This window comes from Micropterus salmoides, unplaced genomic scaffold (assembly GCF_014851395.1).
Source record: "Micropterus salmoides isolate LMB-PRFRI ecotype aquatic unplaced genomic scaffold, ASM1485139v1 Ms_hic_scaffold_16, whole genome shotgun sequence".
Classification (NCBI taxonomy): domain Eukaryota; kingdom Metazoa; phylum Chordata; class Actinopteri; order Centrarchiformes; family Centrarchidae; genus Micropterus; species Micropterus salmoides.
The window spans coordinates 24256588-24400766 of NW_024040707.1; the positions used below are offsets into that span (position 1 = coordinate 24256588).

The 144179-nt window shown below is 41.6% G+C and overlaps 1 protein-coding gene and 1 long non-coding RNA gene across 2 annotated transcripts in view; one reads left to right on the top strand and one right to left on the bottom strand.

Moving 5' to 3' along the window:
* Positions 1-11182: 11182 nt before the first annotated feature.
* Positions 11183-119546, bottom strand: bsna (bassoon presynaptic cytomatrix protein a). The gene is made up of 13 exons (XM_038721940.1): positions 119517-119546; positions 104765-105223; positions 91949-97270; positions 90436-90606; positions 85969-86225; positions 77002-77920; positions 64509-67011; positions 63064-63564; positions 49746-50056; positions 38998-39091; positions 36778-36903; positions 35188-35232; positions 11183-12765 (listed from the first exon to the last, which is right to left on the bottom strand). Exons 1-12 carry the CDS (start codon positions 119544-119546, stop codon positions 35192-35194), a joined length of 10734 nt encoding a protein of 3577 aa, XP_038577868.1. The 3' UTR covers positions 11183-12765; positions 35188-35191.
* A 24475-nt stretch (positions 119547-144021) lies between these two features.
* Positions 144022-144179, top strand: part of LOC119905969 — a 2083-nt gene continuing 1925 nt past the window's right edge. The window contains exon 1 of the long non-coding RNA XR_005444912.1: positions 144022-144179. This exon is cut by the window's right edge and continues 12 nt beyond it. This is a non-coding gene — a long non-coding RNA (uncharacterized LOC119905969).

Genomic DNA, 144179 nt, shown 5'->3' on the forward strand with positions numbered 1-144179 from the left:
TGGCGCACATCTTCTTCACAGATCACGAGTGCGGGTGAGAGGTCAGTGAGGGGGGGGGGGGGGGGGGGGGGGTGACAGCATGGCAATAGGGGAAGGTGACTGTTTGAAGTTGGTGTTGGAGCGGGGGAGAGGTGTGACTGGGGTTCTCAAACCTACAGTAAAAACCATTCAACTCGTCGAGTACCAGCAGTGTTGGGGGATGGTCTCCTGTAGTTAGTAAATGTCCACAAGCCTCTCCACACTGACGCAGGGTCTCTGGCTGCAAAGCTGTTTCCTAGCTTTTCACCGTAGCTCCTCTTAGCAGCTTTGACCGCTTTAGTCAGTGTGTTCCTAGCCTGGTTATATAGGACTCTGTTCCCACTTCTGAAGGCCTGCTCTTTGGTCTGACAAAGCTCCCTGAGTTTCGATTTGAACCAGGGTTTTTGGTTGTTGGATGTTGTACTTTACTAAATCCTCCTCCACCTCAACCACCCACAAACTTGTCTGCTGATACCTTTGCTGCCTTCTTCACAGGCAAAGTGATGGCTATAACTAGCCAATTCTCTGAAACATTCAAACTCAAACCATTGTATCAGTCCTACTACATCTTTTCCTCTGCCCTCCCAGGTCAGTGGTTCTTCACTCTCCTCGTTTACTCCACTCACAGAAAGCGAAGTATCAGAACTCTTGACCCGTAGCCGTCCAACTACGTGCCCACTGGACCCGATTCCTACGAATTTCCTCCAAGCCATATCTCCTACCGTGGTCCCGACAATCACTCATGTGATAAATACTTCTCTGGCTTCAGGAACCTTCCCGACCACTTTCAAAAGGGCCCGGGTTACACCCTTGCTCAAAAAGCCCTCACTTGACCCAACTCAGGTTGAGAACTATCAACCAGTGTCTCTTCTACCATTTTTATCCAAAACTATTGAACGGGCAGTATTCAAACAGGTCTCAGAATTCCTCTCACGGAATGACCTCCTAGATCCATACCAGTCTGGTTTTAAGAGTGCCCACTCTACTGAAACAGATCTTCTGTCTGTAACAGAAGCCCTAAGGTCAGCTAAAGCTGCAGCCCAATCCTCGGTTCTTATCCTGCTTGACCTATCAGCTGCCTTTGACACAGTCAACCACAGGATCCTGCTATCCGCTCTCTCAGCAATGGGCATCTCGAGTAAAGCACTCCTTTGGTTCGAATCCTACCTCTCGGGGTGTTCCTACAATGTTTTGTGGCAAGGACAATTATCCTCCTCCCACTGCCTCTCCACTGGGGTGCCCCAAGGCTCAGTGCTAGGGCCCCTTCTCTTCTCAATTTACACCACCTCACTGGGGCCGCTCATTTGCTTGCACGGCTTCTCTTACCACTGCTACACAGACGATACGCAACTCTACCTATCCTTCCAGCCAGGCGATCCCACCGTCAGGTCTTCCAGCTTGTGCGATGAAACCCTTACAAATGGTTCAGAACGCAGTGCGTCTGATTTTTGATCAGCCCAAAAAGACTCATGTCACTCCATTACTCAGTGACCTCCACTGGCTCCCTGTGGCCTCCAGAATCAAATTCAAGTCACTAATGCTTGCATACAGAGTGACAACTGGGTCTGCACCCATCTACCTAAACTCCATAATACAAACTTACGTTCCTTCTCGGCTGCTGCGCTCCTCCAACGAACACCACCTGGCTCTGCCATCCCTTCACAGAAAGCAATCCCAGTCCCAGCTATTCTCATCTGTGACACCACGATGGTGAAACGAGCTACCACACACCATCAGAGCAGCAGCGTCCCTCTCTAACTTCAAGAAGCTCTTGAAAACTCATCTCTTCCGAGAACACTTTCTCTTATAACACCTCTAACTCCTAACCTCTAACATGCACGTCCTGTGCTCTTCTTCTTCTATCCCCTACAATTATCTTATATTGATAGCACTTTTTTGTTTTGATTACACTTTTTGTTAACTCTTACGTCCTTCCCTAGGTATTTACCCCATTGATGTGATATGTACTGTGAGCTCTTACTAGTATTTATTGCTGCTCTTACTAGTATGTATTGTCAGTTGTAGATCTGTATTTGATGCTCTATTGATGCTTGTATGTTGTTCCTCAAATGTTAGTTGCTTTGGATAAAAGCGTCTGCCAAATGAGTAAATGTAAATGTAAACGTACTTTGGTTGTTGTATCCCCGAGAACAATGAGCAGGGAGTCTGGATGTATTTTTCCACGTTACTTATCTGGTCGGCAAGTAAAGTGTGCTGTCTGGGATGTGCTTGAGCCAGGATTCTGTAAAACAGAGGGCGGCAGATCTGCAGAAGTCTGAGTTAGTTCTGTGCGGAGCAGTAGTTTGTCCATTTTGTTGGCCAGAGAGCGGACATTTGCCAGGTGGATAAAGAGAGTGCAGTGCGAAATCCCTGCTGTGTCAGTTTAACCAGTGGGCGGGCATGCTTCCCCCTTCGGTGTCTCCGGTATATCTCGTACAGAGCTGCTGCTCCTCCAACTAATAACTTCTAAAAGTTCCAGGTTCGATAAAGAGCGGTAGAATAGTGTGAGCAGTTGAAAGTCCAATATTTAATAGCTCTTCTCTGGTAAATGTTACCAGAGAGGGACAGCAGAAAACAGAGTTTATAAACAAAAACACAAAAAGCACTACGGAGCGTAATCCTCTGCGGTGCGATCTTGGTCCTCGTATATGGTCCTGTAGTTCTCTGAGTGTGATGCAGTTATATGCAAAGACCATATTTACAATGTGGGTCTTGCTATGGGGTGAACAGTCGATTTCCACCAGATACTGGTTTCATGCAATTCTGTAAAAATATTTGATTGGTTTTACATTATGGATGTATCTGTGTCATTTCAGTGCATATTACTGAACCAGTACCAGTGCTGGACAACACTTACAGTTCATTTTAAAATATCCAGGTAATACCCAGAACATTATTGTGGCTCAGATTTGGTTGAACCCAAGCTCATCCATTGGCTGACAACATGGTAAACCACAGTCACTCTGATTTCATCAGTTATTATGTTCCTAACTCAACTTCTTCTTCCTTGTCCTCTCCTTCTTCCTCAGCATACCTCACCTCGGCCTTCTCCCCTTTTTACTTATTCATTGTCTCATCCACAAAAATGCAGGCTGATATTGGACAGAAAGTAAGAGGTGTGGGAAATAGAGGACGACGAGCAGGACAGGACAAAGTTCAGAATTAAGAGGAGGAGAAGGCCGAGGTGACGTAGGATGGGGGAGAAGGAGCATGATAACAGATGAAATCAGAGCAACTGTGGTTGACCATGTTGTCAACCATGGGATGAGCTTAAGGGAGGCTGGGCAAGGGATTCAACCAAATCTGAGCCACTATTCTGTTGCAGGTATCATCGGGAGATTTTGAAATGAGAACCTGGTTGGTAACTGTAAGTGAGTAAGTGCTGTCTGGCAGTAATATGCACTGTATTGACAAGGATATATTGTTTTATTGGTTTTACTACTGTACTACTTCTGAGTTTGAAGAGTTTTGCAAGAATTGTTTGCTTTACAAGATTCAACATTCAAGATTGCTTTATTTGTCCCTAGGGAAATTTGTCTTGGACATACAGGCTTTCACACATTAAAAGACATACAATTAGTACAATAAGAGAGATAGCACATGGCACAAAAAAACAGGTGTAGACATAAGTGCATTCAAAACATACAGTACAAGTGTTGGAATTCAGTAGGCCTAAATAAAACACAAGAGTGAAGTTTTCTGGATAGTGTGTAGAGTTTTGCAATAATGTTGGGAATCAAACCGAAGTCTGGATTAATTTGAAAACCAACACTCTACCAGGTGAGCTATTCAGGCCAACTCCTTACAATGTCACAATATGATGCCTAGTTGATAGAAAAGTGCATTTGCCTTGTAAAAATAAACCTTTTCAGCTGTTGTTTTGGTATTTTTAGTTAGAGCTTGAGTAGCTGAGCATACAAATATACATCATGTGTCCACACTCCCAACGGGAAGATTTTGCAAGTTAAAGAATTGATGACCGGTGGAGAACTCAGTCTGCAGATTATACACAAGTGAATGAGACTGTGACTGAGTTACCTATCAATTAAGGTTTAGATCTAAAAAACTAAACCTCCACTGCGAAAGATGTTGGGATTGTCAGAGAGAAAAGGCTTTTAGATTCATTTTGATGACTTTTTTGTGCTTATGGACATGAATATGCATGACTGGCAGCAGTTTACAAAAATTTCTGGTTTACTAAATCTGAAAAACCGAAACAGGGCGTGGGGGCTGCATCATTGATGGGTCTCTTACTGCTGCCAGTAGGTGGCACTTTGAGTAAGAGTGAATATTGGCCTGTAGATTTGTTCAAGGCAAGACTCTCATCAAAGATACTACAATTCCAAGAGTATTTTCTTTGCATTTTGAGATGATATGTGTGCCACAAAAGTTTCGAACATCTAAGCGAAACATTGTTTGGGGGCTGCATCATTGAAGGGTCCTTCTGTCAGTAGGTGGCACTATCAGTGTGATTGAATACTGGCATGTAGATGTGTTCAGGGCGTGACCCTTATCAAACTTCTGAAATTTGGTACAGATCTGAGCATAATCACTGACGATATAACTATTTATAACTTATAACTTCCTGTTTATTCGGGAATCATCAAGGCCATGCCATGGACACACCCTTCAACGAAAACTCACAGATAGCACAACTTTTCATCATCACTGCCTTTAGATTACACAGCCAAAATTTGCAGTTGATCTGATTAATTCTGTAGGAGGAGTTTGCTAAAGTATCACCTAAAATTACATTCAATACAAGATGGCCGACTTCCTGATGGGTTTAGTGCATTGCTCCCAGAGGCTTTTTTGTAGATCTGGATATGATACATTTCCCACAAAGACTTCGTAAAACTCGTTCAAACATGGCCCGGAGGCTGCTCTGTGGGGGGAACTAGCGAACCATTTTGCCACGCCCATGCATGAAAACTATGTAACATGTAAAGTTCCATGAGTGTTTGAGCATTTTTAAGTTATCAAAAATGTGATTCATTGTGTGAAATTATAATTTCTTGCATTTCAGTAGGGTTCTTGCATGTTTCATGCTTGGGCCCTAAAAAATCTTTGCAATTTAAAAGGGTCCTCAAATGTTTCATGCTCGGGCCCTAATAATTCCTTACATTTCAATAGGGTCCTTGCACGTTTCATGCTCGGGGGCCTAACTTTAAGCATGGCCATATACTTAAGTGAGACAATGTGTTTTTTGTTTAAAACTGAGCCTGCTTGAAAAGAACAGTGGATTTCTATAAATTCTAAAAAACAGATGTCCGCAACACTTTCTGCAAACAAAGCTATAAAATGACATGAAATAAATTCTAAGATTGTATGATATTCTAGAATAAGAGAAACTTTAAATTGAAGTTCACTATAAAATAAAAAGGCTTATACTGTTTTTTTTTAGTTTTTATGTATTTTTGTTTTATTCATTTTTCCTGATTTAAATGTGTTGTAAAGTCATAATATGTCATTCATCAGATTACATGGCATGATGCACCAGGTCTATTACACCCATTTACAGGAGGAATACACAGAAACATACATAAGGTTTACAATGGGGAAACATGAAATTTTGCTTATTCCACTTACAATAGTGAATGGAATACATTTTTTCGCCACCCTTTTCTAGCACACTTTTTTCTTCATTTATTGGGGGGTTTTGTTTTTACACATCTCCATTGTCCAATTCGCCCTCTCGCCCTCTTCATCAAATCTGTCCACCCCAAAAATTACATGGATGCTAGAATATTTTTCTTTGTTTTGTTTTTGTTGTCATCTCATTTTACAAACACATGTATAGAAACTACACAGACCAATGTTTTTTTTATTTCTTTTACATCCACATACAACTTTTTAATGGTTTTTAAACAGTCTGCATGAGCCAGCCACATACGTACACAATGACATTTTTGTAATTTATCATTCAAATGAACAACTACTCTTGTTTGTTATGTAGATTTTGTTGTTTTTGTACACACTAAGCATACGTTTGGGCAGGGAGGTTCAGGCTTGGATACACTCATGTTGCTGTGTAGTATGCAAAGGCCTCTCTCATCCCTGTGTGCATGTGTGTGTATGTTATGGTTTATTAGCATGTTTGAGATTTACATGTTGTACAGAATGCGTCCATAGAATTTACATATTATTTGTTCAGACTCTGGTTGTTTCTCATCTGGTATTTACACTGGAAAAAAATATGGCAGCCCGTGAGGTGGGAGGTCAAAGGACAAAGAAGTTCAAAAAGTCAAAGGATGAGTGCAGGGTTAGGGTGGGTGTGGAAGGTGTCCAGGTCATGCACTTGTAATTTTACTTGATTTACTGATGATTCCAAGTAGCTTTTCCCTCATGGTTTTGTTTGTTTCAGCATCCTACTCTCTCTTTACAACCACTCACCTATAAAACACCTTCTCATACTTTTTTGTGTTTTAAAATCTTTAGTCCTGCAGTACGTCGCTTGTCTGTGCAGCCAACAGTAAGAGCAGTAGTTCTGTACAAGGAATGTATGCTACTTTTTTAGTTAAGAAAGACCCCCTTACACACACACACTCAGTCACTCACACACACACACACACACACACACACTTGTATCACTATCCACATAAGAACATCTCGTTGACATAATGTACCCATGCCTAATGCCTATGGCGTCCTGGGGGATCTCCTCCCAGACCTGGATTAGGGCATCTGTGAGCTCTTGGACAGTCTGTGGCACTACTTGGCAGCGTCTGATGCACGATGTCCCAGAGATTCTCAATTGGATTCAGGTCTGGGGACACTGAGGACTACCTGTGCAACCTGAATGGGCTGCAGGTACAGCCTCATGATACCAATAGTGACAAAGACACTAGCTAAATGTAAAACTATTGAACAATCAGTCAGAAAGGACAAGGAGAGAGCAACTGTATGTAGCCACCACCTGCAAAACCATTCCCTTTTTGTGGGTTGCCTCTCCAGTGCACCTGTTGTCACTTTCATTTGCACCAAAACAGGTGACACTGATCACAATTGCTTATGCTGCCTAACTGGAACGATTGATATCCCTGAAGTTTAACTGACATGATGTTATACTGTCATGATTAAGTGTTCCCCTGTCTTTTTTAAGCAGTGTAGTAAAACAAGTCCATTTGTTGAACATTTGATCTTCACACACCTCTGAAAAACTAGGCTATGGCTTGGTGATTTTGCCCACTGGTGATTGCTGTTGTCAGAGCTAAAGACTCTTGTGTTCCTGGATACAGATAGACAACATGCAGAGTTTAGACAGAGACCACAACTGGCTAAAGGGCAGTAACAGGATGGCTTTCTTCAGTGACCAGTATTGTACCTTCAGTGGTTGTAATCAGACAAGAGCAAAAAATGTGAAATTCTTAAGATAATTCTGAAGATATTAAGCGTCTTCATGATTCTGTGATTCAAAAATTACTCAATCCCCTTACTTAAATATCCATGTCTCGTTCGTTCTTTTGATTATTTCCTTTCAATACCAAATTGGAAAAAAACAACAACCTGTTTTTGGTTTTTATGTTTTAAAACCAGAATGAAAAAAATACTGATTTTGATATTTACTATGTCCAATTTGTGTAACCAGGAAGTTGCTTTGTGTCTTCACTTGATAGACATACAGCAAATACACTTGGGCTTCTGCCTGATTTATTGTAATGAATATGAGCTTGAACATCAACTGAGTGGGTGTTTTGGACTCAACTTTCAGTACACAATGCAATTCACTGTACTGGGACAGGAATGGGAGTGCTTCAGAATATGAATGAGAATCCTCCAGTTATGATTTCTTCAGTATGAAAGTAATTCATTGATCGTTGTAAATACACCCAATGGAACACAGCAAAAATGAAATGTTAGTTAATTTAGCGAAATGTATATGAACGAATGATACACGGATTAAAATATTTGGTCATTATTTAAGTGGCACAACATGCTGGGCTTAGTTGGAGTAAAGCTCGCCTTTAAAACATGGTTTATATGATCACTTAATGGCAAGTAAAGAGGTCCTCGTGTTTTACTCTGACCTACAATATACACAAAACTTTGGTACTGTGTTGTGGGCAGAATATTACCACTTGTATTCTACACTTCCTGTGGCTCACTGTTGTCAATTATATAAGGTATTTTGACAAAATTGTCAGAGTAAGATTGTCACTGTTTAAAAGTATTCCCCTGTCATAATGAGTAGTGTCATAGGGAGCTGTAATGTAGTAAGAAAAAACCCTTTATATGGTTTTTAGATCAGCCCCAAATAAAACGTTGCCTGGATGCTGACGTACATAATCAATATGACTTGAAAACACAGAACCATTAACGTTTGAGTAGCAGGGAGAAGGAGAAAGCAGCAAACCAGGAGTAAGTACTAATTTTGCTCTAGTGAGATCGAACCCTGCTTACGTGAGCTAGTAAAAAGCATATTTCCTTTAATTTCTAAATTTGTAGGTGGCCATAATGTAGTGCTCACTTATACAGTTATATTTGCTGCAGTAGATAGGAGCTGTGACTTAAAAATGAATATGTTTGAGAAGCATGTTTTATGACTAATCTGTGGATGGAGGCCTGTGATGTGTCGGCAGTAAACGAGTCGCTACTTTAAGTGAATGATCACCCCGTGGGAAAAGAAAAAAAGAAAAAAAGACAAAAAATATATATATATATAGTAGATTTTCCCTTTCTTTACCAACTTCTAAATTATGCCACATACAATAGAGGAGTATTATTTGACAACTGTTTTAAGCTTTGCAAACAGAACCAGAATGATCAGACTCTCAATCCTGCAGGTGAATTTAACTGTACAGAGGTCAAAAACGCCAAAACCCTCATTATGACCTGTTATCTTTTACATAAAGTAGGCCACAGGTAAGTTATGGAAGTTGATTTTAAAAGTTTTAGAAATATTTTAAAACAACTTATCAATTGACAGCTCATTGGCATTTCTTGTGTTAAACAAGAACCAGAAAATTACATTTTTAACACCCACCAATCAGATTTTTTGAGATAAAATGAACAGCATTACATATTGTTCTGTTTAAGCACACTCACTTGCTTACTTACTTACTTCTATGAAAAGGATTTTTCAGATTTATATCAATCTTATTATTGTGGTTGTGCATACTTTCTCACTCTATATGTCTATAGATTTCAAACCTAAATCTTTATTCTTCTTTTTCAGTCCCAGCCAGCTTTATATCCCATCTAAGTATGATAAAATAAATTCTTATATAGATAAACAATCTCATAGATGTTTCACAAAACATATATACAAACTTCTTTTACATAGTTTCACTGACTTGTTGGGAGTTGTAAAGGAATTGGGAGATGTGGGATGTTTTAATACTGCAAAAACTTTTACCTCTTTAAAAATATTTATTTTCATAAATAGCTTCTATATAATTGGCTTGTCATAGCATGATGCAATGGTATATTTATCTGAGGTACAGAATTTACTTTCCATAGTGTATTTAGCTTATAAACCTTAGTGTGTCGTGGCAGTGCACATTTAAACACTCAAACATACACACAAACTCACTATCACACCAGCTATTTCAATCTATTAATGCCTTAGTACCTCACTAGTGCCTACAGCAGTATTTCTTATAAAATATCTATAAATTGTATATTATTAACTATAATGTTTATATATTTGTATTTGAACTAACTTTGTGTTTCACCTAAACAATATGAAATACTTCTCTCTCAAAAACAAATGCATATTCAGGTAGCTGATGACTAGGGCTTTTGGGTTGTTTTATTTTTGCTCATGAATATTTTTTGTTTATTTGTATGCAGGTCTCCTTTTAAACAGACCTCAATAAGAATTATTGCTGACTGAAAACAAACATGTTTTGCTAGGGTGTAGAACAATTTTTTTATGGCAAATGTAAATAGGACAGTATTTGTATTTAGAAGAATTGCTATGTCTATGAATGGCAGACTGCAGCTGGTGAGGAGAGGGGACCTTGAACATGCCAGGTTAACACAAGTAATACAAAGACCCTTGTTATTATTTCCTAACTTACTAGTGACCTATATCATACACAAATAAATTCACAGAATCTCTTACTTTGATCTATGAGGAATGCCATACAAAACAATCTTGATATTAGAATTACAATGACTCAGTTGTGATGAACAACGTGTGACTTTTCCCATTTGTGTGTTCTTTTTTTCAAAATATGATTCATTGCATAGAAGGACTGGAGATGAGACATCACCTCTTCTGCCCACAATATTTGTTATGGTCGAACTTGTGTTTGTCTTGTTTCCTTTTCTTTTTCACATTGGATGATGATTATTAAATACACACATAGAGTACCCCACTCACATACATACAAAGATTAGGAACAGTACAATATAGAGGTGACTGAGGTTCTCTGCGCCGGGCAGCATGCGAAGGTTCCCAGCGAGTGTTAACACAGACAATATACAGCAGACGTTGGTTGGTTCATTGTTTTTTTTGAAGGCCTTGCAATGTTTGGCCCAACAGAGTACCTATTAAGTACTGAACCACAGATCCCACAATGCACTGCAGGAGCAACAGCAGGGAGAACACTGACCTGAGAAGTTTCCATGACAACTGACAGTTTGAGAAAGAGGTTTTTGGGAGTTGGGTTACAGGTCTGGACACGGAAATGAAAAGTTCAAAAAGAGCTGAATTCTTTTTCGTTTTGAGACCATTTTCGAGTGTGCTTTCACGTAGGCTATGCACATTTGACAGAGTGAAGACTTTTGTTGATGCACACAAATGTGCAAGGAGTTTTTTGCAGACTCCCAATAAATGTCCATCTTTGAGGGTCAAAAGAATCACATAGAAACACAAACCCTGCAGGTGACAAGTAGGCAAATTCTGCTGCGATGTGTGACTAGTCTGCTTTTCAGTGCCTCTCTGCTGCCCTGCAGTGCTTTCAGATCAGACTCCAGCTGACTAATACGGGCAGCGTCTCACTCTGATCCACTGACTGGCTGGTTGAAGACATGATGTCTTACTATTGGTTGGTGGAGAAGATCTGAGTGGTACCAAACTGTTGTTTATCGGTGAACTCCTGCTCTCTAATGTATTAGTAGCAGTGTACAATATTGACTACATTTTGTAGTAAGTTTAAGTCAGACTTGAGCGTGGTAAGGTAGATAGACGTAGGTAACATATTTCAATCCCACCAACTTTTAAAATTACACAAGATTGTGCTCTTTACTTTCTTAGCTCTTACTCTATTGCTTTTACAAGTACTGATAATAAATAAAGAGTCAGACAATATACACGGGCTTAATAAGGGTAACAAAATATAAAATTTAACAAAACACAAAATAATTAAATAATTATCAAAACCAAATTTAAAAAATATAAATTAATCTCACTGTGGCCGCTGTTCCAGCCGATATTACTACATAAAAAAGCATATGACGAAAATATGTCTTCACATGGTGTAATAAAAATATGCCAGTTTTTCTTCAAAAGAAAATATTTTTAAATGATTAAGGCGATATTGGTAACCTCCAACATGAAAACCAGGCAAATAACAAAACTAAATTAGAAAAAAATTAAAAGAAAACAAGAAATGAAACCACCTACAATAACATCAGAAACATCTGAAAGCCAAACACAGTTGGAGAAACCCCATCACCACAAGCACTGCAGGTAAATGTTGTCTTAATGGCTTTTTAGTGGCTGAAAAACAATCAAACCACATACGGATTCACACCGAAAATCAAAAAAAATGTTTCCCTTAAAAAACAGAAGGCTCCTCTGACCGGATTCCTGTATGTTGCTCTGGAAATCTCTCTTCTCTGTTATTGTTCACATAATCTACCTAAGATGTGTTTCCCAGTGTTTTGTGGTCTCTTAAGTAATGATGAACAGTGTAAGGTCTTAAATATAAAGTTCCATGCATTTCAAATTCCTACATATTTTTAATCCACTATACACTTCTAAAGACATGGCAAGTTGAGGACCACTGGGTGGAGATTAGAAAAAAAGAAGAATCAGCATTCAAGAAATGCAGAGAGGGGAAGCAATCTGGAATGTAACAATTAGAAACAGAGCAAACCGTGGAAAAAACGCATGTCGACAAACTTGTTCTCTATATGTCGGCTACGTCGTTACTGTTGTCTTATTCATTCAACAGGACATTTCCATTATTTCCTTCCCAACAGGTGATGTAAGAGGTCTTTAGTACCAGAAAAATCTGCAGTACTTCAGTGAGTTGTATTCCATTTCCCTGACTCTTTTTTTTTTTACTTTGAGAAGAGATAGAAAAGAGGAGAGAGGTTGGTTTGTTGCTGTTGCTCCTAGTTTGAGCACAGGACTCTGAAACCAAGGATAATAGAGTCACGCCATGCATGTGTTAAAGCTCCTATTTCCTGTACAAAGCAGCTCTCATATAAATGGTAAAGTCGTCAGCATATGGGAGTAGTAGAGTTCCTTCACTTGAAGCTTCAGCACTGAACTAAGGATGAGGTGGTACATGGCCTCCATTGTTTTCACCAGTCTGCAACAGCTGTGTAGCTCTCCAGTGATGTAAGTAGAGCACCCTCTACTGGCATGGAGGAAGAGCAGCAAAAACCTCTTTCTTTGAATTTTGCAGTTTTGGCTACCAGTTGCTCTTTTGTAATGAAGGGACAGTGATGTGCCTAACTGTGACAGGTTGTTTGTAGGGCTCCGTGGTTGTTTGGTGGAGTCTAATTCTCTGGCAGGTGATGCTGGAGGGAGGGTGGTCCTTCTGATGATGGATACTGTCTTGGAATGATCTGTGAAATAACAAAATAGGTAATTTAGTCCAAAATATTAAACACAACCCTTTTGAAATGACCTCTGTATGTTTAACATGTTCTTAAACTAAATGGGCTGTGCATTTCTAGTGTTCCAGACCTCTCAAAGTGCTTGCCCTACATGTCACATTGATCCCATTCACACACTGATGGCAGCAGTTGCATACATGCAAGGTGGGGTTCAGTGTCTTGGCCAAGGTCACTTTCAGACTGCAGGAGCCGGGGATCAAACCACCGACCTTAAGATTAGTGGGTGGGCACAGTTGCCCCAGGTTTTGTAGATCACAGTATAAACAATAACAGCCTTGTAGGAAATGTTTATTCAGTTGTCACACCACCGAAACGGCCACTTGTAACTGTTGTTCACCTTGTTTACAATATACAGTAACACAAGGTGACCTACATATATCTCACATACATGAACACAATAGCAAACAGTGTTTGTTTGGCATATAGCAACTGACATGGAGGGACACTGGGGTTCAACATAGGGTCAGGTTTGGGTATTGGCCGAATATAAAAGATATTCTAGAAATGTTAATATAATATTAAACATTATGAATCCTCAATAAACACCCCCAAGCCTGGAATCAGGGACCAATAACCAAATATGAAATCAGGCCATAAACAGCATATGCAATGAGCTGTACTCAGTTGGCATATGCTAGCTTTGCTTTGGGCAGTGTATAGCAATTGTATGTTTGTCAATAGAACTACACCCTCAGCAGCGGGGTCACAGTGACTGTTCCAGTGGTGGCATTGAGAGGAAACAGTCCAGTTGACTTTGATGTTGAGAAGGCAGGCTACAGTGGTAATCTTCTTCTGAATTAGGCACAGAATTTCTTCGTCTTCTTCTATAGGCAGAGGATTTGTTGTGTTGAAAACAGAAATTCTTCTCAGGATTAAAAATAAAATGTGTGTTCTCACACAAAAGGTATGGTAAAAAGAGAAAACAACCAGAGCAGCTCGTCCCACAAGTTAAGTCTGTATGTTAAACCTGAGATGAGGAAAACTCTGGGTTTTCTGTTTCAGAGACCGAGATCAGATAAACTCTATATTAGAAACCGTGGCAACTTATACTGTGAACCTAACCTCCTCTGGAGGAGGTTTACTTCAACAAACGCTGAGTTTCTCTCTGACCCCTCTCCTCCTGCAGAGCCTGAAGCAGTTGTCTGAAATTTCCTCATTCATACTGTCGATATCAAAGCACATATTGGAACACATTTACGTCTTTAGAAACATCAAAATCCCGATTAGATAGGCTATTAGGTTTTTTTTACTCAAACATGATCTTGAACATGAAAGCTTTTATGATCAATCTGACATTGATGACAGAGATATTCTCCGGACATCAAGGATTTATCAGAATAAAATTTATAGGCTACACCTTTATTACACTGTGACTCTGTGGACATTAAGGCAGCTGTCAGGTTGGCAACAGTTGCACCGCAACACTTAACGTGAGCTAAATTGCTGTAGTAGCCTTATCACTGTTTAAACTCATCAGTATAAAACTGATCAATGTCTTTCATAGCCTATTGTAGTCCCACTCATTGGAACATCCATATGGTAGTTATCATGTTGGATATGATGTGAATATTTCTCAATGAAGATGACTGTGGTGCAGCTGAAACAAAGAAATGTAGTGAGTGAGTTTTTCATTATGTGTTTTGACATAATTTCATTAAATACGAAATGAGCAAGATTTTATTAATGTAACATAGACATCCAAAACTTTACAGTCAGTTTGAACCTAGACACATTTTCCACGGGAAAGAAATTGTTAATAGGCTAACCTGGGTCGGACTGTGACTTTACATTCGGTAATGACTAGCCTAAACTGTGTCTGATCTGATTAATATTTTCATCTTCAGTTATTGCCACCGGCATTTTTTCCGTCAGGTTACAGCTGAATAAATAAGACTGTAGCCTATTTCAAATTAATGTAATGTGCTGTAGGAGAATTCCAGCACTTTATCATTCATTAAGGAAATTCCAGTCTGGTAAATGATGAATGAGCAATGCTGTATAAAATGTAATATTGTCAATGTATTGACTCCTTCCTCCACTCCTACGTTTTAACATAAATAGCCTATCATGGTCCGCATTGGCACGCATTAATATTTATAGCTCCACCGGATTGAAATGGAGGTTCTACCTGTCTATACCTGTTGCCATGGTGAATCGTAGTATCAGAGCTCCATTGATGATGACTTTTTTTCATCCCCATGAACGCGCTTTCATCAGGTTCAACATACTCTGACTGATCAACTGACTGAACTTATTCTGATCCGCTGTTCTGAAACTGAAAACTCAGTCAACTCAGAGGTCAGGGTTAAGCTCAGAGTTTGTTAAACCTGCTTTCTGAAACAGGGCCCAGGAACACAGGAAAATGTCAACAATTTAGCACATTCTTACAGTTCAGTGAGCAAACTGAGAAAGGCTCCGAGCAGTGGGCTCGGTTCAATTTATGCGCAAGGGGGCGTGACAGTTTCTGCTACATGGGCTGACCTGTAGTCTTGCGAGCGCAGCCAATGGCAGCTCTGCTTTTAGATCTGAACCGAGATGCCTGTGAAATGGTGCTTTTGGCACCTGTTTCTTTGTCTTTGGGGCCTAGGCCTAGTCAATCAATGGCAATACAGACTATAGAATAGAATATAGCAGGACAGGGGAGATTACACAATTGAAAAGATTTATCATATGACTGCGTGCTGAGCAGTCATATAAGACAGGCTGCGCGATATATTGGAGAGAAAAAGAACGTCCACAAGCCTGTGCTCGAGATGGTGAGTGAAATTCTAGTATTTTATTTATGTGTTACAATAATTAGCTATGGGTAAAAGTTACATAACGTTAGCTTGTTAGTAGGGCTGGGCACGTTAACGCATTATTATCGCGTTAAGGCATTAATTAATTAACGCCAACAATTATTTTATCGCACGTTAACGCAGTGTTTATTATTTTTATTATTATTATTTTTAAAGTCTGTTTCTCACTGGTTCTGAATACACACAGCCTAGAGTCAAACCATGGGTAAAAGGAGCGGTGGGATGTTGATCAGCCTGCAAATCACCCACCCAAACAAGCGGCGGAGGGAGGCTTTGGCAGACTACGCTGGATGATAAACAAAAGCAAGACAAGCAATCAAATGCCATAGAGAAGTGGACAGCTACACACTGCACGCTGAACATTTGTTGAAAATGTTGTTAACTTAGCCAACGTTACCTAACCAACTAATTAGCTAGCTTTAAGCTTTGGTAACGATGCTAAAATAACTGAAGAGTGCTAACTGCAGTTTCTCAAGCGTGCACAGAAGTCAAAACATATTAAAGTGTTTGAATTTAGAGAGATAACACTTTTGAACAAAAAGAGTCTGTTAAAAGGTAAGTAGTAAAGTAACGTTAATGGCCCACCTCGTCAGTTAGCTGATGTTAATGCAGTGTTAACGGTAAACTTGCCAAACAGGCATTATTAGATTTGGATAGGTAACATTACTGTAACAGATTCACTGTGTCCCTACAATTAGTGGATCCACCTGGACTGAGGGACAGGGCTGAGGGTTGAGGGTTGAGGGGGAAGCGGTGGTGGCAATTGTCGTGTCGGTAAACACGTAACTTAGCTGGCCTGTTATGTCAAGTTTCTGAGTTGGGTAAAGTAATGCTAGTTATGCAGAGTTATTAGCTGTATGATAGCCGCTTCTGAGTTTGTTTAGGCTTTCCAGCTGCATGTATTTTTAACCTGAGCCCCCTGCTTACATTCAAGATTCAAGCCCTTTTTTGTTATTGTGTAGGACATTACTTTTGTGACAACCCAAAGGTACATTACAAATCTCGATAAATATATGTCAGATAGTAACAGTTCAACAGTCAATTTAACATAAGATCAAAATAATGAATATACAAAAAATATTAATATTGCACATATGAGTAAACAGTGTTTTGCACATTGCCATAATTACTGTTACATGCCAGAGAGCTTATCATGTTGAGGCGATCTTAGGCTGTCAGTAACTTTCTACCATTGTTGTGTTTACAGGAGCCAGATGAGCTGATGGCAGCATCATACCAGATGTGAAGCACCAGAGTCTTCCAGTGTGGCTCTGCCAGATCCTGCAGCTCACTGTTTTGTCCAGCCTTTTGTTTTTGCTTTACTTTATCACCTGAACTGTACTGATTTCAAATTATGACACTGGGTTTCTATACATGGGTTCTGACATTATATTTACTGTTGCAACGCATTACTTCATGTCATACAAAACAACTTTTACATTTATATGATATATTTAGATATGATTTTAATTTGTTAAAATGTTGCTTTTGTATTAGAAATAATTTTTGTTATATAAGATTGATGTTGATCTTTCTAAATTTACTAAATTTACTTAAAATAAAATCACATTAATCAAGATAAAAGCAAGAAACATTGAAAAGACTAAAATACACATTTAAGATAAATATAAAATAAGTAAAATAGAATAAAATAAAGTCAAATAAGATCAGGAAAGGCTCTCCTATAAAAATATGTTTTAAGAAGGGACTTAAAAGAGTTCACTGACTCAGCTGACCTGATTTCCTCGGGCAGGCTGTTCCAGAGCCTTGGGGCCCTGACAGCAAACGCTCTGTCCCCTTTAGTTTTCAGTCGAGACTCTGGAACAGACAACAGACCTCTGCCCGAGGATCTCAAGGTACGTGCTGGTGCGTATGGGACTAAAAGTTCTGAAATATAACAAGGCGAGAGGCCATGAAGAGCTTTAAAAGTGATCAATAAAATTTTAAAGTCTATTCTAAAACATACTGGGAGCCAGTGTAATGAAGCTAAAATAGGGGTGATGTGGTCATATTTCTTTGTTCTGGTTAAAAGCCTGGCAGCTGAGTTCTGGACAGTCTGGAGTCGATCAATAGATTTTTGGGTTAAACAGGTGAAAAGGCTGTTGCAATAATCCAGGCGTGATGAGATGAAGATGTGTAAAATGGTCTCGGTGTCCTTAAAAGTTAACATAGATCGAATTTTTGCTATATTTCTAAGTTGATAAAAACAAGATTGAACAAGCTTTGTGGTGTGCTGCTCGAAATTTAAATTACTATCAAACCAGACACCAAGGTTCTTTGCAACAGGCTTAATGTGATTTACTAGGGAACAAGCAGATGGCAGTATCTGACCATCTGCCATCTGCTGGGACCCACTGACCAGGATTTCTGTTTTGTCTGAGTTCAGCTGGAGGAAATTATTTGACATCCATTTTTTTACTTCACAAAGGCAGCTTTTAAGTGAACTCAGCATTCCAGGGTCTGTGGATCTGATGGGCAAGTACATTTGTTTGTCATCAGCATAAATATGAAAAGAAATACCATGTTTATGGATAATATGTCCAAGGGGAAGCAGATACAAGGAAAACAAAATGGGTCCTAAGACCGACCCCTGAGGCACACCATATTTAACTGGACAGAATGAAGAAACATAGTTGTTTACAGACACGCAAAACTTCCTATTTGAGAGGTAGGATGAAAACCATTCTAGGGCAGTACCAGAGATCCCCACCCAGTGCCTCAGTCTGTCTAACATGATGTTGTGATCAATGGTGTCAAAAGCAGCACTAAGGTCCAAGAGTACCAGGACTGAGCACATACCTTCATCAGCAGACATTAAAAGGTCATTGGTGACTTTAAGCAGGGCAGTCTCAGTGCTGTGGTACTTTCTGAAACCAGACTGAAACTTTTCAAATAATTTATTATTTTCAAGTACAGTGAGCAGCTGTTTCTAGAATCTTTGCAATAAAAGGCAGTTTTGAAATTGGTTAATTGGATCTAAACCAGGTTTCTTTAAAAGTGGGTTCACGCAAGCCGTTTAAAAATAATCAGGGACAGGCTCGTGCAGAGGGGGGTGCGATGGGTGCTTGAGCACCTGCCCCTTTGCCCTTTGATGCCCAAAGTGCCCTTTTGTCAAGACAAAATTTCCAGTGTTATTTTTTTTTTTGTAAAGGCCCTTTTGTGAAGGCCTGCCCAATCTAAGTATTAGTAAAATGAATGGATAATTATTTAGCCGTAAATAAAAGGACCCACGTCATGACCTTTCAACTGATGACCTCATCCGCGAAGAGCTCATGCTTATTGATTCAGCGCTAACGTTCAGGAATCACGACACTTCGTCGGTAAGGGGCGTTTGCAGCCGTTTGCTTGTTGTGGGTTGTGGGATGTATTTTAAAAGAATGACGTGAAGACAGAAGGCGCAGTTGTGGTTTATATTGCTGTAGTAAGTAACGTAAGTTGACGGCTAACAGTGGTTAGCCAGCAGCAAGCGTTGCTTCTACACAGCAGCAATATTTAACGGTGTCCCGTTCATTTTGTTCTTGCTGTTTGAGGACAATACGTTTCACAGGCATCGAGGGGTCTGGTCCTTTTTATTTGATTTGACTAAAAACTATTCCAACCATTATTTTGACAGTAGCCTATTTATTCAAAAAACATAGTGTGCCTTAAAAATAATCGGTAAACAGGGTTTTACTGATTGTCTCATCCTCCAAATTATACTTATAAATCTTTTTTTTTTTCAATAATCATCAATTATCAAAATTCAGAACAGGATTGGAATAGATTTATATTTTAAATAAGGTATGAAATGTGACTGAGAAGGTGTTTGTGTCTCTGTGTGTTCTGCAGTGCAAAGATGCCTCGCAAGGAAAGGAGAATCAAACAAAAAAAGAAGGAGCTGCTTGAGGCAGCAAAAGGCAGTGGATCACTGTCCAGCTGGTTTAAAAAGAGCACAACAGGTAACACATGCACCATTTTTTTTTAATGTTAATAAGGTATTCAGTTTTGGACATCAACATCTACAACAAGAATAATAATTACTATATTACAATGTGTCAGTTTTTTTATGTTTTGTATCAGTACTTAAGGTGGACTTAATATTGAAAAAGAGCAAGAGTAGTAGTTAAAATAATAGATTAATGCTAGAATAGTAAATTGTGCCTTGTTCCTAGATGGACAGCAAGTGGAAAGTGATATATCAGATGAGGAAATGGAGACAGAGGGTGGAGAGAAAGAGGAAGACATTAAGGCACAAGCTACAAAAAAAGTGCAGGGAACAGCAAGCCAGGAGACAGAGGCTCGAGAGACAGAGGGAAATATTGAGGCACAAGCAACAGTAAGAGTGCAGGAAGAAGCAAGCCAGGAGAAGGACACAGAAGCCAGAAACCTAATTGGACTACAACACCCAACCGACCCTGCCCACGTCCTACAATTCAACATAAAGTACGATGAGGCCTTTATCCAAATGTGTGATAATATTGGACCCTGCCAACCATTACTGTCATTTCCAAAGAATGTAGAGGGACGGTCATTTCCCACATGAGTGGGCCCTATAAGGGACTGCAGTCCAGAATTCTAAGGCAAAATCCAAAGGCCTTGTATGTACACTGTCAGGCACAATACCTTAATCTGTTTTGTCAACTTTTTCAATCTAGTTGAAAAACTTTACACTTTTATGGCCAACTCATCAAAACGGCACTCTGCATTTATTGAAATGCAGAAAAGAAAACACACAGATCAGTGTCCACTGGAGCTGAAGAAGCTGACACCCGGTGGACCTGCAGAGAGAGTGCACTGAAAACTCTGGTGAAAGTCCTCCCAGCTGTCATGCAGTTCCTTGAAGGAATGACACAGCAAGATCCCCCAGACAGACAGAATTTTGAGTTCTTCTTGTGTCTGGAGATCACCTGTCCAATATTTCAGGTGACTGCAGTTGCATCCGAAGCATTGCAGCAGAAAGACATGGACCTTGCTGCAGCCTACAATATTGTTGATGGAGTTTTACAGAGGCTGGCTCAAAGCAGAACAGAAGAAGAGTTCGAGAACATTTATCAACAGGCTACAGAGAAGGCTGCATCAGTGGGCTTAGACCGTCCATCTGAGGTCCCCGGACAAGCTAGGAGAAGGAAAGTGCCAGAGAAGTTCAAGTTTGCTGCCACATCAGCTACAACTGACCATGCTTTCCAATCTTTGCAGGAGTACTACCGTGTTAAAGTGTATTACGTTTTTGTGGACACAATGATACAAGAGCTTCAGAGACGCTTTAAAGGTGGAGATAACTCCATATGGGAAATCTTGCATGCCTTCCATTACCTGACAGTCCCAGAGCACTGGAAAACAGCAAGTATTCCAACAGCAGCAGTCCAAGCTGCGAAGAAACTGTGCCAGTTCTACAACATTGAAGAGGAAGACAAATTGCAGACAGAACTGAAGGTCTTCCATACTTCATACTCGTGCCCACCACCAGTCAATGTGTCATCTATTCTTTCACTGGTCAAGGAAAACAATGCACATCTAGTTTTCCCCAACATGACTGAGCTGCTGAAGACATATGGCACACTCCCGGTGTCCAACGCAACTGTGGAGCGTTCCTTCTCAAAACTGAAGCTAGTGAAAACCAAACTTCGCAGCCTTTGCAAAGAGGAGCGATTGTCCGACCTCCTTCTGTTGGCCATTGAGAAGGACATTCCAATAAATGACAATGATGTCATAGACATTTTTAGGGACATGGCCGACAGGAAATTGCTGTTTTAATTGCCCAAAACAACTCCTCCTCCACTTATTGGTAAGATTAATGTTATTATGCATACATACACACACATATTTGTTTCTTTATTTAGATTTTCAATTAGACATATAATCAGTTAAAATCCAAATATACAGTCACAATGCAATATATGAAATCATGATCAAAATATTGCATACTGCAGACACACATACACTTATGTTAATGTTTTCTTATTATTTCTTTCTTATTATTTCCCACACTTTTTAAATCTGGTATCTTATTTTCTCAACCTGCAGCCTCTGTGAGCATCTCCCTCCTACTTTCTAGTAGCAGTCAGCCTTGGCAGCAGCTGCAGCACTATAGCAGGTCAGTCACAATGAGCCAGTTCCAAACAATTTCAGCTATATTTACATCTTATCATGGTCACATAACAAATGTTAATCATTTAATATATCTCCTATGTCTGTCTGAATATCTTTTGTCTCAGATCAGCTCCAGCAGTGTCACCAACAAAGGCAACAACCGCAGTAGCAATATCCCCAGAAACCCCCCTGAAAAGTAACTGTTCCCTGTAAGTTATGTCCGCCAACAAGGTTTTAAAGCTAGAGCTGGACATTTCCTGCAATCTCACAATAAGGAACATATCACTAAACAATGAGTAATGATCATGTCATACGCAAGGTTTACTATAACAGGTGTTTTTTTTTTATTCTGTATAACAGAGAAGGAAAAACCTTAAGGTTTGGACAACTTAAGACACTTCAGTTCAAGTAATCCCATAGTTATTATTAATAGGTGCAAAGAAAATATTCTTTAACTTTTGAACTTAAAATGTCTTTTCGGTACTAAATTTCTTGTTCAAAACTACATCACAGCAATTGCTGCTGTATCGATACAGAGGCATCCGTATCTATACGCGTATCAGCAAAGGAAACTTTACAATATATTGCTGTATCAATTTTTTGAAAACAGCTCTTCTTAAATCCTTGTTTGATGTGCCCCTTTTATGCTTTCAGCACCTGCCCCTCCTAAGGTCTCTGCACGGCCCTGATCAGAGACACAACCAGAGGCTCTGTTTGACACCACCTTATTGGTAAAATAAGATAAAAACAATTCACAGTCATCATTACTTCCAGCTGGGGCACAAGGAGGGGTTGGGTTTACCAGCTGATCCACAGTCTTAAACAGAAACCTGGGATTGTGTTTATGTGTAGTAATGAGTTCAGAATAGTGTGTTCTCGCATCCATAACCATGTTATTGTAGTTAATTAATAAATCCTTCAGACTGAGGTAATGGACTTGGAGACTGGATTTTTTCCATCTGCGCTCTGCTTTCCTGCATTCCCTTTTGAGGCTGCGAATGCTGTCATTTATCCAGGGTTGCTTACTAGCTTTAGGCGTAGGCCTAACCTTTAGAGGAGCAGTAATATTTATTGACGACAAGCAGATATGATTGAAGTGATCGACCAGATTGTTGGTGTTGGAATCAGACAGGTGTTGGCTTTGGCTCTGAATGAATGTGCAAAACTTTGAAACACTTTGTTCATTAAAGATGCCAGAACTCACAGAGCATGGTGAGGCGGCACAAGTAACAGAAGAATCACAGCTAAAAACATCTGTGGTCAGATATGGTCATGTCCACTAATTCCACCAAGGGAATGCTAATACCCAGGATAAAAATCAAGTCCAGTGTATGACCACGGTTATGTGTTTGCCCTTTGACATGTTGTTTGAAGTTAAAAGAAGTGGCCATATTTAAAAAGTCATTTGCATTAACATCGGTGGGGTCATCAACATGAATATTAAAAAATTTTTTTTTTGAAATGTCAGCGTGGTGGCACCGGGGAAGCAGTGAGTGGTAGCGTTAAAGAAACTAATGTTTCTGGTTATGGAGTCACCAATTATTAGTGTGGTTGGGGAGAAAAGGGTATGAGGAGATACCGGTTGTGGGGTTCCAGAGCAGGACTGAGCAGAATCTGCTTCAACACTGCGTGCGGACTGAGGATGGAGTGTGTGAGCTGTCGAGTGTTGTATTGGAGTAGCAGTAACAAACCTGAGAGAAGGGCTACCCGACGGTGCAGGGTAGAGACGGCCCGGTTTTTGACCGGGATGAAGGCCGCCGATCAGGCCCAGCGGCAGACCGGCAGCCCAAGCCGATCACCGTTTGCCGCAAGTGCAGGAGATGTAGCCGGTGGAGGAGATGCAACAGTGTCGGCAGGCACTATCCGCCGAAAGGGATCCGTATCAGGGAGACTCGAAGCCACAGGTGCATCCTCTGGATGTGTCGTCAGACAGGGCTGCATAGCGGTTGGAGAGGCCGATGTGAGGAGGAGAGGCAGCCCCTTCCAAGCCTCTCTTGCAGCCACGGACCACCACTTCAGCCCAGGTTGACTGATGCTTCGGAGTCGAGCAGGAGGAAAGCCTTGGAAGGGTAGAGGGGTCCCATAGCATGGTGTCCTGGAAGTTAGCGGTTGCGCTAAGAGAAACAATCTGTTTGGCTTGTACTGAAGCCACATCCATAAAGCCAGTCAGCAGGGAATCTTTCTCTTTGAGTTCCTCTGAAAGTCGTCGGATGTCTTCCATAAGGTAAGCAATCTTTTTGTTCGCTTTCTTAAGGAGTGTGCAGTCCTCATGGAGCAGAGTTATCTCGGCTAGCATGATGTTAGTCGCCGGAGCTTTATTGTGATCAGTAGCGTTGATAGCGTTTTTACGGTCATCTGGCTTAAAATCCATGTTGGATGACTAAAATCCTTAACCCACGTAAAACTTAAGTTAAAAACTTAAGTAAAATAAAAAGGATATAAATAATGTAACGAAAAAGTGTGGATTAAAACTGGATAAGAGTCAGGTTTAAGACGGAGCTTCTGACAGGTAGCTACAGATGAACCTATTTACCACAGGTGAATTCGATCAGCTCTGAGACCTGATTGTTTGCATCGTCACAATTAATGATACCACCTAGTTGGATTCATTATTAATCTGTCCAGGTCATTCTTTGTTTCAGCCCTTACCCACAGGTTGGTTCAGATGTGTGCACATTGTTCTGTGTATAAACTAGACTTAAAACAGAGCAGCAAACAAGGAAGCATTTTCACTTTTCAACTTATTCTAGACTTCTCTCTCTTAGTAAGAGTTTAGCTTTATTGTTTGATATTTTATCTGTGTTGTATAATTAACTTGAGTGTGAAATTTAACATTTTCAGTCAGTAGTAAAGACAAAATCAGTGCAAATATAGAGAATTTATAGCATTTGAACCATAATATATATATTTTTTAAATGTGCAAAAAAAAAAACACCTATGGACAACATTTAAGTCAAGTGTAAAATCACCATCTGTGTGGTCCCAGTACACTTTACAGAAAACAGAGACACATAAAGATTGCAGAATCGGATAAAAAAAGATAAAAAACAATTACACTGTATAAACATTCATAAAATACCATAGCCTCACAAAATAAAGAAAATACATTCCTAACTAAAAGCTTTACTAAAAAGAAAGGTTTTTAGCCGATATTAACGATATTAAGGGCTTTTTATGTAAGAAGCATTTTAAAATCAATTCTCTATTTTACCGGGAGCCAGTACAAAGTTACTAAAACAGGGGTGATATGATCTCTCCTGCTAGTTCTAGTCAGTATGCATGCAGCAGCGTTTTGTATTAACTGGAAAGACTTTTTTGAGCAGCTTGAAAGCACAGAGTTACAGTAGTCAAGCCTTGAGGAAACAAATGCATGGACAAGTTTCTCTGTATCATCACGTTGCAGAAGGTTTCTAATATTGCGAAGGTGAAAATAGGCGGTCCTTGTAGTTTGCTTTATGTGTGAATTAAAAGACATGTCTTGATCAAAAATAACTCCCAGATTCCTCATGGTGGTGCTGGAGTCCATTCAATGCAACTATGTCTGCAGAAAATGTGTCTCGGAGGTGTTTGGATCCAAGTACTACAACGTCAGTTTTTCAGAATTCAGCATCAAGAAGTTATAAGACATCCAGGTCTTCACATCCTTGATGCATATTTGAAGCCTAGCTAACTTGTTGGTTTTGTCAGGTCTGATAGAAAAGTATCATCAGCATAACAATGGAAATTTATACTGTGGTTCCTAACAATATTACGTAGCGGAAGCATATATAAAGTGAATAATATAGGTTCAAGGACTGAACCTTGTGGAACTCCATGGGTGCCTCTGCTGTGCAGACAGAACTCATTGTTTACATGTACAAACTGGGTGTTTAAACCAGCTTAAAGCAGTTCCTTTAATAGCGATCAAGTCCCTGTAATAAAATATGGTGATCAATTGTATCAAATGCCGCTATTAGATCTAACAAGACCAATACAGAGACTATTCCCTTATCTGATGCAGTTAAAAGATCATTAGAGATTTTTACCAGTGTTGTCTTTTTACTATGATGCATTCTGAAACCTGACTGAAATATTTTGAATTGGTTGGTGCTATACAAAAATTCAAAGAGTACATTTGCCACAGTTTTTTCAAGGATCTTGGATATGAAAGGAAGGTTAGATATTGGTCTGTAACTGTCTAAAACCCCTGGATCAAGAGCAGGCTTTTGAAAAAGTGGTTTAATAACCATTTCCTTAAAAAACTGAGGTACACAGCCTGTTGTCAAGAAGGTTGATAATATTTAACAAAGAAGTGCCAGCTGAGGGCAAAACCTCTTTGGGTAGTTTGGTTGGGATGGGGTCTGTGAGGCAGGTCGTTGGTTTGGACGAGAACACAACTGAAGTAAGTTGGTGAAGGTTGATGGTAGCAAAAAAGTCCATATACATTTTCAAACTATCCTGCCACATTGAATGAGAATCTTCTTGATGTTTAAGATGACATTTCCTCTCAAGTTTCTGTGATGCTCTCTTTAACCTGCGTGTTTGGCTGTTGTACCATGGAGCTAGTCTTCTGTGTTTAATCAGTTTCTTTTTCAAAGGAGCAACGGTGTCAAGTGTCATTCAGAGCAGACCTGTAGTGCTATTATTGATAGATGATCGATTTGTTAAGTATCAATTGGTGAGGGACTGACGTTAGCATATGAGTCTATAGGAGGTATTATGAAACACGGAATTGAGTCACACTAATGCAATTGAATCCTTAAACGTAACCACAGCACCATCACATAGGGTTCTAGTATAGGAGTATTTGCTTGGTGGCTTTAAGTTCAACAATTGGAACTCAAAAGATAATAGATAGTGGTCAGATAGAACGGAATTATGAGGAAACACCAACAATTTTTCAATTTCAATACCATATGTTAATACTAGGTCAAGGGTATGGTTGAAACAATGCGTGGGTTTATGAACTGTTTGGCAGTTTGGCCGTTTAAGAACTTTAAAAGTCCCTTTTTGTCAATTCCGAGGTACCCCGAGCTACATCATTTGCTCGGACATGCAAAACTACACAGCAAATGCAGCGGGAAGCAGCGGCAGCTGCATCAGACCTGGTAGGGCGATTACCCTCCGGGTGAGGAAGACCCCCGGATCGCTGTAGCACCGCCTCCTTCAGGATTTGGAGAGAGAAACGGAAGTTGCAGAGCCAGATGAAGGTTGATGAGGCTTGCCCGTTGTTTGGCCAGACGTCTAGGCGCTGTCAGCCACCAGTGGAGGGAAGGCAACAGCATCGCTGAGTGGAGAGGGAGCTGCAGTTTCACTCTGCGCCGTGGTCTGGTCTGTGCTGGGCGAGGTGGGGTATCTTAGCCGAGCAAATCAACAGAGTGCATCTGATCACCGTCAGCCACCACAGCCGCAAAGCGGTTGGAGAGGCACAGGTGAGGTGGAGAGGCAGCCCCGTTGGGAGACCCTCTAATGACCCTAGTAGTGTTGAGCAGACAGTCACACAGTGACGTGTCCTAGAGGGTGTCTTGTGAGGTTAACATTCGTGAGTCCTCTGTCATCACGAAGTTAGATAGCAATGGGAGATGGGTCTTAAAGCGGGACAGGAGCGAGTCCCTTTGTTGGAGTTTATCAGAGAGCCGTCAGACATCCTCCTTAAGGGTAACATAAAAGTCTAACTATATACAATAAATGCATTCCAAACTTGAGACTAATAATACAACTTGAGACTTAAAAACTTTAAAACTCAAACAGAACCTCAGACAGGTAGGCACAGACGCTGACGCATCAATTAAATTTGAAACTAAATGTAAAAGTGAATAGAAGGGGAGAAGGCCTTTCCAAGTCCGCACCATCTCTGCAGCTCTCTGGCACCAGGTGGGACATCTGCTCCACACTGTGACTAAGGAAGGCAAATAAATGAGTAATAAATGTTGAAGGTAGTTAATGTAAAATATAAACTTAACTATAAAAGATGCCTCACTTTGGGTGACAGTACTATTATGTGACATATTCGAGAGAAAATGGAACAAGAGAGCAACACCTCAATATACAGTCAATAACAATAGTCAACAATATGTTTTTGTGTTGTCCTTTGAAGCCAGGCTATTATATCAGCTGTCAAATGTCAAGCAGCCATAATGTTAAAAGCTGATCCATGGTAATGTTAAATGTTAACATTATTCTCCACATAATCTAGTGTGGCAAATTCCCAGATTAATATATAAAAAAAAGGTGAAGCATTTTAAGCCTTGTGTAGTATAACTTAAATAACAAAGAAATAGTTACTTTAAGTGTTGTTGTATAGTTTCAGGTTAACTTACCGCCAGTAACATTATAAGCTGGTAATGATGCGGCCACAGGCTACCAAACGCCAACCAGACAAGCCCCGGGTAGAAGGTACTTATGCTAACGCAGGGTAGCATATAGCATTAGCTCCTTAGCCTGAGCTAACTCGGTCACATCAAGCTAGGCGGGCGTGGTTTCAGCAACCACCCATGACCCGCCTCTTTGCCCATTTTTGGTTATCCGGGAGTGATGCGCGGTGACACGCTGCCATGATGTTGACAGCCAGCCCCGCCGAAAAAGAGTTTCAAAACGGCTCTTCAGAAACCAACAGGGGACGTCACGGACACTAGATCCATTGTTCCATGTACTGGACCTAGTCCATGGTACTGAGTCAAATTTTTTAAATTGAAATATGGACAAATGGAGGAACACGCATTATTTAGCATGAACAGACGGAGCGTGAAACTTTGTTACCAAAGAAGTGAAAACAAGATTAAACCAGACAAAGTAAGGACAGATGATGGCAGAAATCAAGGATATAATCGTTTTGGCTTTTCCCAGATTTGAAGGCACTGATGCGAGACAGATGTTTTCAAAGCGGTGCTTAAGTTTTCTGCTGAATAGGTAAGTTAGTCCAAATAAAAAACATTGTTTGTGAGCTTTAACTGGAAGATGGGCATATGAGAGAAGTAAAATGTTTTTCTTGTCACTGTTGTAAAATATGTAGTAGAAATGTAATTTCTTGTAACGTTATTCTCCATCGCTGTGTTTTGGAAATGTGCTGGTTACGTTCACGAGACAAACAGCTGATCAATATTATTGGCAAATTTGCCTTGCTGTAAAATAAATTTTACAGCAAGGATGCTCAAATCAGCCAGCAAAACTTCACATTTTACTGCCCTGGTGGAAAAAACATATGTATTTTTACTGCTAACAGCGTGACGATAACAAGACAGTGTGCCTATCAAGTGACCAATAATGCTTACTTTCAGAATTTGTATTAAAAAATGTATATGTACTTTGTAGCAAATTGCAACGCTCACCAGTAGATGTCACTAAAACTTTCACACTGAACCTTTAAAGTATTTCCAGTTCACACACCTCAAATCCTGTCACGATCCTGTCTGTGTGTCTTGTTGGGGAGTCTGGGTTTTGGTTCCATGTCAGTGTTCCTAGTCCTGTGCCTTAGTTCATGTCTGCATTATTTTGGTTTAGTCTGCTCTGTACTCTGTGTTCTCGTTTAGGTTTTGTCTGTTATGATCCCTGTGTTATAGTTAGTCGGTGTTTGTCTGTTTACATCGGTTTCAGTCATTGTCTGAAGTTTGATTCTTGTCTGGTATTTTGTAACATGTGTTCTGTCTGTGTTGGTTATTTATTTTGCTGTCTCTACCTGCCTGCCTATCTGTTCCCCCCCTGTTGTCTCTGCCTGCCTGCCTGCCTGTCTCTCAGTTTCCCCTGCTGTCACTCTATCTGTCTGTGTGCTTGATTAGTCCCTCATGTCTTTCACCTGAGGATCCCCCTCCTAGCTCGTTAACCCATGTGTGTATATATACTTTCGTTTCTTCAGTCTGTGTCCGGTCATGTATATACTCTGTCATGTGTAGCTTTGTGCTTGTCTCGTCTCTGTCCTGTCTGTCTGTCTTGGATTGGTTCCTGTTTGGATTACCTGTTTCATTTGGATTGTTTATTCATTGGATGTATCTCAGCCACTCTGCCAGTAAGTGTGCTCGCCTTTTGTTTGCCACAATAAACCTTTTTGAACTGTACCTGCTCCACCCTGTGTCCTGCATTTGGGTCCACCATCCTGCTTAACCTTCCCTACACACCAAACCCTGACAAATCCACGCTTAGAGGTAGGATTGGTAAGCTTTCTGGTCCACGCAGGGCCATCCCGTGGTATAGGCGACATATGGGTTGCCTAGGGCGCAAAATGTCAGGGAGGTGCCGCAAAAGAGAAAGTTTTCATCTTTGCACGAATCAGCTCCACCTGGCTGATGTGACACCGTACGCCGTGATAATAGTAACCAAGTGCACCCACCTCGGGCTGTGAACATAGGCTGTGAGTCGCAGCCAGTTTGTGATAGTCGTAATATTTGAAATGATGAAGACACTTGTAAATGACAAGGTTATACAAAATGTAAGTTTTGCAATACAAAAATGGAAAAAATGACAAACTTCCTGTGTCTGGGACTGTGAACTGGATTTTCTTTTTTTTTTTCTTTTTTTTTTTTGATCACAAGTGTTTTCAGTTAGTTTTGATTTCCACCTGCTTGTCTCATCCAATTCTGTGTCTGTCTGTAGGATGGTCTGACTATATCAGCCAAGCAATAAAGTATATGGCAGGTAATAAAATATTATGAATTGTCATTAAATGACGATGTTAGTCTTGAAATATTACTTTTTTCTCAACATGTCAGAGAACAGATATGTAAGGTTTTGTATGTGGATAAAGCTTTCAACATGAGCAGAAAACATGCTGAAACAGAGGAGCTATTAAAGTCCAGAAGCTTATGACTGTATAAAAATGAAATACTTTATCCTTGAGGTAAAAAGGTGCCAGGTCTGCACATTTAAAGTTTTTTTTCACCAAACAAAAGATGATGGAAGACTAAATCATCAAGTTGAAAGAAAAGTTGATCTACAGGATAAAACATATTTTAAAAGCAATAGGTACAGAATGCCTGAGAGCCTAACAGCATTATATTCTATAATTTTTTTTATATATTGAATTTTACTTGCCGCCGGAATGTTGTATTTCCCTTTATATAAATATAGACATTTCCACCATAAATTGATGAATAAAAGGCAGAAACTGGTGCAGGATTTTTTCAGAATGCAGGAAATTAAGTGTTTAATGCTCAGATTTTTCTGCACTTAATAAATGTCACCTCCAGTGTCCAAATAAAACCTATGCTCTTACATTTCTGTTTTGGAACTTTATTTTGAGTTTCAATAACAACAAACATCAAACATTCCTTGACAGAGGGCTTCTCATTCTTTATTCTTTTTTCCAAGCACCAAGTGATAGATGTTCAGAGTCCATCTTTTTTGTCGTCAAGTACTCCATTACACAAGTTTGTTTCAGTCTCTGAGTCCATCTCGGAGTTTTGTTGGTGCAGTTGCTTTCCTCATTGGTAGACTTCAATTGACCCTTCGCTAAGCCACGCCCCAAATACACTGCTGACCAATCACAGCGCAGTATAGAACTCACTCTAACTGAGGTCCGACACTTTCATGGCTGCGCTCCATTGACTCTAATGCAAAAAGAGTTGTTTTCTAGCTTTTTTTGGCTGTATTTTTCTAAGAAGTGGTCAAACGTGGTTCCTGGGGCGCTTGTAATAGTCAATTGTACAGTCACTACCCAGAGAGATTGAAAGGAGAAGTACGATTTATTCTCTTTCCAAAATAAATAAAATAATATCCAGAATGTTGGCTGTGGATCGTTTCTAATGTAATGTTAGCTAGCTAACTTCCTACTCAATGGAACGTAATAAAGCCCTAGTGTTCTGCTTTTAATTACTGTAATAATGAATAGAGGCCTACCCAGCTTTACAGGAACAGTGTTGATCGTTCATATCGTTGTCTTTTGTCTCAATCGTCTGGGGATGCAGTGGTTCATTTGTACTGTGTGATCGGTAGGCTTTAGCTTCATCTTTCTTTTTTTTTTCTCGTCTGTTTGAGTCAGTTTGACAGCCTGAATACAACCTTCAAATCTATAATGCAACTGCTTCTTTCTGAAATCGCTTTTTCCAACTAATTTGACAATATTTCTCCGGGGAGTGCAGTAATAGACAGTGGCAGCGCCAAAAGTAACAGTAACTAAGGGGGGCGTGGCTTAGCGAAGGGTCAATTACCATAATAAAATATCGTTCAATACCTGTCGGATCTCTTTTAACCTTATCCCATTCTATATGGATTTGAATGTAGTGTCTTATTTGTAGGTTATGAATTCTTTGAGGGCAGTGTGAATTGGTTATCTAGTTGAGAAAAGGATTTCAATTCACTGCCCTAAAAGAGCTGGCTAATAGTGCTCAGCAATAAGCTGGGACGCCCAATAATGTTTCAGATTTCGGAGAGAGAGGCCTCCCCTGTCCTTCGGTGAGCATAGCACTTTTACTCTTACTCTAGGTCTTTTATTTTGCCAACAAACCTAGCTATGACTTTATCTAACAGGGTAAAAGTAGACATGGAAGCCCATACAAGCAGAGATAGAAATAAATACAGAAGCCTCGGCAGCACACTCATTTTCACTGCTTCTATTCTACCAAGTAAGGAAAGTGGGAGAACATCCCATCTCTAACTTTGTAGCATGAGATTGGACCATATTCGTGCAGACATCTTAGAAGTGCAGCGATTGAGGACAGGAGATTTTGCAAAAGTACTAAAATGTCATCCGCAAATAATGCTATCTTGTGCTGGATCCCTCTTTTGTCCATTATACCATGGATCTGTGGACTCTGTCTAACAGCTTCCGCCAGGGGCTCAATACTGAGGGCAAACATAACTAAAAGATAAGAGATCCCCCTGTCTTGTCCCTCTCCTGAGCTTAAAAAATTCTGAGTAGTATCCATTCACCCTGACCTATTCTGATAACAGTGTAATCCATTTGACAAATATGTCCCCAAAACCCATTTTTATCAATGTTTGCTGCAGATACATCCAATCCACCCTATCAAACGCGTTCTCTGCGTCTAAGCTGAAGAGCATTGATGTTTGTTTACTGGCTGTGGCTAGTTATTGTAGGTTTAGCACCCTCCTGATAATATTAGTGCCCTGGCGATCCTCAATAAATCCAGTTTGATCTGGTTTCACTATTATTATTATTTTTTTATATATTCTTGTATTCTTTTAGCTATAATACTAGTTAAGTCACTGCTCTCTTTTATTATATTAAGGGGTCCTAAAAATCTTGTATCTTTTCCATCTTATTGTCTAAATCTTGAATGCCATACAGGGTTGTATAGTATGCGGCGAAGGTATCTGCATTTTCTTTGGGTTGTGAAACTGGCTGGTTGGTTATGGTATGTCTCATCTTTGGTACCACTCGGCTTGACTGGGCGTTTTGCAAAGTTGAAAGGCGAGCAGCCCTAGCTCTGTTCCCTTGTTCATAATTTTTTCTGCTAGTGAATCTAAGCGCTCCCTCCACCTTTATAGGTGAGCAGCTTAAATGTATGGGGTTGGTTGTTCTTATGTAGTTTGTATGATGCTTTTGCAATATTGTTATACATTCATGCCAATAAAGCTAAATTGAATTTAATTATCTAGGTCCTGTTTGGCTACTTGAAATAATATAAGTGTATTTTGTCTCTCGTTTGTTTATGCTCTCTTTGTAATTTCTCCATTTTTGTTTCGAGTTTCTGTTGGTCCTGTAGCCTTTGTTTCTTCACCCTGGAGGATATTGCTATTATTTGCCCTCTCATTACAGCTTTGGCCTCTTCCCATACTATAGAGAGAGAGACAGTCTCATTATCATTTAAATTCAAATAATCAGTCAACCATCTCTATATTTGTTGTCGGAGCAAATGGTCTGTCAGTAGTGAGACATTAAGTCTCCAGTATTTGAAGTGTTCATTTGATCCTAGGCTTCACTCTGTATAGGTCTGATTTTGAAATACCAAAGAAATCTATTTTAGACTAGCTCCCATGCACATGAGACATAAATGTGAATTCTCTTTCTCTGGGGTGGTGAGAGCGCCAGACATCTGCGAGCCCTATCACATCCATCATCGCCCCTAATGTAGTACTTTTCTTAGGTTTAGGCCCAATATCTATAGGTAATCCATTCAATTCCATGTCAAGTATACAGTTAAATCCCCCCCCCCCCCCCTTTAAAATTATGCCTTTACCTTTATCTGCCAGAATAGAAGCCAGTTTCTTAAAAAAATGAGGGCAGTCTTTATTGGGGGCATATATATTCAATATAGTCACACTAACACCCTCTATTGTGCCCACAACCATCACATATCGACAGTTGTCATCTTGAATCAACTCCTTATTGTGGTAGTACACTGACTTACTGAATAAGCAACTCCCCATACCTTCCCATTTTTAGAGGACGAACTGTACACATGATCTATCCACTCATGTTTCAGCTTTAGGTGTTCTCTCTCAGCTGTGTTTCTTGGACCAGTGCGATAGAGCACCATAGATTCTTAAGTTGACCAAAGAGTTTCATTCTCTTGACAGGATTATTTATCCCACTTATGTTATAGCTAACACAGTTTTTATTTTTCTCAAAGCTGTTTTCCAGAATTTGCCTTTTAAGTTTAGTCACTGTAAGATATATTGGATTTCCCCTTAATTTATCATCTTTATGCCTGTCAATGAAAAACAAGCGAAAGAGCTTAGGATATCTAATATATCAAAGAAAACAACAACATAGGCGACTTCCACATTACCAACTAGTTGTATTTGGACCAGTTCCCGATAACAACAGGGCAGAGATGTGTGACAAGCTATCTCTGGGTTATAAATAAGGCAAAGTGCCAGTACGGCTCTTATTGCCTGCTGTAAGCCGCTGGGTGAGTGCGTTGCAAAATGAACATCTTTTGAACCGTCTGGGTTTAGGAATATTAACTCCAAATCTGGTAACGTCCATGAGCTGTACCTATACTCTGTTAACTATATTAGCCACTCAGAGTGTTGCACAGTATGTGGTTACAAGTAGCTCAAGTATTCACAAATGTATACAGAGATCTATCTGACATCACCTTAAAGAGTGCATTAAAGACCACAAGTAAGAGTGAAGCGTCTCCTCTGCGTGCTCCTCCCGCCACCAGTCGTCTCTCAGCACTCTTTCTAGCTGTTCTCTCTTCTCCACCCGGACAACAATTCCCAGCTCCTTCAGTGTCGGGGCAGCATCCATCAGCGTCGGGAATGTCTTCTCTCCCGTCTCCAGGCTCATCCTAAGTTGTGTGGGGTGTGGGAATTTCGCACGGATTCCCTTGCTCTTGAGTTGCTTAATTACATTATAGACCCGAGCTCTCTTTTCATTTGTATTTCAGGAGAGTAGTATTGATCAAAGTAGATGGACTTGTTTTGGAAGAGTACCTGTTTCGGACCCCATGCCAGTCGAAGTATGTATGCTCTTGTATTTCTACAAAATAATATCTCACCTAGGCCTCCAACACTGTCAGAGCCAGCCCTGGTTACATGTGGTAACTTACTGTGCTTTTGGCTTCTGTGGGTTACATTGGGTAACATAGGAGAAAGAAATGAAAGAAAATAACCTTAATCTTACCACCTCAGAAGAAAGAGGTGAACTTCTTGCCAATGCCGGAGATAGCTGAAGGAAAATGGACAAAAAAAGAGGTTAAATAGATGTTACTGAGGGGTGAGAACACCTCAAGACAATATTATTTGTGTATAATATTGTTTGCATTCCAAATGATGATGTTTACTTTTTATTGGGCAGTACATAAAATACTTTGGGTTAGGATGAAGGCATGCGTTTTGATAGATCTGTAACTTGAAAACACAAAACAAGTTACTATTAGTGACTTTATAATGTATATTATTACATGGATATGGCACTTGTTTTGTGTTCTTTGTAGATGTTTTGTCTCTTTGTAGTAATCTTGCATTTCTTTGTAATTTGGCGTCCATCTATAGTTGTTATGCATCTATGTTGCATGTCTTTGTAGTGGTGATTTGTATCTCTGTATTTGTTTCATGTCTCTTTGTAATCATTTCAAGTCTTTCCTTGTCTCTTCACAGACATACTTTTTTAATGTGTCCACAGTGTCTACAGATCTTTAGAGAGAGTTCCGAAGTTTAGGAGCCACAACCTCATCAGTCATTTAGTTTCAAACCTTAAGGGAGAACAACCAGCAAAAGCTGATCAGAGGACCTCAAATACCTGCTGGTAATGTAGGGCTTTAGTAGATCTCTAATTTAGGCAGGTGCCTGGATTTGAAAATGAGGGAAATAATAAGGGAAAGTTTCGGACAATAATTAGAACCCTTAAAGCAGAAGAATCACTGTAGGTTGCAGTCTTTACTCGCATATCGTCTATTATATATATTTTTCGGTTATTTTTAGGGCAATGTGCAAGTGAAATACTCTGTAGAGCAATGCATCATCCATCCTGGACCCCTCATGCTGCTGTTCTTCTTGTTTTATTGGCGGGTGCCGTTTACGTCCCATCACTGTTACAGCTAATGTCACCTTCTTTACCAGAGGGGAAAGTAGCAAACTTTTAAAACATGCCCAGTGATTTAAATTTTTTTTGAAAGGTTAAATATACAGGAGATGTATGATTTAGCTATTACAGAACCATCCTTACTTTAGAATTTCCTAAGTTTTGAATCCTATAATAAGTTAGGATAGAAAATAACTGCCAAAGAGCGGCAGGACCACTGTTAGGTCTATATGGAAATAACAGATGATGAAGATGGGGAACAACATGAAAACCGAAATCTTATGACCAAAAGACTACTCAAACCATATGACACTTTAAACTTCCCGGACAATGTATTAATGGGTATATATTAATTGTCAAGATGATTAATTGAATTTAATGGGCATGCTATTCCATTCAAATCTTTATCCCGGGCCAATCATTTTGAAGAAAGCTTTCTAGAAAGGCGGCACGATAATCAGACTCATCATTAAAACTGAAGCTAAAATTGATGCCAAATTGCTGTTGCTGAGGTTTTGCTTAGGCAGGTAAAGAGGAAGATGTGATAAAAGCATGAATGATCATTTCCATTACATCCCTTTGTAGTAGTTTTGTATGTCATTAGCACTTTGTAGTAATTTTGTATTTCTTTGTAGTTGTTCAGCATCTCTCTTTGGGTTATTATTTAGTAAAAGTATAAAAGTGCTGTACCTTCTCCCAGTTTGCCAGCCTGCTCAGCGGCTCCTCCAGGCAGGATCTTGGACAACATGCTGTCTCCCTCCATACCAGGCTGACCTGCTGCTGCACTGCCTCCTGGCCTAGGAGCTGCTTTCGAGCCTGAAGAGAAAAACAGAGGAGGTCAGCATGAGAGGATAGAGGAGAGGGAAGGAAAGTTCAGAAAATGATCCAGAGGACAAGAGGAATGAGCGCTCATTAATGTTGTCTTTTCATTACACTTTCCAAAAATCACTTGTAAATCAAATGAGGTGGGCAGTAGAAAAAAATGTGTCATCCTTTAGTTGCACTAATTCTGCCTTTCCAGTCTACTGATTCAGCAACCTGCTGATTTCTCCCCACATGTTCCCTCTGCGACGGAGCTCATGCCAGACCAACTTGTCCACATAATTCTACTAAGCATAGCAGGTTATGCCAGATTCCTCCTACACATACCAAAACTTGTCAAACACATACATTACAAGCGCCTTAAAAATCCTTCCCATCCACCCTGAAGGAAGGGTGCATACTACTATACAGTGTTTCTGACTTGTGTCTGAATATATTCAACTCTTTATCCAAAGCACAATGCTGAATTTTGACAAACAACTACAAACTCCTGTACATGATCCATCTCCTAGATAACTTTCTCACCATTACGCCACCATCTACATCTCTATCATACGGTCTCAACACCATGACTTCTGCATTTCACAAGCCTGGAGTTCCTCTCTCTCAAGAAAAAACTTTGGTTCCTTGCACAACACTGGAATTTCCTAGCATTCTTGCTTCCCAGGAAATAAGAAATTTACTTTTTCTCATTTTAAATTTCCTTCTGGCTCACAGATACTCCAAACGCCAACTCTCTTGCTACTAGGCCACCTTAACAAAGCCATCCATAGCTTCCCTTAAAGTGGATACTTCTTGTTACACCTCTTTTCCACAGTCACCTCTGTTTCATCTCTCCCGACCACATTATGAATGACAAAGCATGCAAGATGGACCTAAACTGTTGTACCAGTAACGCTCCTGGAACAGCATCTATTTTTCTTTTTTTTTAATGATGACCAAGCCAGAAGACATTTCACAGACACAACCTCTTCATCATGGGGGCAGACTGACTTCTCCACGACATCTCTCACTCCTTCCCCCATAATCCACGAAATGCACTCGGACAGCGGCACTGTCATAGACATAATCAACATAATTGTTGATTATGTCGTAGACAACAAAAGGACGGTTGCATTTTCCAGATATAATGCAATTACAGCCCAGCACTAGTTTATCATCCTCTGCCATTCGCATCCAAGGTCACAAAAATTCAATTACTGACTCACTTTCTCACTTCTCATTTCAGAAATTCAGACCACTGGCTCCAGTCTCTGACCCTCTCAACTCCACCATTTTTGACAGACCCTGCAGCTGGAACATTTAGACAGTGCTGCATAAGATGCCATTCTGAGCAACACTGCTCCTCGAACACTCTCATCATATCTGACCAGATGGAATTGCTTTCACACCTCCCCCAGCCTTTCATTCACCCAATCACCCATCACCCAATGGCCTGACCCTCTCCATCATTATCACATTCACCCATCCCATTCTCAAGATTAAAGCTTCCACCATACGGGTCTATATCAGAGGAATTAACTTCTTTGTAAATTGTTCTCAAGGGCATTGTGTCAAACCTTGTCCAACTCTCACATCAGCAAGTTCATCATGTTAATTAGAAGTCTCTCCATAAGGCTGAACCACATCCTACACCAAAACATTTGAAATCACTTCACACCTCCTTGCTCCCTGCATCAGAACCCTCCCCACAGGCTTCTATGCTTCTAACCTCAACTACCATTTATCTCGACATGCACCTGTGTTTGACATTAGCATCCATTCTTCTGACACTCTTCATCTCTGCTACTTCCAGGCAGGGAATCCCTGATCACATAATCAAAATTCTTGACCACTGATCTTCTTGAGCATACCATACCTACACCCACAATCATCTGAATGACATCAGAAATGCCCCTGCACACCTTTCCTTATCCCTTCATCCCACTACGCGCTACCCTTACCCCTTCACCCCATCCCTTTATTGCAGTAGTCTGTGTTAGTAAATCTGAGATTAAATGAGCCAGCACACACCAATTACATAATATAACCACGGTGAGCAGCAGCAAGCAAGACTGGTGGGTGGGTGTGTGATGATTATGATGATACCTATGCCTGTTAGAGGGGACTGGGCCGCTTTTGTGGCCATGGCAGGCACTGCCTTTGCTCCAATAGCTGTTACTGGAGGCGTGTCGATCTTAGCCTGCAGAGAAAGAAGAAGAATATGAGATTCATCTCCATTTACTCAAAGTTTTAATGACACAGTGAGATGGAGATAAGGAGCGAGAAAGAGACAAAGGCAAGAAAAGATGGACATAAGAAATAGATGGAGGGTGACAGAGAGAGATGGGGCCTCATTAAAGAAAATGTTCCTAACTGCTTGTCTTAGTTTTAAAGATAGGAAGAATCTTATCTTCCTATTACAGAAGCAACTCCTAAACTCATGGCTAGGTCCTATCCTACATCAGACCTTGAATAATATTTTAACAAATCCTAACTAGAACTGTAAACTTGATTCTTCAATCACCACTCATCCTTTAATGCTTGTATCTGTGATTAGAATGTAAATCTGTGTGTAGCCTTGACAATGGCTGTCTTCACTTGTCACTGGCTAGCTAGCTTGCTATAATGGACAAGAAAAGACAGGGATTCAGTTTTAGTGATAAGTCAGAGGATTTATTTGAGTTTGTGGAGAGAGGAAACCTCACCTTTTTGGGAAGTTTTCTTCCAAATATCAGCACAAGATAAAGATTTGAACAGACGTAGCATGTTGATCAAATTCAAAATTTATTGTCTTGGCAGTCGATTTTTGTCCAATAATACATGGTCCAGGAAATTTAAAGCGTCATTATTTGGTTTGAGAACAAAATGGGAGTTCCCTATAAATTATCACCACTGGAGCATTATTAATTAATAATAGACTGACAAGTCCGTACACGGGCTGTTTTAACTGTAACACACAACAATAAGATTACAAGGTTATAATAATAATAAAATAAGGTTACAATGTTGTTTATCTGTCATCATACAACACACGGCCATCCACTGAGTGCTTGATCCGGGATGTTAATAAGCAGGTCTCTGTAAAGATGTCGGGACAACAGTCTCTGATTTCCGTTACTTGGCCTACATGAGTCCCATTTTGTCAAGACCTGACCTTTAGGAACAGCCTTAAGTCAAAGCTGGGCCAACATGGCTCCTATGCCGGCTCTCTTTCCTCTCCTCTGAGCGATCACTGCACCCGCTGTGGTGCCTGGTCCTGTTGATTGGCCCGGTTGGATTGAGGTCTGCTGTTCTTTAATCCAAAAATCCTTTCTTTCTTTACAAGTCAATGTATTTCTGTCATAGGTAGTATGTGTTTCAGCAATAAAACCGGAAAAAAACAGAAGTTTGAAGGAGCTACCGGCTGCTGCTTCTACAAGCGCTGCCGGTTGCCATAGCAATAGCACACAGTAATCACAAACAATGACTTCTTAAAAGTATAACAGGATTTATTCACTTCAGCATGGAATAGCAATCACAACTTAAATCATTAAACCACTATTATCTAATCCAAGCCAAACAACAAACATTCAACAATCATCAAATACAGAGTGTTATACTTAAGTGTGTGTGTGTGTGTGTGTGTGTGTGTGTGTGTGTGTAACACACAGGGAGAAGGTAAGAGAGGTGAGAGAGAGGGGGTGGACGCAACCACCATGGTGGTTCGTGGACCACCGATCAAAATGGCGGCCCAAGACCACGGGATTTCAGATGGGATTTGAGACCCAATATGGTGGAGCCTCTCTTCCTATTCTCATCCCAAAATGGCGACAAGCACAGATGAAGCTAGTCTACCTGTGGGGCACAGGTCAGGCTAGTCTTGTGGTGTATAAAGCTATGTTCACACTGCAGGCCTTAATGCTCAATTCAAATTTTTTTCCCAGATCCAATTTTTTGTTTGACAGTTCACATTATTTTTTAAATGTGGCCCATATCAAACGCCAGTGTGAACTGACCACGGCCTGAAAGTGACTTGCATGAGCAGAAGAACAACACGACATCACACGCAGCATGCTGTCGTACAGAAGTAAAGAAGGAGCCACAGAGGTTAACCTTCCCAATTTTCACGAGAGACTCCCGTATTTCATTTCTCTCTCCCGGTTTACACACATCTCTCCCAAATTATAACAATGGTTCACAATTTGTGGTCCTTTCCATGACATTTATTACTGTTTCTGTTGCTCTACAACGCATAAAAGATAATACAAAAGATTAATTTCATGAAGTTCATTAAATAAATAAAATAAAATAAATAGTAAAAGTGTGTGTTTGTGTGTTTAAATAATATATATAAATAAAACAGTAAAGGTACAATATTTTGCCAAAAGTTTTGGGTCACCTGCCTTTACATCCACATGATGGTTAATGACATCCCATTCTTAATCCATAGGGTTTATTATGGAGTTGGCCCACCCTAGTTTTCAGTCACGTGATATGCAGGGTGACCTGGAGGGCAAAACAACAGACCAAGATAGCGGCTCACACCGGGCTCCCTTGTAGAGACGCCGCAAAAGCCGTTAAATTTTATTTGGATTACCTCTCAACTCAAGAAAAAGATAGACATGGACACAAACTGCAAGTGTTGGTACTTTCGATCCATCGACAGCACCCACTGCCGTATTCCCTCCGTTACAAACCGCCATGTCCCTGCCAGCGCTCAACTGTGGTAATGTTTATGTTTACCTTGTGGGGAATCCCTCACCTAACACAGTCCAGGCTTGTCTCCTCCTCGATTTGTGCATCCGAAAGCACAACAACCATCCAGCATTTTGACAATGCAAAAGTAACAAACTCAAAGTAACAGTGTATCACTTGCTTCCTGGATGGCGGGCAGCGGAAAACAATGTATTTTTTGCCCTCCAAGGGAGCGTTTTCTTTGGAATGTGACATCACGTTTTGACCATTCTTCTAGAAGCGCATTTGTGAGGTCAGGCACAGATGTTGGACGAGAAGGCCTGGCTCACTCTATTCCATATATGGTCATTTGCTCTGCACAGCTAGTTTAGTCTGTCTGTACCACTCAGCGGCAACAACAGCCTGGTAACATGCTTCAGGTCTTGGCCAATCAGAAGACAGTGGGCTTTGAGAGGAGGGGCCTTAAAGAGACAGGAGTATCTACAGCTTGTTTCAAACAGAGGCTGAAATGAAGCCCTACTGAAGGGCCAGTATAAGATAGAAAATTATTTTTTTGAACATTGAATCACGCAAACCTGCCATACAGGAGTCACAGAACAACAATAGAGGACTGGAAATGCAGCATAATAGGTCTCCTTTAACAGTTCCTTTCACTGGAACTAAGGGTCCAAGCCAAACCCCTGAAAAACAACCCCACACCATAATCCCCCTTCCACCAAACTTTACACTGGGCACAATGCAGTCAGGCAAGTACTGTTCTCCTGGAAACCACCAAACCCAGACTTGTCCATCAGATTGTCAGACAGAGAAGCGTGATTCATCACTCCGGAGTTTTTGTGTGTCTGATTTAAATTGGAATTCGGGGTATATTATATATCGGGGAAATATTTGGAAAGTGTTTTTCTGTTAATTTTTTTATATTTAGGGCATGAGGTTAGAAAGTGTAGCTCTGTCTCTACCTGTCCTCTGTCACACTGGGAGCAGAGTCACTCCTCTTCTGGTAGCCAGCTCTGTCTGTGGTGACCCTTTTCTATGGCCAGGCTGTGTTCACTCAGTCTGTATGTTGTCAGCACTTTTCTTAGTTTAGGACATCTTGTTGTGCTCCGGTAATTTGCCAGTGTGAATTCTCTTTTTAGGGTCAGATAACATTGTAATTTACTTTGTGTTTTGGTCGTTTCTTTACAGTATTCAATATATTTTTCTTTTTGCTTGTTGATAATTTGGTTTGGTCTTCTTGAGTTGGTGTTGCTGTCCTAAGGCTGTTGGGGACTTTTTATTGCAGAGAGCCTCTGGACCAGCTGGCTGAGGGGACTCTCTGGTTTCTGCTCCTGGTATGATAGGGCTTTGTGATGGTATGTCTGGGGGTTAACTCATTTTAAGAGATCTATCTAATCTAATTGATCTTTTTTATATTTTTGTCCGAGCTCTGCTCAGCGCAGATTATTTGGTGTTTTTCTCTGCACCTGCAGGATGCTCTTACAGAACCTGGTTTGGAAAGATTCTATGATTGTTTTGTCCCATTTGTCAAATTCATTATTATGTTTTGGTCCCCAAATTCTGCTGCCATATAGGATTACTGGTTCTAGTACAAATTGGAAATTTTTCAGCCAGATTTCAACTGGAATATAGATTTTAATGTTTCTTTAAATTGCACAGAAAGCTCTCCTTGCTTTGTCCCTCAGATATTTCCCAGCCATATTGAGGTTTCCTGTGTATGTAATGTTGATCCCCAGGTATGTGTAGTTTTTTATATGTTGTAATTTAGTGGTGTCCAAAATGAAATTGTGTGTGTTTACCTGATTTCTGGACTGTTTCTGAAAAATGAATGTCTTTTCTGTTTTTGCTGTCAGGGCTTGGGTCTGACAGAATCTCTGCAGGAGATTAAGCTGCTGCTGCAAACATTCTTTAGTAGGTGAAAGCAACACTAAGTCATCTGCATTCAGCAGACCTCTGATCTCATGTCATTCAGGGTGAGGCCAGGTGCCGTGGAATGCTCCAATTGGTTCACTAATTCATTGAAGAGAATTGGACTGAGATTGCACCCCTGCCTCATTCCCCGACCCTGGGAGTAGAAGGCTGTTTGTTTGTTTCCAATGTTTATGGTACAGTTGCTTTTTGTATACATGTTCTTAATCAAGTCATGTGTTTTTCCTCCAATGCCACTTTCAAGTAGGCTATAGAAAAGGCCCTCGTGCCAGATGGAATCAAAGGCTTTTTGGAAGTCAACAAAACAGGCATATACCTTTCTTTTCTTAATGTTTAATTCTTGATCAATTAAAGTCTGGGGGGGTAAACAGATGGTCTTTTGTGCGGCAATTTGGCAAAAAAACAATCTGGCATTTACGCAAAATATTGTGGTCATCAAGAAAGTTGACAAGTTGTTTATTAATGATGTTGCAAAATATTTTTCCCAGGTTACAGGAGAGAGATATTCCCTGGTCATATTTATCACTGTATTTATGAATTGGGGTTATTAAACCTTTGTTCCAGATGTCTGGAAAAGTGCCAGTTATAAATAAATAAAATAGTATTGAATAGTTTTAGTATAGCCAATCTGATTTTATGGTCTGAGTATTTGATCATGTCATTGAGGACTCCATCTATACCATAAGCCTTTTTTTCTTTCAGGGACTGGATGACTTATGTTAATTCTTTTTCTGTTACAGGGTAATCTAGATGGTTTTGGTTATTTTTTTTATCACTACTTCCAGAGTTTTCAATTTAGTGAATATCTTGTTCTGATTATTTCTTTGTTTTTAGGGTGTACTGTTATTTATATAACATATATATAATTTACAATATATATATATATATATATATATGTTTCAGAGTGGCCTAAAATTGACAGCATATGTTGTGGTTATCTGAGTTCCCATGCTTTTCATTTGATAATATTCTAAAATGGTTTTCCTTAGGTTTTTGCATTCAGTGTCGAACCATTTGTTTTTTGTTAATTTTCTGAGATTTTGGTTTGGAGGCTTTTAAATTAGACAACAAAGCCAAATGATTTTCCAGTCTGGGGTCCATCTACAGTATATGATCGATACGATCTGCTAAACAGTTGATAGGCACTAGGGGCTTCACAGTTAGACTGAGCCCTTATAGATAGATTGTGATTTTGCTGTGGTCTGAGAGGGGTGTCAGGGGGCTGACTGTGAAAGCTCTGCGAGACATTGGGTAAGATCTTTAGTGAAATAATCTACGGTACTACTGCCAAGAGCTGAGCTGTAAGTGTAGTGAGGGAAATAACCTATGTAATGTGTATGTTTGAAAATAACTGTAAACTATAAGACAGTTAAGATTTAATAATTAAATGATTCAATCTAGTCAATAGAGTACCGTTTGACCTGGAAAGTGAAGCTTAGCTGTCTACAATTGTTATTGCCAAGAAACTAAATGATCTAAGGCAAACTACACACGGTTTTTGCCATTGCGGCTGTTTGACTTAGCTCAAACTTTAGACAAAGAGGAAGCTAAGATCAGCTTGACTCCAAAATAAACCAGAGATAACCTGCTGAAGACAATTCATTTTTGCATTAATTTCATTTGCCAGATTTCTTGCCAGAGTGCCCTGGATTCTCAGACAGAGAGGAGCATATTATAATCTATAACTATTTAGTAAAATCATCTGACTGAAGATGTTTAACATAACCTAAATGAAGGTAGCAATGCTGATCTGTGGAATGCATGTGGAACTACATGTCTATAACATGAGGCCTATTCAAGGCTCACTAGAGTAGAGATAAGATTTAACTTTACCTGCTTTTGGATTCAAGGTTTAAGGGTTTTAATGCATTCTCATTTTATCATAAAGGAAGAATGTTTAACATTTAACATGTATGTAGAGACTGTGAATGTTTCTTCTTTGTCTTTTTCTCTGTGGAGATAATAGGAAAGTAACAGTGAATAACCCTCTGTGTTACGTAGGAAATATCATCTCACAAAGAGAACGATTAATGAGACTGTTTTATGTCTTTTTAAGGTATTAGAGGAAATTATCTGACTTTCAGTAAGTGACGTAGGTATTATGTGAGTTTGTGTCTACGTGGACTCACCAGTTTTCACCAGGACTTATTAGTAAATGACTGTTCAGTTATCTCTCTAGGATTTTGGAATAATAATAATTAAATACCATTGAATATCAATTGAATCTTAAGTCTTAATATTTACTGATTTTGTGTAACTTTTAGCCAATTTGAGTGATTCCTGAGTAATCCCCTGGAATCCAGATTTTGTTAAGGATGACAAAACTCCCTCCTTTAATTTGACTTTGAACTTATTTGACTTATCTCCACTTCTCTTTTCATTCTATTTTATTGTTGTCCTTAATTTTAACTTGATGTAATGAAAATATTAATTGTCATTTTGATATATTTATATTGCACATTTTTATGTTTAATAAAATCATTGAAACATTTTTATGTTTAATAAAATCATTGAAACTAAGAAAGCATACTATTGATTCTTTGCCTTCGTTGTTGCAAGGGATTTGGGGAACAAAGGATACCCACAGTAGTGACCCAGAGAGTCTCCTCGTAGCCTGCCATACAGGCCGATTGTACGGCAGAGCTGTAAAAGCTGCATACCGCTTGTATTAGTAAGCTTTATCATCTTCATCTTTAATTTTTAGCCATAATATTCTTCTTTTGTAATAACTGTAATGGACTTTCTCAATTCTGATTCACAGCATATAGACATGCTTTCTGAATCTCTGCCTTGGGTTATTGTGGGATTTTTTTGTTGATGGAATAATAATCTGAGTGTAGCTGTCTGGACAACGAGTGGAAACATCTTCTCTGCACCATGTCTCCTGTAAAACAATGATGTCAGAGTCTTTTAACTCTATATAAATCTGAATTTCTGCTCTTTAAACCAAAAGCTGATGATCTCAATCTTTGAATGTTCCAACATGTTATTGTAAACGATTTAATCTCTGAGTGTGATCTGATAATAAAAATAACACCTTAAACAAAAAGAATAAATGTAAAAAAAATGTAAAATGAGGAGTGTTGTAAGTGAATTAATAAAATATTAAACTAAGAACTTCGAGTAACATTTTTGAGTGTATCATGTGTGAAATACTGTCAAGAGGAGATGCAGTTGTCCTTATATTACTTTTCATTTAAAATGATATACAACATGCTAAACTATTAATTGTTGTGATGTCTTTAAGCGGTCTCTGCTCTTCTACGAGGCGAGAGCAGAGCAGGTTTAGCATGTGTAATATTTTATTTAAGATCACCAGAGGGGGTTGGTGCTGTTGCTCTTCTCACCGCTGCAGCATAGTTCAGTCCAATAGGCTGCTGCTCCTGCAGCCTTGGTTCTGATGTTGAGAGGAGGGGGAGTATAGGAGGACCTCCGGGCTGGGGAGCTTTCTGCTTGGGTATCAGAGGCCAGTGGGGTGGACTGTGGGTTGTGATGTTGGTGATGCGGTAGATTTGGTGACCTGGCTGTCCACAGTCCCGGAAGGCGCTGATATTGGTGTGGGGGTGGAAGTCTCTCTGGAAGTCTGCACCAAGCTGAGTCATCTGAAATGATCCAGCTGTCTTCTCTGACGAGCTATTTCTTGATTAAACTCTCTCAGCTGTGAGTTGATATTGTCCTGTTCTTTCTTGGCAGTTGCCTGGAAGTCAGTGACGTAGGATAATCTCACTGCTGTTGGTCCACCTGCTCTCTGATCTGTACCAGTTCTATTTCTGTCTGGGAGAAGTGTTCTCTCATGATGAATGATGAATGCTGTAGCAGGGGAAGATCAGTGTCAGCATCTGCAGCCTGTCTGTCTGGAGCAGGGTAGGAGCAATGCTTGTGAGGACCTCCTTCTCCTTCTCAGCACTCAGGTTTACTGTTTTTCTGGTGGTGTCAGAGTATTTCTCTTCGAGTATACTTATTTTCCATCCATTAAAAATACTGAATACTGCTGCCTATTACCCATAAACTGTGCGGCTGCCGTATCTTTCAAAAACTGGTAAAGATGGCGACAAACAAGCCGAATTTGTACACAATATACATTTTTAAAAGTTTTAAAAGCTAGTGAGAACTAAACACTGAACTATCATGTTAGCCTGCGACTGTAACCAACCCAGTTTGTCCAGTAGGATTTCTGAGGCGTCTGTTAGACATTTGGCTTGTCAATAGCTAGTTAGCTGATGCTAAGGCAAGCGTCTCTCTTCCGACAGCCAGAAGAGACACAAGATGGCGTGCTGATGTCACGCATTGCCGTAAGTGCTGCCCTAGAAGGCTGTTCGAAACAATGTTAACAGAGATGCCTTCACTTGAAAGTGATGCCCTCTGAGGCAGCTGTCTATTATGGTATCGAGGCAGCGAGGCAACTGCCTTCCATTTCGAACACCTCCATAGCTTTAATGTGACAACACATTCCAAGGAAAACGCTTCCTTGGAGGGCAAAAAAAGACATTATTTTCTGCTGTCCGCCAACCAGGAAGCAAGTGATACCCTGTTACCCTGTTGCCAAAATGCTGGATGGTTGTTGTGCTTTTATTTGTTGCAATATAACAGGTTATATAGTGAAATATATAATATATTTTATATAATTGGGACTTGTTTTTAAATAATAAATAAATGACTGATTTCAGTGTCCATTAGTTTGCTGTTACTTGCTTGCTTATTCCCCCTATCCTCTTCTTTGTTTGTTTGTTTTCTCCTTGTTTTTTCTCTTCAGTTTCTTCTCTGTTTTTGAGCTCCTTCTTCCAACTTTAAATTTCTTTTCTTTTCCTTATTTCTCTGTCTTTCTCCTTCTTTTTTCTCTCACTCTCCTGTGGCATATTGTCATCACTCCTTTTACATTTTCCTCATTAAATGTCAGTGTTCATCCAATTTTTGGACCGAAAACAGGCGTTTTGTAAAGGAGCAAGCCTTAAACATGACTTCTTAACAACAACAGAACTTCTCTCTCTTTCTCTCTCTCTACTGTGTCTGCTGAACAAAAATATCGGATTTAGGTCAGTCTTAAAGTAGCCACAGTGTATCTGTGCAAGTGTTAGTATAAAGGAGCAAAATCATACAAGACCCTGGTGGCAGCATTTTGGGTACCCAGTTGGAAACAATAAATGGTGACAGAATGACAGATAAGACACAAACAATCGTCTCTTTCTCATGAATCCAATATCGTATATCGTCTTGTCTCAAGTGTATCATCACACCCCTACTGTAAACCTGTAAGCCAACATCTCAGCCTGGCATTTGCTGATAGAGTTTCTGTTGTTATTAATCCTTTTTTTAATTTGGTGGCAATACGTTCCTGACTAAAGATAGTTTTTGATGGCGTATTATATTACTGTTTTTTTTTTTACCCAGTTTTACTTGATTTTAGTCCTTCTCTTCATACTGATACATACAGTTACTTTTTTGAGAATTAGTTAAGATTATTCTAACTACTGATCCTAAAGTCAAGAGTGAACTTTAATGTACAAATTCTTATATTACTCATACAGTACATTCTTTGTGTTCTTCTATTGTTGTCAGTAAAGCACTTTAAATTGCATTTACCTGAATGAAAGGCGGTATATGAATACTGTGTAATTTACCACTCTGCCACTGTAAAGGTCCAACATTTTCCTGCATAATTGCCTTACCTCATCTCTCTCTGGTGGACTGGTTTGGAAATGTTCATTTCCAGATCTCCCTTCAACATTTAAGGACTAAACTTCAGTGGCTGCAACTGCACAGAGAATAGCTTCAGGACAGATGCAGACCAGATTTTTTGGTTGGTCTACTATCTGATCACTGGAAATATTATTTTTATGATCTTACCTTGTTTCCACTGTTTACTGTAAAACTCTTGGTGTAAATAATCCTGACTTGACAGACACTGGACTAATGCCATTTAATCAGATAATATTTTGTATGTTTCTCCACTGGCTCCTGTTTAGCTGTAGCAAGCATAGGTGATGCATTATGATTCACCAAGCAGTATCCAGCATTTCATTATTTATATGAAATTACTGTAAATCTGATCTAAATGCATTTTCATATATGCTACTGAACTGTATTTTAACAGTGCTTAAAAGTGATGTGTTTTTATTTTTGTTCAAATAAAAAACTAACCATATTCTCTAAATCGTAATGCCACCTCTTTATCATATCATCTGGAAACAACCGCAATTGTTGTTAACATTCTCATTTTCAATTTCTTTCTACTAGCCTTCCCTCTCTGTACTCACCATTGTGGCTGCTGTGGTTCCTGCCGGACCTGTCTGCCTGCCCTGTCCCATTGGTCCACCTGCTGGTCCCATCTGCCCTGGCTTAGCCTGGCCCTGCCCTATGCCCACACCTTGTCCCTGGAGTGGGGTCTGCTGCTGAGGGCCAGTGGTCGCTGCAGCACCAGGCTGCCCTGGCCTGGCCGCTGATGTCTGGGGTTGTTGTTGGAGCTGGGTCCTCTGTCCTGGAGCCCCATCTGTCTGCCGCACTGATCCCGTCGGTCCACCAGCAGGGCCCTGAGCCCGGGCAGAGCTGCTGCCAGACCTGGAGGAGCCTGGGTGGAGGAAGGGAGAGTGAAATTCTTTTAAATGAAAAATTTTGCACTCATTGTTGAAAAATCTTACCACAAGAATGGTAAAAGACAGGACAACAATTCAGTAGTTACCCGTTACAGCAGATACTATAAAAATGGAATATCAGCAGTACTTTGAACCCTGCAGCCCATTACATGGTGTCATGCTGGTACATGCGTGGGTGGGGGACTATCTCCCGAGCTGATAAATACAAGGTTGGACAACACTGAGAGCATTGTCAGTGCAAATGCACTGAAACTGAGTTTGTGGGTAAAGAAATTAAGGATATGAAAATGAAAGTGTGTATGCTTGAGAAAAGAGTAGTAAGGGAAGAGAGACAAGTTGACACAGGACCTAAGTTGGAAATATTTTCCAGGAGATAGAACTCAAGGCTTTTACGGAATCAGAGAAGGTAGATGAAAGGTGAAAGGCTATTGGGATCTGTCAAGCTGTCCTGCCAGGGAAGGCTTGCTGACACCATCGACACCGTGCACCATTTCTGTGCCAAGCGTCAAAATGACACTAAGACCATGACCCCCCTTCCTACGTGACAACAGATTTGCGGAGGATTTTCCAAAAGAAGACAGGAAACTTGGATCTGGATCTATGGTTGCGAGTCACCTGCTGTCCCCATGTTCCTGCTCGACACCCTCTACTACAACTGTTTTTAATAGTCCTAAACCTTCAGAGCAGTGTCTCCTGATGTCCGGCGACTGCATGCTTGCCGTGGCACACCTCAACGTGCTTGCAGCTTTTATTTTTAATTGTTTCTGTTTGACATTTTAAATTTTATTTAAGAAATATAGGGTACAACTTTATCTTTCTGTGGGTACAGTGTGGTTGCAGTCTAAATTAATTCAATTAAATGTTATTTACTGAGGATTCAATATTATCTTTAGTAAATAATGCACTGCTGGCACTCACTTTTGCAGAAGCCCCACTCAGTGTAAAAGTCACACCATAGGAACATCTAGTTGAAGTCGGGCTTATTCCTGTTTTGAGTCCAAAAAGAGCAAAATGCTGTCATTCAAATCCATCATCACAACAGCATGCCTCGTGCAGGCAAGTTCAGTGAAGTGAAGTGAAGGCAAAATAATACAGTACTCCCAATACCAAGAAAGGTAAAATTGGAAACAACACTCCCCCTGGGGAATTCTGGGGCACTCCACCTCTCATCAGGTTTTTCTACACCAGCAACAGCAGCCTACATCATCCAGGGCAAATGACACTGGGACATCAGTGCCCCCTGTCATCCAGCTCCAGCAATTACATTAGCCGGTCTTGGTAGGGGCACATGGATGCCAGTGTCCTGTTTGCCCACTTCCAGCAACCACAGCAGTAGACTTCAGTAGGGGCTTTTTGCACTGGGATGAAAGAGCCCCCCACTGCCCACTTCCAGCAACCGCTAATCTGACTGCACCAGATGGTATGTTTCACAGAACTATTTAAAAAGTCGTTGCTGGAAACAGTTTCGAAGGACAGTTTCCCACCGCACTCCCTTAATTGAGCTGCATCTCATGATATGAGCCACGGCCATTTCCTCCTATAATTTTTGACCAAAAATCGCAAAATGTGCGAAATCTACTTTTTCAAACTCCTATGCAGAGAGTTCGATCTGCATGAAACTTTACACGCTATGGACCCTCATGATCAAATTTAATTCAAATAAGTTTGATAATCCAATAAATGCCCAAGTTATAAAGGAACAACTTTCTGTAGCTTAAGGTTAAAACAGTTTTGATAATCCAAAAAATGTGCAAGTCCTGTAGGCTACAGTTAAAACAGGAAGTGATTTCATATCTTCACATAGCCCTGTGTCATCTCAAAAACAGCTTTGTTTAGAGTTAATCTTCTTTTATCATTTTAATCTCTGGATTCATCGGCATCTTTGCTCAAATGGTCTTCTGCTCTAAAAATGTCAAATTACGCAACCTTTTATCGAAAACCTATTTTTGCAAACTCGTCCCAGACGTTTTGGCCAATTGACCCAAAACTTTGGCAGAATCTTCTATGTCCCAGATCAAAAGTTATTGAAAGAATTTTCTTTCGTCAATACATTTGTTTTTCATAAAGTTTTACTTTTGTGTCTTTATGTACAATTTTACATAAATGCTCATAAATCACAATCATGGTTTAAGCTATTGTAACCAAACTTAAAGTGTCTGTTCTGATGCTTGGTCCGAGCTTCACTGAACAGTCCTGGGATATTCTTCCACAAGGGGGCACTACACATACGAAAAGTTTATACCTCATAATTCGCTGCATGGATTCATACAAAATTCTGTTTGTACAATCCAGGATCATTATTCAGTTGATGTATGGCTTGGTTGCGCTACAGCCACCGCCACCTAACCAAGGATTGTGTTAGCCCCACCATAAAACAACCAAAATTGATGTGTGATTTTTTTTTTTTTTTTGCTGAGTAAAACTGGCTGGTTTTAGCATGCAGCATAGTAACGCAGTACGTCACCCATTACACTGATCTGAATTCAGTAGCAGATCCATTCAGAATTACCATTGTTTATCATCATAAGGCTGTCACTGTCCAGAGATCAGTGGGGAAGCTGTGAGACACATAGGTCACGTCACTACATCACTCTTGCCAGTTTGCTGTGACTGACTGTTAAGTAGGCAAATTAGCTTACTAAGTAATTTTGAAAACATTACAATGGAAAAATTGAAAGAACGCAACAGCAGCTTTTAAAAAACAGAAGGGGAGGTTCGCCATGGAGGCACTGGCTGAATTCTAATTGGTAATGACAAATGGCTCAAGATTAGTAAACAATTCATACAAGAATTGTGCACTCAGGAAATAAGGGAAACTTTGTGGAGCTGCTAAACTTAATTGGCAAATTCGATGAGACCGTAGCTAAGAAACTGATGGACAATCCTATAAATGCCAAATGCACACATAAAGACATTCAAAAGGAGGTTTTCCAAATAATTGCAGATATGGTCAGAAATATAATAAGTGCAGAGATAAGGAAAGCTGAACATTTCGGATGACAAAAGCAAAGATGTCAATAAAAGCATTCTACTTCCTGCTACTGTAGAGAGCAGTCGTGCTTTTCCTACTCTCCCCTCTTATCTTGGCTTGCTCCTATTTTCTGTCTCCTTTGGTCGTGTGGAAACTTTTCTCTTTTGACCACCTGCCTGCTGTTCTCCTGAAACCATCAAAATGGAATTAATCAACTGGTCGCGCTATTGACAAGACTTTCACCCAGAAACGTGCTTCACCGGGTGAGCCGAACTATCCCAGTGGAACATTCGCTGCAGGCTACGCTCGCGACTCGTGGGAGACCTGGCAAGCGGTTTGCTTGGATGTTTTATCTGTGGAGGACATTGAAGATTTATGGATAATTGGAATTTTGTTAGTGGGCTTCCTGATTATCGGGCTTGGAATCTCCCTAATATATCGTAAAATTGGTAAAACAGCCGCCAGTAAATGTACCCAAAAGCTGTCAGGGGAACTTAAAGAGTGCTTAAATAGGGTGAAAAAAAAGCTGAAGGTTTTACATCAAAGGGCTGATCAGAACAGTGAACTGTTTCTTAACATCTCAGACCGGTCTGTGGAAGCGCAGAGGAGGATTGACACCATCGGGGCCCAGTCTGGTGAGCTGCTGAGAGTAACCACTGGTCTGACAATGAAATTAGAAGAAATGTCGAAATCACTACATGAACTGGATGCACGTATGACGCTGAGGATGAGAGCAATTGAAGGACACTGATCTGGATAACAGTTACCAAATCAACCTAAATTGGATTAAAAATGATTGTCTTAGTGCCCCTTCCCTCCCCCTCCCCTCCTCCCCCCGAGGAGGGGAGGGGGAGGGAAGTCGAAAAACGACTTGCAGCTGGCCTTCCTATCTTCTCCTGCGCACTGGTTTGAGCCAGAGTGGGACAACTGAACGGAGACAGGCAAATCCTCCTCAACGTCTCCAGGAGTTTACCCAGTTATTGACAGAAATGTAAAGACATTTCTCAACCAAGGCCGGAGGTGTCCTAACCTGAGTCTCAGTGCTCAACCCCAAACATACATCTTTCCTAGACAAGAAATGTCTGCAGCCCATAGCCCAGTTCTGTGGAGTGACAGAAGTGAATTTGAGCGCAGTTACACCAGGTTAAGCATCTGCTGAAAAAAAGGAAAAGCAGGAGCATAAAGTAAATGACACAACAGAATTTCTCGCTTTAATGCAACCCTAGCAGGATGTCTTTACTGATCTACACAGACTCATCTGATTTTCACTGACCCTGCCGGTGACCTCTGCTTCCTGCAAACGCAGCTTCTCTTGCCTCCGTCATATGAAGAAGTATCTAAGTAACAGTAGCGGTGATGCCTGAAACAGCAACCTGGCCCTGTTGGCCATCAACAAACAAAGGACAAAGGCTTTGGATGTCCAGTGCATAATTGATATGTTTGCTTCCAACAACAACATCAGGCAGATTGTGCTCTGAAAACATCAATGGTAAAACTGAATATATTTTAAATACTAGGGTCTTTGGGAACTGTGCTGACTTTGTTGCTTTTTGTGTGGCCTTGGCAGCCTCGTGTTGTGCTCCGTTAACTACTTCAAATCCCCAGGTGACCAAGTCCGACTTGCCAACAATGGGAGTGTTCAGATCATAGTGAGTCAAAATTTTCTTATTGTACCTGGATCCTGTGATACTTTCTTAAAAACTGTTTATGCAGTATAAACTTCAAAACTTGGACACAAAATCTGGCAGGTGGGTTGAAAATTTCACCCACTAGTCAGGTACATATACTTACCCTCTCTGACCTCAAGATGATGCTGTAAAAAACAAGTTAGCATTTCCGCAATTATATAAAACTTGGGCCAGTACCTTCCCATGCCTGCCTAAGCCTGTCTGCAAAATTTGGCACATACCGGCCACTAGGTGGCGCTTTTGTTGCAAATCACAAAACATGCTAGGATTCTTCCAAACTAGGCTTTTTCAATTCTATGTTTTCCAATCTCTGTACTGCTCTCCACCTGCAACTTGTGAAATCACAAAAATGTGAAGTCTAGTTTTTCAAACTCTTCCTAGGCAGAGTCCGATCTATAATCAATGGACCGTCATGATCAAAAGTTAAAAGAATTTTGATTATCCAATATGTGCAAGTTAAAAAAGAACAACTTCCTGTATGTTACAGTCAAAACAGGAAGTGACATTATATTTCCGCATAGGTCTGAAAATTGGATAAGTAAGAGGCTCTACGTAAAAGTTGGCAATCATCAGGCCGGATACCTGTGTCGGGGGTCCACTGGCTGAATGTGAGATTGATTTGATGTTAACGAGCAGCTGCACTGCAGTGGGTAACTGGAGCTGAATGGTATCTCTTCATCAGCACTGGGAGCAAAGCAGGCTCAAATGGGAGCAAGACCCAAGGCCACCCCCCACAGGGTGGTCCCTCTGACCCAACCATCATGGGCCGAAGTGTTGCGCAGCGGCAAGAGCTGCTCGGAGCCTGCAATACCTAAACCTCACCTAGAGCTGTCAAACTGCTATACCATTCTGTCTGACAAGGCTCCGGGCCACCGATAGGACGTTTCAGTGGATCAGCTGTCACTGGAGCCCGAGGAAACTCCCTCTAAACAATTCAATTCAATTCAATTTTCAATTCAATTTTATTTATATAGCGCCAAATCACAACAACAGTTATCTCACAGCGCTTTTCATAAAAGAGCAGGTCTAGACCGTACTCTGTGATGATATTTACAGAAGCCCAACAGTTCCCACCAAGAGCAAGCACTAGGCGACAGAGGCAAGGAAAAACTTCCTTTTAAGAGGCAGAAACCTCGAGCAGAACCATGGCTCAGGGTGGGCGGCCATCTGCCTCGACCGGTTGGGGTGAGAGAGAGAGAGAGAGAGAAAAGAGAGAGAGAAGAGAGTGAAAGAGAGAGAGCCAACCATTGCTAGATCTATAGATGTAGCAGAGAAGTCTTGCCAGCCTGGTGTTGTAAAACGTAGCAACCATCCCCTTACATCAGTCAAGTCCACTTCCACTTTCTCTCTCTTCTCGCTGCAGGCTGTCAAAGGAGTCTGTGTCCGGCTAAGGTTCCATTTGCTCAGTTGGCCATGACGCTGGTCATTTAAGGAGACTCCCCAGCCTCCCTGACTGGATACAAAGTGCCTGTAGGGCTAACGAAATATGCTATGTTGATAATTTTAATATTTTTTGGGAACGTTGTTCTCTTTCTAAAAGACATGGGCTTCACCCAAACAGACTGGATCACAAGTGGTAGCTGAAAACATACAGAATGTGGTGCAGTCCTCAACACGTGACTGACTATTTACCACACTCACTCCCCTCCCCTCCCCATTCCAGTTTCACCACGAACCACTGAACTGAGTGCTGGCCCCCTACTGTTCTCCCATGAATCTGTCTCCTCCAAAGGATTACTTTCCCATTGAGACTGTAGTTACAGTAAATGCTTGTTCCATTACAAATAAATCGTTCATATTAAAAGATTTTTTTTCACCCGCAAGGACATGGATTTCATGTTTCTGACTAAAACCTGACAAAGAGGCATGTAAAATGACCCACTAATCGAATTGTGCCCTGAGGATTGTTATTTTATCAGCACTCCTAGGACCCCCGGGGTGGAGGTCTCGCTATGGTCTCCAAAAACTGCTTTCAAAGGTGGAGGGTAACTACAGGTTTTGTTTTTCTTCATTTGAACTACAAGTGACTAAAGTAATTTATCGACCCATTACATACACATTAAGAGCCATACATTGGACTTTGTTTTTACCCTTACTTCAAATATTAATACAATAATACAATTTACTCGGAGGAACTGCATGTCACTGACCATAACTGTGTCTTGTTCAACCTCTCCTTTAAAGTGGACTATGTGGACTTAAATGTGTGGCCAGAAAACTTGTTTCTCTGGCTCTGATCGTGAGACCGGGTGACAGAGGCTGACAGAGGCAAGATCTGACATGGCGAGACGCTGTCACTGGTAACAAACTTTTGTAAGATCTACAAAATCCCTTTCTTAACCTTTGTGTTTTCTTCCCGTCAACCATGCACTTGTTGTCCTCCCAGGTCAAAATTGAACCGGTCTCCAGTTCAATGATCACCTAATTCTGGTTACACCTACTTTTTTTTGACTACTACTTTTACACTTCAGTGTCAATAAAATCACTTTAAATCAATTTATATGAAATTATGCTTGGGCATGCCATACACTGCCCGTGGTTTCAGTACCAGCGAGCATCAACAGACCCAATACCCCTGCTGAGGTATTTGATCCATCTGTGCAGTTCACATAATTCCCCTGTTGCTTTTTTTGATATGAGGCCTCTTCATCGCATTGTGTCAAATGGCTTAAAGGCTTTAAAAGTTCAGATTTATGAACTTTTGTTATTGTTTTGGAAGGCACAGCAAAGGAGTGGTAGAAGCACGTTTACAGAGGTGTATTTAGCTTTGACGTTTGTGTGTGTGTGTGTGTGTGTGTGTGGTGGTGTTTGTGTGTGTGGCATGTGTGTTCATCTGCTGAAAAGCACAATAGTGTGATTAATTGACTTTTTGCACCACCGGGTCAAAATTGACCCAGAAAGATTGGTGCAATTACATGAAAGAAAACCATATTTTTCATACAAAAACATTTGAAAATGGGTCAAATTTGACAGAAGGACTACATGCGGTTTAAAGAACAGCTACAAATCAGCTGACTGGACATACCAACTACTGCTAAAAGCAGAACAGATCAATACCAAAGTGGAAGAAATAACAGACCTAGAAGCCTTCAGCAAAAATATTTCCATGAACATACAAGTATGGAATCCGACACCGACACCAGCGGCACTCCACAACGCAGCCTCAGCAACCCAAACAAATAGAACATGAAGAAATAAAAGATTTGTTACAGTCTGGAATTTGCCCACAGTCAGATCACAATACTGCTGGCATCTAAGCAAGAATTGCAATCCTCTCAACTAACAGATGCTAACAATCACTAAGGAAAACAAACACCTGAAAGAGACAGTTTTGGACATACAAACCCACAGTATGCGGGACAATCTCATCCTCTCTGACATCCTGGAAAAAACCCAATCAAAGACTTTATGACAACGTACTTCAAACAAACAAGGAAAGGACCCTTACCCATCATTGCCAAATGTGAACACTGTCAACAGAAGAGACTGATCCAAAACAAAGGAAGAGAGTTGAAAGGCACAACTTTCGGGCTCAGTGATCAGTATCCTCCCGACATAAATGAGAGATGGAAAGTACTGAAAGTGGAACTCTTGTCACACTGGCCTGTGCGGTCTCTGCCACATGGAATAGTATACCTCCATATTTCATTTTCCCCTGTGTCAACTTCCGCAGTCATTTGCTGATCAACTTGCCACCTGGCAGCAAAGGAGGGGCAAATCCCTCTGGATGGATGAAAGATGCGCACTTTGTTGACTTCCTGAAACATTTCAATGAAGATACAAAGTGCTCAAAGGAGAAGTCCTGTTCACTGCTTTTGGTCTCATTTGTCCATCGATGGACTCAATTATGCCAAGGAAAATGGCATAATTATGCTGTCATTCCCACCCCACTGCTCCCATCGACTCCAACCATTAGACAGGACTGTCTATGGGCCACTAAAGAAGCACATCAACAATGCGTGTAATGCCTGGATGAAGAACAAACCCGGGAAGACAATGTCAATTTATAACATTCCTGGGATTGTCATAGTCGCCTATCCTCTGGCTGCAACCCCATTGAACATTCAGGGTGGCTTTAGGGTGGCTAGGGTCCAACCTTATAAACCTTACAGGGATGTATTTCTGGAAACTGAGTTTGCGCCATTCTACATCACAGATCATCCGATTCAGAACCCTGACCTGCCAGGCTCCAGCATCAACCCTGAACTGCCAGGCCTCAGCACTAACTTGCCAGGCCCCAGTACCAACCTGCCAAGCCCCAGCACTAACTCTACCCTGCCTAGCATGAGCTTCAACACAGACCTGACCAGTTATGCAAATGCTAGCACCAGCTCACCATTTACCAGCAATGCCATTGCTGACAGTGGGCTAACAACTCCAGACAACATCCGGCCATATCCAGAAGCTGGATCCCGAAAACCATCCAGCAAAGGAAGAAAACAGCGCAAAACAGCAATTCGAAGTGACACACCAGTGAATCAGGTACTACAAATAGAAAAGAATAAGACACAATCTAGCAAAAGGCTGTTCCCAAAGAAAGGGAAAGAAGGGGCGGAGTCAACATCTAGATCTACAAATAACAAGAATGCAGCTAAAAGAAGAAAAATCATAGAAGAGTTATCATCAGATGAAGAAGAGTGCTTCTGCCTCGTCTATATGGAGCCATTTTCAAACAGTCTTCCAAAGGAGACATGGGTGAAGTGTGTGAAATGCAACAAATAGGCCCATGATGCTTGCACCTAAGACCAGGCAATTTATATGTTCCCGAAGTGTGACTCTGAAGATGAGTCTGATTAGTCAGATACAGATGTATTTCATACAAAAATGTATATTAGTGCATTGATGTGTTCAAACACCTCATCTGTTTTGTTGAGAAGTTAAAAATTTATGTTTAAGTTAACTGCAGCATACAGGTCATTTCCCATAAAATGACCATGGATCTGTGAGCATGCCAGATAATGTTTGATTTCAAAGTTCAATTAAAGGGACACTATTCAATTCTGCAGAGTTTGTTGATAAACAAACTCATGAACGCGCATTGCCATGGTAACCAGTCCTACTCTACTGAAATATAGCAGAATCCACAGCGTCTGCTGTCCGAGATCATGTAAGCCTCAATAACAGGGCATGTTTTAGCAGCACTGTAGAAGGTGTGACAACAAGCCTGACAATATTTAAATATGTATTGAAGCAAATACTTTTTCAAGCCTAAATCTAAGATACAGAGTCTAGTTTCTTATCGGTAGGATTATCGAGAGGAACTTCAATAGTTACATTTAGTGAACAAACATCATCAAACAAACAATATGTGTAAGCTCACACACGCAGCATCCAAAACACAACAGAGTAAGAAACTAGCGAGTTATTTGAAATAGTTTGTACAAAAAGCAACACCCAGGAGCTCCTCTTTAGTCCTGAGAAGCTGCAGTCTTTATTCATCAGCCACTGTAACTTCTACTGTACATTTACTGCTGAACAAGCATTAATGCTGACCCATTTCTCTCTCTATTCACTGGGGCTCTGTTCACACCGGTTCACACACCTCTACCGCACACATACTGACCGCTGCGGCTAAGCTAACAAAGCTAACCAGCTGGGATCATCACAAACATGACCACAGACAGGCGAGACGGTAATACTGAAGCTGTCGTTTATGTGGAACAGCAAAGCTAATGTTAGCCTACTCACCTGTCCAGCAGAAACCTCAGAGCAACCTCAGCATTGGTTTTCATTCCTTTCAAATCTCATAGATTTATCCAGCATTGAAACCCCTCACAGATGTTAACACGTGTCTACCCTCGCCTGGTCATATAACTTGTCTCACAATTCCTCAGACCTTTGTTTTAGATTTCGGAAAGGGAATAAATGGTACTTCTCCTTTCACTCTCTCAGGGTAGCAACTGTTACTATTATTTTCGGACCTCAGTTAGAGCAAGACCTATACTGCGTTGTGATTGGCCAGCCGCGTGTTCAGCGAAGCCACACCCCTCTTAGTTACTGTTGCTAAGTCAGGTTTGACAAACTGTCAAACCTGTCGGACCTTTATCACGGCGCTGCCACTGTCTATTACTGCACTCCCCGGAGAAATATGGTGTACTTTTTGGACAAAGCTATCTCAGAAAGAAGCAGACAGTTTTGCAGTTGCATTGTGTATTTAAAGGCTGTATTCAGGCTGTCAAACTGACGTGAAAAAAATAAAGACAGAAGCTCAAGCCTATTGAGAAAGAGGACAACGATATTAAGGATCAATGCTGTTCCTGTACAGCTGGGTAACGGTAGGTCTCTATTCACTATTACAATCATTAAAAAGCAGAACAGCTGGGCTATATAATGTTACATTCAGTAGTAAGTTAGCTAGCATTAGCTAACTAACATTACATTAGGAACAATCCACAGCCGACATTTTCTGGATATGTTTTAGGTTTTGGAAAGGCAATAGATCGTACGTCTCCTATCAACCTCTCTGGGTAGCGACTGTAACTATTACAAGTGCCCCAGGAACAGAGTTTCACCATATCTTGGAAAAATACAGCAAAAAAAGCTATAAGACGACTCCTATTGCCTATGAGTCAATTGAGCGCAGCCACGAAAGTGTCGGCCCTCAGTTAGAGCAAGACCTATACTGCGTTGTGATTGGTCAGCTGCATATTTAGGGCATGGCTTAGTGAAGGGTCAGTTAAATTCAATGTGTGCTCTCTCTCTCTCTCTCTCTCTCTCTCTCTCTCACTTGCATTCTCTCTCTCTCTTCTACCCATATATATCACCCAATTTCCTTTTAACTGCTTGGTAACCAAGGGTTAGGACCTGATTTAGGAAAAAGGCCATAACAGATTAAGCGTTTGATAACTCGTTTAATCCACATGGCTGCTCTTTTATTGCTTTCACAAAATCAATAAAATGTCAACAAGCGAAACTTATTAATTGATTCTACAGATGGGTTTAATGACAAAACACTCGTTAGTAGAAAGGCTGTAGGCGATGTAACTCTAGATAATATCTCATATAACATAATGTAAAGGCTTGATGTAACAAAAGTATCCTGATGCAAGTCTTTGATAGGAGATTGTTAAACGATACGTCAGCGTAGACGTTAGATGTTACTCTGCTCTTTGGACACAACAGTTGCCTTTCTCTTCGTATCACTTGTCAATGGACTTATTTTCTTTTTGACAGCATCAAAGCTCCGCTGGATGCCGGATATGTGGCGGAAACTGTGTCCTCTATTTTAGAGCGTCTTCATCTTTGATCTCACAAGTTAAGTGTTATGTGAATTTGGATTTCTCTATGGAGGTTAGCAACAGCTCTAATCTGACTTGAAGTTCAATGATAGTTGTTGTTTCTGCTCCATTTTTCAGTATGTTTCATTTACAAAACAGCGATTAAAAGTTCAATCAAAATTCACATTTGGTAACATTTATGGACCCGACAATGATGACCCATCATTACTCCCATAGATTATTTTCTCTATTGAATTAATCATCATATGTTATAATTGCTGGAGATTTGATGATCGCTCAAGTACCTCAATACAAGCAATTGGCACGCTACTGAAATAATTTTAACAATACATGATTATGGACTTGCTGATGGTTGGAGAATGAAAAATCCTTCATCACAAGAATACTCCCGAATTGATCTTTTCTTAGTAAGCAATTCATTAATCCCTAATATCCATGAAACCATAATTAATTCCATCACCTTCAGCAATCATGCTCCCGTCCCTTTAATTACAAATATTCAATCATGTACCAGATGAATGACTATACAGAAATATCACCATCATTACTATGGCACAATTGGCCTTTAACACAACCACATATGGCGGAGAGTAACATCAAAAGTCACACTTCACGTGCTTTCTTTGCCTCTGACCGTAAGTGTTAATGATTGTGCGCACAAGACATATGGTAGCAGAACAAATAAAGATACACATGACAGGTGCACACACACACCTTTTTTCTTTATCACATTTAAGTTAGGTTTCATCTTGTGTGTTTTGCTTTTGTTTATCTTATAATGAAATGCTTGTGGATAAACATGCTGTTTCTTCAGTGTTGCATGTGAATATATCACTAACCTCTTCTATGTAGAACTCCAAATCCTTCAACCTACTAGCTATTGATGGTAATTTTGGTTAAAGTTGATGAAATTGATAGTTTAGTATATTTTATAAGACATAAGTAATTGGCTGAGTAGTGCCCAAGGTAAATTTAACACGTTTAATTCTATTAATAATAGTAATATTTATAAATGTTGATGTCATTTAAACCAACAACAAGCACCAGACAATATGTAATGTGTACATTAAGTGATCTTTATGTACCTGGTGGTTGGCCCTGCATGTCTCCTGGCTGCTGGAACTTGCTGCGTGAGGAACGTTGTTGGTCCCCCTGTCTGGAGGAGCGATGGCCGTGATGGTGCCCAGACGGATCCCGGGAGTAGTCCAAAGAGTGGTACCCTCCAGACCTTGACTCACCACGCCTTCCCGAAGACAAGGTTCGTCCTGAAGTCTCATGGCGCATTGACGGGTCTTTGGGATGCCCTTTTGATGACCTTGAGGACCTCGGCTCATCTGCATGACGCAACGATGACGAATGTCGGCTAGAGCTGCCATGGTGTCTGTGGTCACGGGATGAAGATTGTCGCCCTCCATGGCTGAATTCATCCTGGGGCCACAGGTCCTCCTCAGGAGGGTCATCGTAATCATGGTAGGTATGTTTGACACCATGCCGACTCCTCCCAGACGAGTGGCTGCTGCCGTAGTGTCGAAAACTGGAACGTGGCTTCTCAAACCAGTCAGTTTCTTCTTGGCCCAGATGGTAGGCTTTGGAAACCGAGAGCAGATCACAGTCAATCTCCATGTCGTTTGGAGAGAGTGGCATGCAGGATGATAAAAGAAACGAGGCTGGAAGATCAACCACATGCAAAAGAAAAAAACAGGAGGGAGAAGAAACAGAAAGAACAGCAGAAAATAAAAGTAAAAATTTTATATCCATGCAAAATACATTTCATGTCACCTTTAGAAATTACAAGAAATATAATCAGGATAAAACAAACACTGCGAAACTGTCTGCTTCGGCAACTGGTTTTGTGCTCAAATGTCTCAGCTTCAAATTTAAAGCCAATGACATGTAGGAAAATGCATTGTATCCTGCACAAACATACTTTAAACTGCCTTGCAAAGAGCATTTGAATCTTCTTCATTTTTTCTATTCATGATGCTAGGAGTATGGGTTAATTGCAGTGAAAGAATAATGCTGGCACTTTTAGAAAGATAAGTATAAGCCTAGGTATAATAGAGGACTCATTTTGAGTGACTGTTTTGCAGTGCAGACAAAAAACAATTAAATTAAAACACATGTAAACAAACATCAATGCCAAAGGCATAATTATAGATAAAACCATGTAAAGAGAAAACAATGCCTCTGTGTCGTGCAAAGAAGACCTTTCAAGTGAATCAGAGTGTAGCGAACGAAGAAAACGACCACGTCAAAGAACCATGCGAGTATTGGACAGACAGACGACTGGACGAACAAGCAGAAGGATGGACAAGGCAGGCAGACAGACAGACAGCAGTCCACTGATAAGAGACCTCCAAGTGACTCTCAGGAAGAAGAAAACATCAGCATGCAACAGCTGTCTTCTTCTTCTTGTCTCTCTTTTTCTTTCTCTTTGCTAAGCCTAGCCTCTGGTTGGGTGGGGGACATTTAAATAAACGTGGGGCAGTTAGGTATCGAGACAGTGTGGGCATTCAGCTCCCACAATTACCTTCGCTGTCTGACACAGCACAATGATAATCGTCTATAATGTATGTATCATCCGATTTGTAGACATGTGTCCGGGGAAGATCCCGTATACGGTCTTGTACATCTGGCAGCGAGTGGCTGGAACCATAATGGCCATAATAGTAGTGATATCTACTGCTGCGACTGTCGTATGGGTTAGGATCTAAGCTTGATGATCGCCCAGAACCCATGAATCTCCCCAGAGGACTGAGTGGGCTCTCCTCTTCTGAGAACTGCTGGGTTGGATGGCGCCCCCGGCTGTAGCCAGATCGATAAGAACGGTCATCCCTCTCATAGGATCGACTGCGATACCCAGGGTAGTCCCTGGCTGAAATCTTGTCCATGCCGTGGCCGGTGGAACGGGAGCGGCCGGTGGAAGTGTAGTAAATCTGATCGTCCTCCGCCACCATTGAATTGTATCGACTACCATGAGTGGTGCCACTGCAGACCTCATAAGCACTCCTCTTAAAGCCGTAATCCTCAATCAGCTGGCGCCCTCGAATGTGAGAGGAGGGGTAAACCCCACCTTTCGCTGAGGAATAGGAGGCCAAGTCTGCCTCCACATCCCGAGCCTCCTCAATGGGGGAAAACTTGGAAATCTTTTGCTCCATAATCCCCAGTTTTCTGTGCTTGCTGCGCTTCGAGGACATTACAGCAGGAGCCAGAGGGCTTCTGGAGGACATAGGTTTCTGTAACCTTGAGCAGATGCTGCCATGTTTGTAGTCATAGTCAGAATAAAAGGGGGATCCCCCACCCATGCTAGCGCTCACGCTGCTGCTGCTGCCCCCTAGAGGTCCGTGCCTGTAGCTGCTCTTACCCCTGCCATGGTGGTCGTACAGCTCTTCCTGCATCACTGCTTCCTCTTCAGGTGTCCTGCCATACGAGGAGCTGCCAGTTCCCCCACGCGCTGTGCTGCCAGTGGTGTTGCTATGGCCATGGACGTCGCCTGGGTAGCGCCCACTGCCGCTGTAATGCATCATGTTCCCTGTCGTCGTGCCCAGCCCATCTTTTGTGGTCAGCTCGCTTACGTCATCAATCATCATGTAGTTCCTTGGGATGTTTTGATCTAAGTCAGTAGCCCCATACACCCCATCTGCAGTACTATAGGTGGAAGGACTGTCTACAGAGTGCCCATAGGCATAAGAAACTGCAGAAGAGTACTGTCCGTAAGAACTGGCTGTGGTGGCGGTGTAGCCATAAGTATTAGCAGTAGTTGTTGTGTACTGGCCATATGAATTAGCTGAGGTTGAAGTATACTGGCCGTAAGTGCTTGGTAGCATGGCAGAGTATCCACCATAGCTGTTAGACACTGGTGCTGAGCCATAGGTCCCATAAGAGCTGACCATGGTTGTCGATCCAGTGTACTGACCATAAGGAGCTGCACTGGAATAGGTAGTGTCCTGGGCTGTGGTGGTGACCATAACTGTGGGGTTGCTGATTGTCTCGTAGTTGGTGGGCATCTTGTGGTCCAGATCAGCTAGCATAGTCTGCCTTGGTCTTCCCGGGTGGACTGTCAGGATATCAGCTTGGGACTGACCAAGGTATGGGGTGGTCTGGCTGGGGTATGAAGAAACTGTGCTGGGATAGGGTGAGCTGTGGGTGGGGTATGGAGGCTGACCGGGTGGTGCAGGCCCAAAACCTGTATGCCCTGGCTGACGTTGAGGTTGAAGTGGAACAGGTAACCCCATGTCTGTCTGGGGGTATGGGAGCTGAGTTTGGGGATAGGTGTAGGAAGGGTAGTTGGTTTGAGACTGGTAAGAGACTGGTCCCGGAGGATGGACATGGCTCTGGAGGGGTGTAGGCTGTGGCAATGCCTGGGACTGAGAGACTGTTGGATAGGGAGGCTGGTTGAATGTTGAAGACTTGTACGGCAAACTTGATTGCTGAGTTGATGCTGCCGGTTGGCTCGGGGGGTACTGACAGGAGAGGAATGACGAGGTGGGTGGGTACTGGGCTGCTGTGTTGAGATCACTGGTGAACTGGCTGAGAGGGGCAGTGTTTGGCCTTGCTGACAGTAGCCCATTGGTCTCATGTGATGTGGCTGCAGTGGCTAACCGTAGGTTATTCAACTCACTATCAGACATATAGTCTCTGGTGTCACCCATGCACCTCAGGTAGGCAATATCCCTCCTCTCCCTTTCCTTGACCAATGTCTCTTTCCTTTGGTGGATCCCCAGCTCTAGGTATCTGAGTTTAGCATCAATCTCTTTCTCTTCCTCCTCCAGTTCAGCTTGCTGCTTTCTCAGTTTAGTTGACTCTTGCTCCACGGCCTTAAGTTCATGGGTAAGGTCTTTGAGGAGGCTGGCTTTGGCAGCCAGGCCAGACCTGGAGCTGGGCTTGAGGCTGGGCAAAGAGGGCAGGTAGCCCTCAGGTAGGCTGGTCGTCATCATGGGTAGGTGAGCTGATGTGATAATCTCATCCGGAGGAGGGCTGGGCAGGGTTCGCTTGACCTTCCGTAGCAGTGAGCTTTGCTGTAGAGATGCCAGCTGGAGAGAGAGAGAAGGGTTGGGGGGGGGGGGGGGGGGGCAGGAGAATATGGGGAGAAAAAAATGTATGGAAAGAGAGGGATCAGAGAGATAAAACAGAAGAACAGAGAATGTAGAGAGGAATCAATGTGATCCGATGTTGAGCAAGTTAAAAGGAGAGGGATGGGAGATGGGACATTTGTGGAAACCAAATTTAAATGTGAGATGGACAGGGACATTTAAGGTTGGGGGTGGGGGCAGATGAATAGGGAAAGAGTCAGGATTAAAGAATATGATGGATGAAGAGAGAAAAGTGAAGGAAGAATAGGGAAAACAGAGAGGAAAGGAGGAAAGTTCAGTATAGAGGAGTGAGCAGTGGTAAAGAGAGATGTAGGGAACAGGTAAGGTCAAAAAAGAAAATAAAAGTGAAAAGGAAAAAAGGGGGAGAAAAGAAACAAGAGGTGGCAAAGGGAGATTTCATGGAGAGAGATCAGGATGGAAGGAAAAAGTTGAAGGAGGTGGGAGGACAATGTGCACCACAGATGAAAAGAACCGGGGAAAGAAGAAGAAGGAAAGCTCAAAAATATAAAAAGGTCAAGAAACAGAAGAAACAAGAAGAGGGTGCAACAATACAATACAAGTGAGACAAAGGAGAAATGCATAGACACAGAGACAAGTACAACAGTAAACAAGAGTGGAGTGTATGTTAGTGGACATACAAAAACATTAAAACATGTCCAATCAATCAGCTACACTAAATGTAGTAAATCATATGGAAACTTTTCGCTGGGTTGTTGATTTAAGGATTTTGTGATTCAATGAGTTTAACATATCAAAATTAAATATCTGCCACAAACTGTATTAGCAAAAGTACATTTTTCTCAGTGTGTACATGCTCTCCTCCTCCCTCCCTCAATCTATATGCAACCTTATCCCATTAATGCATGTTATTAACTGGACTTCTTCCCTTTCCCGTAGTCTTGTGCTTTCTTGTCCCTCTCCTCTCTCTTCCTATGACTTTCTGCAGGTGTTTCTGGCTCTCGAGCTGTGGAGTCTGGATCTGTGGTTGCTAGTCGCCTGATGCCCCCATGTTTCTGCTTGACACCCTTTGCTACAATTGTTATTACTAGTCGTATTGTTATTTTCATTATCATTAACATTACTATAATTATCTGCGCCATTATTAATTTTTAGTCTGTACCACTACCACCTTTACTGTCTGTATTTCTGTGTGGATACTGTGTTAGCCCCACCCCCAGCCGTCTCTGGCGCTCTCTTGCCATGGCTCTCTCTCTCACACTTTCTTTCTCTCTCTCTCAACCCCAACTGGTCGAACTCAGATGGCTGCCCACCCTGAGCCATGGTTCTGCTCGAGGTTTCTGCTTCTTAAAAGGAAGTTTTCTTTGTCTCTGTCACCAAGTGCTTGCTCATGGTGGGAATTGTTGGGTCTCTTTAAATAATATCACAAAGAGTACAGTCTAAACCTACTCTATATTAAAAGCGAAATGAGAGTTGTTTATTATGTTTCATATTATATAATTGAATAGTCAGGTACATATAATGATGTTCATTCAACTCAAGGTGATGCTGTAATAATCAAGTTTACGTTTTTCCACAAAAAGGCCTGGCTAAGAGTCCAAATACTTTCATTCTTTCATCTGACCTGCATCTGGTTTTCTCCACTGGAAATGTCAAATGATGCATGTCAACCAGAAAGTGGCACTCTAATCAAGCTAAACGCATTTTGGCCCCTAACTCCCACATAATATATTGCACATTAAAAAGCTTATATACCGTAAAACTTCAATTAATAGCCAAGTCCCAAATAGCCACCTACCTTTACTCATTTCCCAGGCTTTACTGGCCTGGTGTGGGAACACATTCTGCCATTAAACGCCTGGTCTGGTTTTTATATAACTTCTTTGGATGTGTAAAACCTATTAAACCTTGCGGGTTGCCCGCTTTAGCTGCTTCTAAGCTGCTTAGATCGTTAACACAAATATTAATGTTTAAATGTATGATCAATATGTCAGTATGAACATGCTACACATCTTTAGATCGGTTAGATTCTCCACAATTCAATCGTTCAGTTCATTTAAAGTAAACAACAAGCCCCAAAGTCTACTTCTTATAGATTTAACAGTGTATTCGGCATGGTACAAGAAAAGAAAGAAGTGCGAACTCCTGTTACCTTTGAAGCGCTCGTTAAGTCTGTTCATTAAGCCCGAATGTGTCTGTTCCTTGATTATTTATATACCTTCTGTAAGGGTCCACCGATCAAAAGAATGAAACCAGCTTTTCATAAAAATTAATCCAAGTTATGAATCCTTTCATGTGTCTGTCTGCTAACTTCTGCCACACATTTCTCATCCTGCACCATGTTGTTGTTTTCGTTGCGTTGCTGCCTTCAAAATAAAAGCGCATAAGCCGTATGTCGGAGCTAGATCAAATGAATGACATGTATTTGATATTATTGGATAATTTTTATACAAGTAACATCTTTGAAATAAATAAACTATTTCATAGTAGCCTATTTCAGTTTTGTGTAAGAGAATTTAAAGACTTGTCCCATATGGATGCCTGTCCCAAATATAGGCAGGTTTAAGTGGTTTAAGTGGTTTTAGCAAATAAAAGCCCGGGCTATTGATCAAAGTTTAATGGTCATGCGTACCCTGAATTGAGCTGCATGTCACGATATAGGCCATGCCCATTTCTGCCTATAATATTTTTTAGCCGGAGAGGTTAACACAAAACTGGGGCCATTACCTTCTTATGTCCCACTGAAAATTTGGTGCCATTTGGAAAGTAGGTGGTGCTTTTGTACTTCTAGTACCTAGTGGTACTTTTTCGAACTCCTCCTAGTCAGATAGTCCGATCTACATGAAGCTTTGCAAGTAGAATCAATCTATCCTCATAATCAAAAGTTATTAAAATATTTTTTATAATCAAAAAGATGGGGAAGTTATAAAAGGATATATTTCTGTGGGTTGCAATAAAACAGGAATTTATGTTATAGCGCCACATGTTAGTTTTGTTGCAAAATCAAAAGATGTGCTAAAAAAATAATTTTTAATAAATGTTTTATATTCTTTGTGCTGCTCTAGTCTAGTTCTTGGTCTAGTATTACTATGGTTATCAGTACAATAATAAATTTTCTGTACCACTACTACTTTTACTGTTTCTATGTCTGTGTTGGCTGCATTCATCCACCTGCTATATAAATAAAATTGAATAGAAATGAATGAAATGATCATCAGAATCAATTGGTTATTGATTTTATGTGTAAATACTGTATCTTCCTTTCCCCTACGACACATTAAATTTATAAATAGATGACAGTGTGTCATGTACTGCTTACCATGTCAATCTGTGTGGCGACAGCAACATAAAAAAAGATAAATCCCAGTGGGGACACACTCCCAAAATTGATGAGAAAAGGCGTTGTAAAGAAAATAACTAAAAACATACTTTTAGTCATTTCACAGGCACGTTTCAAAGCAGTTGGCTTTGTGTTGTTTATTTTGCTGTATGCTGCAGACATTTTGACAATAATTGACTGTAATTTGACAATAGAGCCAATAATGTGGAAGTGGTTTATTCCAGAATAATTGAAGGATAAGGTTAAAAACATGAGAGAGAATTATAAATGACATTCCATCAAACTCATTTTTGACAGCTATTTCCGGTCCCACCACCCCCAGCGGATGTCTGTATGTAACTGATAAGAGGGGGTGCATCCTGTCCCGCCCCAACCGGAAATATGGCTGTATGTAACTGATAAGAGGGGGTTCATCCTGTCCCACCCCAGCCGGAAATATGTCTGTATGTAACTGATAAGAGGGGGTGCATCCTGTCCCGCCCCAACCGGAAATATGTCTGTATGTAACTGATAAGAGGGTTGCGTACATCCTTCCATTGTGTGTTTTTCATTGATTTAAAGACTTTATTAAGTAATACAACTTGAATGAATTAACTAGGAGGTGTTTGTGACAATAAATTTATCATTAAAAAAGTATAGCAGTGAGTTATAAGTAAAAGGAGGAATCTCCGGGGCCAGCAAAGGATCAGTAGGAGGTTTCTTTGGAATCAAGTCAGTCTTTATTATTAAACAAGTGAAGAATAAATTGAAATAATGACAGCAAAGCAGTAAAATGGTATAACGGTGAGTAAAAATTAAGCAGCATTATAAATTACCTTCAACAGCATGCAGCAAAATAAGAGTGAGTTCCAAAATTAAACTTTGTAAAATCTTTGCTAAAGCTTTGTGTGACAAACTTACCATCATTTAAGAACTAAAGAATAAGATGAAATAATTACAGTAAAATAGTATAACAGTGAGTTAAAATTAAACAGCATTTTTTAATTACCTTCAAAATCTTTGCTAAAGCTTTGTGTGACAAACTTACCATCAGTAAACAAGTGAAGAATAAATTGAAATAATGACAGTAAAGCAGTAAAATGGTATAACGGTGAGTAAAAATTAAACAGCATTACAAATTACCTTCAACAGCATGCAGCAAAATAAGAGAGTGTTCCAAATTACTTTGCTATTGCTTTGTCTTACAAACTTGCCATCATTATCACTCCAAAGCTGTAGCCTAGAGTTTCCATGAGCCAATGACAAGAGACTAGGAGGGGTTACCATAGGCCAATGATGGGAGTCTGTGAAAATAAAAGGAGTCCATTTAGTCATTCAGAAACATATAACGAAACTATTCCAAAACAACCTAAACATGAGCAAGAGAGCAGTCAATTCGAAGATGATCAGCCAGACACCTGTAACGAGTTATCAAAACTCAACCCCAGGAGGAGCCCCAAAGAAACGAGTGTTGTACTTGAGTCGGATCCAGACGCCGCCACCCGATACACTTCATGAGGAATGGAATTTAGATTCAGGACGTGTCTGGGGGTATGCATTCAATTATGATGTAAACGAACTTTGTTTTTACCAGTTGGAGAAAGGTGAAACATTTGGACCCCTCACAGCAAAAGCAACGCTCACATCAACGGACTGGGCTGTGCTGACTCTGTTGGTTTTAAACAATCTGAAAGCCGCGACGTCCGAGGAACCTGCTACAAAAGACAAGGAGACTCAAACAACTGTAAGAATCAAGCAGGAAGTTCCACCCGTGTTTGTTCCTAAAAAAATTGTTTCCTGTAGTGTTTGGGAGACAAAAAGCTCAGCTTCTGGTAGATGGTTCTACCGTGCAAGCCATCAGAAGAGTGAAGGAGATGAAGCCTTGGATGAATTTGTCTTGCAGTATTTCAATACTGAATGTGGCGTGTTTCAGACTTCATTAAGGATACCTGTCGAGGATTGGATGGAAATGATGTTTGAAAAAGCAGAAAAGCTAAAAGATCTCTTCAAAAAAAGTCAGACCTCCTGGGAGATTCTGCAAATGAAAAAGACTCTAACGTTCACAGAAGACTCCTCCTCCAACAACGCCCCCTAAGCCTGCCCCTAAGAAAACACAATTTAAAGGAGGACTAAATCTGAAATACCATGTCTTCGAGCCAGCAGACTCATAGAAAAAGCAACTCTCTACCTCTTCTACCACATCCAGGGTCAGAGGAGACAGCTACCCCTTCTACAACACATCTGGTGATGACCCAATTTAGCATGAGCAATATGCCTACTTGGTGGTGTACGGATCGAGAGCATGAGAGCCTCGATACTAATCCTGCATCAGCAGCAGCAACACAGCAGGCGCAGGGCACCACTTCTAGTCCCTCTGCTTCACCACCACCACTAGCAGGGCTGCCAGGGACCCCTTTCATGCTAGACACGGACTCTGGTTGCATCTCCCCTCTTTCACCACCTCCATCACCCTTCTGGCCTTCTTCTCCTTCTTCAACATCCTCGGCTCCGAGCGCCTCACCACCAGACTCTCCCAAAAGAACAGATGAGCCTGACGGGGTGCTCTCCGCCGTGTTTGTGAACACAGTGAAAACTGTGGTGCTTCGACTGCTGAAGAAAGTTCTATTTAGATATAGAAGTTCCATTTGTAACGGTTGTAAAACGGAACACCCGAGCCAGATGCAACACGAGTGTCTGTTTGACATGCCTGACTACTTCCTCCGGCGGCATTATGATGAGGTGTTAAAGCGGCTCTGGACGGATCGTTTCATTGCTACCATTCAACGGGCGCTTCATGCGCGAAACATCCAAGTGTCTGTATACAGGGTCCATGGTGCTACCGAGGCCTTTCTTCACAACCTCAAAATGACACGACGCATCGGTGAGAAAATTGACAAATTGTACGACATGTTGATCGGAGAAGATGAGGCCAAGATCAAGGAGATGAATCCATCCATCACATCCGGCTAGTTTTGGCGGAGTCTGTCTACTCCGCCAAAACTAGCCGGATGTGATGGATTATAATACACTTTTTTCATAATTCCTGTCTGGATCCGACTCAAGTACAACACTCGTTTCTTTGGGGCTCCTCCTGGGGTTGAGTTTTGATAACTCGTTACAGGTGTCTGGCTGATCATCTTCGAATTGACTGCTCTCTTGCTCATGTTTAGGTTGTTTTGGAATAGTTTCGTTATATGTTTCTGAATGACTAAATGGACTCCTTTTATTTTCACAGACTCCCATCATTGGCCTATGGTAACCCCTCCTAGTCTCTTGTCATTGGCTCATGGAAACTCTAGGCTACAGCTTTGGAGTGATAATGATGGCAAGTTTGTAAGACAAAGCAATAGCAAAGTAATTTGGAACACTCTCTTATTTTGCTGCATGCTGTTGAAGGTAATTTGTAATGCTGTTTAATTTTTACTCACCGTTATACCATTTTACTGCTTTACTGTCATTATTTCAATTTATTCTTCACTTGTTTACTGATGGTAAGTTTGTCACACAAAGCTTTAGCAAAGATTTTGAAGGTAATTAAAAAATGCTGTTTAATTTTAACTCACTGTTATACTATTTTACTGTAATTATTTCATCTTATTCTTTAGTTCTTAAATGATGGTAAGTTTGTCACACAAAGCTTTAGCAAAGATTTTACAAAGTTTAATTTTGGAACTCACTCTTATTTTGCTGCATGCTGTTGAAGGTAATTTATAATGCTGCTTAATTTTTACTCACCGTTATACCATTTTACTGCTTTGCTGTCATTATTTCAATTTATTCTTCACTTGTTTAATAATAAAGACTGACTTGATTCCAAAGAAACCTCCTACTGATCCTTTGCTGGCCCCGGAGATTCCTCCTTTTACTTATAACTCACTGCTATACTTTTTTAATGATAAATTTATTGTCACAAACACCTCCTAGTTAATTCATTCAAGTTGTATTACTTAATAAAGTCTTTAAATCAATGAAAAACACACAATGGAAGGATGTACGCAACCCTCTTATCAGTTACATACAGACATATTTCCGGTTGGGGCGGGACAGGATGCACCCCCTCTTATCAGTTACATACAGACATATTTCCGGCTGGGGTGGGACAGGATGAACCCCCTCTTATCAGTTACATACAGCCATATTTCCGGTTGGGGCGGGACAGGATGCACCCCCTCTTATCAGTTACATACAGACATCCGCTGGGGGTGGTGGGACCGGAAATAGCTGTCAAAAATGAGTTTGATGGAATGTCATTTATAATTCTCTCTAACATGAATGTAAACATGATTAACAATATAATGATAAAATGTATGTTTTGACAGTGATGTTATTGACTGAGATTGGCATCCATATTGCCCAGTCTGTCACTCTAATCAGCATTTTTTTGTGAATCCATTTCAATTTCCAAATATGCAACACAGTATTTTTTTCCGAGCTACAGTTTATAAAAACTGTCAGCATTTATCAAACGTAATAAAAAGTTGTATTTCACTCAAACATTGTTCAGACACAGTCTGACAGACAAGAGATGCGCTGCTCAGCTGGTTAATAGAACAGACAGAGATTCACGCAGCTGCACACTAACTTAACATTACTGTTATCTGTTGACAGACTTTCAGAGGAGAGAACACAGGTTTGCCTGACTGATGTTCCTGCAGTTCACTCTCATTGAGTTTTTTCTCTTCTTGTGCCTAGAAGGATAGTCCCTCCTCATCCTCTCATCAAAATTGTAAACATTAATACTCACTTTCACCTTTGACACGAGAGTGAGGCGGGGCCATCCAGCTCTACGAGAGAGTGACTTGATTATTATCACTCTGTATGCCGGTGTCGCATCAGCTGGGTGACGCTGATTTCTGCAGACATTCTGACGTTCTGCAACAACATTTGTTTTTCAATGCTGCTCCACTCAAGTGCGCACATGCTAATGACAATGTAATGAAGCCTCATATTTAACGAAGATATTTGTGTATATTTCTTTATAGATCTCCGCAGTACACATTGGACAAAATTCCACAAATGTGTAAAATGGAAGTTACAAATGTAACATGACCCACAAATTGACAGAAAGCAATCTGCAAATGTGCAAATGTGCATGTGCATGTGTTTTGTGTGTAGAAGTCACTATGTATTTTTGTGGATATGAATTTACACATTACAAATGTAAAAATACTGGGTATTAAAAACCTTATATCCACGCGTTCGAGGGATCGAGCTGAATTTCGTGGTAGAGGCCACACCCATTTCCTCTCTGGACAAAGCTGATACAAGGTTGTGCTTTCCAAATTGATACGCGAAAAAATGTCCCAATAATAAGCTAACAAATATTTACGAAAGAAGCTAAAAACAGCATGTGATGTCATATCTTGGTTTGGAATGGCCGATCAACACCAAACTTGAGGACCTTCTGTGGCATGCCCCCCTGAGGGGCTGTGCAACGTTTGGTGCAATTAGCCCCTAGGTGGCGCTATTTACTATGAAAATTTTGTTTGTCTTTAACCACAAGTTGGATTGAAATGAAAGTTGAGCCAAATAGTTCAGGATGGACTACTGACTCCAGGCACCAAAGTTGACCCTAATATGCCCATAGATGGCGTTGTTATTGCAGATTAAAGACATAAAAAAAAAAAAACATTGACATACATGCATTTTATATCTCCCCATGGGGCCCTAATGACACCTGAAAAATTTGGAGCAATTCGGCTTATAGGTGGTGCTATAATCCATGCTCAAATAGCGTGGGAAAATCCTATTCATTTGAATTGGATTTTGAACAAAGGGACACTTTGCCTCATAACTACACGCCAGTACATTGCATATTCACAAACCTTATGTATACGTGTTTGGAGGATACTGCCGATTCGTTTGGTATAACACCTCTGTGCAGTAACGTTTTCATTTCACAAAATCATGAAAACTCAAAAACCTATTTTCTCCAAAACCGCAAGTCTGATCAGCACCAAACTTGGCACAGACTATCTCTGGATGAAGATGATACAAGCTTGTGCTCCCTGGCTTGATACGCAAAAAACTGTTGGAATTACAAGATAACAAATGTTTATGCAAAACTCTAAAAACAGAAAGTAATGTTGTATCTTAGGTTTGGGAAGTCCAATCTACACCAAGCCTGGGAACCTTATGTGTCACGCCTTCCCAAGGGGCTGCATGAAATTTGGTGTCAATTGGCCTCTAGGTGGTCCTATTAATCGTATATCAAATAACACTCCCATAGACATCCATTAGTTTTATATCTCCATAACCGCCAAGTCCCTTTCATTTCAAACTCTGGTCGTTCTTTCACCACGGTCCCCTGGGGCCTCAGCGGGGCACCAGGTCAACTCTCGCGGCCTCTGCGGGGCGAGGGGCGTGGCTGGCGCTGGGGGGTTGGACCCTGCTTACAAATGCTCACAGTTGTAGTTAGCATTAAATTTTGAGTTTTGTAGTTTGTGTGTATAAAAAACAAATAGCAAATACAACAAAATTAGCCACTTTTCCTCTATTTAGCTGATAACATGCATCATGTTGCCATCCTTTTAATATGAACAAACTTTATCCCTACTGTTAGCTATCCTATCTAGACAGTGCCCTGAATTGATTTTAATTGCTTTTTTCTCTATAATTCTGTGCGAATGCCTGCAAGCTTTGAGTGACTTTACCTGGCTCTGGAGGGCTTGTTGTTGATAGAGGGACAGTCTAGCCTTGGTGTGCTCGTCTGTGGTTGGGCTGAGGGGCTTGGGGTCTGACATGGACCTTTGGGTGCTCTTGATGGGTCGGGGCATAGAGGGGTGTCGGTGGGGGGACTCAGCTGTGTAGGACTTCTGCTGAGGTGTGACATGGGCCTTGTTCAACCTTTCACTGGACAGAGAAGACTCCAGCAGGCGGTGAGGGGACACTGGGGAGACAGGAGAATAGAGGACTTGTGGGGATTTTGGGGCTGTCTGCTGCAGCCGAATGATGCTGGAGATTGACTCATTATGGAGGTGGCTGTGAGGTTGGTAGTTGATGTCAAGTGGGTCTGGGTGGCGTCGCTCAAACTTCGCTGCGTTTGTTGTAATGTGTTGCTGTTGGCGCTGCTGGGTTATGAGGTCGGCAGAACCGGATTGTTGCATTCTGGTACTTATAGAGGAAGAAAATGGAACGTGCTGGGGGGCTACAAGGCCCTGGGACTGGGCTTCTTGGTCAGTCTGGCATGCTAGAGACTGTCCTTTTTGTGTCCGCTCAGGTCCAGAAATGTAGTGCACAATCTCTACTTTATTTGGGTCTGATGCTGTCACATGGATTGCTGGGGAAACTCTTCCTAGGTGCTCCACTTCTGTCTGGCAGGACATTTCCCTGATGGTCTGGATTGCTATACTGGAGGATACCATCTTGGGAGTGTCGGTTTTAGTGTCAGTTGTTGCGGTGGTCGTGGCAACAGAGCTACTGCCAGTGGCACTGGATTCAGAATGCCGGGAAAGACGGGAACGTCTTCGGCGGACCGGCTGCTCCATCTCAACCGTGTCCTCGTCATCATCTGTCTGCACAGAGCAGTCAACACTGCGACCACGCCTCCTGGTGCGATGACGCATCATGTACCTGGTGATGGACAGAAGAAAACAATAAGGAAATAAACAATAATGCTATATATTATGGTATGATTATATCATTAAAAAATATTTGTACATAACAATAAAATACTTTTCGGGTATCTACTGGTATTAATTTGGAAAACAATAACTAACACTGTTAATTGTACCTATTTTTTAGATGATTGAATATATGCAAGGTAATATTGTGGGAAATTATATATACTAGTATACTAGAGTATTGTAACTTTTGGTTAGTTATGGTAAAGTGTTTGAAGCATATCTTCAGAAAACAAGTCTGAGTTTGAACATTTACCAATACAGAATGTACTGTATTTTTGTTTTGCACAATGCATTTCTCTTTTAAACTCTGAGAATGAGTATGTTGTTTAAAAATTATTCATAAAGCTTCTATATAAACCTCAGCTTGTGTTTTGTTTTTAATTACAGAAAGATGTAAAGTAAATAGTAGGACAGTGAGTTCATCTTAAGTCTCTTAGTTGTATCCACATTTCCCTCACTTGTGTCTTTTCCTTGTGTTGTAGTCCCTTCAAAGGAAAACATGCAAGGACAAGGAAAGAGGAAATATGTTTTTAGAGAAATGAGATAGGTTGCAAGGTTTTGGGTTTGATGTTCTAGTTTATGCCCTTCCCCATGTGTTTTAGTTGTTTATTCCTTCAGTGTGTTCTCGTTCCTTGTCCTTGATCAGGTTGTATTCAGTTACGCAGTAAATCCATGTTTTCTGTTTTATTTTGTTAAATCTGTTCTCGTGTTCATGTGCACTTGACAAACTTAAGTTTTGCTTGTTCCCTTTGTCTTTGTTTGACAGCTAGTTGGCTTCATGTCAAGCATCCAGTAGATTCCTTGCACTTTGTGCCAGTGACCGTTGGAGCCCCAGCAGTTTGGCGCCCTCAATGATCAGTATGTAGCATTATCATTGTAAGCAAAAATTGGCATGTAGATGTCTTCAGGGTGGGACTCCTATCAAACAAGTCTGGGGCACATTTGACCATGTCATCAACCGCTTATCCGGCGTACAGGGTAACGGGAGGCTGGAGCCAATCCAGGCTGCCATCGGGCGAAAGGCGCCTTCCGGGGAAAGCCAGAGCACCCGGAGAGAACCCATACAGACACGGTGAGAACATGCAAACTCCACACAGAAAGGCCCGGAACAACCAAGGTTCGAACACACGACCTTCTTGCTGTCAGGCGAAAGCACTAACCACTGCAACACCGTGCCGCCCCAGTCCAGTCACAACTGTTCAATTGTTCATTGCGAAGCATCAGAATGCAACTCCACGACACAGCAACAAATAAAGTTATACAATTTAGCATCATTGAGGTCTTAATGGTTTTCTAAGTCAGTTCTGCAACAAATTGGATCAACCCCCTGACAGGAGTACATCACAGCATAAAACATGTAACTTCCTGTTGCTAGTAGGCGTTTCACTCCATCCCAGACCACCCTGTTCACGCAAACCACCAAACCGCTAGTTTGTGGTCTAACCTAATTCCTCAACGTAACAGGTACTAGGCAATCTTCGCTACCGCGTTCATCCGTATTTAATAGCACACAGAAGTTGTTGCCACGGTTACAGCAGTGTTTTGCCGTCTTTTATAATGAGCACAATGATACCACGCGGATCATAATGCGTTGTTAGCTACAAAGGAGGGGGCATTCCTCGTCTGAAAAGGCTTATATGCACACAAACAAATGCTAAAACACATGGCCACAGAATCATCTGCAATTTAGGCATATGCCCTAAACATTATTCAACCCATCTTGCCGCATAGGCACAGCTTCACAGCGGCCAGACTTGGCACCTCTGATCAAGCCATTCAGGTCGTCAGCCGCCAGGCATACCGCTATCACTGATCAGGCAGCTGGCCGTACCCAGCAATTTAACCCGGGTACAAACTGGAGCGCTCTAAACTCTTTTAAATCTACGGTCACACCTATTCAGCTCATACATCCCTCTCTGCAGGTCATTGGAGCCCTTCACCCAGCCTCAGCATGCATAGTCATTGCTCCACTACCCCACTCAAGCCCCCTTTTTTCCTCATAAAACACTGCAGCGTTCACTGTTTCTCACCTGCCATGACCCTATCTCACATCATCCCCAGGCCCGTAGACTCACGTCCTTCTGTTAATGTCCCCACAGGGAATTGACAAACAGGGCAGGCCAGTCTTCATCAAGCGGACACTGAGAGGTCTGAGAGGGCTTGAAATAAGCTCGGGCGAAAACACTTCCAAGACGGAACCCCCACACTGAGTCTCTCTGCCCGGTCTTCCGTACACCCTCTCAGACCAGCCTATCAGACGACATCTTTATTCCACCATAAACCTTCCCCTCTATAGTATATGCATTAATCCATCCTCCATAATCCATGCATTCCATATTTGCATGTACCTCTAAATCACACCTTGTTGTGGAAGGGTCCTTGCTAGTGAATGATTTGTTGCTGTGTCGTGGAGTTGCATTCTGATTCTTCGCAATGAAAAATTTAACAGTTGTGACTGGACTGGGGCAGTGGCATGGTGGTGCAGTTGTTAGCGCTGTCGGGTGACAGCAAGAAGGTTGTGTGTTCGAACCTTGGTCGTTCCGGGCCTTTCTGTGTGGAGTTTGCATGTTCTCCCCGTGTCTGCGTGGGTTCTCTCCAGGTGCTCCAGCTTCCTCCCATCGTCCAAATTAAAAAGACACAAAAATACCTTCATACACCACTGACTTCAACTACCACACAGAGTCCTACCATCTTCAGAAGGTTTCTGATGACTCTGCTGTGGTTGGGTGTATCAGCAAGGGTGACGAGACTGAGGTCAGGGCTGTGGTGGGGGACTTTGTCACATGTTGTGAGCAGAAACATCTACGGCTCAACATGAAAAAGTCAAAGGAGCTGGTTGTGGATCTTAGGAGGAACAAAGCAACAGTGACTGCTGTTTCTATACAGGGGGCAGTGTGGACATTGTAGAGGACTACAAGTACATGGGAGTGCACATAGACAATAAACTGGACTGGGCCAAGAACACCCAAGCCCTCTACAGGAACGACCAGAACTGTCTGTTCTTTCTGAAGAGGCTGAGGTCCAGACAATGCTAATAATATTTTACGAGTCTGTTGTCTTATCCTGTTTGCTGATGTATGCTGGGGCAGCAGGTTGATGGTATCGGACGCTAACAGACTCAACAAACTAATCTGCAAGGCCAGTGACATTTTGGGGTTGGCGCGGGACTCTCTGTTGGTGGTGTCCGAGAGGAGGATGCTGTCTTCTTGGACATCTTGGACAATGGCTTGCACCCATTCCATGATGTGCTAGTCAAACACAGGAGTACTTTAAATGATAGTCTTCCCTCCTAAATGCACCACAGAGTGCCAAAGGAAGTCATTCCTGTCTGTGGCCATTCACTTTTTAACTACTCCCTCAGAGTGTCAAACACATGGACTTTAGTAACAAGTGCAATGCCCGGCATATTGGCAATATTATCTGTTTTAATACTCAACATGCAGTATTCTCTGCTTCAATACTCTGGTTACTCTGTCCCAATACTGTAGTTTTTAAGGATTGTAACCATTCCACATCAACTCTACCAGTACTTACTCCTGTAAAATACTTTACATATCCACACTCCTTATATTTCTATTTCTATTATCTATTTCAACCTTAATAATTCTCATTATTACCATTACATTCTAATTCACTACTACTATTTATTATTCCATTTCTGTTAATACTGTAAAATACTGTGCATATTCACACTGCTTTATATTTAGATTTTTAGATTTGTATATTTGTTGGATTTACTACTTACCTACTTTCTATTATTATTTCTAATACTTATACCTTGATGTGCAAGTGAGCAATTTGTAACGAAGAATTTCCCCTCAGGGATCAGTATTTCTGATTCTGATGTTGTGTGTTTAGTGTGGGACAGATTTTACCACGTATAGTCCATTTATTGACTACTTCACTTTTTGTAGCGAAACATCAAAATTTACACCATGCCAAAATTACGATTGATGAATCCTAAAAATCTTCGCAATTTAGCATCATAAGTGTCTTTCAATGCCACTGCCCACAATTGAAATCAATCTGATTAAATCCATAGGAGGAGTTTATCAAAGTACGGAGCCTGTAAATGGTGTTGCAGATTCAATTAAAAATGGTTGACCTCCTATCAGAGATGCTCACAAGTCTTTGAGCTAGAGTCCAAGTCAAGTCTCAAGTGTCTGAGCAAGAGTCCAAGTCAAGCTAATGTGGCTAACTGTAAGGTCAGCTGTTTCTGGCATGTATTGTGACATTAAGCCCACACGCCATCGCCTGTATGTGTGACTGTTGCTGCAGTAGACTATGTAAGTTTAACTGATAGATGCATGGCATGTTGCGGTCAGTGTCAAGCCCAGGCTATTACATACCCATTCTCATTCAGAGATATACTTCACATTATTGCAATACTAGTTTTAGTGACAATACCGTTGCAGCCAACGGTAATAATTAATGTGATGGCAGCCAGCGGGCTGCGATGGACTGGTGACCTGTCCAGGGTGTACCAGGCCTTTCGCACGATGTCAGCTGGGATTGGCTCCAGCCCCCCGCGACCCTATATGCAGGATAAGCGGTTGACGATGGATGGATGGATGGAGCAAGAGTCCAAGTCAAGTCTAAAGTCTCTGAGCAAGAGTTCAAGTCAAGTCTCAAGTCTCTTGTGTTTATTATGAATGTTGTATCACCTGCTGCGTTCAATCCAGGCGGCTTAAAAAATTACATAGCTATAAGGAATTCTATAACTGCAACTTGTTTTTTACTTACAGAGCACAACCATGTAATGTGAATGCAATTAATGACAGCTTATTAACTACTGTAAGTCAACACCAACCGTAGACTCTCAAACCCAGTGTAATGTTAACTAAATAAAACTGTAACATTACATGATCAACAATAAACCTGTAACCTGTTTTTCACAGAGCACAACCATGTAGCCTAATGTACAATACGTCTACAACTAATGACAACACATCCCAAAGACTCTCAGTTTAATGTTATAACTAAATAAAATTGTAACGTTGCATGATCAACAATAAACCTGTAACCTGTTTTTCACAGAGCACAACCATGTAATGTGCAATGCAATTAATGACAGCTTATAAACTACTGTAACACATTCCCCAGACTCTCAAACCAGTGTAACGTTATAACTAAATAATACTGTAACGTTCCAATAAACCTGTAACCTGTTTGCAGCCAACGGTAATAATTAACATGATGGCAGCCAGCGGGCTGCGATGGACTGACAACCTGTCCAAGGTGTACCAGGCCTTTCGCACGATGTCAGCTGGGATTGGCTCCAGCCCCCCGCGACCCTGTATGCAGGATAAGCGGTTGACGATGGATGGATGGATGGATGGATGGCAGCCAGTGGGACATAAATAATTACATTAATCGACCACAAGTTTGGCAAGCAAACAAATGCTCATTCATCTTTTCATAACGAACGACAGTTGGAGTTCACCTCTCTTAGGTCGTAGCTAAAGCAAGAAGCAAGCTAAAGTTAGATGGCCAATGCTGAGCTAAACACGTTTACCTCAGGTTACTAACCTATTTTGCGTTCAGCGCTTCTTTGTTTGGGCCTTGTTGTATGAAGTTTTCTCACTTGTGGTGTGCCCGTGTTACGTAGGTAAGTTATAGGTAACGCACGGAGGAGAATAACAGCAAGCTCATCAGACGTTTCCTAAAAATAAACATTGTTCACAAGTCCTGCACTTCAAGTCAGAGTCAAGTCTGAAGTCTTTTGAGGATGAGTCTCAAGTTGAGTCTGAAGTCTGCGTGTGCGACTTAAGTTGGACTCGAGTCCGAGTCTCAAACTCAAGTCTCCATCTCTGCCTCCTATTGTGTTTAGGGTATGGCTCCAAGAGGCTTTTCTTTAAGTCTGGACATGATACATGAGCCTCTCCAATTTGGTAAATCTAGGTGAAACGGACCACTGGGGCTAGAACTGTGGGGAATTTAATCTGTTATCTGTCTGCAGATATCTTCTGGTATGAAACTCCAGTGATGTTATGATGTATCAGTTCAGTCAAATCAACTGCCAAGTCCAATAAATTACTGGTATCCAATACGGGGGCATCTGCCAATAAAAGATTTCTATGAAGGCTGCTTTTGTGTATCCTCACTCCTGGCTCCTAAGAGCAGAAATGAGCTTTGGTATTGCCTGTAAAGTTGTGGACCAGCACGACTTTCGGTTCAAGCTAGGATTGATGAGCAAGAAGATTTCAAGAGATTTCAAGAGATTTGGGATGTACGCAAGGTAATCCTTGCTTAACAAACACACACACAAACACACATTCAGCTACATCTACATCCACTTAACAAACATATATACAGTGGGTACGGAAAGTATTCAGACCCCTTTAAATTTTTCACTCTTTGTTTCATTGCAGCCATTTTCCAAAAATCAAAAAAGTTCATTTTATTTCTCAGTAATGTACACTCAGCACCCCATCTTGACAGAAAAAAACAGAAATGTAGAAATTTTTGCAAATTTATTAAAAAAGAAAAACTGAAATATCACATGGTCATAAGTATTCAGACCCTTTGCCGTGACACTCATATTTAACTCAGGTGCTGTCTATTTCTTCTGATCATCCTTGAGATGGTTCTACACCTTCATTTGAGTCCAGCTGTGTTTGATTATACTGATTGGACTTGATTAGGAAAGCCACACACCTGTCTATATAAGACCTTACAGCTCACAGTGCATGTCAGAGCAAATGAGAATCATGAGGTCAAAGGAACTGCCTGAAGAGCTCAGAGACAGAATTGTGGCAAGGCACAGATCAGGCCAAGGTTACAAAAAAATTTCTGCTGCACTTAAGGTTCCTAAGAGCACAGTGGCCTCCATAATCCTCAAATGGAAGACGTTTGGGACGACCAGAACCCTTCCTAGAGCTGGCCGTCCGGCCAAACTGAGCTATCGGGGGAGAAGAGCCTTGGTGAGAGAGGTAAAGAAGAACCCAAAGGTCACTGTGGCTGAGCTCCAGAGATGCAGTCGGGAGATGGGAGAAAGTTGTAGTAAGTCAACCATCACTGCAGCAATCCACCAGTCGGGGCTTTATGGCAGAGTGGCCCGACGGAAGCCTCTCCTCAGTGCAAGACACATGAAAGCCCGCATGGAGTTTGCTAAAAAACACCTGAAGGACTCCAAGATGGTGATAAATAAGATCCTCTGGTCTGATGAGACCAAGATAGAACTTTTTGGCCTTAATTCTAAGCGGTATGTGTGGAGAAAACCAGGCACTGCTCATCACCTGTCCAATACAGTCTCAACAGTGAAGCATGGTGGTGGCAGCATCATGCTGTGGGGGTGTTTTTCAGCTGCAGGGACAGGACGACTGGTTGCAATCGAGGGAAAGATGAATGCGGCCAAGTACAGGGATATCCTGGACGAAAACCTTTTCCAGAGCGCTCTGGACCTCAGACTGGGCCGAAGGTTTACCTTCCAACAAGACAATGACCCTAAGCACACCGCTAAAATAACGAAGGAGTGGCTACACAACAACTCCGTGGCTGTTCTTGAATGGCCCAGCCAGAGCCCTGACTTAAACCCAATTGAGCATCTCTGGAGAGACCTGAAAATGGCTGTCCACCAACGTTTACCATCCAACCTGACAGAACTGGAGAGGATCTGCAAGGAGGAATGGCAGAGGATACCCAAATCCAGATGTGAAAAACTTGTTGCATCTCTCCCAAAACGACTCATGGCTGTATTAGATCAAAAGGGTGCTTCTACTAAATACTGAGCAAAGGGTCTGAATACTTATGACCATGTGATATCTCAGTTTTTCCTTTTTAATAAATTTGCAAAAATTTCTACATTTCTGTTTTTTTCTGTCAAGATGGGGTGCTGAGTGTACATTACTGAGAAATAAAATGAACTTTTTTGATTTTTGGAAAATGGCTGCAATGAAACAAAGAGTGAAAAATTTAAAGGGGTCTGAATACTTTCCGTACCCACTGTATGTATCTGTCCACTCACTCCATCCACCAACACACACAGATCTCTACCTCTCCACCCCATCTTCATCATCTGTCTGCACACAGCTGTCCAAGATCCTGCGGGGTGAGCTGTAAAACTCTGCACCATCTCCGTCCAAGCTGTCCCTGCTCAGCCTTGTCAAGGAGCTGTGTTTCCTCATGTTGCTCCTGGCCTCCATGTGCTCCTCCTGGCTCCTCAGACATATTTCTGATGAGGAGTTGGGGAGGGAATAAGAACCCGTCTGAGAGTTGATGTAGGGCTGCATGGGCTGTCCATTCATATCCAGCTGAAGAAAACGAGAAAAAAAACCATGACAGTGATTTGCGGGAACTACAAAGGTAAATTCTTCAAGTCTCACATCAGTAAACAATAATAAAGTTAACTTGATGTGCTAGCTTGCCAGCCACTTCATGGGCTGTGTTCTTTGATTTCTTTGTGTCTGACAAAGTAAAATTCAAGCATTTATCACATTTGATAAACGCCAATGGGCAATAGTGTTTATAAACTTCATCTCAGAAAAGATAAGCAACCTCTGTGGGGAACAGTCCAGACAATACAAGTGAATGTAAAAAAAAAAAATGATTGTGAAAAAGTTCATTTTTTCCCTGTAATTTAAGTAAAAAAGTGAGACGTTTATATATCCTAGGTTACATGTAAAGTGAAATATTTCTGGTTGTTTTTTCTTTTAATCTTGATTACTACAGCTTACAGCTCATATTAAAATATTAGAATAAATAATGTAGAAATCTAGACCTTCTGAAAAAGTTATAAAACGTTTATTATTAATTATTATTATTACAAAAATGTAATCCCACAATAACGTTGTCATTTTCCACATATGTATGTGTTATTTAGGTAAAAATTAAAATTAAAATCCAATCATACAATCTTCATTTTCATTATATACTGTATGTATTCAGTATGTATAGCTGTAACTTCACAACCAAATGAAATCTATTGACCAAATCTATACCGACTTCAAACTTGGAACCTGTAAGTTTAGCAATTTTTATGTTGCTTTTCTGTGATTTGTTTTGAACACACTGCAGCTAATGTGGCTAACTGTAAGGTCAGCTGTTTCTGGCATGTATTGTGACATTAAGCCCACACGCCATCGCCTGTATGCGTGTCTGTTGCTGCAGTAGCCTATGTAAGTTTAACTGATAGATGCATGGCATGTTGCGGGCAGTGTCAAGCCCAGGCTATTACATACCCATTCTTATTCAGAGATATACTTCACATTATTGTAATACCAGTTTTAGTGACAATACCGTTGCAGCCAACAGTAATAATTAATGTGATGGCAGCCAGCGGGCTGCAATGGACTGGCGACCTGTCCAGGGTGTACCAGGCCTTTCGCACGATGTCAGCTGGTCTGTTACAGTTAATGTTATAGGAATAGTCAACAGTCAGTCTGTCTGTTGTATCAACTACATAGCTGTAACAGTTACACCTAGAATTTTCATGAATTATAGGACCCTGTAACAGTTAAAGCTATCAAGAGTGCAAAACCGTTATCATAACTACACACTTGAGATGATATTGGACTAAGCTGGAAGTGTTTTCTGCAGACAGGCCAGCAGAGGTGTTTCCTGCCAGACTGACAGAAGACAACAGAGGACTCCTCACTCCTCCTCAAGTACAGGTTGGTACTTAGCTGTTGAACTCATGTTAATACTGCTATCAACAGTGTTTTTTGTTGTTTCTTCGTGTATTTTTCTGTAATATAAAGTAGATATTATTTCCCACTTTTATCACAAGGGGGAGCATACTGTTTAGTGAGTAATTTTTGGAGCAGTCGCAACACTGTAGTGTTTGCTGTAACGTGAGTCTGAACAGACCCTGTGCTGGTAACAATCAACCGATCTGCTTATGTATGTTGCAGGTAAACAGACACAATACATCTAAGGAATGTATGTATGTAAGTGGATGTAAATAGTCATGGTAGAGTGGGAAGGTAGGCTGTTCGTTTCCACTGAGCATGTTTCGGCGGGAGTGTAGTTGTTGCTGTTGTTAGCTATGTTAACCTAGCAGCTAAGCTAACTGTTGTCATGACATTGAGACCTTGTGGTGATACATGTAAGAAATGGTGTCTGCAATGCCTGTAACATGACTGTACTTGCAGCACAATACCAATCTGCATAAATATAGGAAAGTCATATGCATTTTCTTATTAATAAACTGTTCAGTGAGTAATGTTAGCAGCAGTAGCAACACAGTAGTGCATTTCTGGGACATGAGTCTGAACAGACCTTGTGCTGACAATAATGTACCAATCTGTTTGTGTATGTTGCAGCCCACAGTGAAGACATTCAAAGCCACACTAAGTTTTTATTCAGATGTCCAACCATAAAGTGTCTTATGTTTGTTCTACCTTGTTGTAATATTGTTATATATTGCTCAAAAAGCCCTCACTCAACCCAACTCAAGTTGAGAACTATCTTCCCGTTTCTCTTCTACCATTTTTATCCAAAACTATCGAACAGGTCTCAGAATCCTCTCATGGAATGACCTAGAATCCATATCAGTCTGGTTTTAAGAGTGGCCACTCTACTAAAACGGCTCTTTTGTCTGTTACAGAAGCCCTAAGGTCAGCTAAAGCTGCAATCCTCGGTTCTTATCCTGCTTGATCAGCTGCCTTTGATGAAGTCAATTACAGGATCCTGCTATCCGCATTCTCAGCAATGGGATCTTGAGTAAAGCTCAAAAACTGATTGAAACTCCTGTGGTTTCAATCCTACCTCTTGGGGCGTTCCTACAATGTTTTGTGGCAAGGACAATTATCCTCCTCCCACTGCCACTCGGCAGGGGTGCCCCAATGCTCAGTGCTAGAGCCTCTTCTCTTCTCAATTTAAACCACCTCACTAAGGCCAATCATTCGCTCGCACAGCTTCTCTTTCCACTGCTACGCAGACGATACGCAACTCTACCTATCCTTCCTGCCAGACAACCCCACCGTCTTGGCGGAACAGACAGTTCACGGACTGTCTCTCGGACATATCTGCATGGATGAAGGCTTACTACCTTCAGCTACCTCCACATTCACTGTTCCCTATGCAGTTCCTCAGGCCTTTCTAACATCCATACCAATAAAGAGACCTTGTCTGGACCTGGAATAGGAGGAGGGGAAAGCTGGATGCTATATATGCTACATGATGACCCTGCAGACGTGGTCACAGCTTTGTTCGACCAACATGTTGCGAGTTACTCAAATATCTGTGTGTGTGTATTAGTTGCCAGTTCATTTGCTGAAATGAACACATTCTAATTCAGTCTGTGATCTTTTCTGAGGGTACATCCACACTACTTCGTTTTCATTTAAAAACTGTTTTAACCGTCCACACAAGCGTTTTAGCTGCATACAGAATTGATCTTGGCCTATATTAAATAGACTGAAAATGCGCATCTAGTGGCCATTCACATACACTGGGCACGCATGTGAACAGGAAGATTAGTGTCCTTCGCCGTAAGATTTGGCGATATAAGAAAGAATTACTACAGTTGAAGAACCACACCAGAGATTGTTTTTGCACATACAGACAATGAGATGGAACTGTTACTGAAAGTAACAGGGAGTACGAAGAGACTGTGGCAACAGACCTGTATTCGTTGCAAATCAAATACGGCAACATGCAAGTGTAAAAGTGTTACTTACGCTGTTAATTATTTTAATGAAAATGCAAAAACAAGTGGAAGTGTGCGTTTTCTTTTCATGAATTATAAGACCCAGAGATCAATTTTGATACACAGCTACAATTCTTGCAGCTTTAATTATCATCTGGTTGCTACCGTTTACATTCTCCCCAGATGCTACAACAAACTTTCTTTTCATTATACATGTATAATGAAAACTACACCTACCTTTTACCTTGTAAATGATTGCTGGAATACAAGTCTTTCTTTGTCCCTTTTGGTCGCTCTAAACAATGGTACCATAACTGCATGAAAAATCCAAACAGCGGCTGGCTTCCTTGGCTGTAATCCTCTGACATGGCTACAGTAATCTCCTGACATGACCGCACATCTGCAGCGACGGCTTTCATGAGTTCATCTGGAACTCCCACACTGCTTGTAAGTCTGTTTCTTGCTGCTGTTGTTTGTTCACATAGAGCCTAATGTTAGCAGCCTGTCATGTATTAGCTAATATTAGCGCTTGTTCCAGCAGATCTGTTTGTCATTAAAAAAACACATCAGAATGCAGTGAAAAAAATTTTTTCAGTTCAAATACTTGTTTCAGTGCCAGTACAACTTTTTCCAATACAAATGTGTCAATGCCAGTATTTCCTTCTAAAGTTCCGGTTTTTATTGACTCAATTTTATTCATCCCTCATCAGGCATGTGAAGGCAGGTGTCAGGCAAGCCAAAAATGTATCAGTGAGAGCTTTTCATAGCATGCTTCTGTATTTTCACGCTCTCTACATCTCAAAATTCTCTGCCACTGCTGCCAAAGAGCTGAAGCCTTGAACGTCAATGCCCATGATTCTCACTCCGCTCACCTGCATGCTCTGAGCTGCAGCAGCTGCTTTCTGCCTCTTCTGCTCTACAAGCTGCTGCTGGAGCTGCTGCTGTAAAGACTGGATCTGGTCTAGCTGAGACTTCTGCTGGGCAAGCTGCTCCCTCTGGAGCACAAGTTGTTTCTCACGTTCTTGTTGCTGCTGTTGTAGAACCTAAAAAATGTTGGTGGATAGGGGAACATACAGGAAGCACACGTTGGCAAAAACAGAAAGAGAGAGAAAAGTACAGAGAAGCATTGCACAAGAGATAGGTGAGAGATGATGGGTTAAGAGAAAAGAAATGATAAAAAATAGAGAACTGATTTATACTGATTGTATAAAAGATGACCAAATTTCCAAATGCAAACTATATCACAAGGCTCCTGAAACTGAATATAACAGATAGTTATTTATGTGTTTTAGATGAGTTTTTATGAAAATAAAATGATTCCAAGTCAAACTTTGATATAGTGCAATAAACAATAATGGAAGTGCAACATAAATAAAGTGTAGCATGTACTTGTGCCAAATAATGCTCATAAGAAATAATGCATGTTCGTTGTTGCATAAATGACAGAACCTAACAAAAACCCAGTTAGGGTTTTTGCTTATACTGTAGGTCATAAGATTCATGTTAAACATTCCATCTTTAGTTCATTCTCATTAAGGAAGGCTTCCACACCTGTTTAACAGAGTTAACTTGAAAGATTTTCAACCGCTTGTTCTATCAAAAAAGAAGAAAGTTGTAATGTTACCCCTTCTGTTAACTGTTAAAACATCTTCAAAAGGATTTAGAGGCTAAGAAAAGAATTATATTCAAATATGTGCTTGCTATTAATTATTCAATGTTTACAATATAATAGGATCTATTTCTCTTTTGCATATAAATCAGACCAACAAGTGGAACATGAAACCACTTTACAATCAAAATCTGAGCATCATTGGTTTCTATCACACATACATACTACATGCATGCACATTTCATATACAAGAAATGTCGAGTAAAATGAACAACATAGCATACAGACTATAAAACTGTGTTTTTGTAATGCAGGATGCTAGCATTTCCTTAAACAATAAAATCATTACCATCAATGATTACATGAAATAACAATGACAGAATTTTAACACCATCTTCTGAAGGGATATTTATTTAGATACGTTATACTTTCTGGTCAAAATCTTCAATAAAACTGTCAAAGCTTGTTACATATGTATTTGTGGAATTGACACGAGACATGCTTCCAAAGATATCCATGTATTGTATACTGCATACAGAATTTGTTTGATTTTCTAAATTATTTTTGGGAATGATGTACTTTATCATGCAGAACAGGTCAATGTGACATTGAAAGAACAAAAGCAACTGAAATAATATAAAAGTATAATAACTATATATGATATACCACAAGTTACACCACCACAAAAACAACAAAAAGCAAACCAAAATCCACATAACATCAAACAAGACGACAACTATCAAACTCTCCATTCTGTCTCCTGTTTCTTGTTCTACCTGTTCCTTGATGTTCTGCAGTTCTTGTAACTCTCTCTGCACCAGTATCTGCTCCTTCTCCCTGTGCAGCTTTAGCTCTATCCTTTCTCGATCCAGCTCTTCCTGCATGCGCAGTTGCCGGAGTTTCTCTAGCTCCACACGCTCCCTCTCCATCTGTAGAAGCTGCTCCTGCTGCCGATGCAGCCTCTCTGCCTCGGTCTCACTCTCCCTGTGTATGACACCTGGTGGAGGGAAGGCAGGAAGAACCCCTGGAATGGGTAAACCACTGGTTGGGGCAGAAGGGCCTGGAGGTTGGGTGTGGCAGTGAGTGTGTGAAGGAGCTGAGAGTGGGGACACATGGGCTGCTGGAGAAGGCTGAGCAGATGTCACAGGTAGCTGTTGTTGTTGTTGTTGACTGTTAAGGTGTGCCTGGGACAGGTTTATTGGCTGTTGCTGTGGCTCCATTGGTATGACAACTGTTCCTTGTACTGAGGTGACCTCTGCTGATGAAGAGGTCACTATGGCACCTCTACTGATGTAAACTGGTTCATCCTGGACTGTAGAACTTGTAGTTAGTGAAACAGTTGGGGCACCTACTGGTGTTGAAGTTGTTGGAGCAGTAGCCGTAGTGACAGTGGTTAATGTTGTTTGGAGACCCGGAGCTGTGTAACGGACTGGAGCTTGTCCAGATAAGGGCATTCTGGGGCTCATTGGTAGTCTGCTAAGACCAGATAGGGGCACAGGTGTCATGTTAGCAGAGAGATATGGCCTGTAGACCCCCCTCAGTAGCGGGCGAAGAACAGAGGCAGGCTGGGTTGTGATGGGAAGTGTAGAAGCTATTGGGGTCTGAATAGTGGAGTAGATCACCCCACCAGAGGACCTAATAGCAGCAGGGTACATGGCTCTGAGACTTGCCTGCCTGGCATTGATCAGGTTTGTTAGTGCTTGACTGTGGGAGATTGGTTTCCCATCTAATCCAAAGAGGAGGGTTTGTCTCATGCCGAGACCTGCTGCAAGTCTGGAGGTCCCAGGCCCAATTCCTCTCCCCAAACTGCCAAACTGCATCAAGTCTGGGTTACTTCCATAACGATCCATGGAATTGAGTGCTGCACACATTCGGCTGATCTCCCTGGCAGTTGTAGCACTGTACTGAGCCAAGTTAGCTTCTTGAAAGCTAGCAATGTCATGAGCAGAGTATCCATAGTCAGAACTTATGTTAGATAAGGAATTATATCTCCTGACAGGCAGAGTTTGAGCTGTCATGTCTCCTCCATGCCGTAAATCCGTATAGGAGCCATACTGCAGCCCCATATACCCTCCATAGGTCTGTTTCATAGCAGTTAGATCCATTGCAAGTTCCCCTGAGGCGTGGAGGTGTGGTTCTAGTTTAGAATGGTAGGACTGCACCCCAGCTTTGGCTAGGTTTGTATCAGACATCGAAGGCTGTAGCCTACCAGGGAAAGGTATTGTGTAGGCCTTACGTCCATCCATTGAATACTCACTGTAACTTCCAGGTAGTCTTTCTTGGTCAGACTCATAGGTAAGAGGTGGGGCAGATGGAGGCCTTATTACCTCTTTCTCAGAACCACCAACACAGCTTCCTCCAAATGGAAGTCGGTAAACATCACAGCAAGCAGGCTGGTTGTCAGGTTTAATATGGCCTCCTGCTAGATCCATAGCATCCTGTCCTAATTCTGTATTCACCAGCTGAGTCACTGGCCTGGCCTGCTCTGGCCCTCCATCCATCTGCACTACCATGCTATGCAGTAATTTACCTCCTGACATCAAGCCAGGAGGACTGGGCTTCCCTTTCAGCTCAATGGGATCAGTGCCAAACAGCTCAGGATTAATGATTGGTGAGACAGCACTGACCACAGCTGAGGCATTGCTAGCCTGGCTGACTACCAAGTCTTCTTTCAGTAAAGGTGACATCTGGCTGGTAAGATTGTACCTGGCCAAAGTAGATGCTTGTTGCTGCTGCTGTTGCATCTGATGATGCTGCTGCAACTGCTGTTCCAGGAGCTCTTGTTGTTTCTGTAGCTTCTCTTGTTGCTTTTGTAGCTCTCTCTGTTGGACACTGAGATCTTCCAGTTTGGCATCAATTTTTGGTATTGATGGGTCAGTTGGAGGTGAAATTGGTTGTTTGTTTTGGGAAAGACACATGGCCGAACCAATGCCATGACCCAGATCCACTCGGTTTTGATGGGGATCACAATAGACTGTTGGCTGTTTGTGCTGGGTCATGAACATGGAAGCAGCCACAGTAACACTGACAGTGGTTGGTGTGTTGGTCACCTGGGTGTTTAAGTTCATAATCAGTGGCTGTACAATCGTTGAATGTCTGTTACCCTCTGATCCACCATGGTATTTTCGGCTTTCAGTGGCCAAGGAGGTGAGATCCATTCCCTGGTCAGTCATGATAAAAGGAGCTGGTTTTGAGACTGTTCTGAGATCCACAACACTTCCACCTTGGATCATATGGCCCTGGTCTACCCTAGAAGTACCTGGGACTGTAGATATTCGACAGAGGGAGATGTTATCCATTGACACAGACCCTCTTGTGTAAGTGCTTGCTGTGGTGACCATACTTGTTCCCACATTTATTTTCTCCACTCTTTGTGTTCGGTAGAAACTGCGTGTAGGAGACTGTTGGTAAGGTGGAGTGTCAGGAGGGCTGGCACACGGGGAGTAAGTGTCAAATGTTAATTGCCGGCTAAACCGGGTAGGCGAAGACAGGGGAGAAGTAGCCGTGTTGACTGTCATTGGCCTAGCTGGGCTCAGAGGTGAGGAGTATGGAACATCCTGGGAAGACTGCTGTCGATAGAGCCGTTCCCTGGTTCCCTGAGCCATCCCTAGAGACCCAGAGCCAGCTGAATCCAATTGTAATGCTGAATTAAAAGTCTGCGTAGAGAACTCAGCTGTAGCCCTTCTGGAAGGTGAACGGGTAGGACTCTGATGTGGTGGCGATGGAGAAAGAGGAGGACTTGTGCTCCTGTAATAAGTAGTATACTTGGGAGAACGTGGCTCAATAATCCTCTCAGTAGAAGATGTTGAACTGTCTCGCACTTGGACACCCCTGATCTCCCCTACCCTTCTGGTGATCACTTCTCTTTGACTGTAGGCCTGGGTAATCTCTGCAATCTTGCTGCATACACTTGAGACTGTAGCTGAGGATGTGGCAGGACTTCCTGTGTGTCTGCTGTATAAAAATGACTGAGTAGACGTCATAGTGTGGCTTGAAGTAGTCTGAGAAATGGTCACTGCATCTCTGGCATAAACTCCATAAGCTGCAATAGTGGTGGCAGCCACTGTTGAAGTTATTCCATTCTTTCTTGTTTGGCTTTTGATCCTGTCTTTTTGTCCATCCTTTGCAGAAATGTGCTGTGTTATTTGGACATCAGCAATCCGTCCTTCAGTCTCAGCAAAAGACACAGGAGCTGAGATCTGGGTCGGGCTGGTCCCTGGAGTTAGGAGAGCATTGCTTTGCTCTAGTAACTTAGCAAATGCTGGGCCTGTGTCAAGGAGCTGTTTGTCTGGGTAGGAGATCTCAATCTCAATCTTTACTTGCTCATCGGTGGCCTGCTGCATCTTGGTGATGTTCTGAGATGTTTGTCGGATTTCCTCATAAATATCTGTTTCTGTTTTTGCTGCCTCATTGTCATATCCTGTTTGATCTTGTTCATATTCATACTCGTCATCATAACCTTGTCCATTAAAGTCCTCCTCATAGTACTGCCCGTGTCTTCCTTGTTGTTGCTGTTGTTTCTGTTGTTTTTGAAGCATCTCTGCCTTCCTCATAATCTCCTCATAAACCTCCTCAGCACTCTTTAGTGGTTTTGAAGTTGAAGATGGTGCTCTAGTGGTTGTTGTAGTTGATGATTTCTCTACTGGTGAGTAAAGAGACATAAAGGTAGGCAGGTTGTACTCACTACCTGACTTGTAAAGTTTGGACTCGTATCCCTCAGCCTCTGAATCCAGACTTTGTGGGGAATATTCAGAAGTAGAAGAACGATGGAGCTCTTCCATCTCTGCAGCTTGTCTCAGCTCTTCTGTTGGAGAAGCATCTTCAATAGGTGAGAGATTGCTAGGTGGTGTCTTGGACCTCTCTCTGCGCCTCTGAGCCCTCAGCTCCTCCTTATCCCTCTTGGTCTTTCGTGCTGTGCTCCTTATTCTCTGTTGTTCCACCTCCCTCATCTTCTCCTGCTCTCTCAGAAGTTCCTCTTCCTCTCTCAGCTCATCCTCTTCTGAAGAGTCTTCGATGGTGGGAAGGAGAGGGCCGTGGGAGCGGTGCCGTGCTTTCCTCTGCTGCTTGGCCTCTTCTAGCCTTTGCCTCCTGCTGGGGCTACTGTCACTGTCCTCCTCCATTGATGAGATGGAAGTAGGAGACTGGCCTGAGCCATATGAAGATGAAGTGGCTGGCAGAGTGGAGGAGTAGTCACACCGAGAACGCTCCTCAGGAGATCCTGTCAGGCTCTCCATTTCTAGCTCTGGTTCCCGGTCAAGGCTCAAATCATTTTCATTGCTCAACTCAATGTCTCGGTTGTAGCTATTGGTGTTATTGAGTTCAATGGTTTTGAAACGCCTCAGGCCTCCTTGTGATGCCAACATATCTTCCTCACCCTCTTCTACTGAGCCTTTATAAACTTCGGTAGAGCTTTTTGTTTCCTCCTCAAAACTGCTGGAATGGTGCTGAAGACGTCTCTTCTCTTTCCCTGAGTCAGAGATTATGTGCTTATGGTGGCCTTTCTTGGATTTCTGGTAGCCATATCCTTCATCTTCCTCCTCCTCCTCCTCCTCCTCCTCCTCCTCCTCCTCTTCCTCCTCCTCCTTTTCTTCATCAGCACTCATCTCTATTATTTGTCTCCTCATAAACTCCTCATCTGTCATCTCTACAGGCTCTACCTCTTTTTCCATCTTTTTCTTCTTCTTTTCCTCCTTCCCTTCCTTCCGTTTACCCTCCCAGTCTCCCCCATCCTCTTTTTCCTCCATTATATCTTCTAGGTCCTCATCAGAGTCGTATGCATCTGCAGGGATTGACAGGGAGCGTGGGCGCTGCTTTCCTCTGTCATCCAAATCTCTGTCTCTGTGCTTCCTACCCCTTCTGTCCACCTTCTCTTCAGAAAGACTCTTCTCCAGCAAAGGCCTTCCTAGCCTGGTAATTTCAGAGGGGCTTGATGGGGAGCCCCGCCCACTGATCCCCTTCTCACTCAGTTTCATCTCCTCTTCTTGGATTAGACCTGTGATTTCACTATGGGAGCTGGAGATACCATCAGAGGAGTAGCCTGTGTCACTGAGGCTCTGAGGGCTGCGTGACAAGTCATGGGTGCTGTTGTTTTTAGTATCCTACAGAGGGAAGAACAAAGAAAGAAACATACATTAGATTTGGGGAAGCTAGTGATTCTAATTTAGAATTTGTGCAATTTAGATTATTTAAATTAATTGATTATTTATCAACAGTGCTGTTGCAATGCATGTATTGTGAATTGTCCACTATTAAAATTTAAATTTAAATCACACATCAGATCTCGATGAACGAAATAGTTCATAGTACAGAATTTACAGTATATTGTATTATTCATGAGCACAAAATTACTTTACATTGGTCAGTGGAAACCAAAATCACCAACCGATTTTTTTACATCAGTCAGGGTAAGAATGTGCTTCCCCAGACCATCACTGACCCACCGGCAAAATGGTCATGCTCGATGATGTTGCAGGCAGCATAATGTTCCCCACAGCGTCTCCAGACTCTCTCACATCTGTTACATGTGCTCAGTGTGAACCTGCTCTCATCTGTGATGAGAACAGTACGCCAACGGACCTGCCAATTTCTCTGCTGAATGCCAATTGAGCTGCACGCTGCTGGGCTGTGGCCTAATAGAGAACATCGGGCTCTAATGCCTCATGGTGTCTGTTTCTGACAGTTTGGTCAGAAACATGCACACCAGTAGCCTACTGGAGGTAATTTTGTAGGGCTCTGTCCTCCTTATGTCCCTGCTCTCCTTGTGTAATGGCCCATAGTCTCTCCTCTATACATTTGAGAAAGTGCTGGGTGACATAGCAAACCTTCAACAGCACATATGGATGTGTCATCCTGGAGGAGCTAGACTACCTGTGCAACCTGAATGGGCTGCAGGCACTAGCAGAACGCAAAAGTAGAGAACATTCAGATAGGGGAGAGCAATTGTCTGTGGCCACCACCTGCAAAACCATTCCCTTTTTGGGGTTTGACTTGCTGTTGCCTCTCCAGTGCAACTGTTTCATCACTTTCATTTGCACGAAAACAGGTGCCATTGGTTCACAATTGTTTATGCTTCCTAACTAGACAGACTGATATCCCTAAACTTTAACTGACTTGATGTTATACTGTGATGATTAAGTGTTCCCTTCATTTTTCTTTTTAGTGATTATTGGGGTCTAAAATGCCTGATTTTAAGGCAGCTTTGGAAGTGGCAATGTTTTGGGGCGTTTTTGTGATGAAAATGTAAGAATAAATGAAGACTGCAAAGGTAGATGAGATTCTTTGAACTTTAGAATAGTAGTTGAATCATTAAACATTACCTCCATCTGTGTATGGTTCGTTCTTTGATTATTTCGTTTCAAAACCAAATCGGATAAACACATTAACAGAAAACAAAACAAAAAAAAACATCTGTTTTGTTAACCAAAATGGAAAAATAAAGCAGCTGCGTTATGTTCTATCTATGACTAGTTTTGTATCCCTTTTCAAACTTTTGGCTGCTGTACACGTGCGCCTGTTGTGCCTGGGTTGGGCTTCATCCAACCAGAGGGAATGATCACCCTCCACAGCGAACCAATTCGCTCCGACGACCTCCCTCACCTCTCCCTCACCCTGTACAGTCCAACGCCCCGCTCCCTCTCCGGCAGGCCTACTATGGGTTGTGTTGCCAGTGGAACCGGCGCACTGGACAGTCAGTGGTCATTCCCTCTAGCTGGATGAAGTCCGATGCTCCTGTTTTACGCATTGCCTAATCCATGTGTTGCTGCAGCTGGAGGCTCTCCGCAGCGCCACGCAACTTTCTAAATTCTTACAGCTTGTGAAGAAAATAAAGGTCAAGTCGAAACAATGTACAGAGGCTGAACGAAAATTACCCGTTGATTTAACTATTACCAGTTCTTGTTTGCTGTGTACCATACTGACAACTATCCTCTGCTTCGTGTGTTTCCTCACAGCAAATTTGAGTTTTGTGCTTTGTGTATGGAAGGGGTGGGGGTGACACATATTATTTCGGTTCTCTGACAGGGGTTGACATTTGGGGCGCAGGGTGTTTCTTCTTCTGGGGTCCCAGGGTTTTAGTGTTTCGGGGGTGGCGGGAATGGAACTCTGGATGTTAGTGATGGTAAAAGTGACTCTTTTGACAGACTTGAATCTTCAAATGCGGTACAGCAGCCCTCTAGTGGGCAATGTAAAAAAACAGCGCAGTTCTCAAACAAGGAAGGCTACCTGGTTTGCTTTAACACTAGAACGGCCATGACGTTATTTATAGGCTATATATATAGCGCGGCTTCTTAAATGAATGAGCCAATTATTAAGAATATTACTGTAACCATGGCCCTGGAGATGCTTCTGAACTTGAATAGTGATAATTCGGATGCAGGGGAACAATCGGAGGTGGAAAGTGACAGCAATGTTTCCTGGGTGCACATAAACCTTTCCTCCTCATCAGAGAGTGATCCAGAGTCAGAGTCCACATCAAGGAAAAAGAGGCGGCTGCTTTCATCAGACACGGTGGATCCGGATGTTCCGTTCATGTCGGCTGATCCTGTTGAGCTCCGCAGCACCTCGGAGGAAGTTCATGCAGCAACTTGCAGAAGAGCTAAGAGCACAGTTCATGGAGGAGAAAAGTTGGCACAAGGTTCCAGTCAGCAGTAGAAGCAAACACCGCAGCAGACACCAAAGCGGAGGCAGTGCCAGGTTCGGAGAAGCTGCAGTCAAAAACAAAACCCACGACACCTGCTGCAAATACCGCAAACCCGTGTGTGGAAAGCACTATATTGATGTAAATAGTTAACATATAATTTGTTATGATAGGCTAGTGTTTTTATGTTTCTGTAGCATATGCTTCCTTCTTGGTCCTTCTTTGTTATGTTTTACATCAGCTCGTTTACATCTTTTTCTATTAGCCTATTTTCTGTGTTATGTGAGTGGTGAACAATTAGTTCATTACTGCTCCACAGTAGCCGAGATGTCACGTTGAGAAAATGTGATGTGAAATGAACGAATTACTCCCTCAGACTACACGTTCCTCCTGAGTCATATACAAGATTAGTTCAAATGAATGAAACGTTCTTTGAACGACACAACACTACAGAAGACACTAAAACATAACAGCATAGATTTTTTTTTTGTTCATTTGACTTAAGTGCTGTGAAGAACATGCTTATACTGATAGGGAAGATGCTGATTTTTAGAGCCCGAGCACAAAACGTGCAAGGACCCTATTGAAATTTAAGGAATTCTTTTTTAGGGCCTGAGCATGAAAGGTGAGAGAACCCTATTGGAACTGAAGGAATTCTTTAAATAAAAATCTTTTTCTGAAAATGAATCACATTTTTGGCGGTCTAACAGCTCAAAAACTCTGCTCACACTTTGCTCACACATCCGATGAGGCAAAAATTTATGTATTGTTTTATGGGAGCAGCCCCGACCAAAGTTTCACCAATGTGTACCAATTTTCTGTGGTACATGTCCAAATGTACAAAAAAAGCCTTTTCTAGAGATTCCCAACACCCAACAGAAAGTCAGCCATTTTGGATTTAATGGTTGGATCTAATTTTTGCCGATTTACATATTTCATAATTTAACAAACTCCTCCTTTGGAATTAGTCTAATCCACTTAAAATTTTCGCTGTGCAGTCTAAACCCAGTGGCGATTAAAAGTTGGACAAAGGCTTCCGGTTATGGCAGCGGAGTGAACTGCAGCATGCTCTAGAGCAGTGGTCGGCAATAGGCGGCCCACAGGCCAAAGCTGGCACGCCAGCAGTAATACCAGGTCCGTGACCGTTTACTTTGATATCGGCAAAAAAAACCCAAAACGGATCAGTCATGACAGCAAAATTTACTCACATAATCATTTCCTCTTGTGATTGTGCCTACAAAATAAAAGCACGAGAATGTCATTGCAGCAGAACTTTATGTCATGTTTAATTGAGAGCTTTTACTTTGAAAAGTTTTGAAGGAAATTCAATTGAGTCTCTGGCTTGCTTGACACACCTCTGAAAACCACCCGTTCTCACTCCACAACTCGTCACATATGGACGCATGGTCCAAGACCCATCGGCGTCAGTTTGTAACGCACGGGGGATCCCTAGCGTCACAGTTCAACGCATTGGGGGAAGCCCTGTAGCGTCAGTTTTTGACGGTATAGGAAGAGGTTGGGGTGGTTGGAGGTGCCAGAAACCCGACTTTGAACCAGGAGACCTGGGTTTGTGTCCTGTGTGAAACAAATAGTCAACATTAAATATATTTATTTAAGTTACGTGTAAATTGCGTAAGTTACGCTAGTAATGTAAGTTAACTTATGTGTTAACTGACCTCCATAGTTATTTTAACCAAAACCATGATCTTTTCCTAACCTTCACCAAGTAGTTTTGTTGCCTAAACTTTTCACAACTTTAACAACGTGCCGTTTCAAAAAATTTCGAAAAGCTAGCTTTACTGGATGTTGCATATTTGTTGTTGCTAAGCATTGCTAACTTGACCACGGAGCCTTAAATGTCTAAATATTATGCAAAAACGGTACCCAGTATGTTGCAAAACGATGGCAAAGAGCCTTGACCAACCGTCAATATGTGATCAGTTGGGAGTGTTGCTGTGTTGCTGAAAAAGCCGTCAGAAAATGTGACATCAGATTCCCCTGAATGAGAAACTCAGGAATTTCCTCTGCTTGGAGATGGGCCTACTCGGAAAATGAAAATAAGCGTCCATAGGATGATGTGGACCAATCGCAGGGGGAAACACACTCCTGCATGTGCATAATGTGAACATGTAAAACGATCTCTTCATAATCAATTTGTTGAAAGGGGAGAAAAATAACACTAGCAACAAGTGGGGATTGAACATACAACCAACGGGAGTTCTGTGCACCACTGACTGAGCTAAAAAGCAACACAGTAAACGGTGGATTATAAATGATAAATTGACTATGTTCTGGCCCGCCATCTAATGACTTGAAAAAACGTTGGCCCGATGCCAGACTTTTTTGCCAATCCCTGCTCTAGAGCTCTCATCACATCTCATTACAATCTAATGCAGACACACCAACCCAACTGGCGCAAAAATGCACGGAGCTGCAGCAGTCACTCACCAGTCTACACCAAGACTTTGACGAGCTGGTTGAAAACACCCACAGGCTGAATTTCAACTGAGGCCGCAACTTGACAACCAGGAGAACCGCCGGAGAATGAAAAACCTGAGGATTGCTGGATTTCCAGAAGGAGTTGAAGGTAGTGACGGCATTGCCTTTTTTAGGAAAATGGTTACACTGGATCTTCCTGGCACGCCGGAGATAGAGAGAGTCCACCGCATGCTTTGGAGGAAGCCACCGGAAAGTGGGATACCAAGAGCATTTGTGATAAATTTTCTCCACTACACTGTTCGAATACTAGAGGCTGCGCAGAAGAAAAGAGAGCTTCTATATGGCAACTCCAAAATAATGACATTTCTTGACCTACTGTATCTCCCACTCTACACAAGAAACAAATGGCTTTCAGCTCACTAAAGACCCGGCTCCGCCAGGCCAACATGAGACAGGGCATGTATTATCCAGCGACCCTGAAAGTCGATACCTACAGCGGTGCAAAGAGGGTGTTCGACTCGGTAGAAGGGGCAAAGCAATTCCTTTGCAGGGAGGGAGTACCAGGACATATTTTGATTGGATATTCAACAAGGATATGATCTATCTCCAAGAACTGTGTGTAATCTAATGGTACACAACACACACAAATCATTGCAGTCTTTAACCTTGATTGACTTTTAGACTAATCTAGAGAGGGCACAGCAGAGGTGAGGGCAATAGCACCACGAAAACAATGAGTGAAGGTATAAGCTAAAAGCTTTTGCATTTTGGGAGTAGACTGGTTGAGAGTTCACTGGAGCGGTTGTTAATGCCATGGTTGTTTAAATTTATGTTCTTGTATTATGTGGAAATATATAATTGTCTAATAATTAGTCAAATTGAGCCTTTAGAAGGTTATATTTAACATTACAATAACTGAGAGCTGAGCTGACTTCACATGTTCTGAAATGCCTCTACAACACTACGGATTTCTGTTAGTTCCAAGGTATACCTCTTTAGTTTGGGGGAAAGAGGTTTGGTTCCACAGTTCAATAGAAATGTATTGTTATTTATTAGAATTATCAAAGTATGTGTACCTGAAAACTACAATTCATATTGTCTGGTGTTGAAGGTGAGTTAAGCTGCTTACATGTCTAGTCTGGTCGTTTACGAGGTTAAGTTGCTGCTGGGCTGTGCACTGTCGATAAAAGTTTATAAAAGTTATTAATTGTAAGTATGTGTACTGAAAAGGAGGGGCTTGTGATATTTGCGTGTGAGGCCATTATATGTATGAGTGGTCGTACGAATGGGGTATAGATATCTGGTTTGGAACGTGAGGGGTGTAAACAATTATGTGAAGAGGAAACATATACTAAATTATTTGTAACAACATAGTATTGATATAGCCTTATAGCAAGAGACACATCTGACAAAGAACGTATCATTTTGAAACAGGGAGGCTATAGCCAGATATTTTTTCATCACATTCATCCCAATCTAGGGGAGTGGCTATACTGCTCCATAGGAACGTCCTATTTCAGGTACATGTGGTCACTAAAGACCCTTATGGGAGATATGTGGCAACGCACGGGCTGTTACACAATGATAGGGGGTGACACATATGATAATACAATTACCAGTAATCCTAGTGAGATTGACGAAGCATTTTTGAGCTTCTATCAGTCCTTATATATGCTGTAAGGATGTAACAGTGCAAGCACAAACTTTCTAGACAAGCTTGATCTTTCTGCGCTGTCAGATTATAATCAGGAGAGACTAGAGGGCAGTATTACAAAAGAGGAGGTGTTACATACTATTACCTTGCTTGCCTCAGGAAAATCACCAGGCTATGAGGGATTTCCTATGGAATTCTACAAGGTGTTTAGTCCCAAACTGATAGAACCTATGGTCACATTGTTTAATTTTGCTGTAGAAGCAGGTAGACTCCCAAAATCAATGGAGCAAGCATTTATTTTTTTTTTATTCAAACCAGGCAAGAACCTCAAGCTCTGTGGCTTGTATTGGCCTATTTCAAATCTACGTAGTGACTATAACATTTTCTCTTCAAAAGAAAAAGAAAAAAAAGACATTAGGTACAGTCCTACTTGCATACTGTACTGTGTGTTTTCTCCCTGACATGTAGTTTATATAAATATAATCTAGATTACAGCGCTCTTATTTATTTTTTCCCATATTGTGGCTACAAGGAATGTGAGGTTGATTGTGTTGATTGTGAATGTTGAGTTTGATGGAGAAACTGTATGAATGTAAAGCAGGGCTGTGCTGAAACAGCCATGCATACTCACTTAACCTGCAAACATACAGCATTCTTGGTACATAGCCCTGTATGTTGCTATTATGTGTTACACATAATATTCACTGAAAATCAACCTCATCTTCTTTTGTATTGTCCTTTCATTGCATCTCTGTTTGTCCATTATTTACTGTATTTGTTTTACTTTTGGTTCATTTCCATAGCTAAACAACATGGTGCACTGGATTTAAGTGAAGTGGCAAAAAAAAAAAAAATCCAACTTACATCATAGTGCCTGGACTTCTTAATAGTCTTGATCGGTGTGATCTGCTCTCCTTTCTTCTGGGAGGGTTTAGCCTCTTTGCCGGAATGGTTCTCAGGCTCAGTATTGAACTTCTCTTCTGTGGGATTCGGCTGTTTCTGGGTCTCTGTGGTTGGTACCAATGCTGTTGCTGGTGTTATTGTCTTGGTTTTGGTCGGTTGTTTGGCAGCAGTGGGTGCAAACGGTCTGCCACTACTTGTTCCCTCATGGGTCTTCTGCATCTGCGACTGGACAAGCCTGGGACCCTGCTGATTGGTGGGTTTGTGGAGAGGGCTTTGCTGACTGGTTGGTGCCTGGTGACGGGGTGAGCCCATTGGCTGGTGCTTAGGAGATGGATGAGGAACAGGAAGTGGAGGATCATTGATGTCACCTATGGACATCAGCCGCTGGGTCTGGCAGTTAAGACATAACCACTCCTTTTTCTGAAAAACAGAGAGGACAAAAGCAAGTTAATGACAACCAGCCAGTATTCCACAATAGTACGGAAGTGTTTTGTTATCATATTGTTGCTTTAATTTGGTCCAACATATTTGGAGACACAGTTTTTATTTCCTTCCCAAATTCCAAAATCTTCCTTCAAGTTGCTGGCTTTAATTCTATGACTGTCAAAAATGCAACAGCTGCTCAATTATCAGCTATCACTGCTCAACAGCAAACAGTAAAGACTGCAAAACTGGGCAGCACCCAGGTACACGTGAGAGGGTGTTAGTGTGTGTAAATGCAAACATAGTGACAAAGAAAAAAAGACAAACTGCCGGTAATTGCCATGGATTTTGTTTGTCAGTGTTGCCCCCATGACCCGCCTTCCCCTAGGTCTAGGGGAGGCTTTCAGATGTAAATGAAAATGCTGTGAGCTATACAAATACAAATCAGGTATGACCCCACTGGTCAGAAGTGACACCTTTTTCTATCTCTATGTGTTAGCTTCAGTAAAACAGAATCATGAGCATGACTAAACAGAGAATGAAAGGTGGCAGAAGTAATTGGAGGTGTTTTTACGGAGTACAGAGAAATGAGATGTGCAGGATGGAACAGGAGAGACCAAACAATCATATCAAGACTTGATTTGGACACACTGGACTAAACAGCACATTCTTCAAAATAGGCAAACATAACTTAGGCTGTTGTGACTACTGTGGGCAAGAAGAAACAGTAGAACATGTTATATGAAGAATGAGGATGAAAGAAGGCAGCTGGTTCAAAACCTCAGAATGATAAAAGTACACTTTGGTTTAATAATAATTAATTAATTAATAACTTGAATTGTTTTTCAGTATCTTAGATTAAACAGTATGGTTGAGAGGGTATGAGTTCATTTTATTTATTTATTTATGTATAAATAAAATAAAGCCTAATCCTTTGATCCAAACTCCTTACCAGTTGGTAGCGCTAATACACCAATTAGTTGTTAATAATAATATATTATATATATATATTTGCTAATAATATTCCAGAAGAAGAAGCAGGAGAAAATGAGACTTCCAAACTAAAAAAAGTAAAATTTATTTTACCCTTCCTCCATCCAGAAAGCTTTTGAACATATAAATGCTGTTTCTGAAGGTGAGTTAAGCTGCTTACATGTCTAGTCTGGTCGTTTACGAGGTTAAGTTGCTGCTGGGCTGTGCACTGTCGATAAAAGTTTATAAAAGTTATTAATTGTAACTTGAACGTGACCAAACTGCTGTATTCTGTTCAATGTAATATCATACTTGTCCTGTGTGAGTCCTGGTGTTATTTCAGTCCCCTAACTGAAGTTCTGCCTTCAGAAAGAAGGTAGCATGCTAAGTCCGCTTGAACAGTGTTAGAAACGCTGTAGTACCTCTTTAACAACCTCTTTAGGTCTCTGGATTTACATGATGTGGATCATGATGCCATTGTATGTAAGTAGCAAATGTTTTACAGTGGTGGTTTTATTTTTACTGTGGCTAAGCTATTTATTTATAGCACAAAATGTTGTTTTCCAGGTGCTTGTGAGGTCCAGTATGAGACAGTACACAGAAACTTCTGGTACAGTTGACCAGATCTTTCTGTTGGGGCGACACCCTATAAGAGTTCTGCCCGGTGTCGATCGAGAAGGAAGCAGGTACGATTTGTTGGATTAGATTCATAGTTGGACAATGTGACATTATTTTTCAATGAGATGTTTTTTCCCCCCAGGCCGTGAGACTTTTGATCTCTGACAGATTCACCGTCAACACTGCTCAATGAAACATAGTTTATAGTTAATTTTCTTCTTCATTCTGTTATAATTTTCGTTAACTGTATGCTGTCTGCTTTGCAGCAGACGTCAGTTACAAATGACAATGAAAACATGCCTTGTAAGGCTGCAGTATTGATTGTCTGTTCTGTTTGTGTTTATAGCTGTTGGAAGTGAGGCAGAGTGTACTGGCAGAAGATGATGTGGCGTCATCATAGATCTGATGTCGTATGAGAAAGATAGCAGCTTTGAGGGGGTGTCATGGTGGATTGTGCGAATCCCAAATTGCTCCCCAAAGGCTCTTAAGATGGCACTACCCACATTTGAAGTCGGAGTTCGTTAAATACAGAGTATGTAAACGGGGAAAGGTCTTGTAAATAGTAAAAAATAGCTGACTTCCTATTGGGTTTAGGGTATGGCTCCAAGAGATTTATTTTTAAGTCTAGAGATGATACATCAGCCCCCCATGTTTTGTACAGCTAGGCAAAAAATGCGGCAGGGGCGGGTTTGTTGAAATCTTGTAGGGGGCTCTATTGAGCCAATTTTCCATAACCATGCGCCCAAACCATATCAGACAATAAAAAAGAACACTTTTGACGTGCATGCCTTAAGGGGGCACTATAGAGACAACATGCATTCCAAAGTCCCAAACATGACATCAATATAAGTCTGGCTGCAAAGTTTTATGGCTCTTTGAGCATCCTAAAGGCCTCAAACACATGTTTAAAATATTGAAAATGATGCAGGAAGTGCAAAGTGGCTGACTTCCTGTTGACCAAAATGTCATAAAAAAAGCAGAAACGTGGTCTTTGAAATAAGAGCAATAATCCCAAAAAATCTCAATACAGATCAAAGGAACTTTGTCCAGAACATATTGTTTGTTTAGGGGCGCTATTGAGCCCCCTGGCCAAGCTTGACCCCAATCACTGCAGAACTTTGGATTTCCCACCAGTCCTTAGGTGTGTGCAAACATTCGTTTGGATTTGAGTATCCTAAGACTAGGAGGAGTTTGTTAAAGTACGGAGAGTGTAAACGGGGTAAAATTTCGTAAATAATTCTAAATGGCCGACTTCCTGTTGGGTTTAGGGTAGGGCTCCAAGAGACTTATTTTTAAGTCTAGAGATGATACATCAGCCTCTCACATTTCATTTCGTACAGCTAGGTAAAACGTACGGCAGGGGCTGCTTTGTTGAAATTTTGTAAGGGTCGCTATTGAGCCAATTTTCCACAACCACGCCCCCAAACCATATCAGCCAATACAACAACAACAACCTCTCACTCCCTATTGCCAATAGGCGGCGATGACTATGAGTGAATATGAGCTTGTAGATGTGTTCAGGGCGGGACTTTTATCAAACGTGTAAAATTTGGTACAGATTTGAGCAACATATACCACTGTGTATACTACGTTATGCTAAAAATCTCGTAGCGCCACCTACAGCTTAAAGAATGCATAACATGCCACATACTTGCTCAGCGCACTTATCAATTCCGTTTTATTCCTTTTGGTTAAAACACCCTGACCAGGAATTTATCTGTCAATATTTGGATCTGAAGGGCAATGTCTTAACCACTGGCTTACTAAGATAAAATGCTTAAGGTGTGTTATTAAACTTTTCCTTTCATCGTGTGTGGTCACATAACATGTAATGCCCCCAAAGCACCAATAGAGGGGAATCTATGACCAAAAATGCCTGCTACAGCAGAATATTGGCATGTAGATGTGTTGGGGGTGGTACCATTATCAATCACAAAGTTAAACGTTTCATCACAGCATAGAAGTAGTCACTCCCTATCGCCAGTAGGTGGCATTATGAGTATGAGTGAATATGAGCTTGAAGATGTATTCAGGGCGGGACTTTTATCAAACATATAAAATGTGGTACAGATTTGAGCATATACAGTGAAGAAACAACAACTTCCTGTGTCTTGGCAAAGAGTGGAACTTTCCTGCCTCGTAGACTGTTGTGTATATTCTGGAAGTATTTATTGACATTACAGTTCATATTATCGTTTGATTTAATGATAAGTCTGGCATGATCATTGAGGTTATTAATTTAAGGTTGAATCATTCTCTCTACATGATCCCTCTACACTTACTGTGTGTATGTGTTATTCACCATTATTTGCCGAGTCAATATGATAAGCAGTTTTGCAGGGCCAGAGATGAAAAATTACACAATATGACACAATAGAAAATTACCAAGGATGAAGATTTTGGAGTGGGAAAAGTACCCTAGTAGAAGGTTCCAGAGAATTAAAAACATATTAGGGAAAAAAGGCGGGAATTGCACAAAGATAACCACCTAAATAGGAGAAGATTGAGGATTATAAAGTTATTATAAATATAAGGTTGGACTGTTAGTTATTGACTAGTATTACTATTCTTAAAGTGGGAGAGAAGTTTATTTTTTTTTTAACTGGCCTAGCCCCGAACTTTTCTTCGTCAATAATGCCGCGCCGCACCAGGAGAGTTGAGTAGGAGCTGGAGGACTTTGACAAGACGAATAACCTGTGTCTCAGAGACACATGCGTGCATATTAAAAGATAAGCAGCATATTAGTGTGTCTGAGTGCAGGATTCTCTGCTCATGTAAAGTTTTTGAAAGTTTCCTCACTCTTGAACCTAGTAAAAATTATGTATGGCAATTGTTAAAAGTTAAACCAAATTTGCTAAAATGAACTGAACCATATTCACTAAAAATTTAAAATAATAATCTGAATTGTATGCAAATTAAGAACCACTGGTGGTTCAAGGATCGGTGCAAACATATGGTTGATGCAGGCAGGAGCTCTGTATGAGTGTGACTGTAGTGTTTGTGCTAAACTGTGTATTTCATGTTAGTTAAGTTACACATTGTGTTGAACCTATAGAGGGGCAGATTAGAAGCAATAGATTGCTTAGATAAAGGCGAGGAATAATCTGTTCGAGATAGGTAGTGCATGCTCATTAAGGCAAATGAGTAACAAGCATTTAAGTTGAGAAAAGAGAGAAACACACAGGCGCTTTTAGATACTGCTGACTTACACTCACCTAAAGGATTATTAGGAACACCATACTAATACTGTGTTTGACCCCCTTTCACCTTCAGAACTGCCTTAATTCTACGTGGCATTGATTCAACAAGGTGCTGAAAGCATTCTTTAGAAATGTTGGCCCATATTGATAGGATATTTGTGGGATGCACATCCAGGGCACGAAGCTCCCGTTCCACTACATCCCAAAGATGCTCTATTGGGTTGAGATCTGGTGACTGTGGGGGCCATTTTAGTACAGTGAACTCAATGTCATGTTCAAGAAACCAATTTGAAATGATTCGAGCTTTGTGACATGGTGCATTATCCTGCTGGAAGTAGCCATCAGAGGATGGGTACATGGTGGCCATAAAGGGATGGACATGGTCAGAAACAATGCTCAGGTAGGCCGTGGCATTTAAACGATGCCCAATTGGCACTAAGGGGCCTAAACTGTTCCAAGAAAACATCCCCCACACCATTACACCACCAGCAGCCTGCACAATGGTAACAAGGCACGATGGATCCATGTTCTCATTCTGTTTACGCCAAATTCTGACTCTACCATCTGAATGTCTCAACAGAAATCGAGACTCATCAGACCAGGCAACATTTTTCCAGTCTTCAACGGTCCAATTTTGGTGAGCTCTTGCAAATTGTAGCCTCTTTTTCCTATTTGTAGTGGAGATGAGTGGTACCCGGTGGGGTCTTCTGCTGTTGTAGCCCATCCGCCTCAAGGTTGTGCGTGTTGTGGCTTCACAAATGCTTTGCTGCATACCTCGGTTGTAACGAGCGGTTATTTCAGTCAAAGTTGCTCTTCTATCAGCTTGAATCAGTCGGCCCATTCTCCTCTGACCTCTAGCATCAACCAGGCATTTTCGCCCACAGGACTGCCACATACTGGATGTTTTTCCCTTTTCACACCATTCTTTGTAAACCCTTGAAATGGTTGTGCGTGAAAATCCCAGTAACTGAGCAGATTGTGAAATACTCAGACCGGCCCGTCTGGCACCAACAACCATGCCACGCTCAAAATTGCTTGAATCACCTTTCTTTCCCATTCTGACATACAGTTTGGAGTTCAGGAGATTGTCTTGACCAGGAGCACACCCCTAAATGCATTGAAGCAACTGCCATGTGATTGGTTGATTAGATAATTGCATTAATGAGAAATTGAACAGGTGTTCCTAATAATCCTTTAGGTGAGTGTATATTGTAAGGTTTCAGCTGAGTGTTGGAGTGTTTCAGTGGTTGGTTAGGCCTGCATGGGGAAGTGTACTGTCTCACGCAACCACTAGGAACCTGAATAGGACTGCAGCAAGTTAGGAGAATATTGCATGCTTAAAATTAGAGTTAAAAGTGGATTGAGGCATTTTATGTAGGTAAAATTGCGTTCTAAGAAGGAACGGTCTACATAAGAGATAAAAGAGTTAAAAGGCCTATGTAATATAAAACTGGGTTTGAGTTAGGGACCGTAAGGAGTCAGAATATTAGAAAACCTTATGTGCATGTAAATATTGCTAACAATAGAGTTGATAGCTGTGTGTAAACTAAAGTGTATATAAATGTTAAAATTGTATAAGAAATTGAATACTCAGGCCTAAAATAATAATACCAAGCGTTAATCAAATTTGTGTCTTGAAGCTTCATGTAGATGACCACCTGATAATAATTGTGTAATAATAGTTGAAATACCTGATTAATACTAGACTATTATAAAGTTTTATGATAATAGATAAATAGAGTTGATATGGTGATATATCAATAAGTTGATTGAAGAATGAATATACATTGATAAAATAGTTAATGTGGACTATTATAGTGTAAAAGATGGCTCTGATGTAGTCTTCGATCAAATTGTGATATAGTTATGTGTAAAATTAAGTTCTAATGCAGCAGTCCATGGCTGAATATAAAGACTGAATTAAGAGAAGGAAAAAAAAGGAGTTCGCTCACACTAACAGAGTGTGCAGCGCCGGAGGGGCACAAAGCTGGAGCTGAGGTGCAGCTGTGACTGTGTATGTGTGGTATGAATGTGTGTGTGTGTGTGTGTGTGTGTGTGTGTGTGTGTGTGTGTGTGTGTGAGACAATGTGTATTAATATGTGGGTTTGAATTTCCCTCATTAATTAAGCTGATGGGGGAAAAAGCAGTGAACCATGCACTAGAGAGCTGCATTGGGATTGGGATCCCGCGGGACCCTACACAAATCGCGCGGGAGCGGGGGGGTTTTACCTCTGCTACGGGCGGTTAAAAAATATACTGCGGGTCCGGCAGTACCACTGATATGATGTAGTCAACAAACAAAGTTAAAAAGAAGATTGAAGTGAGTGAATCCCGAGAACATACTGCAAGGACCAGCGACCTCAAGTACGGGAGGTGGACATGCTGACGAGGAGGGTAAAGCCCGTGGCCACTGGCGTCAGTCACCAGTGCATGTCTTAACGTGTCGGGAGTGAGGTTTGATCACTGCACATCCTTGCTGGCTTCCGTCACACGGGCTTATACAATACAAGACCAAAGGAAGGCAAGTCTGATATTAGGTAAACTTCTCAGTTCTTATTGAAAAAAATGAATGCAGTGATTTATGTCGGTATTTCTGAACGTTTAGCATAGCCCAAACATTTGTGTCCCTTTTTTACTGTGCATGTCACAATGTTTGCAGGTGCGGGCGGGAGTGGATACACATGTTGCAGGAGCAGGCGGTAATGGTCACAAAATCAGAGTGCAGGGGCGGGATCAACAAAATAATCCCGCGCAGTTCTCTACCATGCACCTTGCAGCCTCTGAAACTTAGCAACTGCTGGGTCACCAGTCACAACACAGATAAAAGAGCTTTGTTGTATAATCAGCCAATCAACACAACCGATTTGTGAACAATTTGATATTTTATTTGTATGGATGAAGTAAAAAAGTGAGCCCTTTAGAAAGTTTAAAAACTGGTAAAAACTGTCCAGATATTTTGATGAGAATTCATAATGGCCGGCAATGCAGGAATGGCCTGTCACTCCTTTGGAAGTTCACAGAGCTAAATCTATAAATCTGATGGATTTTAAAAAACCCATGTGAGATAGCAAAACAAATGTTTCTACATTTCTGGTGTAAAATGATGCAGGAAGAGTTCAAATTGTGGTCACGCACTCTAACTCACGCAATACATACCCATTGTAAAAGCAGAAAAGAGCTGAAAAACCCCCATAAAACTTTAACAGCAATATTGAAAAAGGTATTAAATATATGAAAAAGCTGAATACAACTTTAATACCTGAAGGATTTGTGAACAGTTTAAAGCTGAAATGATGAATGTAGTCGAAGGTATGCAGAACTTGTAGCAATTCTAAAAAAAAAAAAAATAAACTTAAAATATATATATTTTTAAGTATAAAAGGTAGTAAAAAGTTTTTTCCATCATGTCCTTAAAGGTCAAGTGTGTAAGTTTGAATGACATATTGCACCCCCCCTCCCCTATCCAAGCGAGTTGTATAGCTACGGTGCCTGAGACAGGACAAAGATGACATCTGTGAGATAGCAGAGAGTTGCCAGTGTAGGTACTATATCCATGCTGCCTGCCAGATCCCTATCTGCACATGCGTAAAAGTGGACCTGTCTGTCAAAGCAGGTTACCACAAATGTGCCTATTCTGTTGTGGTAGCAGCCCGGCTGACGGTGAGTGTCCTGGTTTTTTCTCCTTTTTATCAGTTTTTCTGCTTTTTTCCTTGGTTTCCTGTTCTCTGCCTGCCTCCCTGTGTTTTCTCCCCTGTGTGCTCTCTCTCTCCCTCTGCTCCTGAGCCCAGCCAACTACCTGCACCTGCATCTCATCAGCCACCTCGTCAGCCTGCCACACCTGCCAGTAATCACCTCATGACTGCCTGTATTTCAACCCCGGTTCTCCACACCATCCTCGCTTGATCGTTGTTGCTCCTTACCCGGTGCCACTTCCGTGTTCAGGCTTCCATGTTTCTTATTTTTTCACATTTACCCTGTGCCTTGTCGCTGTCTTCCCTAACCTTGTCTCTCTGTCTGTTTCCCTCCCAGGTACACTCACCCTTGTCCTCCGTTCGGCTGGGCTCATCCACCGGCCCTCTCCTCCTCTGACCTCCCTCACGGCGTCCTCCCTGTTCCCCCGCCTCTCCTCGCTCCCTGGCCCCCTGTCTCCTTGGTTCCCCGTGCCTGTGCTTCCCCGACGTCCTCCTCTCCCTCCCCTCCAGTCCCTCTCCCCCTTTTTCCCCTCAATAAACCTCCTTCCCTCAGAGTGCTGCATTTGGGTCCTCTCTGTCCACACACCCCAATCCCGTAACATATTCATAATTATTCGTGTGTTGTTGTATGTTCTCATCTCAGGGCATCAAATACTTACGCTTTATTAGTGTTATTTGATGCAAAAGTTACCCATTGCCATCCGTATGAGAAGCCTCCGGGTGCTTCTGAATGAGACGCCCTGTCTAGACCGGTAGCTAGCTAGGTAGCTAGCACGTTAGCTACGTTAGTATAAAATGCGTTGACAGCCAGCTTCCCAAAGCATCTTACCCTTACCCTAACCGTCAGGGTGTGTGCCTAAACCTAAGTCAGCGATTGTATGCATAACCGGCTAACTATTACTTGGATCATTTTGGCAGATTTGCGGTTACCTTCTTTGACTGACAGAACCACTTTTGTGCATGTGCAGAGCGGATCTTGCTGCTGGTATGGATTTGGCACTGACGGCCAGTCAAGAAATCAGGTTTCTTTAGATAGATATATTAAGAAATTCTATTTACTTAATTATTCAGTAACACCATATTTTTTTGAACATTATTGTTACTTCAAGAAATGAAGTATTACATGATGTCTCATACTCCTGTAATGCATTATTTTACATCTTGGGAGGGTTGGCTCATCTGGACTAACATACCAAAGTAAATGAAGAACATCTCAAAAACTATCACATCTAGTGCATCAAGTATGACCACTAACAGATACCAGGAAAATGTAAACCTCTGTTTCTGCACCACAGTCCATTATAAACCACATAATACATGAAGTTTACAAAGGCATTGGCTGGTGAGGACCAAGGCTCCTCTTGCTTTGCTTAATTAAATAAGCAATCTGCAAATCTTACCAAAATGTCTGTTTTGAAATACAACAGAAACACAAAGTAGTACTGACATCCATAATTTCAGCTTGTAGTAAAACAGTGCAACGTTTTTAAAGGGCATTTAGCATGTGAAAGTACAAATTACACATTTGTGTGCACATTTGAAGCAATATCCAATAATAACTTAATGCAAATTTGTAAAGTATTCATTATTGGTCACTTGATAGGCACACGGTCTTGTTATATATCGCCATTAGAAGTAAAGAGAAACATGTTTTCCACCAGGGCAGTAAAATGTGAAGTTTAGCTGCTGATCTGAGCTTCCCTGCTGTTATCTTTTATTGCCAATAATATTCATCAGCTGTTTGACTCACGAAGGTAAAGGCACATTTCTGTCCACATAACAGAAGCTGGAGAAGAACTACATGACATTACAATCCAACTACATATTTTTTCTACCAGCGCAAAAGTTTAGCTGGCTGATCTGAGCTTCCATGCTGAAAGCTGCCTTTTATTGCCAATTAGTGATCAGCTGATTGTCTCACCAACATAACAAAACCAAAACAGAGTGCTGGAGAGCGAGAGTAACTACATGAAACTAATCCAACCACATGTTTTTTTCTACCAGTGCAGTAAAAGACTGGACAGCAGAGCACACAGGTGTCGTGCTGAATAGTGATCGTCCACCGAAATCTGATTTCCGTGTAGCATATTAAAGCTGTTATCACAGAGTCTCTTTACGACTAAGTTACAGCTGCATCTCAAACAGACATAACACGCAAATAATAATTTTATGTCCATGGTAGCAAAGAGCAAAAGTATGTCTTTGTGATCCTTTAACGTTTCTTTTAACGGAATAATCACAATTGTGGCCAAATAAGAGTTTGCAGTTTATAATGTAACTAGGCGTGACATACACATGATTATAGGCAATAATAGAAGGCTGTTGTTGCCGATGGTTTATGTGTTTGGTGTACGTCTAATATTCTTGTTTATATATGGAAACAGACTGTAGCCTATAATTAACATGACTTACTGCGGAATTACACGTAAAATAAAACCACGATCTCTTTTGCAATTATCCTTATGACTCTTAATTATTGAACTTGTTGTGTACCGACCAATCCAGTCCTTTTTACTTGTTGAAATACCTTTAATGGCCAATACAACCCATATTCCACTTCCAGAGAGAGATTGCAGCATCTACTTATTGACTGAAAGGTAGATTCTGCCTCAAAATGACTTGATTTCATTCATACGAGTTATATTTGACAAATTCTAACTCACCAAGTACTTTTTACCTCTTTAAATACCTTTAAATGGCCAAAACAAAACATAAAAGGCAGTATTCTGCTTGCCAGACAGTGATTGCAGCCTCTACTTATTGACTGAAAGGTTATTTCTGCCCTATAATGACTTGATTATATTCATGAAGGTTATATTTGACAGATTATAAACCACAACTGTCCCTCTTTTTTATGTCATATATAATAACATATTTTTGAGGACATACTGACCACCAAACCAAAAATGTCCCCGGTTTTCATTTCAGAAATCTGGTCACCTTATTTTATTGCCAATTAGTGATCAGCTGATTGTCTCAAGAACATAAGAGACAAAGCCAAAACAGAATGCTAGAGAGAGAGTAATTACATGAAAGTAACTATATATTTTACACCACAAGCCAAAGCCAGCGCTGGAGAATAAATCAAGCCAACTAAGGCCCTGTCTACACAAACACTGGTATTTTCATAACTGTGACTTTTTTTGCGCGGTTCGGGCCGTTCGTACACACGGAAACACAGTCAGGTCACTGAAATCGAACAGTTTTGAAAACCCCTGCCAGGGTGAGGATTTTCAGAAACGCCGGTTGCAGTGTTGTCGTGTGGAGAGTAAAACCGGGGTTTTTGCCTTGCAATGTCAGAGTGTGCGCCGTTATCCGCTGTGTTTGATGTCAGATTGTGCGCCACTGCCTGCTTTGTTTACAATTTTATGATTTTTCTGCCAAGGCAGTAAAGGTTTAGCTGGTTGATGCTTCCATGCTCTAAGCTAACGTTACAGTTTTATTGCCAATTAACATTACTGATCAGCTGATTGTCTCGCTAACGTAACCGATAAAGCCAAACCACATTCTGTAGAATAAGTAGGCGACATGAAATTAATCCAACTACATATTTTACACCACTGATGGGAAACACTTCACGTCTCTTGGTGATCATGGCCAGCTTCAAGCTAAAGCTATCAAACAACAGCTTTCATTTGCATCGCTAAAGTCTGAGAAACTTAAGTTAATTACCTGTAAAACTCCACATCCGTGATTTCTGCCGTCAGCTGTCTGTATCTGTCCCGACTCCGTCTGGCTTCATGGTATAAAGATCCACAGGCTGTGGGCTCTCGTGCTAAATAACACGTGTGTGCTGGTTCATTTGTCCAAATGTCGCTTCTCTTAATAATAATTAATTAATTAATTAATATAATAAAAACACAACGGTTCATTATGTAAGGTCTTTATACACCACTGAAAACATAGTTATGGATATTATATTACATTTCTGTCACTAGATCCTCAGAAATATTATACACTGAACCTTTAAAGAGCTGAAAAGTTTCTGTAGCACAAAGAATGAAGGAGCAGTAACAAGCCAAAAAACATGCAGAAGAAAAATAATAAAGATTTGGGTAACATTGTGAATGCTATAGGCCAATTATATGTTTGTAAACATTTGCGATGCGTGCACACAATGGTTGCAGAAAACCCAGAGGAGAGAGAGAGAGCAGCTAGCTAGTGAATTAATATGATATGGTACACAAAGTAGTTAGATTTCAAAACATTACATTTTATAGTGATTAGATGCTACATTTTAAAAATGTTTTCCGCGTACTACAACCTCTTGTCACCCAGTGATAAGATCCGTATGCCATAGTGCCTTGTCAATGGTTAAACGACAAAACGAAATGGCCAAGCATTCAGTGGCCAGAAATACATAATTACCTGAATGATACTCCAACTGTTTATACCCAGGAGAAGTTAAAATCGTACAAGTCTCTTAATGCCTACAACTTTGTTCTGTGTGGTCATGTCCAAGACATATAACTTCATGATTACCAAGTTCAACACTTCGTAGTGCTGAAGACGGAGGGTTGCCTAGCCAGGACAGGGTAAGATGACGGAGTTGTACAATGCTTGGGTTAGCATTAGCAAGACCAACAACTGTATTCTGGCTGTGTAACAAAAGAAATTTACTAAATTGTATTACATTTTCATTATTATTTACCAATCCAGTCAGTCTCAGTTAGTCTTTAAGTTTGCATGTGCGTGTAAGTAAACTGTTAGTTGGTGAGATGAGATGAGATAATATAACGTTTATGTAGGCTACAATACAATGACAGTTGCATAGTTGTGTGTGCGTGTTCATGTGCATGTTGGGAGCTGGGAACCGGTGAGAAAATGTCTGATACCCAGTAACTTTACAAGTAGAAATAATAATAATTTAGTTCTACTTAACGGTTCCTGATTTGTGATTTGTTTACATACACGATGTGGCATATCTGTTAAGTTAGCAGTGCGTGTGCATGTCTGTGAATGTGCGTGCATGCACGTGTTATCAAGCTAACTGTGAACTGCCGTGTCTGTAGGCTGGATGAAAAGTTTAGCTGTAGGGAAGATGTACAGAAATACAAACCAGGCCCAAGTCTTCATGCACTACAAAGCAGAGGTTGAAAGGAGGACGATGAAAAGGGAGATATCTAAGTTTAAGGGTGCTCCGATCGATCGGTCACCGATCGTAATCGGCCGATAATGGCTTTAACTGGTTTGATCGGTGGTCGCTAAAAAGGCCGATAAGAAAAGCCGATCAGATGATGCAATACTCGCCAGACAAACAGCAGCTGTAAAGGTTTCAAGATCCAAACATTCAAAAAGGGAGATGCATCACTATAACAGACGCAACACTGCATGAAAAAGTGGGATTTTTGGCAGTTAATGGCACGTTAAAGTTTAGGTTAACGGCTACACATGGGAATTTCTGGCCAGCACTGAAAATTGTCAGGAACTGCTGGGAATTGACATGGATTTTGTTTGTCAGTGTTGCCCCCCATGACCCGCCTTCCCCTTGGTCTGGGGGAGGCTTTCACATGTAAATGATAATGCTGAAAGTTATACAAATACAATTCAGGTAAGCCCCCACTGGTCAGAGGTGACACCTCCAGAAATCAAGTAACTAAACAGAATGAAGGAAAGGGGGCAAAAGTAATTGGAGGAAGAGAGTAAAGGACAGTGTTTCTACAATGTGCAGAGGATAGTTGGAGAAATGTGCAGGATGGAACAGGAGAGACCAAACAATCATATCAAGACTTATATTTGTACACACTGGACTAAACAGCACATACCGTAAAACTTCAATTAATAGCTGAGTCCCAAATAACTACCTACCTCCTTCACTGGCCTGGTGTGGGAACACATTTTGACAAATAAACGTCTGCCTCAATTAAATGCGTGGTCTAGTTTTTATAGAAGTTCTTTGTATGTGAAATAAAAAAACTGTTTCATAGTAGTTTCAGTTTTGTGCAAAGGAATTAAAGGCCTGTCCCATATGGATGCCTGTCCCAAATATAGCCAGGGTCAATTCAGTGATTTTAGCAAATAAAAGCCTGTGCTATTATTCAAAGTCTTACAGTAATTCAAAATAGGCAAATATAACTCAGGCTGTTGTGCAAGTGTGTTGTGTCTGTGGGCAAGAACAAACAGCAGAAGTATGAGGAAGAAAGAAGGTAGCTGGGTCAAAACCTCAGAATGATAAAAGGTTTTGGTTTAATAATAATTAATTAATGTTTAATTGTTTTTCAGTATCTCAGACTAAACAATATGATTGAAAGGATATGAGTTTTTTTTTTTAAATAAATGATTTATTTATGTAAATGATATAAGTACTAATCATTCGATCCACTGTGACTGATTATTTGGTGATGTCATTGGTTTCATCCAATGACTGAGAAGCCAGTTCGAGCTGCTGCTGCTATTCTTATGGTAAATAGAGTCGTTAACCCCTCCGCCAGGAGTGAAGACACATTTGTAAAACTGGGGCAAGAATTGTCTAATGGGCAGTGTGTTGTTGAATAACTCATGTGGGCCTGAAGATCATGTAGGCCTTAAGCCTAGATTGATTGCATAAGGCCTAAATCCTAGATTGATTGTTAGGTTCTTTTTCTATATTTATACACATTATCAATGGTTTGCAATATGTTATAACTACTGAGTGTTTTACTACTGAGTGGTTACTACTGAGTGTATACCTACTGAGTGTTTAAAGAGTGAGTTTAAACTCATATTTTATTCTTATATTCTGTGTGTTTATCATACATTATTCCTATACTCTGTGTATTCATGAACGTGTGCTTTTTAATGAGCAGAGGAGCTGCTCAGGCCGCGCAGGCAAAACCTAGCCAACCGTAACCCACTCATTAGAAGCAAGGCACATGCAGAAAGTCACGTACGCCAGGGCTGAGATCATCGCGAACTGAAGCCAAGAATGAGATCATGACATGTTGTGATTTATGGCGCCTGGTACGGCTAGGTACTGCATGCAACCAAGCTCTGCGCTGCTGAAAGTTAACTTGTATGAGACAAAGCACTCTCATGGTTGGCATTGCTAAATCATGTAATTGTTCATTGAATCACGTTATACATGTATGAAATATGTTATTCCTTATCAATTCTTTTAAAAAATACGATTGTAAGTGTTTAAGTTTTAATGGTGTCAAACTATGCCTGTATAACTTTTAAAAAATACGGTGGGACTGAAGTTGAAACATATTGGTGGATTTTCTAATCCAGTAATGTAAAAAATATAAAGAGAGATAAAAGGTAACAATAATTACATGAAATAACAGTTAAAAAGTGGAAATTGTAACATTAATGAAAGGGTTAATTTGGTAAAACAGTACAAGAAAAAGGCCACTAGATGGCAGTAGAGGATAAGAAATCCACCAAAGGGGAGGAATGGTCAGCGAACACCATAGGAGGAGTTAAGGAGTAACGCCCACCTAGAAGGAGGAGATAAGGAGGAGTTAAGATGTAACGCCCACCTGAAGGGAGGGACAAGGTGGAGCTTAAGGTGAATATAAGGCGATGTTCGCTGACCACCAACTCGGTTCCATCCTGAGACCTGCAGGGATGTTGCTCGGGTTTATCTGTCCTTTATTGGAATAAACTCTTTTGCACCGACTCTTGACCGTCTCCAGTAAAGTTTTTGACTACGCCGTCTTTTGACTAAAGAAGAAATCTAATAGAGTAATTTTATTGAGTTTATTACGTTGGTTAGGGTAAGGACCAGGTCTTTTACTGGCCCGGCCGGTCCTTATTTCCGACCCGACAATTGGCGAGGCCAGCCAGGAGATTGAGTCCAGAGGCCGAGAGTTTCTGACCGGGACGGACAGCCTGTATCTGAGACACGTGGCCACATAGAAAAGGTAAGCAGAATACCTGTTTAACCAAAATTCTGCATTTTAACTGTGTCTGAATACGGGATTTTCCGCCCAGGTGTGAATCTTAAAGTCTCCTCAATCTTGAACCTAGAATAAATTTTGAGTGCAAAAAGCAGTAAATTAAGTATAAAATATTTTACTAAAAGACGAAATTTGGATTTTAATGGTGAATTGAAACTAAATAAAGAAAGAAAGTAAACGCTGGAGGGTAAGAGTCGGTGCAAATCTAAATGCAGGCAAAATGCAATAGCAGCTAAATTTGCATGTGTGTGTGTGAACCATGGTGCGGAATATGTCTATGTCAAAGTGTGTAATGCTAGTAGAATAGATGCGCTTTTTGTGTTTAATTGTTTGCTTTTAAGGGTAAGTAAAATAAGTGTTTTCCAGCCATCATCGTGAATACCGCTGTTTTTGAAAAAATCGCAGCGCTTCGACTTAGTGTCGGGGAGCTTCGATCCAATCAGAACAGGACTGCATAGGCGTGGTGAGCTGATGAAAAGATAAGTGTTTTCCAGCCATCATTGTGAATACCGCTGTTTTTTAAAAAATCGCAGCGCTTCGACTTAATGTCGGGGAGCTTCGATCCAATTAGAACAGGACTGCATAGGCGTGGTGAGCTGATGAAGAGATAAGAATTTAAAAAGCCATTATCGTGAATACCGCTGTTTTTTTAAGAATCGCAACGCTTCGACTTAATGTCGGGGAGCTTCGATCCAATCAGAACAGGACTGCATAGGCGTAATGAGCTGATGAAGAGATAAGAATTTAAGCATTTTTGCGGATACCGCCGGATCGGAGAGTTGTAGGGTCACAGCTGAGTGCTGGGGCGCTCCACTTACTGGCACGGGGCTGCATGGGCAAAAATAGGCTAATAAAATAGTCATCACGTGGCTACCGCGGACTTATATCGCAGGATTTCAACTGAGTGTTGGGGCTCTTCGATGGTAGGTTCGGACTGAACGGGCGGATGTACTATAGCACGTTACCGCTAGGAGCCTAAATAGGACTGCGGCAGGATAGGAGAATAAAGCGTGCTTAAAGAAGTGTTACGCGCTCATGTTGAGGAAGTGAATTGAGTAGCGATTTATAAAGACAGATTTTGTGTTGAGGAAGTGAATCATTTCTGTCTAAGCCCTCATGTTGAGGAAGTGAATTGAGAGGCTATATTTATGTGTAAATTGGGCCTGTGTTGAGGAAGTGAATCAGGTCCACCAATTTGGAAATAAACCTAGGCGGAGTAAATTGAGTCTGTGTCGAGGAAGTGAATCAGGCTAATTAATTTGGAATTAAACCTAGGCAGTGTAAATTAAGTCTGTGTTGAGGAAGTGGATCAGACTATTCAGCTGAAAGCCTAGGTAATGTACATAAAAATCAGAAGCCGGCAGGAGATAGGAGTCAGAAGGCGCACGTGCATGTAAATACTGCTAAAATAGAATAGGTAGAGTGAAGAGGGTAAAATATATACTTGAAAATATTTAATCAATGTAAAGTTAAAATTGAGTGTCCGATAGTAGTGAAAGGCGTGTAAAATAAATAATGTCTATGTATTAAGTTGATTGACTAGTGTGAAAAAGTTGTTTAACAATTAAAATTTTGTAAATATTATTAAAGGCTTCTGAAGCAGCAATATTGATTAAATATTTGTGAAGAGAGGAATACTGATAGCTAAAATAGCTGTGGAAGAGAGATAAAGTGTATGGAAGAGGGAAATAGCAGTGAAGACGAGCTATTTTTGCCAGAACACTACACACAGGAAGGAGATATAGGAACACAAGGAATAAGAACACATTTTTGGTTGGAACGAACCTGTAAGGATGAGGATGGTGTAGAGCAATGGCAAACTGAACAAGAGATAAATCAGAAATTGTGGCAGTTGACAAAATTCATTAATTTGGCACAAGTGCAGGACGAGTTTCCTGACGTGCCGTGGAAAGAGGTGATACGTAGGTGGTGGACACCAAAGACACTTGCAATAGTGTTGGAGCGGTTGTGCAATAACCCTAGTGCTACTGTAGCCATACCTTTAGGTCCAGCATTAGGACTGCCCGCAGGGTATGGTATACCAGGGCGCAATAGAGTGACCTCAAATCCACGACTGAGCTTCACAATAGTCCCTAGGAGAGTTAACTGGGAAACAGGCAAATTTGGGTGCATTACAAAAACACCAGCAGGAGACGGAACGGATAGATTAGAATACAATCCCACAAGGGAAAGGAAATATAAGCCAGGAGTTACAGTAGATAAGATACTGGTAACAATAAAAACTAAAGACACAGACGAGGAACCAGAGATACGTAGAACAGCACATAGTGTAAGACAGGGCTATATGGGGGCAGGAATGGTGAAGGAACAAGGGAACGCAACTCCAATGGGAGTGGTGATAAACAATCACCAAGATCAAAAAGAATTTATTGAAAAATGCATGAAAAAGTGGCATGGGAGAACAAAAGGAAAACTAAAGTGGCCTTTACAAGGCACCTTCATGGAAGCATACTGTGATGAAGTGGCAACAAATATAAAACACCATAAGTCCAGAGACACAAGTGAGAAAAGAGAAGGAAAGCGTGCAAGGGAAAGAGAGGTGTTAGGTTGGTTTAAATTTGAAGGGTATCGACACATGCATAAAGATCAACCCCCCAAACCTCCACCAGCAATTAAGAAAGTAATGATAGAACAGGAAGTGAAAACAAACCAGGGACAGCAGAAGGCCACTGCACCTGAGTGGTCAGCCAAACCACCACCGCCTTATGCCCCAGATAGTCGCACACCTAGGACAGGTATTTATCCAGTACTAGAGACACTTGAGGGAGAGGAGAGACAAGAAGTAGAGGGAGAGCTGCAGGGAAAGTTTACGATGACCCTGACCAAGCAGACTCACAACAAAGAAAAAGACAGAGGATGGACTGCTAATGCTGAAGAAGATCAACAAGAGAGAATGACAGCAGAAGAGATGGAGAATGAAGAGGGAGGAGAGATGGACTGGTGCCAAAGAGAGCGCACGCCTAACCCTGCAACGCTTCATCTATTGGGCAAGGATCCAGAGGAACAAAACCTCAAGTTTCTCTGAGCATGAGCGAGATTCACAAGGAAGAAGAGACAGAGAAAACTACTACCAAGAGGTGAGAAGAGAATTCAAGCCTGAAGTAATGAACAGAGTGGATTACTGGCTAAAGGAAGTAGGTGCTCAGACATCACCAAAGAAAGAAAGATGGGAACCAGATGACAGCAGCAGAAGACACACCAGCAGAGATACAGCTGGAGGAGAAGAATACACCCCACTCAAGCTGTCAGATTTGCCAATCACAACAAAGCAACAACAACAGGAAAGGCTGAAAAGACGACAAGAATGGGAACAGGCCAGCCCCAAGACACGAGAGAACGCATGAAGGAAATGAAACACTGGATGAGACCATCCGTAGAGAGGAGGAGGAGCTACGCAGGCTGGAAGCAGAAGAAAAGAGGCTGCTAGCACAGTGGGACAAAATCCGCAAAGATTCAGACAGAGTACTAACAAGCACTCCACACACTGTGAGAATGGAGCTGAGTGGCATCATGACAACCGAGAGTCCGACACATGCAGAAGCACAAAAAGTGTTGGAGAACGTGGAAACCAGAGTGCATGAAATGACCAATCGACAACTGCAACAGATTAATGGCACTAATGATATGTAAAAGTGCTAAGGAATGGAAGAAGAATTGTACCCACAGTTCCCAAGAAGAAGCGATCACGTGCTACACATATTCCTCTGCTAGAAGAAGAAGAAGAGGAGGAAGAAGAATATGAGGAGGAAGAGGAGCATCATCGTGGACTCATGTGCCCACTGATAACAAAGGCTCAAGGACAAACGGCATATGTAGCCTGGGGATTCGCTGACATGGTGGGATTAGCCAGCAGACTGCCAGATCTAACTGAAGGTGCCAATAAGTGGATCACAGCACTGGAAGAGAGTACAGCAGGAGTGACACTGGCTTTGGGAGACATCAAAGCCCTATTGATGCATATCGTGGGGAAACACGCCACGGAAGACATCATGATCGCAGCCAAACTACCTTTGGTAGTGAAAGGAAACATGGCAGATGGCATAGGCTTCAGTGGACATCGGACTAGAGTGTGGGCTGAGCTGAGAAGACTGTATCCGGAGAAAATGGATCCATCCAAACTGGATGGTGAAAGGCTGAAGGACGATGAATGTCCAACTAAGTTCCTGATAAACTTCCAGAAGAAGTGGAGAGATGAAACTGGAAGTGCTTGGAACACCAATGACACCACGAAAAGCCTGTTTAAGGTGATGATAAAGAAAACCATGCCTCCAGAGGTCCAGAAGCGACTGGACAATGTGGTTGGACTCATGAAGATGGAATGGCCATTGTTCTCTGAACACATTGTACATCATGTGGAGAATTGGAGAAAAGAAAAACAAAGAGAAGAAGAAGCTAACAAAAACTTGGCCACCAAATTGACCCAATTACAACTGAATGAATTAACTAAAGCAAAAAGGAGAAGAGTAAGACACAAGCTCCAGTGGTGACCGCAGAGTTATCTCAGCCAACTCCTCCTGTAGTTGTGGCACCGCAGGCACCTGCAACGACGCAACCAATGGCACTAGCACAGCCACCACAGGTACCCCCAATGATGACACAAGGAGGTGTACACCCTGTGCCACCTCAACCAGGGTACACACCACAACAAGGCTACCCACAGCAGGGTTACCCACTACAGAGCTACCAGCAGCGAGGAAACTACCAGCCACAAGGGGCTATCCACCCAAGGAAGCAGGAGGATACAACCGATACCAGACACAGCAGAGACCCAGAGGTGGCCCAAATAGACGTGGAGGATGGAGAGGCCCAATGGGACCATCACCGATGCGTCGCACACAATCCAATCCACAGCTGAACCAACCACAAGGGGCGTTGAACACTTGCTGGGGATGTGGAGAATCTGGACACCAGCGACGAGACTGCGAAACCCATCCTTGGGAAGGGCCGACGTATGGATGGCAATAGGGGAGCCCAGAGGAGCCTGAGGGGGAATTAATAGGAATAGCCATCTCATCACGACCACAAGAAGAGCCTACCATGACAGTTACGATTTATGATGAAGATCACCAATTTATGGTAGACTCTGGAGCCACATACTCTTGTATTGGAAAATCCGGCTCAAACCTCCCCCTCTCAGAGTCATCAGTAAAAACAGTAGGCTTCTCTGGGAAAACACAAATAATACCTTTAACACAGCCGGTACCAATGAAGATTGCAGGAAAAACTATTGTGTCACCATTATTATACTCCGACAACACTCCAATGTGCCTGATGGGACGAGATTTACTCTGTCAATTAAAGGCTCAAATAATGTGCACCCCAACTGGATTGCACATAGAGTTTCCAGAAGATCACACAACCTGCAGAGTGGCAGAACACACTGCAGGGATGATGCCCCTAACCAAATTACCAGAAGAACCACACCAAGAAGAAGTAAAAGAAAAATACAGAGTCATGCCCAAGGTATATTGGATTAAACTTCAGCTGCGTTCCCGGCTGCAGCAACTATGGGAAACACAGACGACAAAAGCACATCTAGGAGAAATTGGCAGAAAGCCCCAGCTGCCACTACATTGCACCCTCCATTATGATGAAAGACAGCAACACCAAGATTATGAAACCTTATGGGATGAAGTGATCAACAAGACTCTGCACTATCTGACAGTCCAGAATGTGTACATAGGACCTCAAGGAGCAGCGGCTGCTGTTATCCTCCCACCAGAACTGCAAGATTGGTTCGCGGTTTCGGGCTCTGTCCCACATGTGACCTTGCTTGTGTCAGAAGGTTATGAGTCCATGATTTAGGACCTATGGTTAAGGGAGCATTACAGATACCAAACTGGACACAAACACATGATGCAAACACACATTTCCTCAGATAGACAATGCATGAGAATAACACTGACAGCAGTCGATGAGGGAATAGCAGAAAAAGTGATAGTTGATAGGGGACCACAGGATAAGAAACTGCCTCTATTAATGATGGTAACAGACAGGCACAGAGCATTATTATCAAGTACCTCAGGAACTGTGGTCAAAACACAAAACAGATGTAGGACTAGTCAAGTCAGCACAGCCAGTAAAAATAAAACTTAGAAAAGACATCACATTGCCATACCAAAGACAATATCCACTGAAACAGCATGCTTTGGAAGGAATCAGACCTACAATTGAGGGTCTGATGAAGGCAGGGGTCCTGGTCAAAACACAGAGTCCCTGTAACACGCCGATCTTCCCAATTAAAAAGCCACATTCAAATGATTACCGATTGGTTCATGACCTAAGACAAATAAATGCCATTGTAGATGCAGAAGTACCTGTCGTTCCGGACCCACATACCTTGCTCTCTAACATCCCACCAAACACCAATGGTACTCAGTGATAGATTTGTGCTCAGCATTTTCAGTGTGCCACTACACCCAGAGTCACAGTACTTGTTTGCTTTCACATTTGACGGTCACCAGATAACTTATAGCCGCCTACCACAGGGTTTGTTTCGAGTCCGTCAATCTTCAACAGAGTACTGGCACAAGATTTACAACACCTAGAGGTAGAAAGCACTGTAATTCAATACGTGGACGACATTCTCATATGTAGTTCATCAGAACAACAATGTGAGGAGGATACCATGACGATATTGTCAGCATTGGCCAAAGGAGGGCACAAAGTTAGCAAGGACAAACTTCAATTCTGTCAGACGGAAGTAGAGTATTTAGGTAGAAAACTGAGTGGAGACAAGAGACTGATAGCCAACTCACAATAGAGGCTATAGCTAAGATACCAAAACCACAAACAGTAGGACAAATGCTCTCATTTCTAGGCATGGCAGGGTATAGTCGCTCGTGGATTTGCGATTACGCAATAAAAACAGCTCCATTACGAGCTATGATAAGAGCAGCAGGTCAGGCAGTCAAATCAGCCCAGTTATACTGGACTGAGGAAGCCGAAGGAGCCTTCCAAGCACTAAAACAGGATTTGCGTTCTGCTCCAGCACTGGGCAATCCAGACTATTCTAAACCATTCCACCTGTATGTAGCTGAGAGATCAGGGTTTGCGAGTGCCGTGCTAATGCAAGACACACCAACAGGTAAACAACCACTGGCATATTACAGTACAAAACTGGATAACATTGAGATGGGACTGCCACCGTGTTATCAGGGATTGGCAGCAGCAGTTTTTGCATTCCAAAAAGCTTCTTCCTTGACAATGGGACATCCAGTGATTTTGTATACGTCTCATCAATTGCATGCTCTGCTCACCAGTCCTCGATTTGTTCTAACCCAAGCTAGGAAAACAGGATACGAAGTCATCCTGTCTGCACCAGAACTCACTATCCAACGGTGCAACATAGTGAATCCAGCAACACGTATGGTGCTGCCAGTAGATGGAACACCACATGACTGCATACAGGTAACAGACACGTTCATGAGAATACGCGAGGATTTGCATAATCAACCAATCCCAGCTGATTTGACATTCTTTGTTGATGGCTCTTGTTTCAGAGACGCCACAGGTAATCATGCAGGATATGCAGTGGTACAGCTAAACAAAGATAATACCTTCACAGACGTTCAAACCACCAGTGTGCCTCAACCATGTTCAGCACAGTTAGCAGAAATCAAGGCTCTGACAGCAGCCTGTAAGCTGGCAAAGGGAAAGCGTTTGAATGTATACACAGACTCAGCTTATGCATATGGAGTGTGTCATGTACATGGCAACACTTGGAAACAGAGAGGGTTCTGCAGAGCAGATGGAACTCCGGTAATACATGGAGAAGCCGTCTCTGCATTATTAGAAGCAATCCATGAACCAACCGCAGTAGCAATTATAAAGTGTCCAGCACATCAAAAAACAGACACTCTGATAGCTCGAGGTAACAACCAAGCAGATGAAGCTGCTAAACGAGCCGCAGTAGGAGAAGTTATGGGTCCAATGGTAGCAGTTGAGGATTGTGAACCACTTACAAATTTGTCATCTCTCATTGCAGCACAAGAAGCAGCTGACGTGTATGAGAAGTCCATGTGGCTAAAGAAAGGGGCCAGACAAGTAACTGAGGATGGTCCCCAGAAAGGATTATGGAGGGGTCCACATGGCCATTTTGTGCTGCCTATTTGTTTAACACGCTTTGCTATAAGGAACGCTCACGGACCAGATCATTGTTCCAGGGGACAGGTACTTAGGCGCATACAGGCAGTATGGTGGTCACCATATCTGGCAGCCACCGTAGATAGGACATTGAACGAATGTCAGGGTTGCGCTCTTTTCAACACAAGAAAGTCATTCTCAGCCCCTCTGGCTCACATACCAGCGCCAGATGGTCCGTTTAGACATCTTATAATAGACTATGTAGACATGACAGAGAGGGTGAACAGAATGAGGTATATCCTAGTAGTAGTTGACAGATTCAGTAGATGGATTGAAGCAACACCAACGCCAGCCCGGACTATAAGTCAGTGGCAAAGTTCTTATGCAGGGAAGTTTTTCCACGATTCGGCTTACCAGACAAGATCAGTTCAGACAACGGACCACACTTTGTAGCACAGGTCATAAAGACAATGCTCCAAATGTTGGGCATTAAACAAAGATTTGGGTGTGTATATCATCCACAATCACAAGGGACAGTGGAACGAGCTAACGGAACTTTGAAAGCAAAACTAGCTAAATAATAGAGGACAGCAGAGGTAAGTTAAAATGGATAGATGCTCTTCCGCTAGCACTAATGGCAATGAGATCGCAAACTAACAGAATAACGCATCTAACACCGCATGAAATGTGCACTGGGAGGCCAATGCCTGTCCCATACTTGAGAGGTCCATATGAAGGGCCATCTCTTGAACAGTTAGAAAATGAGTTTTCAAGTTATGTCCAGCATTTAACTAGAATCCACAGAACTATCTTCCAACAGGTCAAAGGAGCCACTGAGGAAAGAGACGCTGCCATACCAGAGCGCCAACAAACAATACGCCCTGGTGAGTGGGTGTACGTCAAGGTGTTCAAAAGAAAGTGGAACCAACCCAGACGAGAAGGCCCATTTAAAGTTGTCCTTGCCACACCATCAGCCTTAAAAGTAGAAGGTAAGAACGTTTGGTTCCATCTAAACCACTGCTGCAGAGCAAATGAGCCAGAAGGAGCAACTGAGGCAGTCAGAGGAGGAAGGCACACGGGATCCGATGGGGACGGTGACACCGCCCCGCAGGGAGATAGACGATCCCAGAGCCCAGAGGGAGACAGACAAAGGAGCGGTGAGCCCGCCCTGCAGGGGGAGAGACGATCCGACAGACTGGCCGCCAGACGGACCAGCATTAGACGAACCAGTGACAGCGCAACCAGTAGTGGATCCTTACCTCCAAGAGAAGATGTCACAGATGCAGATAGTACACCCCTTGATTCAGCAGGACAGTCAGGATCAGATAGAGATATCCATGAATCAGAAGAATCAGGTGACTCAGGTTCAGAAGGAGATAGAGCAGAACATGGAACTGCAGAAACCCGCCAAGCTTACTACCAAGTCCCTACGCAGACACAATCCCAAGACCAACACCAAGCCCAATCACAGAGTCAGGACCAGGGTCAGATTCAGGTTCCAGTACAAGAGCAACCCCAAGGTCATGTACAGGTTCGGGTACATACGCAAGTCCGACAGAAAGCGGCCCAGAAGCAGGACATGAAACAGGAGCAGAAGGAGAATCAGGTTCAGAGCGAGACAGTCCCTATGCGAGATCAGAAACAGAACCCGAAGAAACAGACCCAGAAGAGGGACAGACAGAAACTCCAGGACAGACAGCTGGTGATGTGGATAGCAGTGACAGCAGTCCTAGTACTACTAGCATGTCAGATTCCAGATATGATTCCTCAGAAAGAGAACGGTCCCCCGAGACAGGGACAGATGATTGAATGTGCACTAGCAGTAGCAACAGTAGCGGTGCAGGAAGGTAAATGGCCAAAAAGTGACAAACTAAATTTGACTTATGTAAGAACAACCACGCTAAAAAAGATTCTGACTCAAGGACCAGGAGGTCACATATTAGAAAACCAGCCAGCTGACAAACAATGCGAAGCTGAAGGAGTGGTGGCAATAACGGCAAGCTGTAGTTCCAACAGGTGTACAGATGAAGTAACAGGAACAACTGTAGATAGGCAACTAGCCCGAAAGCTGATTAAGTCCCAGCCACGCCAGCAACGAAGGGGACTGACAGATGATCAGCCAAAAGCAACGTTGAGGCCTAACAGACGACAACCCAGGGTATTACAGAAACCAAGTCCAGTATACAACAGACTAGAACCACACCGAGAGTAAAACCCATGATACAGGGAGAAAATATGTTTCGTCAATGGCTACAATATTCTGCTCAGCAGGTTAGCTCTCAGTCCTGCATAGCCTGTTACAATGGCAGGAGAGTCCCTCAAATATTGCCCATAAGTTTTGATGCGTGCCAACACCGTAATGATTGTTTTGCTTATTGCATGCTAAGAATGATGGCAAAGAAACTTGATGGATGGTCACAGAATAGAACTAATTGTCCATCCTACATGGACCCTTTATTGGAACATTGGGTACCACAGACGGCCGTCAGAAATGAAAGCACAGTATTCCCATTTTGCATAGTAGACACTAAGACTATGATGGTTAATGGACCAGACGCTAAAGTACAATGTCACCGCAAGCGAAAAGTAGAGAATGGCAGATCAGTACTTGCACACGATAAATGCGATACAACTGCTAAAGCTAAGTTTCAATGCCAACAGGTGGTGACAGATTACGCTCCATTTAGAGTTCGACGAAATCAGAGTGATACCGACATCCCCATACCGTTCCTAGGTGGAGGCACGTATGCTATGGCAGACGTTTTCTGGTTATGTGATGACAGCGATCGCTTGAAAGTAAAGCTGCCACCACATTGGACTGGGATATGTGCTCCAGTCATGGTAACAGGACAGATAACAGTGCTCAGTCAAGAAAACATAGCAGAATCAAAACGTATAGCTAGGAGCTTGAAGCTTGAAAAAGAAGACAAGGTGTATATAGCTTGGAATCAGGAACCACGCGGTGTGCCGTCAGACCATCGAGCGATAGGAGAAGATTGGATTGTATCAGGACAAATAGCAGGGTCAGTTCCCCTACTTGGCCAAGCCATAAATGCACAATACATAGCGCGAAACAGTCGTTGGATATCTTATCTTTGGTGGAATCATCAAAGATACGTGAATTGGACAATCTCAGCCATAGAAACTGTCCGCGAGCAACTACATACTACATCACTGATGGCGATACAGAACAGGTTCGTACTAGATACAATGTTAGCAGAAGAACAGGGTGTATGTAAATACTTTGGAGATGAGTGCTGCACAGTAATATCCATGAACACAGGACAAGAAGGGAATCTTACTAAGCTTTTGGAATCACTAAAACAAATGAGGGATGAACAGGTTAAACACTCAAATTGGAACACGAAACAGACATCCATATGGGAGTGGTTTCAGAACATGTCCTGGATCAAAATTCTCCAAACAATAGGAATGGTAGTTGGCTCATTAATTTTGATAGCTATGGTGATCATGTGTGTGTATTCCCTTTGATCAGGATCATGATAGGCAGAATGATGTCATTAGTTGTAGGACAATATCCGCTCCACATCTACAATGATGTGGATGTAGGGATAGAGATGAGGCCCATAAAAGTCGGGAGGGAAGTTTCATCAGCATACGAAACCCGGCAATTCCATCCGCGCCGCCTAAACCACCTTTGAGTGAGAATGAGTACATCATCATGGATCAGGACATTTGGCAAATTCAGGAATAAATTGAATCAAAATGGCAGACAACCAAAAACCAAAACGAAGTAGAAATAGACCAGGTAGGAGAAATAGAGGGAAAGCCCAACAATATAATGAAAACTACAACCCCTTTTAGACATGTTACCATATGGACCGGTAACACTAGCAAACTCCAAAACAAAATTACAACACTATTACACGTCAGTTCAGTCTAAAGATTACCCCTTGTTGCCTCCACCCTACAGATTTTGTTTAACTGCTGTTGTTGTGAAAGATGGACAACAAGAGTATATCAGGAAGCTACAGGATTAGTTGTAAGATGTAGCAAGCTAAAGCTGTCATATACCTACGAGCTAGTAAATAAGACCTATTGCATGCCCCTAGTTACCACAACAGAGAAGGAAGTAATTAGCATTCAGGCAGGTACCACAACTTTGTTTACAACCTACCCAGCATTGACAAGACAGGGCAGTGATCATTTTAGGCAATTGTCAGAAAAATGTGAGTCAATGCATAGACGACACTTGTGTCTACGTCTCATACACACAGGAAAGAAACCCACTACTAATACCGAGCCTGCCCAAAACATAACGTTGTGCCAGTAGAGGACTAACTGTCTGTTATTCTTTTAATAGATACAAACATGGCTGAAGGACAAGGAAATGCCGGAGCAGGCAACCAACCGAATTATTCCCTCAGTTAGGGCAGAGTCAGGAAAGTTGGGAATACTGGAGAAGCCAGAATTATACACTAGGGCCACAACCTCAACCCAGGCCACCATTGCTCAGCAATTATCAGATTACTCTGGCCAGCACAGGATTCACCACACAGTCAGTGCAAGAGGAGCGTCCACCGCCACCTCCATACTCATGGTCTACCATGGAACCTAACAGTGCGCTGCCATCAACGTCAGGGTCATGGCCGCCAGTTATGCCGACCCAAGGAGGGTTTGGGCTGCAACCACCCCCAGGATCCATGCTAAGGCAACTACTCACTCAACCAACGCCACACTCTTCAGACCAGATGTGGACAGCGCCAGTTCCACCACACTCACAACCACCAAACCCACCGGTTAACTGGAATCAAGTTGCACCTCCACGTCGCATTGATGAACCAGGGGACGTGACATCCCAACCATGTCGTCATGTCAGAGAATGGCTTGCAGAGCAGGAAGCTCATCAGAATCTCTTTATGACCTCAGAGGGATCACTTCAGCTCCTTGATGCACAAGAAACTCCACCCCCTGATTGGCATGCAATACCACGTTCTCTACCCAGTCTACAGCGTTTCGTGAAGTTTAGATGCCGAGACAGAGAGGGGGAAGATGCACCAAGTCAAGTTGCGGATCCATACAATCCATTGGTACCACTAGCCGACCTGGCCGCAGGACAAGCTGCAATGGGGATCACGGAGCAACAAGGACCTCACGCCTCTGCTGACACACGTCCACGCTCAGCCTCCCCACACACCTCAGATATGAGCCTCACTGATGGATATTCTACGGACTCCATACATCAATATAGTCCAACCACGCCGGATCCAAGACCACAGGCTCCAATGCCACTGCCATGGGAATCTCCCACAGTTCATTCTCCTCAACAGCCAAGCGATGACGACGCACCACGCGATGAGCAACACAACTTCCCGGAGGAGATACGACCCCTTAGACGAAGTGCACGAATCTGGCCTATTCCCTTGCCACATCTACAACCCAACAACACCTGATGATTCCACATCTACAACACAACAAGCACCTGATGATTCTACATCTACAACACCACACACACCTAATGATTCTGCATCTCCAACACCACAAGCACCAGATGATTCCACTCCAGGGAACGTTTCCCCAGCCACCACTGATGGGGATCCTGATTATTGGGGTAAGATGCCTCTGCAAGAGTTCAACCAACTCCTGAGTGAGATGCAGCCTGCTCAAATCGCCGCCCGTAGGAAAGACAGACGCCGAGCTTTGGGCCGCATAGCAACAAGACTCCGTCAGCAGACGGGACAACTTCGCAGAGCACCCGCCAAGCAACACGACCTTCAACTCCTGAGAGAATGTTGTAACACCCTACAAACCCGCTGTGAGCAACTGGAGAAACGCTGTGAGCAACTGGAAACAGCAATGTACATCGTCCAAATGAAGTAACTGTTCCTCTAGGGATGGACATTTTTAGTCTCATCACTGGAAGTTTTATATGTATTTGTTTGTTATATGTAGTCGATTTATGCTTGCACAACATATTATAGCAAAAAAACAGCTCACGCACATAATCATTTCATGCACAGAAGTTTTGAGCTTGCTTAAACTTATGATAGCCAAAAAACAGCACACGCCAAAGTAACTAGTACACATGTTTATATAAGGTCCTGGATCCTTGTGCACACATGTACACATGTTGAACCGCTGAGTCTCGGGCGGTAGGCACCCTAATGTCAATGATTCCCCTTGACCAGAACAAGGACATATTTGATTTACATTTTCTTATTTCTCATATTAAGATACAAGTGCTTCTTGGATCCGGATGCAGACATGTGTTGAACCAAAGATCATGGGTGGTACTTTTATTGTCACCTAATCCACACTTAACATGGCCTTGAAACTTAAGTTTCAGTGACACCCCATGATTCAAAAGCACTACTTCACTTAGTATATTGCCAAAATGCTGCACAACACAAGTCCAGTTGGAGGATCCACGTATTCAGCTCATTAGTGTGCTATCTACGTGTTGAACCAGTAATCACGGGATAGTAGGTCCCATTTATCTGTGCATTACAGTGTAGGTGACTGAATGTGCGGCCTCACAGCCGCAAAGGAGGGAAGTGTTGAATAACTCATGTGGGCCTGAAGATCATGTAGGCCTTAAGCCTAGATTGATTGCATAAGGCCTAAATCCTAGATTGATTGTTAGGTTCTTTTTCTATATTTATACACATTATCAATGGTTTGCAATATGTTATAACTACTGAGTGTTTTACTACTGAGTGGTTACTACTGAGTGTATACCTACTGAGTGTTTAAAGAGTGAGTTTAAACTCATATTTTATTCTTATATTCTGTGTGTTTATCATACATTATTCCTATACTCTGTGTATTCATGAACGTGTGCTTTTTAATGAGCAGAGGAGCTGCTCAGGCCGCGCAGGCAAAACCTAGCCAACCGTAACCCACTCATTAGAAGCAAGGCACATGCAGAAAGTCACGTACGCCAGGGCTGAGATCATCGCGAACTGAAGCCAAGAATGAGATCATGACATGTTGTGATTTATGGCGCCTGGTACGGCTAGGTACTGCATGCAACCAAGCTCTGCGCTGCTGAAAGTTAACTTGTATGAGACAAAGCACTCTCATGGTTGGCATTGCTAAATCATGTAATTGTTCATTGAATCACGTTATACATGTATGAAATATGTTATTCCTTATCAATTCTTTTAAAAAATACGATTGTAAGTGTTTAAGTTTTAATGGTGTCAAACTATGCCTGTATAACTTTTAAAAAATACGGTGGGACTGAAGTTGAAACATATTGGTGGATTTTCTAATCCAGTAATGTAAAAAATATAAAGAGAGATAAAGGTAACAATAATTACATGAAATAACAGTTAAAAAGTGGAAATTGTAACATTAATGAAAGGGTTAATTTGGTAAAACAGTACAAGAAAAAGGCCACTAGATGGCAGTAGAGGATAAGAAATCCACCAAAGGGGAGGAATGGTCAGCGAACACCATAGGAGGAGTTAAGGAGTAACGCCCACCTAGAAGGAGGAGATAAGGAGGAGTTAAGATGTAACGCCCACCTGAAGGGAGGGACAAGGTGGAGCTTAAGGTGAATATAAGGCGATGTTCGCTGACCACCAACTCGGTTCCATCCTGAGACCTGCAGGGATGTTGCTCGGGTTTATCTGTCCTTTATTGGAATAAACTCTTTTGCACCGACTCTTGACCGTCTCCAGTAAAGTTTTTGACTACGCCGTCTTTTGACTAAAGAAGAAATCTAATAGAGTAATTTTATTGAGTTTATTACGTTGGTTAGGGTAAGGACCAGGTCTTTTACTGGCCCGGCCGGTCCTTATTTCCGACCCGACAGTGTAAACCTTGACTAAAAAGTCCCCAGTCTCAGGCCTGGCACAAACAGAACTGGAAGGATAACAAGCACAACCCTACATTGTGTATGCACTGTAGAAACCAAGAGAGCAAACACAAACCTTGTAAAACAGGTAATGCACTACAACAAACAAGACTTGTCCCATGTCCCAGCAGTATTTCGGGGAAGAGAAATGGAGGGCACAGCCAGAAGACAATACAGAAATAATGAAAGCACAATATCACAACTTTGACATGGAGCTCTGTGGTCTTGTGGCATCGCCAGATGGAATGGTAAACTGTACCTGCTGTGGGAAAGCAGCTGTAGAGATTAAGTGCCTGAATAAATATGATGGCTGTGGTGGTCTGACAGGGAGTAGTGAGGACACACAGTTCTGCTTAGACAAAGCAAGATGTCACTATCAGTCACATCACCAGAGATGAAGAAATGCTGCAAGCAGTCCTGCCTAAAGCTGAAGTGTTCTTTAAACAGTGTTTTGCCTGAGCTGTTAACGCGCTGCATGGATCCACTGATGCAAGCACCTACAGTCTGCTCACACTGTAAACGGCCAGACTTTGGGATGATGATTGACTGTGCAAAGTGCAAGAACCATTTCCACTACACATGTGCCAGAGTAAGAAGAAAGGCTGTGGTGTGGTATTGTGAACAGTGCAAAAAAACGCAAATCAGAATGATATATACCATCCATCCATCGTCAACCGCTTATCCTGCGTACAGGGTCGCGGGGAGAATGAAATATACATAGAAGCAAATTATTTAATACCGCACTAGTTGTACAAGCTGAAAAAAAATGTACAGCAAGTAATGCTATAAATAAATAATACAATAATAATAATATAATCAATAAAAATCTGTATTTATGTATTCATTTATTGTCATTCTTTGCCCTAGGTTATTCTATTTTATATATTATATTTGTTACATAAGTTTTGTATCTGCCGTTGCTGCTGTCTATGTCAGTTTTTTTAAATTTACATTTATGTGTTGTTATTGTTAGTATAAAAATATTATATTATTACTAGCGCTGGGCAAGTTAATGCATTGTTATCGCATAAATGAATTAATGCAGACAGTTATTTTATCTCACGTTAACGCAGTTTTTATTATTATTACATTTACTCATTTAGCTGACGCTTTTATCCAAAGCGACTTACAATTTCTATATACTGTATGTCAGAGGTCGCACTGCTCTGGAGCAACTCGGGGTTAAGTGTCTTGCTCTGGGACACAATGGTGGATGTGTCACAGTGCGGGATTGAACCTAGATCTCTCACACCAAAGGCAGGCATCTTATCCATGCACCATCACCACCCTGAGCTAAAATTATAGGCTACATAACTTTACCTGATAGGCTTTCATCTAGTTTTGTGGGGATGCTCTGCCATGCAAATCCTTCCTGTTGATGTCCTGATAACTATTTAGTAAACAGTAATAGATTCTGGAAACTCACAAACAGCGAGGATCAGTCTGTCTTCCACTTATTTGTGCTGCGTGTCGCATATAAAAAGTTCAAGACAGTTCAACTTCGGCGTGTGCAGGAGGAGAGCACAAAGTATGAGAGGCTGTTGTGATGGAAAATTGATATTTTACTGTGTTTACTATTTCACCTTGGATGCTTCATCAGACCAATGTTTCACTGTATGGTTTTTGATAATTTTATTAGGTTGTAGTTAGGTAGAGGTTCCCATGGGAAAGATGCTAATTAGAGAGTTTTCTTATCTAACTGTCCATGATAGGCCTTCATCTCAGGGCAGTTGGTCCTGGATTGCTTCGTAATATAAAGTCATCTGTTTCTTGTATGTCTGTCTGACCCTTTGCAAAGAATAAAACCCTTAAAAGACGTCTGGATTGACTCACTAAAGGACATATTGCCATTACACCGTTTAGGGTGCAACCATTGAAATACAGACACACACACACACCAGCAATGTGCGGACACACACTGAAAACACTGAAATACAGACACACAGGTTCACCAGCCCTGTGAACGAAGAGGTTTTTGGAAATATGAGAAACCAGGTCAATAATGAAAACAATGAGATAATCTTAATCTTATCACATTGTTTAGGCCAAACCAATGTCTAAATGTTAGGCTTCCTTTTCAGTCATTTCAATATAGGAGATCAACTCTGAAATGCAGTTACAACGCTCGTCTGTATGGACGTTTTTAAACAAAAACATTGTAATATGGATGCCTGCTAGCCTAACACTATTAACCTATGTCAGTTCAAGCCAACAAAACCTGGTTTAGGCTACATCCACACTACTACGTTTTTGTTAAAATACAAAGTTTTAAATCAGAAAAAAATCTCTGTCCGCTAGCGTTTTAACTGTGTTTGATCTCCGTCTATATTAAAATGACTAAAAACGCATATCTGGTAGCCTTTCACATACACTGGCGAGCGAATGCCGGTGTACACAGGAAGAAGATTGTCTACTCCACAGTTGCACAGATTTGGCAAAAGAAGAAGGTTCTAATACAGACAAAGAACCAGACCAGAGATTTCTTTGGGCTGACAACAAGGTGGAACTGTTACTGAAAGTAGCATAGGAGTACAAAGCGACTATGGTGGTGGAAAACAGACTGAGAGTTGTCACAAAGCAAATATGGCGACATGCACAGCACAAGTGTTATTTACGGTAAAGTACTACAAAATATTTTAATAAAAATTCCAAAACAGCTTTGCATGACTGAGACCCAATCGGTGAGCATCATCATTTTTTAAGTCCTCCGTTTTCGTCTGTCCACACTAAAACGCTACCATGGAGTTTAAAATGAAAACGGGGTCAGCAGCGTTTCAAAATTTTCCGTTTTAAGTTCGGATTCACCGTTTTAGTCTGGTTGGGATTTGCAAACGTAGCAAAAGATATTTTTAAAAACAAAAACGTTGTAGTGTGTATGTACCCTCTTGCTTTGGGACATAGTTGTCTGGTGTAGTGCTGTCACTATACCAAAATTATGACTTTAATACAATACCTGCCTAACATCTTGATACCGATACTAAAACGGTACCACAGCTAAAATCTCTAACATCAGGAAAAGTAATGGAATAATAAATGACAGAACATAGAATTTAAGATTCACTTCCTGTGTCCCCTTTGTGGCCCTACATAGCACTTGCCACTATGACTAGAAATTAATATTGGCGTGTAGACGTGTTCAGGGCGGGACAGTTATCAAGCACGTAAAGTTTTGTTCAGATGTGAGCATGTACACTGAAGTTACAACAACTTCCTGTGTCATGGCAAAGCATCAAACTTTGACGCCACGCCAAGGACACACCGTTATCCGAAAACTCACAAGATTCACGACATAGCCTCATCAATGTCTTAAGGCTCTTCTGAGACTGTTTTGAAGCAGGTGAGGCAAATATGTTGGAAGTAGTACATAACAGCGTAAAACTTATTGGCATAAGGATGTGTTCAGGGCGGGACTGTCATCCTACATGTAACGTTTGGTGCAGATCTGAGCATGCACACTGAAGTTATAACAACTTCCTGTTTCATGGCGAATCACAGATTTTGGACGCTACGCCCACGGACACGCCCATTGACGAAAACTCACAGATAGCACAACTTTTCATCGTCAATGCCTTTTAGAAGGCACAGCAGAAATTTGAAGTTGATCGGACTAAATCCCTAGGAGGAGTTCATTAAAGTGTGTGTAAATTGCCAAAAATGACAATTAAATCCAAAATGTCTGACTTCCTGTTTGGTTTAGGCAATGGCTCCAAGAGGCTTTTTGTGCGTCTGGACTTGATACACGTACAACAGAAATTTTGTACACGTAGGTGAAACTATGTCCGGGGGCTGCTCTGTAGGGGGCACTAGTGAGCCATTTTGCTACGCCCATGAGCAAAACCCAGAAAATACGAAATTTTTCGCTGGTGAGTGAAATTTTGGTGAGTTGTGTAGTTTTGAGTATGTTTAAGCCCCCAAACTTGAGCTTACTTTGCCGAAAAAAATAAAATTAAATCCCTACAGTTTCAATAGGGACTTTGCACGGTTCGTGCTCGGGCCCTAAAAATGCGCTCAGGAGAGCACAGACCTCCTCTGACGAGGTGTATTGAGTCAACTTTAGTGCACTACTGTAGTGAGCAGGCTAATAATCCCGAGTGTTAACATTACCATTGCCACCACGTGCCTGCAGGAAGGCGGAGCAGCAATAAATCATTATTAAAGTATCGGTACCAATAAAAGACAGTGTTGTATCGTTTTTAAGGGCAGGGTGTTGTCATACCTTTCTAGTATCTGTATATGGTGCAACACTAGTCTGGTGTTTCCTTCCAGTAATGTTTTTCTGGCAACTTGATATTTGATCACACAGCAAAAGCTTCTGAGATTAAGGTTATCAGGTTATCATGATGACCATTGATTACAAGTTAGCTTTTTTCCCCTCCTGCCTGCAATGAGAGAATGCTCTGATTGAAGCAGAGAGGAAGGTGACTGGGTGGAACAGGGGGGTATGTTTGTCCCAGTGACTGCAATTGCACAGGCTTCATGCAGCACCCATCAAGAAGTACAAACTTCCAGTGTTGGGCAAGCTACTTGGAAAATGTAGTGAGCTAAGCTACTAGCTACTCTCCATTAAACGAAGCTACCCCCCAGTGAAATGTAGCAAGCTAAGCTACAGCGACATGGCAAAACTAGCTTAGTTACATGTGTTCCATGCGTGAGAGAGAGAGAGATCTCTCATCTCATGGAAACTTTTTTTGTTTGTTTTGTTTCTGTCACTACAATTCAAAGTTTTCTCCTCACTAGAGGAAGAGGTGTCCAGGCTGGACCCTGATCCTTCTCACAAGAGGTGTTACAATAACTGTCACAATAGAAAGTAAACTCAGTCACGTGTCTTTATTCCCCTGCAGCAAAGTCGCAGACATCAGCCCAAGGATCGGTACGTGATGTCACCGTCACACTGAAGCGCTTCCACTGGCTGCACATACAGGTCCGTGTATGGCGGTAACGTCACTTACTGATCCTTCAGAAATGCTTGGGAAAATGTAGTGTGTGGAAGCTACCTCGCTACTCGGTCAATAAAAGAGCTTTGCTACCGAAAAGCTATTTGATTCAGAAAGCAGTGACACTACCACCAAGCTACTGAGTAACAGTGCTACTTGTAGCGACGCTACTGCCCAACACTGCAAACTTCATCATCACAACCCTCCACAAGTGACCAGACGCTTAGTCATTGGCAAGACCCCAGACCCCAAATCGTGGAAGCCCAGGCTTCTTCATCACAGCCCTTCATGAGTGACCAGAACTCAATTCAATGGCAAAATGATTATGGAACATACATCAACTTCATAAATGAGACATCAGATGTAGATTATGATGATGACCTGTACAGTGCTATCATTGCCAGTATTGAGCATAAAACATAAGTTTTTTGTGCATATGTTAATAACATTTTACTAAATGTAGAACATTAGGCTTTGGCAGAGTGTAAGTTTGACAATAAGTGGAAAATACACTGCAGACCATAAACATTTAGACTGTGATACATTTTTATTCGTTGGGGTCTGTAGTCCAGGAGATTAGATTGGAAATGAAACCATGGCTATGAGTTTTAAGTACCAACTTTGTGCTTGTTTGAATGCATTTACATACATGTTAAATGAACAGACAGAACCACACTTTCTCTTAAAATTAAAGAGCTGTCATAGTTCAGTTACTAAGCTGTCTTTCTTATTTTTAGGCAGCCAAAAGAAAACATCCCCATTACTCAAATTCTGAATGAACTCAGCAACAAAATTGATAACCTGCAAGTGTGCAAGTTCAACATCAATTGTTCTGCAATCCTCGATGGAGCAATAAGGGAGTTCTGTTGGCTCTCCTATGACCCAACTAAGAAGATTTCCCTAAAGCTTTCCCGATGACAGGGGAACCACGGAAGAGGCTGTGGACCTTGGAGGCCCTCATAGAGAGTTTCTAAGCCAGCTGATGGAAGGACTGGTAGAGTCAGACATGTTTGAAGGACCAGAGGGACACCTCAGCTTTTCTCTCAGTTCCTCTGGTATGTATACCTGCATTTTTATAACACACATATATAAATGTATTTATTTATTTGATACAGCAGCTTGTACATTTTACCACTCATGGTTAAGAGTTTTGGCTAGTTTTTTCTGGGTTGTAGTTTTTCAAGACAGGATTACGTCCCATCATAATCAAAGCGTATCACTGATACCAATATAATGTAGCATCATTGTATTTCTAACATCACATTGAATCTTTCAGGTTATATAAAATTAGATTTTGGTTTAAATGTGGTCATTGTGGGTACAGACTGTCAAGGAAATGTTGTTCATTTTAATAAAATCAAAGAATGAAATCACCATCAGTTTAGCTAAATGTTACTACTGTTACTTCAGTGCTGCTTTTCTGATCAGTGAGTTAGGACTATCGCTATGCTGCCAGCTGTGTATTTTTAAAATGAAAAACGGTGCTGCTGTGCCTTCCCAGATATTTAACCATGTGCCATCACTGATTTAGTTTTTATCTTGTGTATGAACTTTTTCAGCTGTGTGAGAGGACAGGTATTTGATTGCTGGCAGAACAATTGCTGTCAGCCTGGTGCATGGAGGCCCCCCACCATGTTTCCTCTCGGGAACACTCTTTGCCTGCATAGCAGAGGAACTTGAGGCATGCAGGCCTGTGCTAGAGGACATCGCACACATGGAACTCTATTGG

What these genes read in the sequence shown, in the direction of transcription:
- bsna (XM_038721940.1), bottom strand. Translation starts at nt 119,546, where the DNA reads ATGTGTTCCCACACCAGGCCAGTGAAGGAG. An exon ending in CTGCAGCTCAGAGCATGCAG is followed by an intron (nt 86,226 to 90,435) that starts GTGAGCGGAGTG and finishes CGTTTTCTTCAG; the next exon opens with CTGGATATGAATGGACAGCC. An exon ending in CATGCAGGGCCAACCACCAG is followed by an intron (nt 50,057 to 63,063) that starts GTACATAAAGAT and finishes TCCTCCACCCAG; the next exon opens with GCTCCTCCAGGTCTGGCAGC.